The sequence below is a fragment of the Falco rusticolus genome, chromosome W, assembly GCF_015220075.1.
Source record: "Falco rusticolus isolate bFalRus1 chromosome W, bFalRus1.pri, whole genome shotgun sequence".
Classification (NCBI taxonomy): domain Eukaryota; kingdom Metazoa; phylum Chordata; class Aves; order Falconiformes; family Falconidae; genus Falco; species Falco rusticolus.
In genome coordinates, this window is record NC_051209.1 from 1,525,678 (window position 1) to 1,640,404 (window position 114,727).

General features: G+C 44.6%; 2 protein-coding genes, 2 long non-coding RNA genes and 1 other non-coding gene across 9 annotated transcripts; 2 read left to right on the forward strand and 3 right to left on the reverse strand.

Annotated features, from left to right (window-relative positions):
- Positions 1–35,091: 35,091 nt before the first annotated feature.
- LOC119140938 lies at positions 35,092–35,176 on the reverse strand. The gene has a single exon (XR_005101785.1). It is a non-coding gene; the product is annotated as a small nucleolar RNA SNORD45 (small nucleolar RNA).
- A 4,635-nt stretch (positions 35,177–39,811) lies between these two features.
- LOC119140903 (ras and Rab interactor 2-like) lies at positions 39,812–49,758 on the reverse strand. Its single transcript, XM_037372567.1, is given in 6 exon segments — positions 39,812–40,197; positions 44,535–44,698; positions 46,790–46,921; positions 49,013–49,105; positions 49,108–49,305; positions 49,719–49,758. Coding segments are annotated over 6 exon segments (945 nt in total). The 3' UTR covers positions 39,812–39,879.
- A 5,030-nt stretch (positions 49,759–54,788) lies between these two features.
- LOC119140812 lies at positions 54,789–57,692 on the reverse strand. The gene is made up of 2 exons (XR_005101727.1): positions 56,831–57,692; positions 54,789–55,672 (listed from the first exon to the last, which is right to left on the reverse strand). It is a non-coding gene; the product is annotated as an uncharacterized LOC119140812 (long non-coding RNA).
- An 8,278-nt stretch (positions 57,693–65,970) lies between these two features.
- On the forward strand, positions 65,971–105,216 carry LOC119140795 (protein ERGIC-53-like). Of its 5 annotated transcripts, XR_005101720.1 has the most exons (15): positions 65,971–66,202; positions 82,609–82,763; positions 82,857–82,964; positions 86,147–86,208; positions 86,878–86,977; positions 91,366–91,489; positions 91,856–91,914; positions 92,510–92,642; positions 94,265–94,458; positions 94,608–94,678; positions 99,513–99,666; positions 100,406–100,527; positions 102,135–102,203; positions 103,175–103,219; positions 104,601–105,216. XR_005101720.1 is itself a non-coding variant. In XM_037372393.1 (14 exons), exons 1-13 carry the CDS (start codon positions 65,986–65,988, stop codon positions 102,169–102,171), a joined length of 1,536 nt encoding a protein of 511 aa, XP_037228290.1. In that variant the 5' UTR covers positions 65,971–65,985; the 3' UTR covers positions 102,172–102,203; positions 104,601–105,216. The 5 variants fall into 5 exon arrangements, 4 of the variants coding, with proteins under 4 accessions (XP_037228290.1, XP_037228289.1, XP_037228291.1 ...); XM_037372393.1 differs by lacking the exon at positions 103,175–103,219; XM_037372392.1 differs by lacking the exon at positions 104,601–105,216 and having other exon boundaries at positions 103,175–103,830.
- Positions 86,984–90,102, forward strand: LOC119140814. The gene is made up of 2 exons (XR_005101729.1): positions 86,984–87,112; positions 87,219–90,102. It is a non-coding gene; the product is annotated as an uncharacterized LOC119140814 (long non-coding RNA).
- Positions 105,217–114,727: the final 9,511 nt, after the last annotated feature.

A 114,727-nucleotide genomic window follows, 5' to 3' on the forward strand; every position in this document is an offset into this window, starting at 1 on the left:
GGGAACCGCTGAATTTTGGACTCGGCCTGGTGACAAAATGTTCCAAACACACCCCATGCACAACTCCACCGGGGAAGGTGCCAGACAGGAGTTCTCCTGGTAGTTTTTACACTACCTTGGTAGGCATCTGAAAGACACCACAAAAGTTGTTCTACCTGCTTTCTGGGCTGAGATGGGGAATCGCTGAATTTTGGACTCGGCTGGTGACAAAATGTTCCAAACACACCCCATGCACAACTCCACCGGGGAAGGTGCCAGACAGGAGTTCTCTTGGTAGTTTTTACATCTACCTGGTAGGCATCTGAAAGGCACCACAAAAGTTGTTCTACCTGCTTTCTGGGCTGAGATGGGGAACCGCTGAATTTTGGACTCGGCCGGTGACAAAATGTTCCAAACACACCCCATGCACAACTCCACCGGGGAAGGTGCCAGACAGGAGTTCTCTTAGTAGTTTTTACACTACCTTGGTAGGCATCTGAAAGGCACCACAAAAGTTGTTCTACCTGCTTTCTGGGCTGAGATGGGGAACCGCTGAATTTTGGAGTCGGCTGGTGACAAAATGTTCCAAACACACCCCCTGCACAACTCCACCGGGGAAGGTGCCAGACAGGAGTTCTCTTAGTAGTTTTTACACTACCTTGGTAGGCAGCTGAAAGGCACCACAAAAGTTGTTCTACCTGCTTTCTGGGCTGAGATGGGGAACCGCTGAATTTTGGACTCGGCTGGTGACAAAATGTTCCAAACACACCCCATGCACAACTCCACCGGGGAAGGTGCCAGACAGGAGTTCTCTTGGTAGTTTTTACACTACCTTGGTAGGCATCTGAAAGGCACCACAAAAGTTGTTCTACCTGCTTTCTGGGCTGAGATGGGGAACCGCTGAATTTTGGACTCGGCTGGTGACAAAATGTTCCAAACACACCCCATGCACAACTCCACCGGGGAAGGTGCCAGACAGGAGTTCTCTTGATAGTTTTTACACTACCTTGGTAGGCATCTGAAAGGCCACCACAAAAGTTGTTCTACCTGCTTTCTGGGCTGAGATGGGGAACCGCTGAATTTTGGACTCGGCTGGTGACAAAATGTTCCAAACACACCCCATGCACAACTCCACCGGGGAAGGTGCCAGACAGGAGTTCTCTTAGTAGTTTTTACACTACCTTGGTAGGCATCTGAAAGGCACCACAAAAGTTGTTCTACCTGCTTTCTGGGCTGAGATGGGGAACCGCTGAATTTTGGACTCGGCTGGTGACAAAATGTTCCAAACACACCCCATGCACAACTCCACCGGGGAAGGTGCCAGACAGGAGTTCTCTTGATAGTTTTTACACTACCTTGGTAGGCATCTGAAAGACACCACAAAAGTTGTTCTACCTGCTTTCTGGGCTGAGATGGGGAACCGCTGAATTTTGGACTCGGCTGGTGACAAAATGTTCCAAACACACCCCATGCACAACTCCACCGGGGAAGGTGCCAGACAGGAGTTCTCTTGATAGTTTTTACACTGCCTTGGTAGGCATCTGAAAGGCACCACAAAAGTTGTTCTACCTGCTTTCTGGGCTGAGATGGGGAACCGCTGAATTTTGGAGTCGGCTGGTGACAAAATGTTCCAAACACACCCCATGCACAACTCCACCGGGGAAGGTGCCAGACAGGAGTTCTCTTGATAGTTTTTACACTGCCTTGGTAGGCACCTGAAAGGCACCACAAAAGTTGTTCTACCTGCTTTCTGGGCTGAGATGGGGAACCGCTGAATTTTGGACTCGGCCTGGTGACAAAATGTTCCAAACACACCCCATGCACAACTCCACCGGGGAAGGTGCCAGACAGGAGTTCTCTTGATAGTTTTTACACTACCTTGGTAGGCATCTGAAAGGCACCACAAAAGTTGTTCTACCTGCTTTCTGGGCTGAGATGGGGAACCGCTGAATTTTGGACTCGGCTGGTGACAAAATGTTCCAAACACACCCCATGCACAACTCCACCGGGGAAGGTGCCAGACAGGAGTTCTCTTGGTAGTTTTTACACTACTCCGGTAGGCAGCTGAAAGGCACCACAAAAGTTGTTCTACCTGCTTTCTGGGCTGAGATGGGGAATCGCTGAATTTTGGACTCGGCCTGGTGACAAAATGTTCCAAACACACCCCATGCACAACTCCACCGGGGAAGGTGCCAGACAGGAGTTCTCTTGATAGTTTTTACACTACCTTGGTAGGCAGCTGAAAGGCACCACAAAAGTTGTTCTACCTGCTTTCTGGGCTGAGATGGGGAACCGCTGAATTTTGGACTCGGCCTGGTGACAAAATGTTCCAAACACACCCCATGCACAACTCCACCGGGGAAGGTGCCAGACAGGAGTTCTCTTGGTAGTTTTTACACTACCTTGGTAGGCATCTGAAAGGCACCACAAAAGTTGTTCTACCTGCTTTCTGGGCTGAGATGGGGAACCGCTGAATTTTGGACTCGGCTGGTGACAAAATGTTCCAAACACACCCCATGCACAACTCCACCGGGGAAGGTGCCAGACAGGAGTTCTCTTGGTAGTTTTTACATTGCTCCGGTAGGCATCTGAAAGGCACCACAAAAGTTGTTCTACCTGCTTTCTGGGCTGAGATGGGGAACCGCTGAATTTTGGACTCGGCTGGTGACAAAATGTTCCAAACACACCCCATGCACAACTCCACCGGGGAAGGTGCCAGACAGGAGTTCTCTTGGTAGTTTTTACACTACCTTGGTAGGCATCTGAAAGGCACCACAAAAGTTGTTCTACCTGCTTTCTGGGCTGAGATGGGGAACCGCTGAATTTTGGACTCGGCTGGTGACAAAATGTTCCAAACACACCCCATGCACAACTCCACCGGGGAAGGTGCCAGACAGGAGTTCTCCTGGTAGTTTTTACATTGCTCTGGTAGGCATCTGAAAGGCACCACAAAAGTTGTTCTACCTGCTTTCTGGGCTGAGATGGGGAACCGCTGAATTTTGGACTCGGCTGGTGACAAAATGTTCCAAACACACCCCATGCACAACTCCACCGGGGAAGGTGCCAGACAGGAGTTCTCTTGGTAGTTTTTACACTACCTTGGTAGGCATCTGAAAGACACCACAAAAGTTGTTCTACCTGCTTTCTGGGCTGAGATGGGGAACCGCTGAATTTTGGACTCGGCTGGTGACAAAATGTTCCAAACACACCCCATGCACAACTCCACCGGGGAAGGTGCCAGACAGGAGTTCTCTTGGTAGTTTTTACACTACTCCTGGTAGGCATCTGAAAGACACCACAAAAGTTGTTCTACCTGCTTTCTGGGCTGAGATGGGGAACCGCTGAATTTTGGACTCGGCTGGTGACAAAATGTTCCAAACACACCCCATGCACAACTCCACCGGGGAAGGTGCCAGACAGGAGTTCTCTTGGTAGTTTTTACACTACCTTGGTAGGCATCTGAAAGGCACCACAAAAGTTGTTCTACCTGCTTTCTGGGCTGAGATGGGGAACCGCTGAATTTTGGACTCGGCTGGTGACAAAATGTTCCAAACACACCCCATGCACAACTCCACCGGGGAAGGTGCCAGACAGGAGTTCTCTTAGTAGTTTTTACACTACCTTGGTAGGCAGCTGAAAGGCACCACAAAAGTTGTTCTACCTGCTTTCTGGGCTGAGATGGGGAATCGCTGAATTTTGGACTCGGCTGGTGACAAAATGTTCCAAACACACCCCATGCACAACTCCACCGGGGAAGGTGCCAGACAGGAGTTCTCTTGGTAGTTTTTACACTACCTTGGTAGGCATCTGAAAGGCACCACAAAAGTTGTTCTTCCTGCTTTCTGGGCTGAGATGGGGAACCGCTGAATTTTGGACTCGGCCTGGTGACAAAATGTTCCAAACACACCCCATGCACAACTCCACCGGGGAAGGTGCCAGACAGGAGTTCTCTTGATAGTTTTTACACTACCTTGGTAGGCATCTGAAAGGACACCACAAAAGTTGTTCTACCTGCTTTCTGGGCTGAGATGGGGAACCGCTGAATTTTGGACTCGGCTGGTGACAAAATGTTCCAAACACACCCCATGCACAACTCCACCGGGGAAGGTGCCAGACAGGAGTTCTCTTGGTAGTTTTTACACTACTCTGGTAGGCATCTGAAAGGCACCACAAAAGTTGTTCTACCTGCTTTCTGGGCTGAGATGGGGAACCGCTGAATTTTGGACTCGGCTGGTGACAAAATGTTCCAAACACACCCCATGCACAACTCCACCGGGGAAGGTGCCAGACAAGAGTTCTCTTGATAGTTTTTACATTGCTCTGGTAGGCATCTGAAAGGCACCACAAAAGTTGTTCTACCTGCTTTCTGGGCTGAGATGGGGAACCGCTGAATTTTGGACTCGGCTGGTGACAAAATGTTCCAAACACACCCCATGCACAACTCCACCGGGGAAGGTGCCAGACAAGAGTTCTCTTGATAGTTTTTACACTACCTTGGTAGGCATCTGAAAGGACACCACAAAAGTTGTTCTACCTGCTTTCTGGGCTGAGATGGGGAACCGCTGAATTTTGGACTCGGCTGGTGACAAAATGTTCCAAACACACCCCATGCACAACTCCACCGGGGAAGGTGCCAGACAAGAGTTCTCTTGATAGTTTTTACATTGCTCTGGTAGGCACCTGAAAGGACACCACAAAAGTTGTTCTACCTGCTTTCTGGGCTGAGATGGGGAACCGCTGAATTTTGGACTCGGCTGGTGACAAAATGTTCCAAACACACCCCATGCACAACTCCACCGGGGAAGGTGCCAGACAGGAGTTCTCTTGATAGTTTTTACATTGCTCTGGTAGGCACCTCAAAGACACCACAAAAGTTGTTCTACCTGCTTTCTGGGCTGAGATGGGGAACCGCTGAATTTTGGACTCGGCTGGTGACAAAATGTTCCAAACACACCCCATGCACAACTCCACTAGCGAAGGTGCCAGACAAGGAGTTCTCTTGATAGTTTTTACATTGCTCCTGGTAGGCACCTCAAAGACACCACAAAAGTTGTTCTACCTGCTTTCTGGGCTGAGATGGGGAACGCTGAATTTTGGACTCGGCTGGTGACAAAATGTTCCAAACACACCCATGCACAACTCCACCGGGGAAGGTGCCAGAAAGGAGTTCTCTTGGTAGTTTTTACACTACCTTGGTAGGCACCTGAAAGGACACCACAAAAGTTGTTCTACCTGCTTTCTGGGCTGAGATGGGGAAGCGCTGAATTTTGGACTCGGCTGGTGACAAAATGTTCCAAACACACCCATGCACAACTCCACCGGGGAAGGTGCCAGACAGGAGTTCTCTTGGTAGTTTTTACATTGCTCCGGTAGGCATCTGAAAGGCACCACAAAAGTTGTTCTTACCTGCTTTCTGGGCTGAGATGGGGAACCGCTGAATTTTGGACTCGGCTGGTGACAAAATGTTCCAAACACACCCCATGCACAACTCCACCGGGGAAGGTGCCAGACAAGGAGTTCTCATTGATAGTTTTTACATTGCTCCGGTAGGCACCTGAAAGGCACCACAAAAGTTGTTCTACCTGCTTTCTGGGCTGAGATGGGGAACCGCTGAATTTTGGACTCGGCTGGTGACAAAATGTTCCAAACACACCCCATGCACAACTCCACCGGGGAAGGTGCCAGACAGGAGTTCTCTTGGTAGTTTTTACATTGCTCCGGTAGGCACCTGAAAGACACCACAAAAGTTGTTCTACCTGCTTTCTGGGCTGAGATGGGGAACCGCTGAATTTTGGAGTCGGCTGGTGACAAAATGTTCCAAACACACCCCATGCACAACTCCACCGGGAAGGTGCCAGACAGGAGTTCTCTTGATAGTTTTTACATTGCCTTGGTAGGCACCTGAAAGGCACCACAAAAGTTGTTCTACCTGCTTTCTGGGCTGAGATGGGGAACCGCTGAATTTTGGAGTCGGCTGGTGACAAAATGTTCCAAACACACCCCATGCACAACTCCACCGGGGAAGGTGCCAGACAGGAGTTCTCTTGATAGTTTTTACATTGCTCCGGTAGGCATCTGAAAGACACCACAAAAGTTGTTCTACCTGCTTTCTGGGCTGAGATGGGGAACCGCTGAATTTTGGACTCGGCTGGTGACAAAATGTTCCAAACACACCCCATGCACAACTCCACCGGGGAAGGCGCCAGACAAGAGTTCTCATGATAGTTTTTACATTGCTCTGGTAGGCATCTGAAAGGCACCACAAAAGTTGTTCTACCTGCTTTCTGGGCTGAGATGGGGAACCGCTGAATTTTGGACTCGGCTGGTGACAAAATGTTCCAAACACACCCCATGCACAACTCCACCGGGGAAGGTGCCAGACAGGAGTTCTCTTGATAGTTTTTACACTACCTTGGTAGGCACTTGAAAGGCACCACAAAAGTTGTTCTACCTGCTTTCTGGGCTGAGATGGGGAACCGCTGAATTTTGGAGTCGGCTGGTGACAAAATGTTCCAAACACACCCCATGCACAACTCCACCGGGGAAGGAGCCAGACAAGAGTTCTCTTGATAGTTTTTACACTACCTTGGTAGGCAGCTGAAAGGCACCACAAAAGTTGTTCTACCTGCTTTCTGGGCTGAGATGGGGAACCGCTGAATTTTGGAGTCGGCTGGTGACAAAATGTTCCAAACACACCCCATGCACAACTCCACCGGGAAGGTGCCAGACAAGAGTTCTCTTGATAGTTTTTACATTGCTCTGGTAGGCATCTGAAAGGGACCACAAAAGTTGTTCTACCTGCTTTCTGGGCTGAGATGGGGAACCGCTGAATTTTGGACTCGGCTGGTGACAAAATGTTCCAAACACACCCCATGCACAACTCCACCGGGGAAGGTGCCAGACAAGAGTTCTCATGATAGTTTTTACATTGCTCTGGTAGGCAGCTGAAAGGCACCACAAAAGTTGTTCTACCTGCTTTCTGGGCTGAGATGGGGAACCGCTGACTTTTGGACTCGGCTGGTGACAAAATGTTCCAAACACACCCCATGCACAACTCCACCGGGGAAGGTGCCAGACAAGAGTTCTCTTGATAGTTTTTACACTACCTTGGTAGGCATTTGAAAGGCACCACAAAAGTTGTTCTACCTGCTTTCTGGGCTGAGATGGGGAACCGCTGAATTTTGGACTCGGCTGGTGACAAAATGTTCCAAACACACCCCATGCACAACTCCACCAGGGAAGGTGCCAGACAAGAGTTCTCTTGATAGTTTTTACACTACCTTGGTAGGCATCTGAAAGGCACCACAAAAGTTGTTCTACCTGCTTTCTGGGCTGAGATGGGGAACCGCTGAATTTTGGACTCGGCTGGTGACAAAATGTTCCAAACACACCCCATGCACAACTCCACCGGGGAAGGTGCCAGACAAGAGTTCTCTTGATAGTTTTTACACTACTCTGGTAGGCAGCTGAAAGGCACCACAAAAGTTGTTCTACCTGCTTTCTGGGCTGAGATGGGGAACCGCTGAATTTTGGACTCGGCTGGTGACAAAATGTTCCAAACACACCCCATGCACAACTCCACCGGGGAAGGTGCCAGACAAGAGTTCTCTTGATAGTTTTTACACTACCTTGGTAGGCATCTGAAAGGCACCACAAAAGTTGTTCTACCTGCTTTCTGGGCTGAGATGGGGAACCGCTGAATTTTGGACTCGGCTGGTGACAAAATGTTCCAAACACACCCCATGCACAACTCCACCGGGGAAGGTGCCAGACAAGAGTTCTCTTGATAGTTTTTACATTGCCTTGGTAGGCACCTGAAAGGCACCACAAAAGTTGTTCTACCTGCTTTCTGGGCTGAGATGGGGAACCGCTGAATTTTGGACTCGGCTGGTGACAAAATGTTCCAAACACACCCCATGCACAACTCCACCGGGGAAGGTGCCAGACAAGAGTTCTCTTGATAGTTTTTACATTGCTCCGGTAGGCACCTGAAAGGACACCACAAAAGTTGTTCTACCTGCTTTCTGGGCTGAGATGGGGAACCGCTGAATTTTGGACTCGGCTGGTGACAAAATGTTCCAAACACACCCCATGCACAACTCCACCAGGGAAGGTGCCAGACAAGAGTTCTCTTGATAGTTTTTACATTGCTCCGGTAGGCACCTGAAAGGCACCACAAAAGTTGTTCTACCTGCTTTCTGGGCTGAGATGGGGAACCGCTGAATTTTGGACTCGGCTGGTGACAAAATGTTCCAAACACACCCCCTGCACAACTCCACCGGGAAGGTGCCAGACAAGAGTTCTCTTGATAGTTTTTACATTGCTCCGGTAGGCACCTGAAAGGCACCACAAAAGTTGTTCTACCTGCTTTCTGGGCTGAGATGGGGAACCGCTGAATTTTGGACTCGGCTGGTGACAAAATGTTCCAAACACACCCCATGCACAACTCCACCGGGGAAGGTGCCAGACAAGAGTTCTCCTGATAGTTTTTACATTGCTCCGGTAGGCACCTGAAAGACACCAAAAACTTGTTCTACCTGCTTTCTGGGCTGAGATGGGGAACCGCTGAATTTTGGAGTCGGCTGGTGACAAAATGTTCCAAACACACCCCATGCACAACTCCACCGGGGAAGGTGCCAGACAGGAGTTCTCTTGATAGTTTTTACATTGCCTTGGTAGGCACCTGAAAGGAACCACAAAAGTTGTTCTACCTGCTTTCTGGGCTGAGATGGGGAACCGCTGAATTTTGGACTCGGCTGGTGACAAAATGTTCCAAACACACCCCATGCACAACTCCACCTAGGGAAGGTGCCAGACAAGAGTTCTCTTGATAGTTTTTACACTACCTTGGTAGGCAGCTGAAAGGCACCACAAAAGTTGTTCTACCTGCTTTCTGGGCTGAGATGGGGAACCGCTGAATTTTGGACTCGGCTGGTGACAACATGTTCCAAACACACCCCATGAACAACTCCACCGGGGAAGGTGCCAGACAAGAGTTCTCTTGATAGTTTTTACATTGCTCCGGTAGGCACCTGAAAGAAACCACAAAAGTTGTTCTACCTGCTTTCTGGGCTGAGATGGGGAACCGCTGAATTTTGGACTCGGCTGGTGACAAAATGTTCCAAACACACCCCATGCACAACTCCACCAGGAAGGTGCCAGACAAGAGTCCTCTTGATAGTTTTTACATTGCTCCGGTAGGCACCTGAAAGGCACCACAAAAGTTGTTCTACCTGCTTTCTGGGCTGAGATGGGGAACCGCTGACTTTTGGACTCGGCTGGTGACAAAATGTTCCAAACACACCCCATGCACAACTCCACCGGGGAAGGTGCCAGAAAGGAGTTCTGTTGGTAGTTTTTACATTGCTCCGGTAGGCACCTCAAAGACACCACAAAAGCTGTTCTACCTGCTTTCTGGCTGAGATGGGGAAGCGCTGAATTTTGGACTCGGCTGCTGACAAAATGTTCCAAAAACATTCCATGCACAACTCCACTAGGGAAGGTGCCAGACAGGAGTTCTCTTGGTAGTTTTTACATTGCTCCGGTAGGCATCTGAAAGGGACCACAAAAGTTGTTCTTCCTGCTTTCTGGGCCGAGATGAGGAACCGCTGAATTTTGGACTCGGCTGGTGACAAAATGTTCCAAACACAGCCCATGCACAACTCCACCGGGGAAGGTGCCAGACAGGAGTTCTGTTGGTAGTTTTTACATTGCTCCGGTAGGCACCTGAAAGGCACCACAAAAGTTGTTCTACCTGCTTTCTGGGCTGAGATGGGGAACCGCTGAATTTTGGACTCGGCTGGTGACAAAATGTTCCAAACACACCCCATGCACAACTCCACCGGGGAAGGTGCCAGACAGGAGTTCTGTTGGTAGTTTTTACACTACCTTGGTAGGCATTTGAAAGGCACCACAAAAGTTTTTCTACCTGCTTTCTGGGCTGAGATGGGGAACCGCTGACTTTTGGACTCGGCTGGTGACAAAATGTTCCAAAAACACCCCATGCACAACTCCACCGGGGAAGGTGCCAGATAGGAGTTCTCCTGGTAGTTTTTACATTGCTCCGGTAGGCATCTGAAAGACACCACAAAAGTTGTTCTACCTGCTTTCTGGGCTGAGATGGGGAACCGCTGAATTTTGGACTTGGCTGGTGACAAAATGTTCCAAACACACCCCATGCACAAACCACCGGGGAAGGTGCCAGACAGGAGTTCTCCTCGTAGTTCTTGCACTACCCCGGTAGGCACCAGAAAGGCACCACAAAAGTTGTTCTACCTGCTTTCTGGGCTGAGATGGGGAACCGCTGAATTTTGGACTCGGCTGGTGACAAAATGTTCCAAAAACACCCCATGCACAACTCCAGTAGGGAAGGTGCCAGGAAGGAGTTCTCCTCGTAGTTTTTACATTGCTCCGGTAGGCAGCTGAAAGGCACCACAAAAGTTGTTCTACCTGCTTTCTGGGCTGAGATGGGGAACCGCTGAATTTTGGACTCGGCTGGTGACAAAATGTTCCAAACACAGCCCATGCACAACTCCACCGGGGAAGGTGCCAGACAGTAGTTCTCTTGGTACTTTTTACTTTGCTCCGGTAGGCACCTGAAAGGCACCACAAAAGTTGTTCTTTCTGCTTTCTGGGCTGAGATGGGGAACCGCTGAATTTTGGACTCGGCTGGTGACAAAATGTTCCAAACACACCCCATGCACAACTCCAACGGGGAAGGTGCCACAAAAGAGTTCTCTTGGTAGTTTTTACACTACCTTGGTAGGCACCTGAAAGGCACTACAAAAGTTGTTCTTTCTGCTTTCTGGGCTGAGATGGGGCACCGCTGAATTTTGGACTCGGCTGGTGACAAAATGTTCCAAACACACCCCATGCACAAACCACCGGGGAAGGTGCCAGACAGGAGTTCTGTTGGTAGTTCTTACACTACCTTTGTAGGCATTTGAAAGACATCACAAAAATTGTTCTTCCTGCTTTCTGGGCTGACATGGGGAACTGCTGAATTTTGGACTCGGCTGGTGACAAAATGTTCCAAACACACCCCATGCACAACTCCACTAGGGAAGGTGCCAGAATGGAGTTCTGCTGGTAGTTTTTACATTGCTCCGGTAGGCATCTGAACGGCACCACAAAAGGTGCTCTACCTGCTTTCTGGGCTGAGATGGGGAACCGCTGAATTTTGGAGTCGGCTGGTGACAAAATGTTCCAAACACACCCCATGCACAACTCCAACAGGGAAGGTGCCAGAAAAAAGTTCTCTAGGTAGTTTTTACACTGCCCCGGTAGGCATATGAAAGACACCACAAAAGTTGTTCTACCTGCTATCTGGGCTGAGATGGAAAACAGCTGAATTTTGGTCTCGGCTGGTGACAAAATGTTCCAAACACACTCCATGCACAACTCCACCGAGGAAGGTGCCAGAAACGAGTTCTGTTGGTAGTTTTTACATTGCTCCGGTAGGCAGCTGAAAGGCGCCACAAAAGTTTTTCTACCTGCATTCTGGTCACAGATGGGGAACCGCTGAATTTTGGAGTCGGCTGGTGACAAAATGTTCCAAACACACCCCATGCACAAGTCCACCGGGGAAGGTGCCAGAAACGAGTTCTGTTGGTAGTTCTTACACTACCTTGGTAGGCATTTGAAAGGCACCACAAAAGTTGTTCTACCTGCTTTCTGGGCTGAGATGGGGAACCGCTGAATTTTGGGTCGGCTGGTGACAAAATGTTCCAAACACAGCCCATGCACAACTCCACCGGGGAAGGTGCCAGACAGTAGTTCTCTTGGTACTTTTTACATTGCTCCGGTAGGCACCTGAAAGGCACCACAAAAGTTGTTCTTTCTGCTTTCTGGGCTGAGATGGGGAACCGCTGAATTTTGGACTCGGCTGGAGACAAAATGTTCCAAACACACCCCATGCACCACTCCACCGGGGAATGTGCCAGTAAAAAATTCTGTTGGTAGTTTTTATACTGCCCCGGTAGCCAGAGGAAAGGCACCAAAAAAGTTTTATACCTGCATTCTGGGCTGAGATGGGGAACCGCTGAATTTTGGACTCGGCTGGTGACAAAATGTTCCAAACACACCCCATGCACAACTTCTCTGGGGAAGGTGCCAGAAAGGAGTTCTGATGGTAGTTCTTACACTGTGCCTGTAGCCAGCTGAAAGGCACCACAAAAGTTGCTCTACCTGCTTTCTGGGCTGAGGAGGGGAACCGCAGGAGCCAAACTGTTCCAAGGCACACCCCATGCACAACTTCACCGCGCAATGAGACAGGAAGGAATTCTTGAGGTAACAGCTCTCTTTCCCATCACAGGGAGCGGCTCTGAACACAAGAGCTCCTTATTGCTTAGTTAGTTGTGCAAGGGGAAACCTAGTGTGAGCTTCTCCTAAGCCACCCATTTACACCGCTCGTTTTTCCCTACTTAGAAAGTGCAGTCTTGCAAAGTCTCTTCTCTTTTGTAAAAAAATAATTTAAAGGTGCTGTTACTAACAGCTGCTTCCAAATGCAAACAGAGCAAATGCACCCGTTCCCCACAGCGAAACAGAGCGCATCATACGCAAAGGACTGAAATGCTTGAGGCACGTAGATCCTTTTGCATACGGAGGCAATGAGTGTGAATGCCGGCTGCGAGTGGGCAAAGGGCAAAGCGCAGGGAACCCCGCAGCCGCAGCGAGCACTCCCGGGGCCCGGTGGTGTAAACTGGGCTGAGACCCGGCCCAGTGCTCGCCCGGCCGGTGCTCAGCACAGGGCTGGTGGGGACCTGCTGCCACCTCCTGACCAAAGGTGGGTACTGCACCGGCCCGGGACCTAGACCCCTGGGACCAGGACCCCCTGCGGCTCGAGACCGGGACTGGGACCCACGTGGCTCGGGACCGGGACGCCGGGGACTGGGACCCCCGCGGCTCGGGACCGCGACCGGGACCCCGGGACCGGGACCTCCGTGGCCCGGGACCGCGACCGGGACCACTGGGACCAGGACACCCTGAGGCTCGGAACCGAGACCCGGACCCCCGCGGCTCGGGACTCCGGGACCCCCGCGGCTCGGGACCGGGACCTCCGGACCCCGGGGACCGGGACCCCCGCGGCTCGGGACCGGGACCGGGGCCCAGGGGACTGGGACCCCCGTGGCTCGGGACCGCGAACGGGACCCCCGCGGCTCGGGACCGGGACTGGGGCCAAGACCTCGGGACCGGACCCCCGCGGCTCGGACTGGGACCGGGACCGGGATTCTCGCAGCTCAGGACTGGGACCTGGACCACTGGGACCCGTGACACCCGCGGCTCGGGACCGAACCCAGACCCCCGGGGACCGGGACCCCTGCTGTGTGGGACCCGGACCTCCGGACCCCGGGGACCGGGACCCCCGCGGCTTGGACAGGGACCGGGATTCTCACAGCTCAGGACTGGGACTTGGACCACTGGGACCCGTGAGCCCCGCAGCTCGGGACCGAACTGGGCCCCGGAACCCCGCAGCTTGGGACTGGGACCCCGGGGACACGGACCCTAGCGGTTCGAGACCGGGACCGGCACCTCCAGGACCTTGACGCCCGCGGCTAGAGACCGGCACCGGGACCCTCGGGACCGGGACCCCCGCAGCTCGGACCAGGACCAGGGCTAAGACCTCCGGGGCTCGGGACCCCCGCAGCTCGGGACCACGACCGGGACCCCAGGGCTCGGGACCCCCGCAGCTCGGGACCGGGACAGGGACCCCCAGGACCGTGACGCTCGCGGCTAGGGACCGAGACCAGGACCCTCGGAACCGAGACCCCCGCGGCTCGGTCCCGGAACAGAGACTCCCGGTGACCGGAAATACCGCGGCTCGGACCAGGGACCGGGACCGGGACTGCCGGGACCAGGACCCCCGTGGCTCAGGCCGGGCCCAAAACCAGGACCGCCGGGACCGGGATGACCGGGGCCGTGTCCACCGCGGCTGCGGACCGGGACTCCCGCGGCTCGGACCGGGATGGAGACGATCGGGACAGCCGGGACTGGCACCCCCACGGCTCGGGACCGGGACCGAGATGGCTGGGCCCAGGACCCCTGCGGCTCGGGCTGGGACGGGGACCCCGAGGACTGGGACCCCCGCGGCTCAGAACGGGGACCTCCAGACCCCGTGGACCGGGACCCCTGCGGCTCGGGACCTGGACCAGGACCCCAAGGACCGGAACCCCCGCGGCTCGGGACCTGGACCGGGACCAGGACCCCCCGGACCGTGAAGCTCGCAGCTTGGGACCGGAACAGGGACCAAGACTCCCGGGTTCGGAAACCCCGCAGCTCGGACCAGGGACCGGGACCGGGACTCCCGGGTGTAGGACAAGGCCTCAAGGACAAGAGTCCAAATACTGATAGCCTGATGAATAGAGACTTGTTAGAACTTGTAGGGCACAAGCCCTGGGAGCAAAGGAACAAGCTAACTGCAGACCCCTGAGCCGCTACAGTTGAGGAGGCAACCAGACGGACAGAGAAACAAGTAGCCAGATAACGGAACGGATGGCGCCGATATGTAATCAAGAAAGCCGCGTAGAAAGAAACTCCCTAACCTTGGAATAGAAATTACTGCTATGTCAAGATAAACTAGTAAGTACCTATTGTTCTAACGGTGTGCCTTAAATATTAACCAATCAGTGTTTTTTACGCTTAAGATTTAACCAATCAGTGTGTAATATGTAGAAGGTAGAAACATATATAATTGTGAGAAAATCACTAATAAATGGACACTTGCTTGCATCAAGCGGCGTCCCGTCTCTTCATTCGCCGCATATTGGTGACCCCGACGTGATACGTTTAAGGATCTAACGTGAAGGGCTCTCGAATCGCCTATCTGAGCGACAAGCAGCGAATCCCACAGAACTTTGAATGATCTGCTGAAAGGAAGCAGGAGCCGGCTGGCCATAAATCCCTCCAGAGTTGAGAGGTGAGCTGTGGGAAATCTGTAACGGGGAATCAGGCTTCGTCCCCAGAAAGAGACGTATATGGACTCATAAAGGGTCTTCTAGTCAGATCAGGGAGTCCGTGCCTCAGTCTCCTCAAATGGTGACCCCTATGGTGGTGTTCCGAAGGCTTGGAAGAATAAGGACGGAAAAAAGACAGCTCGTGGAAGAGGGCTGCGTTCCGGAGGAGACGGCTTGGCTGAAGGATCGTCTTGCTGTCTGGACCAGGCGGACAACCTAAACCCCGAGGATAACGCCTGTATGCATCGAGACAGGTGAGCAGCAAAGAAACCTTAGAGATTTTAAATATTTGAAGAAATTTTAAGAAGCTTTAGAAACCTGTACTCATTGAGACAGGCGAGCAGTCAAGAAACTTTAGAGACTTTGAAAGAAATTAAAGCGGTCAGCAGACAATTGCATGATGCTGCCGCAGAGGGGAACTCCGTGTCGGGAATGCATTTAGCACCTTGGTGGCAAATTCTGACTACTCTTTTGTTGCAGAATGGACGAAAGAGAACGGCCACGGTTCCATAGAAGGACTGTGTGATACAGCTTTTTGACATAAGTCTGGAGTGAACCAAGCTAGGCCGCAGCGAGAAATTACCAGACTTGCTAGAAATGGAAAATTACCAGGCTTGCTAAAAATGGAGAATTACCAGGCTTGCTAATAAGGGAAGAGAGATAAGGTTATGCTGACCTTGTAAATAACTTTGAGGAATTCACATAGATAAGAGAGAAAAAAAAATATATGTAGTTAGCTATCCGCAGAAACCGCAAATAGGAGGACGTATGAAAGTGTAATCCTTTAGAGCTTAGCCAATCAGCAGATGATTTGTAGGCATAATTAACTGGAACTGTATATAAGACATAATCGCGCCGTAATAAATTGAAGCTTGCTCTATCACTCACATTGAGTCAGCCGCATGCTTCCCCTCGCTCGTCGCAAGTGGCGCCCGAACAGGGACCCCCAATCCCTGTTCTTCACCGGACAGCGAGGACGGAGAAGCACTGGTAGCAGCGACCAGGGAGCAAAGATCGACTGATGCTGGCATCGTACCCGATCCGTGCTTGAACCAACGTTAATCAAGGAAAGGTTCGCCGTCCGTGAGTGACTACCCAGGGAAAAGGCTGCATCTTAATCAAGGAAAAGAACTGTTTAAAGCGCGCTATGGAAAAAGAGGTAGCACTCGCTCTTTTACAATGCTTTTTAGAAAAGCGGGGAGTAGGCCCTTTAAAAGATCTGGCCGCGTTAATTGCATTAGGTAGAGCAAAAGGATATTTTGCAGATCCTGAGCATATGTTTGAAGTAGAAGAATGGCGTAATTATGGGGATTGTTTATGGGATTCAGTAATTGATGATGATAAAGCTGCTAAGAAATTAATGAAACCTTGGAGAGAAGTTATTAATTGTTTAAAAAGATATAAAGTTGAAAAACAAATGGCAGCAGCTGCTTCCAGCCGACTCGAATGGTCTGACCCGGCTGCTGGGCGTCTTACGGCAGGAGGTGATTATTCTACCCCCCCTGCCTCGGGAATCCCTGTTCCTGTTGTTCGCCGACCCTCAGACCATCCTCCTCCCCCTCCTTCTCCGGAAGAAAAAGCTTGTCCCTCGGCACCACCTCAAGAGGAGGTGCAGGGAGAATCACAAGAAAGTGAAACTGAGGAGGAGACAAGTGACAAAAATGAGGGGGCAGACGATGGGAAGTTAAAAACTGATTCAGCTAATAAAACTTTTAAACCGCCTTGCCTTCACCCGCAGCCACGACTAATTCGAGTCGGTTGGGACAAAATAGTCCGAGAAGTGATGGAACAAAAAGACTTTGATGTCGTAGCTCAAATTAATCATCAAGCCTATCCAGTAATTTACACTGTTGATAATGCAGGAGTAATGACAGGAGAACATCATACTTTGGAAAATATTAAATCAGTTACGGAGTACAGTTAATGAGTCAGGTTTACATGGCGAACCTGCAAGGCAAATGTTAAACTATATTTGGAGTAGCGGAATGCTTTGTCCAGAAGACATTAAAAATATAATGAGACTCATTTTGAAACAATCACAACAGTTGTTATGGCAAGCCCATTGGCAGAAACTTTGTGAACTGTCTGTACATATGCCTCGTGCACCGAATGATCGTTTAAAAACTACACCAGCTACGCCCTCATATATGTCAGTCAAACAAGGAAGGGATGAATCTTTTGCCTCTTTTGTAGATAGGGTTACAGATGCTATTAATCGTGCAGATATGGCTGACTTTATGAAAGGACCTTTGTTAAGACAATGTGTGCTGGAAAATTGTAACTCTTATACAAAAGGCATTTTAGTTACTCTTCCTCTGGATGCCTCTATTGAAACCATGTTAGAGCGAATGAGCAGAGTTCCTGTAGGACCCCAAGCTCTGTTAGTTGAAGCGCTTAGAGAGGTAGGGGACAAATTAGTTAAGGCTCAGCAGCAAGCATTTGCAGCCCTCGCTCCACTGAAACCTCCAGATGAACGTCGAGACAGAATACACCATCGAAGGGACTATATATGTTTTCGTTGTGGACGTTCGGGTCATATGCACCGGCAGTGTCGAGAATGCCAAGTATGGTGCCAAAACTGTCAAATAAATAATCATAATACCGCAGCTTGCCGGCGTTCGGGAAACGGGAAGTGGAGCGCCAGGAGTCGCGGCGCGCCGACCCCAATAGCGGCTCCAGCAACCTGCATGCCGATGACTGCCCCCAGCCAGCTCCCCAACCAACAACCAACACCTCCCGCCTTCAACCAGCCACAAATTTACGACCAGCAACCCGAGGGAGCCTCGGATCGGATCTGGCAACAGCAATAGACATTACTCTACTTGATAATCGTCCACAGAAAGTTGCCACAGGAATCAAAGGACCTATAATGATAAACGGACAACCTCATGGAGCTTTGCTGCTGGGTCGTTCTTCCAGTGGCCTCAAGGGACTCTTTGTTTTACCAGGACTTATTGATTGTGACTATAAAGGAGAAATTTTTATAATTGTTCAAACAAGTTTTCCACCTATATATTCCTAAAGGTAGTCGCATTGCTCAATTAATACCACTCCAACACTTAACTCAGCAAATGTCTGCAGTCTCCAATCACGATCGTGGGACAGATTGTTTTGGATCCACAGGAGGCTTAGCGATGTTGACTGTACCTATGAACCGACGACCACTCGCCCAAATTATTCTTGTACATGGGACTGATAAAAAACACATGACTGCACTTTTGGACACTGGTGCCGATATCACAATCATCGCACGTTGTCAGTGGCCTTCTTATTGGCCACTGCAACACGTCCCTGGAGGAGTTGAACGAGTAGGGGGAATAGCGCCTGTTCAGCGCAGTCAACAAAGAATACAAATCATCATAGATGGAAAAACAGCGATACTACATGTTACTGTTATGCCCTTACCTAGTGGAGTGAATGCACTCATCGGAAGAGAAGTGTTGAATCAATTAGGAGTACTACTTACTACAAATTCACCTTTTTAGGAACGGTCACTGTCAATTGGACTTTCCCGATTCCTTTGAAATGGCTAACAGAAGAGCCTGTTTGGATCGGACAGTGGCCGTTGAAAAAGGAAAGTCTGCAACAAGCACATTTGTTAGTTCAAGACCAGTTAACACAAGGTCATCTTAAACCGTCAACCAGTCCTTGGAATACACCGATATTTGTAATCCAGAAAAAATCAGGAAAATATCGGCTTTTACATGATCTACGAGCAGTGAATCAACAAATGCAAGCAATGGGAGCCTTACAACCGGGTCTTCCTAATCCTGCTATGTTGCCCACCGAATGGCATTTATTAATAATTGACTTAAAAGACTGCTTTTTTACAATTCAGCTACACCCCAATGACACTCAACGATTTGCATTTACATTGCCATCGGTTAACAGAGAGGGACCTGACCAGCGATTTGAATGGACTGTGTTACCACAAGGCATGAAAAATAGCCCTACCCTGTGTCAGCTATTTGTTGATGCTGCTCTCCAACCTATTCGAAAAGCATGGCCTCATGTTATTATTTACCATTATATGGATGATATTCTATTTGCTCAAAAACAGCCTTTCACTGAACAACAGGAGACCTTTTTACAACGACAGTTAGAGACGCAAAATCTCGTCATAGCAACTGAAAAGGTCCAGCGTTCACCCGCATGGAAATATCTTGGCTGGAATATTACTCAGTCACAAGTGAGTCCACAAAAATTTACCATTTGTAAAGATCTGCATACCCTCAATGATGCTCAAAAGTTATTGGGTGACCTCCAATGGCTACGCCCAGTAGCAGGCATCACCAATGATGAACTAGACGTGTTACGACCTTTATTAAAAGGAACAGATCCATCTAATCCTGTTATTGTTTCTAAGGATCAACAAGTTATGATTCAACAACTCAGTGAGCGGGTTGTAGAGCGTGCAGTAGATCGAATTGACGCTAATCTTCCTGTAGACCTCACTGTGTTAAATGGTCCCTCACACTTTACTGGTGCACTTACACAGTGCAAAAAGAAAAAGGGGGAGACTGTGAGAGTATTAGAGTGGATCTTTACCAAAATGCAACCAAAGACTACCATCCAAGAAAAAACGCAAAATTTGGCAGAAATCATTCGAAAAGGAAGAACGCGAATTTTACAAATTACCGGAATGGAGCCAAATGTCGTGTATCTACCAATACGCAGAGAAGACTTGGAGTGGTGGTTGCAGAATTCATCAGCTTTACAGTTAAGTTTATTAAGTGAAGCTCTGGAGATTAAAGTTGAGCCTTTAAAAGCACCTATATTAAAATGGATTAGTAATTATGACTGGTTAAAGCGTCCGAAACGAAGTGAGCGACCCTTAGCGGATGCTATCACAGTTTAGACGGATGCAGGGAAACGCTCAAGAAAAGCAGCAGCAACATGGCACGAGAACAATCAATGGCACCACCAAATCCTTCCTGCGAAAGCAGGAGATTCGTTACAAACTTTAGAGCTAGCTGCTGTTGTATGGGTATGTACCCAATGGATACATGCGAGGTTAAACATTGTAACGGACTCGATGTATGTTGCTGGAATCGTAAGCCGAATTGAAGATGCTCGCCTTAAAGAAGTGCAAAGTCAACGGCTGTTTGAACTCCTTAGGCAACTGTTGAGCAGCGCACGCAACCCTACTGCGTTATACATATTAGAAGTCATAAATGGTCTGAAGGTTTGGGGGAAGGGAATGCGCGCGCTGACCAGCTCGTGTCTGTAGCAGCTCCACTAAGCGAGTTTGTTAAAGCACGAGAATCACACAACACATTTCACCAAAACGCGCGGGGACTGCATCGACAATTTGACATTACAATGGAAGAAGCTAGAGGAATTGTACGAGCTTGTCCTACGTGCAGTCATCATGGACCGGGACTAGGTATCGGAGTGAACCCCAGAGGACTTAAAGCCAGAGAGTTGTGGCAAATGGATGTCACTCACGTTGCTGAATTTGGCAGATTAAAATATGTACACGTTACAATTGATACATATAGTAAATTTGTATGGGCTACAGCACAAACAGGGGAACGAGCACTCCATGTAATAAGGCATTTAACAAGTTGTTTTGCTGTCATGGGGGTGCCACAGACAATAAAGACTGATAATGGCCCTGCTTATGTCAGTGAAAAAATGAGACGTTTTTGTCAAGCATGGGGAGTGCGACATATTACAGGTATTTCTCACTCTCCCACGGGACAAGCAATCACTGAAAGAACACATCAGACATTAAAGCAATATTTACAAAAGTTTGAGAAGATTACAGATGTACAAGAGAGACTTGCTAAAGTTCTTTTTGTGTTGAATCATCTATGTATATTTGCAGAACAGCAAGAATCACCTGCATGGTTACATGGGTATCTTAAAACATGTAAAGATGATGTTCCAATGTTTGTTATGTACAGGGATCCTTCAACTGGTTTGTAGAAAGGGCCAGCAGAAGTAAAGTATGCTGGAAGAGGTTATATGTGTGTACTTACCCCCACAGGGCCGCAGTGGATCCCAGCAAAATGGACCAAAGCAGCAGTGAGTGATGCTCCAGTAACCAATGTCAACTTGTGATTGATTTATTAATATTGTTTTAGCTATATTTTAAGCATAATGTTGAGAATTGTTGTGTTAATTAATTTTGTTGTCTTAGTTGTAGCTTTTGTGCCTAAATCATTGTTTGATTTGCGAGAAAATGTATGGGTAACTTTAAGTAGAGCTATTAACACAACCACGTTTTGTGCAAGTTTGTCAACCCCTAGCGTACCCTTTTTAACTTGTTTAGTAGGTGTGCCATTAAATGACTCAGATTGGATCGCCCTTAACCAGTCTCTTAACCAGATGCCAAAAGTTACCATATTGGCTCGAGGTAATAATATGAGCAGCTTTTTTGAAAAATTTGATAACTGAGATGACAAACTCCCTATTGGTCCTAGCCCTCAAGAAATCGAACTAGTCGATTCACTAAATGCCTCTTATTGTGTATATTTGAATTCTTCCCGGTACCCTTGTGCTGGTGAAGCCTCTAACATGCCTTGTAGTACAACTGCTATCACTCCCGTATATCCAATTAAGAATCAGTTTAATTGGAGTGTTTGGTGTAACCATACCAGTCGAAATCTGTCTAATCCTGCACCTGGAGTATTATATCCTGGGAAATTACCCCCTGGTTTGTTTTTTATTTGTGGTAATAGAGCATGGAATGGAATACCCTCAATGCCTGTAGGTGGTCCATGTACCATCGGTCGTCTGAGTTTAGCCTTACCACATATTCATCCTAACAAATCAAATCCAGTGAGATGGAGAAGAGACACTTCCCAGATCCTTGGTAACACCTGTGATGATAACGTTCAACTTTGGAACAAATGGGAGGTATTTTTTGCTTCGTTATTTATCCCAGGTGCTGCTGCTGCTCAGGCCCACAAAAATTTAGAAAAGCTTTCTTGTTGGGTGGTTAAACAAGCCAACCTCACCAGCAGAGTTTTATCAGACCTAGCTGATAGTTTAACTTTTGTTCAACATGCTGTTTTGCAAAACCGCATGGCCATTGACTTTTTACTATTAGCACGTGGACATGGCTGTGAAGATTTTGAAGGCATGTGTTGTATGGACCTTGAAGATAATTCAAGCTCCATACATAAAGAAATCAAACAATTGATGGAACATTCTCAAAAAATTCAACAAAATGTTGGATTTTTTGGCCTTGAAAGCTTAACAAACTGGCTTGGGATAGGAGGCTGGTTAAAAAGACTGTTGCAAAGTGTGTTGCTTATAGTGATAATTGTTATCATTGGATTTATATGTTTAAGCTGTGCTCTCTCTTGTATTCGAAAATTATTTGAGCGTGTAACTGGACCAGTTTTCCTTGTCCAAAAAGAAAAAGGGGGAATTGTTGCAGAATGGACGAAAGAGAACGGCCACGGTTCCATAGAAGGACTGTGTGATACAGCTTTTTGACATAAGTCTGGAGTGAACCAAGCTAGGCCGCAGCGAGAAATTACCAGACTTGCTAGAAATGGAAAATTACCAGGCTTGCTAAAAATGGAGAATTACCAGGCTTGCTAATAAGGGAAGAGAGATAAGGTTATGCTGACCTTGTAAATAACTTTGAGGAATTCACATAGATAAGAGAGAAAAAAAAATATATGTAGTTAGCTATCCGCAGAAACCGCAAATAGGAGGACGTATGAAAGTGTAATCCTTTAGAGCTTAGCCAATCAGCAGATGATTTGTAGGCATAATTAACTGGAACTGTATATAAGACATAATCGCGCCATAATAAATTGAAGCTTGCTCTATCACTCACATTGAGTCAGCCGCATGCTTCCCCTCGCTCGTTGCACTCTTTGCCAAGTGTGGACTAATTCTACTAACGGTGCTAAACCAGAGGAAGCTGTAAATTCCACCGACAGCGCGACTCTTCTCAAGACACTGTCAGCGATGGCGATTCCGTCCACACCTCCTCTGCCCCCAAAGCTTCTGTCACTGATTGCAGCGACCGTCACAACACAGGACCAAGCACGGGAACAGGACAACTCGGACAATGATTTTATTGACACTGATAAACCTTTTGATCCAGGTCCTATAGATCTGGAAAAGGAGCTAGACCTTTCCCCCACCCCCTTGTCTCTCCTGATGCATTGATTGTATTTTTGGGGAGGGTGAAAGGGAGTCTGAGGGATTGGTGACAGGAATGCAAGTGGGAAACACTTCAGTGATGGGTTTTGGGAGTCGCTATGGCATGTTCAGTATTTTGTCAGACAAATCAACCTGCAGAGTGGCAGCCTGTGCAGTACGAGGCTGTTAAAGAGTTAAGCAAAGCAGTGCGGGAAGGGAGGATTCATAATACATTTGCTATGTCCCTTCTTGAAGCGATGGCAGAGCCTTATACGCTCACACTGCATGATTGGAAGTCATTGCTTTGTATGGTACTAACTGATACAGTATATGATGTGGTTATCTGATTTTTGTGAGCTATGTGTAGTGGCCTTGACTGAAAACCTTAATCGGGGAATTGCTGTTAACTATGAGCAGTTGGCTGGAGAAAATAACTGTGCCGATTCTGTGACTCAGGCAAGGTATCCCAGGGACAACTGTTTGCAAATGAAGGAATGGCTATTAAGGCAGTCAGGATGCGGGAGTCTTGCCACAGTCTTGCAGGGTCCTAGAGAGTCACTAACTTTAATACTAACTTGATTGATTGGCTTCAGAATATTTTGCAACAAGTCGAACATCAGGAAGCTCAAGGGTTGCTTTTAAAACAGCTAGCTGTGATAATGCCAATGAAAATTGTAAACGGGCAACTTTCACAATCGCAACCCCAACATGTGTCAAATGATTGTAACGCAGAACTCACAGCGGACTGTAATTCTCAGGCTGAGTTCTGGAACGCAGCATAACACATTTTTGCTTCTCTAATCTCTTCTGTAAGAATAGTACACGCTCTTAACTTGCTTAGTAAATTAGGCTGCTAGCTTGCTAAACAAAGTAATACTACAAATACTGTTCTTTTTTTTCTGGCTTATTAACAGATGTTGATTCTGTCCATCATATGTTGCTACAGAACCGAGTTGCTATTGATTTTTATTATTAGCACAGGGACACAAGTGTGAAGACTTTGATAGGATGTGTTACGTGAATCTGAGTGACCACTGTGAATTAATTCACAAAAGTATACAAAACTCAAAAGCCTTAAAACAAAGATCTGCAGCAGAGCCAGGGGCGGGAGGCCTTTGGTCTCTTCTCACGGCTGGGAAACTTTGGGCCCTGACTCAAAAGTATTACAGGATTTATTATAATTATCTTTAACCACCTTATCGATGTTTGCCTTATGTCTCCCATGCTTTTTTCTTCTGTATTCATTGTTTAGTTGATTGTAACTTAAAGCAGGTCATGGTCACCCAGCTACACACACCCTTTGCCTTGTCACAATTAACAAGCAAAAAAGAGGATAGAGAATGTCTGAAGAGAGAGATAGGAGAGGAAGCTGGAGAATATTTGACCTAACAAGAGATGAGAGAACAGCTAGGTATTGTGAAGGAGACTAGGAAAGATAAACATGGTTATCTAGTGTCTAATAGGTGTCTGCATGCTTGTAGTGATATATAGCTATGTAACTACATGAACGATTCCTGCCCTGAGCCTGCTGGCGCATACAGCTGCGGTTTGTGTCCGGGCTCAGAGATGTAAATAGGGGCTTCTCTGTTATGGTAAAAGTGTTTCTCTTTGCATAAAAAAGAGAAGGAATGAAGGGAATGACCCCGAGGTATGTTCAGAGAAGGCATGCGATGTTTCGAACTTTTTGACTGAACCAGTTCTTGTTTGGTGTGCCCTTCCACCTATGTATAATGTTAATCCAAAAGAAGCTGATATTGTTTACACTTTGAATGTCGATAATTGTCTTTCTGTAGATGCTAATGTAGTAGGAGGCTATGATGGGAACGTGTCGCACGGTTCTTCTCTTATCCAGAGTAACAGCAGGGAAAGCATTAAAGAGTTAAATCACCTTGTTTGGTAGGCAGTTAAGAATGTGAGTCAAAATTGCCACTGCTTTTTGTTGTTGGTTCAAGGACATGGCTGTGAGGATTTGGATGGTATGTGCTGTGTTGATTTTAGGCGCCCATTGCAACAACATTTTATCAAAATCTGAGAAAATTTCAGCCTTTTTTGGCATCCATTCACTCCATTGGCAGTATTGTTTGTTTGCTATTACCTTGGTTGCTGTCATGTTTGCAAGGGCCCTGCAGAACATGGCAAACCTGGTACTAGCTGTTCAAAAACAAAAAGGGGAAATTGTAAAATTGTACGGAACAAAGACAGGGGGTTATTTTGACATTGATAATATGTCTTAGTTGGTTTTTTATTTGTTCTATTACTTGTGCCTTGTTTTTGTTCGATTTCAGGGGTTCTTTTTGTGCAACAGGAAGGGGGAGATGTAGGACAAGGCCTCAAGGACAAGAGTCCAAGTACTGATAGCCTGATGAACAGAGACTTGTTAGAACTTGTAGGGCACAAGCCCTGGGAGCAAAGGAACCAGCTAACTGCAGACCCCTGAGCCGTCACGGCTGAGGAGGCAACCAGACGGACAGAGAAACAAGTAGCCAGATAAGGGAACGGATGGCGCCGATATGTAATCAAGAAAGCCGCGTAGAAAGAAACTCCCTAACCTTGGAATAGAAATTACTGCTATGTCAAGATAAACTAGTAAGTACCTATTGTTCTAACGGCGTGCCTTAAATATCAACCAATCAGTGTTTTTTACGCTTAAGATTTAACCAATCAGTGTGTAATATGTAGAAGGTAGAAACGTATATAATTGTGAGAAAATCACTAATAAATGGACACTTGCTTGCATCAAGCGGCGTCCCGTCTCTTCATTCGCCACACCCGGGACCGAGACCCTCGCGGCTCGGGACCGGGACAGGGACAGTTATCCCCGCGGCTCAGACCGGGACTGGGGCCAAGACCCCAGGACCGGGACCCCCGCAGCTGGGGACCGAGACCGGGACCCGGACCCCCGGGACTGGGACCCCCGCGGTTCGGACAGGGACCAGGACCGGGACTGGGACCGGGATTCTCGCAGCTCAGGACTGGGACTTGGACCACTGGGACCCGTGACCCTGGCAGCTGAGGACTGAACCGGGTCCCGGACCCCCGTGGCTCAGGACCGGGACCCCAGGGACACAGACCCTAGCGGTTCAAGACCGGGACCGGCACCCCCGGGACCTTGACCCCCGCGGCTAGAGACCGGCACCGGGACCCTCGGGACCAGGACCCCCACAGCTCGGACCGGGACCAGGTCTAAGATCTCCGGGGCCAGGACCCCCGCAGCTTGGGACCAGGACCGGGATCCCTGGGCCAGGACCCCCGCGGCTTGGATCAGGGACCAGGACTGGGACCCCCGCGGCTCCAACGGGGACCAGGACTGGGACGGCCGGAACCGGGACCCCCGCGGCTTGGATCAGGGACCAGGACTGGGACCCCCGCGGCTCGAATGGGGACCAGGACTGGGACGGCCGGAACCGGGACCCCCGCGGCTTGGATCAGGGACCAGGACTGGGACCCCCTGCGGCTCAGGACCCTCTGCATCTCGCAGCGAGACCAAGACCTGGAGCCCTGGGACCGTGACCCTTGCGGCTGACGGCTCGAACCGGGACCGAAACCCCCGTGGCCGGGACCCCTGCGGCTTGTGACCTGGACCGGGACCCCCGGAACCGTGACCCATGCGGCTCGGGACCGGGTCCGGCACCCCCGCGGCTCAGGCTGGTTCCGAAACCAGGACCACCGGGACCACCGCGGCTCGGATCGGGACGGGGACCGGGACAGCCGGGTCTGGCGCCCCCGCAGCTCGGGACCTGGACCGAGATGTCTGGGCCCGGGACCCCCGCGGCTCGGACCGGGACAGGGACCGGGACAGCCAGGACAGGCGCCCCCGTAGCTCAGGTCAGGCCTGAAACCAGGACCGCCGGGACCGGGATGACTGGGATCAGGACCCCCGCGGCTTGGGACAGGGACCGGGACCCCGCGGCTGGGGACCGGGACAGGGACCGGGATCACCGGGACCGGCGCCCCCACGGCTCGGGACGAGGCTCTCTGAGGTCGGGACCAGGACCGGGACCCCCGCAGCTCAGGACTGGAACTGGGACCGGGACACCCATGGCTCGGGATTTGGACGACCAGGACCGGGACCCCCGCGGCTCGGACCAGGACCGCGACCCCCAGGACCGGGACCCCTGCGGCTCGGGACCGGGAGTGGAACAAGGACCCCCGGGCTCGGACCGGGACTCACCGGACTAGGGCTCGAGACCTAGACTGGGACCGGGAACCCCGGGATAGTGACCCCTGCGGCTCGGACCGGGCCGGGAACCACGGGGCTCAGACCGGGACCGGGACCCCCGCGGCTTTGATAAATGAATTGTAAAGGCAAACCAGCTCGTTTTGTCATGACTTGTGGAAATGCATCCGTATCCTGTGCTGACGTGCTGTTTTGTTTTGCTGCAAACCACACAAGTCTGCATCTAGAGAGGACAACCTATCAGTCATCACCAGTGCCCTTACACAGCCTCTTCACAGCCTCACTGCCGGGACTGCAGGCGTGCTCTTGCCTTTTCCAGGCATCCGAGTGATGGGTTTTGCCTCAATATTGCCTCCACAATATTTTATTTTTCCTCAGTATTTTCAGATGACTCCTAATACAGTTTCACATATGAAGCACTTTACTCACTTGCGTAGATCATTCGAAACAAAAAAACCCCACCCACCCACCATGAATAGTGTATCTACGTATTTTGCCACAATGCAGGTATGGTTTTTAATTATAATTTCCAATTCAGTACCAGGGTTAGTTTAAATAATTTAATTCTTCTTCTAAATGCTTTACCAAAACACGTAACAAATTCTCCCTCTATGAATGCTCTGCCAGCGCATGCTATAAGCTTGGCAACTTGATCGCTTGCTCAAAGTGATGATATATTGAGCTGCTTTTGCTTCACAAAAGTATTTTGCTGAGTTGTCAACCCATGTTTCAGTCTTAATATTTTAACTTTTCTCACTTGTCCGACCAAAGAATCATATTTATCTTTATGTTGAGTTTCGTAGTGTTGACGCAAATTGTATTCCTTGAACGCAGACACTGAATTCTGGCATATCAGACAAACAGCTCGCTCTTTGTACTCCCTGAAAAAATAATCAGAAGTCCACTTTTCTTGGAACACCCCGCACTCGGAGTCCATTTTTCTTTTTTTTTGACATGATGGTGCGCGCGCTTCCCACTGGTGCTGGCTTGCTCGTCCTGCCCGGGAGCTGGAGGGAGGGAGAGACGGGGGAGCCGCCCCCCTCCTCAGCCCGGCCGCGCAGTCCGGACAGGGTGGCCAGAAGGGACTGAAGGGACTTTGCCGCGCCGGGGCTCTGGCGACTCGCCCGAGTTGGCTGGGCCTCGCAGTGCAGAGGCTGCCGGCTGAGCTTGCCCGGCAGAGGAGATGCCCGTGCCTCTCGCCCGCCGCGCACCGCAGAGGAGGAGGAGGAGGAGGGGGGGAAAGGAAAAAGCTCCTTTCTTGAAACTGGAATGGCAGAAGGTGCCATCGTGTTTTAACATATGTGGACAAAATTATTCTTTAGAGAGCCTCAGTTTACTTTTAATGACTCAAGAACCCAAAGCCAGAGTATGCGGTGCATTTGTAGTTTATCAGTTGAGTTTTTACTCCCAGATTCGTTTGGAGCACAAGGCTAAAGTGCATCTGATACCATCAGTACATGCCATTTAGCCCACAGCAATCATCCAGAAAGCATCAAGTAACCTCTCTGTTATTTTCTGGCTGTAAAAGTGCTCATCCACAACGCAAAGCCAAACAGCTTAGCCTGAAACAAGAAAAAGCCGAGAGAGGGTTTACACAGCTGTCACCTAAAGGTTCCCAGCTGAGAGGCACGTCTACAGGTGCTTTCGTTTCTCAAGTCTCAACTAAACTCCTGGCTCACTCTGGCGTGATCTGAAGAGCCCGAGACTGAGCGCTCAGCCATGGTGCTGGAGCAACGCCCGCTGGTTTCCCGCTGCTGCCCCGACAGCCACTGCAGCATGAACAAGGCAAGGTGATGCTGAGCGTCTGTGAGGAGCTCTCTCGCTAACATAGTCCCAAGGTCTTCTCAAGGTGGCTGTGCAGACAGAGTAATAACGAGGAGCGGCTGGCATACAGTGCCCGTCTGCCTCTGCAGTCAGCTGAATAGTTAACTGCATCCTTGGCGTTGTTTTACACAATTCACTGTTGTGCCTGGAGGCTCCTGCATCTCTGCTGTACATCTCCACTGAGGACCCAGAGATGGAGACCTGAACTTCTGCTTTGCCTAACAGCTAAATTACACTTTGTATAGAAAACTGATCACGTGGTACCTTTGGTGGCAAGTTGTATAGATCTGTGACCCAATGAATTCAGAGTTGCTCTCCCAAAGCTCTGAAGTCTACCAGCCTTACGGTTACAGAGTCCCTACAGGGATGCACACACTCCAGCTGGGTTCTGCGCTCTCTCCTGAACTATGAGCAAGGAGGAGGAGGAACTGAGCGTAGGGCTTCTCATCTCTTCCCCTTTCATGCAGCACAAGGCACTCCAGAAGCAGCCACGGCCTCACCGAGCCTCCTGGCCAAAAGACTTCGATCTTGAGGGCAAAGGCTGAAGAGTGCATGAAAGTGAGAGAGACACAGGGGCAAGCACTTGTCCCACCTTGCAACATCACTTGTTGGCATCCTCTCATCTGATCCCAGGCTGCAAAGGGTCGCAGCTCCACTTGTGAATTACTGGGTACCCTTACAGCGGTATTATCAAGTAAGGAACAACGTTAGAGTAGCAAAAAGACACGGCTCTGCCCTCGGCTGGGGAGGCACACTGGGACAGCCTCCAGCGCCAGACCATTTTTAGCAAAAGCAATCACAAATACAGTTAACTTCTTAGCTGACTTGTCTACAAAGAGGGAAAGGCTCCATACGATAAGCAGCACCCATTATTACTCTGCTGCAGAATTTAGTTCTTCCAGAAGTAATACACTCTGTTTTGCCAGCATCTAACAGCAAACCATGTAACACGAAGATGCAGAGTTAAGGTACCTGTAAATGCACTGGTTTTGTTTCCCGGCTTTTGTGCTTCCCAGGGCTGTCCTTTGTTGTGCAGCTCTGATATTTTCCAATTTTTTTATATTTGGATATAGTAATTGCTAACACAGAGTCTAAGGCTAGCAATCATAACATCTATTTACAACACGCACACTGGCTGTGTGCACCTATTCCACCAGCCTCCCGTTTGCTTCAAACATGTCAGTCTCCCTGAGGACACGTTCAATGAGAAACCACCCCCCACCCTGCAAAGCCCTGCTTTACTTGCTGCCGAGCCTCCTGCATCCCCCTGGGCAGATTACTTTTGGAAGGCTGACCAGGGAATATTTACCAGCTATGGAATCAACAAAGTTCAGCCACATGCCAACATTTCATGCTGTTACCTAAACGGTGTCAGAACTCTCAGAACTCCATCAAAACAGAACTGGTTTGCACTTTGGTATTAAAAGTTATGTCCAGGCCTGAACACCTCGTTGAGGGCTGGGCCACACAGCAGGCTCCTCTGGGCAAAGATTTCTTTTCTAAGCAGCCATTACGCAAGTACCAATCTGTGAAAAAAATCTGAAACTCAAAGAGAGAGAACCTTGATTTGACATAGTGCTCTTGCTGCATGTTCCGTAGAAGGGAAGTCACCCACATCTTTAGATCTAACGGAAAGTAGGAAAGAAGCACCAAGTGCAAGGTTCTGCATGTGGGCTGGGGCAATACCAAGCACAAGCACAGGCTGGGCAGAGAACGGATGGAGAGCAGCCCTGAGGAGAAGGACTGTGGGGTGTTGGTGGATGAGAAGCTCAACTTGGCCCAGCAACGTGTGCTTGCAGCACAGAAAGCCAACCATGCCGTGGGCTACATCCCCAGCAGGGCGAGGGAGGGGATTCTCCCCCTCTGCTCTGCTCTGCTCTGCTCTCGTGAGACCCCCCCTGTGCAGTGCTGTGTCTTCTCTGAGGCCCTCAACATAAGAAAGACATGAAGCTGTTGGAGCAAGTCTAGAGGAGACCGTGGAGATGCTCAGAGGGCTGGAGCCCCTCTGCTGTGCAGACAGGCTGAGGGAGTTGGGGTTGTTCAGCCTGGAGAAGAAATGGCTCCAGGGAGACCTTAGAGCAGCTCCCAGTACCTGAAGGGACTGACAGGAAAGCTGGAGGGGTGCAGAGGGATTTTTAAAGGACCGAGGACATATGTTACCGTTGTCCAGGCTGGACAACCAAGGCCTGTTAGTTGAAGCTGCAGAGCAACTTTAAATTGCCCTGGGAACAAGCAGTGTGAGAAATAAAACAAGCTATGCACGAACAAGAAGCCAGGTGCAGAGCAAGTCCTGGGAACCGCAGAATCGACACACTCATTGGCACACTCTGATCAGGTGCCTGCAGCATATGACACGGATGCCCGCATGGCCAGAGTCTTTTATCCAATCACCTGTGTGTAAAGTCGGGTGGGCGGTCGGTTTAAGTTATAAATATGACCTGTTTGTTTAATAAAGTGAGCACGGCATGTAGCCATATTGGTGTGATTGTCGTGAATTGGCTGACTCTCCACGGGGGACTTTCTTCGCCTGGTGTCACCCGTCTGGAGATGCACCAGGATCCCTGGAGCTCCTGACCCCTCCTGACCCCCCCCCCCCCCCCAACCCTCCCATCTGTTGCTCTCATCCCCACTCCCAAGCAGTGCAAGTATGTCCCAAAAGGCATTGCCTCCAGTTAATGGCGAGAGGAGAAAAGAGACCGCTATAAACTTCTAGGATGTGTCAGGGCAATGCCTGTTACAGGCAGGTTTAAAGAAACATGCATGGAGGGGCCCTTGGTACTCTGGAGGCAAAGGGGACTGCACATGCAGGTGGGGAGGCCGGGGGAAAATGCTAATGAGTGAGAGGTGGTTAGCAGCAGTCAGAAGCTGCTGATTATCCCACGCTCCAGCTTGTTCTCACGACAGCTGGGAAACTCTCTCTTTGATCCTCCTGCGTTTCATCTGATAATTGGATGGGGTTCCAGATGTTACTGCTGAGCATTTCAGAGAGCTGATGGAAAGACATATCTTGAATCAAGGGGCCTTGGACAATCCCAGAGGTATTTTCAGTGCTTTGCTAAAGGAGTGGGACACCATTCACCTTCTTGTCCCTGTTGAGTAATTGCTAGGGTTCATTTGTATTGTCCCCTGAATGGCCTTTTCTTTACCATATACATCCATAAGCTTCCACCCTTTTTTACTCAAGTTTCACAGAGAACAGAGCTGAATCTTTATTTCCTTCTGCTTAGAAGAGCTTTGAATTGGATTGAGTTTGTGTGTCATTGCTGCAGCTCTGTATGACTATTTCAATAAATGGATTTACTGATTTAGTGGCATTTAGTGGTAGCGACTGCAGCAGCAAGTCTGAAGATGCCTCCAAGAACATCAATGGAAAGGGAATTTTGAATTTGTCATTGCAAATATGCATGTTGAAAGCCTGATTCTGGCACCTAGATCTTTTCATGAACAGTACATCCAACCAAAGCAAAACAACTTGAAATACAAAGATGTAGGTTTTGTAATAAGTTGCTCATTGATGGGCCACAGATCAAGGTATTAGCAGAAATCAGCTGGGGAAGATTTTTCCTGTCTATTCCAGGAGGAGACAAATCCAATCCCAAAACACCTGGTCTCACAGAAGCTCAGATTACAGACTGTCATTGCAGGTTTCTTTGGTATTTCCAGAATTTCTCCTGTGGCACAGTACTGGATGAATGGAGAATGACAGAGACTGAGAAAGGTCTGTTGGCTTGAAAAAAAGTTACAACAGTTATCAGCGTAGTTAAAGTACTGTAGGTGTAACAGCATGATCTCTATTATTATTCCAAATAATAATGCCTTTCCCCAGTTGAGTAACACAAATAAGATCAGAAAAGTGCCTCTTTTGGAAAAGCATCCCAAGTGGGAGTTATGCAGTATGAAATGCCTGTATAATTTCAATGGTAAATTTCTTAGTGCAGGCAAGCCCCGCTCTTATAACAGTCCCGGGGAATGTCACAAAAGAGGGCATTAGTGTTACTAAAGGGCCAACAGTCTTCTAGGGAAATGTTTTCCATAATCAGCTATAATGTGAAATTATACAGTGCCTAGATACCATAGTGACATAGATAGATAGATGGGATGTGTCAGCTACTCCCTGTAACAACGTCTTGAAGATCTCTTTATGGATGAAAACACCCAGTCACACACTTATCGTCAAGGCTTGTAGCTCCAGATGGAAGAAAAAGCTGCATTCACCCAGGCATGCACATTCTTGTCTGTTTTACTTGGCAGTTGACCACGGGCACTGCATGGAGCCGTGTCCACTTCCAGGACTGCTGATAAACAAGGAGACTGGGACCCATCATCCCTGTGTTCTCATGAGGCAGAACAAGAGCACAGAGGGGAGAGAGTGTCTCTGTCCTCTGTAAAATGCTGTGTTTGCCTCCTGAGATAAAGGTTAAAATGCACAGAAGAATCCTCAGCAAGGGGTACCAAAGGTAACATCTCTGGTGGTGCTGAGACACCCAGGGAACAGGGATAGGAACCTCTCAGCCCTGAGCCACTCTTGAGTTACAGTTGAGGAGGCAAGTGGTGGAATCTAAAACTGGTTCACACTGCAGAGTCTGTGAACGCACTATGGGTACCACAGTCCTTGACTTCTTGAATACGAGCTCTGCTCTGCAAAGAGTACGACAGGAAGCAAATACTGAGGAATTTTCAGTATGGATGGCTGGAAGTTAAACAGACTTCTGTGCTGATCTCCATAATCAAGGGCAGGCTGTCTTGCTCCTGCAGCTGAGATTTGGGGCTGGTTTTATGCATTTTTTTTGGAATCTTTTTTTCTTAGATGATGTGAATCTTCATGTCTGGGCACTGGAGCACAAGCTGTTTCTAGTAGGTCATGCAGATCTCTTTCCCTGCTTTGTCTTGATACAGGCGTTCCAGCTGCCGAAGCCATTTTGGGGCTTTCATGCAGCAGTGGCTGCCATCAGCTCAAAGTGAAGATAAAACTGCACTGCTGAACGGGTCTAAAATGTGCAAAAAGGTGTGGGGCATGCACAAAACTGTATCTTAGTTTGAACGATGTGCTTGCTTGCTTATTTTCCTGCCACCACAATAAGCAGGATGGGGCCTATGCCTGTGCTTGATGAGACTCCTCCAAAGAAACCCCCTTGGTGATTCATTTAGTTTAAACCCCTTTTTCTCTCAGTAGAATTAAGGATCTGGACAGATGTCAGCCGTTTTGGAAAGGACTCCTGAGTTGCTGTCCCAGAGCTGGCCTTGCAACTTCTAGTATCTAGAACCTCCTCCTATTGTACCACACCAGACATCCTGATAGCAACAGCATAGGGTGTTTCTTCTGTGAGGATGATGCACACCTGGAAGCCAAACCAGAACAGCTGCACACACAGCAGAGCAATTGCTCAGCACACCTACACCAACAGAGCTCTCCTAAAGCACACCTGGAGCCATTCATATCCCAAGTCAACATCTACAGCGGAACCTGGCCACAAGCTTTGACACAATGTCATTTTGGGGTCAAACTGATGCACACCAAAAAATTAGTAAAATGCACCTCCTTCTCTGCCACGTCAGGTATCGTGCTCCTTCAGTTCAGCTGTAGCTGTTACATTATTTCCCAAATGCAAAGCCAAACAGAGAAAATAGAACCACAGCCTGCTCCTTAAAAAGCAACTCTGCACAGGCAACCGTTCATTGTGTGTGACCCAGGGAAGATGTGACCACGGCCCTTCAAACTTTCGGGATGCCTAGGCGGGACTAAACGGTGCTTGTGAACACAGAACATGCCTGCTCGTTAAGACAGGCTGGTCAAGTTTACCACCAAAACTCTACATCAGCATTTGCCAACCCTGTCCAGCTTTGGGTAGCCAGAGCTGCACTCAGATCACTTGAAAGCGTCTCCTAGTAGCGGCCAGTACTAAGCTCAGAACTGTACCTCCCTGGCGCCTACATGGGGGAAAACTCAGACTGTGCCCCCTTCTCCTTAAGGTGCCTTAGAGCCTGTGACAGGAATTTCATCCACTGCTTGGAAAAGCTCCAAGGTTGCAGCTTAAGGGAACCAGAGTTCCCTGGGTCTCAGAGTAATTCCAGAGCTAAAGTGGTGACAGACATCAGCTTTAGGTCAGATGATACATGCCAGCACTCACCACTGACCCAGGGTGGCAACCTGCTCCCATCCGCTACCTCCTGACCTAGGAAGCCCCTTAGGGAATTACAGCAGCAGTTTGCCAATGGAAAAGCCACAACGGCACGACACGGTGACTCAAAGATCTAAAATGGACCCCTTGCGCCTACAGAAACTGGTGCTAAAAACACAACAGGTGAACGAGAGAACATTAACTGCCATGACTGATACTAGAGCAAACCTCACTGGGCACTTAAGGAGAACAGCAAAACCAGAATAGTAGCAAAAGCCTGCATGCCCAGGACTGTAATAAAAGAAAAAACCCTGCCTGGAGATTGTTACGAGCACAAGTAATACACGTCCTCTTCAGTTGCGATCCGAGTTAAGACAGACAACAAATATCGCAACACACCCGTATCGATTAGCTGCAACGGCTCGCCTCTCACCATGTCTGTTAAGGGTCACAGGTTCTCCCGCTTGTCCCAGCTACGCTGGGCGCCAGTTGCGGTAGCTGGAGCCCAACTCAGGCAGCCTCACACAGGGCAGCCGCTGCTGCAGCACAAGCAAGCTATCAGGCTGCAACAAGGCTTTTACCCTCAGTCAGATTCTGCTGTCTGTGCTGTTTCTCCTTCCTCCAGAGGTCAGGTCAGGTCAGGTCAGGTCAGGTCAGGTCAGGTCAGGTCAGACCACTCCCCCTCCATCCAACCCCCTCTCCCACACTCCTCAGGGCTATTTAACTACTTCACGGGAACGAGCTACAGCTGCTCATCATCCACGTCCCTCAACCCACTGCCTTGGAGGCAAGGTCACAGCTGCATGTTATCAATGCTCATCAACCTTCTGCCTTCACTCCTCTGCACTCTCCAAGAAATTGCAGGGAAGACAGTGACAGAAACCTGTGTTGGAACTAAGTGCCTGGTCAATGCCTCCAAGTAACAGCATCCGGTGACATCCAGACAGACTGTGAAGGGACAGATGGATCCAAGAATTAAATTAGGGAATGAGGTAAGTAAAAGGCACAGAGAAACAGAGACCTCTGAGTTCTGGAGAGTATATTTTGATGTACCCAATTTCTGGTTTTGTGGCTCAGAAAGAACAGAGCCCAGGTTTTGTCGCAGCAGTTATATGGCTGCAAAGGGAAGGCGAGAGCCAGCAACAGAACTCCTTCCTGGCACCTTCTGTGTGGGAGCAGCGGCCAGACGTTTTCAGTTTCGGAGCAGGGCTCCGTGGGAGTGACAAAGTGAGGGGACTGTTTTGTGGCCGAGAAGGAAAACCATGACACCACCATACAGGAAGCAATTCCATTTTAATAGTCTCCAAAGTGTCATGGTTCAAAAGGAAGAACAATAGGGTAAGAGCACGAATATGCAGCCAATACCGACAGAAGCAGCATTGGTAAGCTTCTCAATATTGCTTTTTGGTATTTCACGGGGAAAAACATTGAGCCTAATATTTCTCATCTGTAGAGTTCTTGGGGGCTTTGGGGAGAAGGAAACTGACACTAGGTTGTCTGAGAATCACAGTTTACAGTTACTCAATGTCTTCTGGTCTCACAGGATGAGGCAGAGGTATAATTGATTTCTTCTCTGTAACTCTGCAAAGAGCTTTCCTCGTACCTATGGCAAAAGAAAATAATGCTATTATGAAAGAAAGTCATTGCACAAAGCCACATTAAGTGACTTCTCTATTACGTTAAGATCATTTTTCAAGAAGATTTCCTAGAATCCTAGAATATCTTGAGTTGCAAGTGACCCATAAGGATTCATCAAGTCCAACTCCATGCTCCTTGCGGGACTACCCGAAACTAAACCATATGACTAAAAACATCATCCAGATGCTCCCTGAGCTCTTGACAGGTTTGGTGCCCTGACTGAACGCCCTTTCAGTGGATAAGATTTTCCTAACATCCTAACCTGAACTTCCCCTGACGCAGCTTCATTCCGTTTCCTGCAATCAAGTTTCCTAACTGATGTACTCTTCAGTAGGAAAACCTATCTAAAGCAGAATACAGAATCCCATTCATCAACGACTATCTGAACTTGTACAGGCCCAGGAACCCTCAACACAAGAACCTTTCCATTCAACTTAAGGCACAACAACCACTTACCGTAAGCATCTTCATCTGGCTCTCCACTGCTAGCAGAGTAGCGCTCCAATACTGTCCGGTACACACGGTAGCCGAGCTGCTTATACATATTTACTGCAACCCGATTTGATACGCTCACAAAGAGATCGACGAAAAATCCACCCTTTCTTTGGAAACATAAAACCAAAGAAAAACCACAGTAAGGAACAGCAGGTGAATGTATTGCTAAATAACCCATAACTTGTAATCTGACCAAGAGCAGGTCTGACGATGTCATATGCTAATCAAACACCTTTCACACTGCAGTAACAGATGCACTCCTTTCCCAAGGGACAAATCCGGTATAAGTTCAGATTTTATTTTATTTTTGTCATATAACCATTCTTTTATACCAGCCCGCAGGTTCAAAATTATGAACAGAAAGAACAGGGCAAGCTAAGCACTCGCACAGGTCTCATATACACATAAGAAACCTTTCATTAAAAAAAAAAATAAATCATCTAAAAATCCTCATTTTCAATTGCATTGGCTTAGGGACTGCCTCCTTCAGTGTGTGTGGCAGGGGGCAGTGGCGGAACGGGTCACAAAGTTCAGTCACCTAACACAAGGCAGCCCTTCTCCTCACAAGGCAGATTCCTCAATGTGCAATTTTCCCATTTTACCGATTACAATGGGGTTGCCCTACCACCATGAGTTCAGGACATTTCCCTCTGGGTTCATTTGATGCTCAATTAAATTTTCAGCAAGTACAAGCAGCCAAGCATGACAAAAAGTAAGCTAAGGTACTGTCTGCCATACAGAATTGGTTCCAAGGCTGCCTGCAGGAACTGCAAAAATCTCATGATCACTGAACGATCTCACGATCACGCTGGAGACCCTACGGGAAAGTGTTGATATTCCATGAAACTCTCTTGCTGTCAAGACAAGGACCTTTTTCTATACAGTATCTCTATTAGAATTCAGGCTACACCCTACTCATTCTGGCAAGTTAGCTTTCATAGAAACCCTGAGATCTTACACCGCCATATGACAGTTTTAGTCTTGTTCTCTAATTACAGGGAATCCTCAGCGAATCAGAACACTGCTTAAAGCAAAATTCTGGGTCTCTTTCATGCAAGTCAAATACCTAAGCCATGTCAGTTGAGAGGTTACTTTTAGAAGATTAAAGATAAGCATGGTACTCACACTTCTGAAATTTCTCCCAGTAGTTCCATCAATTTAGCAGCCAAACCCAGCTGTTGAAATTCCGGTGCAACAGAGAGAGCAGTAACATGTCCATGCCACTCTTCCCCAGCCACAGAGCCTTCCGCTTTACCCGGTACTGCGAACGTACAGAGCATCAGAGCACTAAGGAGCACCTTGGGAATAATGCACCACACGCAGCCACACGACTTTACAAAAAACCAAGCAGTCTACAAACAAACATTGCAATGATTGTGGTAAAGGCTTAAGCAGCGATTCTACGCTATTACTCAGTGATTCAGCAGCCACTAAGTTTCATTTTGATGCAGTAGTACAGTTTTTTCTTCGTTAGTGTAAATAAATAAATGGATCTCCACAAATTCACTGTTTGAGGCGTGACTGCCAAATGCAAGTTTTAAGCAATTCTCTCGAGTCTTTAACTGAGTGGAATTCACGACCGAAGGAATGGAGGGCTAGAAGCCCAAAACCCACTCACCATCCCAGCAATTACTGAAGACTTTTTGTGACTATGGGGCAATAGAGCTTGGGATGCTTTGCCAATGTGGCAAGAGAAAGCAAAGGCCCTGGAAACACTGGACGTTTAAGGAAAAATAAAAAAATAAAAGCAGGGATGGGTGTGTGTTCTTCATAGTTCCTCTCCTTTCTACACAGAGCCAAGCTACTGTTAGCTCATTAATGAATATGCAGACTTCCACAGGGCACTCTTATAAACATCAGGCACTGCTAAATAAGCAGCTGATGTGGTGGGTACAGAGAAACCTTCCGTACAGCAAACGCTTTAAGCTTTACCATTAAACACTTCATTTCCTGGGTCCCTACAAAGACTCCCATTCTGTGCCCACCTTCTAAAACCCCCTAGAAGAAGGGGAATAAAAACAACTGGAAGGAACAAATACATATATATACATATATATATATATATATATATACACACACACACACGTAAAAACACGGCAAATCTCTGTAATTAAAAAAATTAGGAAAGGATGCAATCATCCAAGTAATGAAGAGTTAACTGATGCGCTGCATCGGACAGTCTTGTCAAACTCATGCTGGTGAAACTAAGCTCATACCAGTTGGTTTACTGAAACACTTGTCATTTTGATTCAAGTATATGTATGCTAAGACATTCGGCTATAGAGTGAGTGCAAGAAAATACATTTTTGCACACTACAGCAAGAGACCTGCAAAGGGCCACGGTATAATATGCTTCAAAAGAGTCTGTGGTACAAGAAATTCAGCCTCATGGGCTGCTGGCTCAAACACACTGGTGGAACACTCTGTATAACTGGCCATACGCACGGTTTACACGGAGTTTTGTATGCAATGCACATGTTTAACTAGGTATTTATGGTTTAAGACTTGTTTTAGCTCCTAAGGCAGGCAGCCAGCAAAGATGTTTTCAAGAGTTAACACGGAACAGAAATTAAAGGAGTTGCTGGTTTTAAGAAGCTGACTCATCATTGTTTTGAAAAATGGCACCATATGGATCACTGTTAATGCGCTTGTAGACAAAGCGAAAGACCTTGGGTTGCGGGCGGCTGTGCAGCTCTGTCTTAATCTTCTGAGGGTAGGTATCTTCTGTCAGTTGCTGCCGGGTGTCATCAACAAAAAGAAACAGGCTATAGTCTTCTGGATTGTCCACTCTAAACTTTTCAGCACAAAGCTGACATACATCTGCTGTAGTGATAAAGGGTCTTACTAGTAAGGTCTTTCCTGTACACGCACTGTGAACTTCCTGGAATGCAACACGAAGGTAGTTCTGTAAAATGAGAAAACAGACATCAGAAACAAAACCTCCAAACCTCATCCTCTGAAAACAGGAAGCTCAGCAACAAATAGCAATCCTCTCTATGTTCTAGTTGTGAAACGCACACCAGTGATTCCTGTACATTACAGCCACCTTGTGAATTGACGGTGGTGATAAGACTGTGGCAGGCATAACAAATTCATAAGCTGACATCCTCCTTTCCTTGGCTCACATTCTAACCCTGCAATTACAAACGAACAGATAGCAGTCTTAAAGCCCCATTGAAAACATCAGTGGTTTTAACGGGACTGGGTGTTTGGCCTTACTAGGAAACTAAATGCTGTGAAGCAAAATAAACATCAGAGGCTGTAGGACAAGGCCTCAAGAACAAGAGTCCAAGTACTGTTAGCCTGATGAATAGAGACTTGTAGGGCACAAGCCCTGGGAACCAAGGAACAAGCTAACTGCAGAACCCTGAGCCATTACAGTTGAGGAGGCAACCAGACGGACAGAGAAACAAGTAGCCAGCTAAGGGAACGCATAGTGCCGATAAGGAACTTTGCCAATCACGAAAGCGGCGTAGAAAGAAACCCCCTAATCTTAGAATAGGAATTGTTGCTATGATAAGGTAAACTAATCAGTTCCTATTGTTTAAACGGTGTGTCTTAAATATCAACCAATCAGTGTGTAATATGTAGAAGGTAGAAACGTATATAATTGTAAGAAAATCACTAATAAACTGACATCTTGCTTGCATCAAGCTGTGTCCCGTCTCCTCATTCGCCACAAATTGGTGACCCTGACGTGATCCAGTGAAGGATCCGACGTGGAGGGGCTCTTGAATCACCTGAGCAACTTGCAGCGAATCCCACAGAACTTCGAATGAACCGCTGAAAGGAAGCAGGAGCCGGCCGGCCTGAAATCCCTCCGGAGTTCAGAGGTGAGCTGTGGGAAATCTGTAATGGGGAATCAGGCTTCGTCCCCAGAAAGAGACGTTTATGAGCTTATGAAAGGTCTCCCTAACAAACATAAGAAAAGTATTTCTGGGCATGACCTTAAAGCAATGCTCAAGTGGGTGCAAGTAGATATGCCCGCAGTGACTGCATCTACAATTTTTACACGGGAACTTTGGGACGACACAGGGGTGAAATTGTGGGATTCGGCGACAAAAGGCAACACTGAGTCCCACCATCTGCTCTCTTCATGGAGAGTTATTTTTGAAACTATGAAAGCACAAGAAGAAAAGGCAGAGGAAGGAGAGGAAGAGGAGTTGCATGCTCTTTACCAGCCTCTAAGTCACAGTGCTCTAAAACCCTGGGTGTCAATGCAGTTGAGTATCCATCAGAGGAAGATCCCTCTGACCCAGGACCGATAGACCCTGAAAAAGGACCTGATTTATACTCTCCTGATCCACGCGATCTGTGGGCAAAAATAAACAAACAAGCTTTAAGGGAGGTGGATTTAGAAATGGCTAAGACTATAGTTACCCCGGTCTTGTACACTCAGGGTCGGGCAGGGGGACCACGATGGGAGGCTCTTTCTTTTTCGGTTGTTAAGGAACTGCGCCACAAGAGGCAGCATGCCCAAGAGATGATGCTGCTACTGCTGGTCAATACTATTGAAGAGAAGCTTCAAGCAATATGTTCATCATAAGGAAAAAAAAAACAACCCAACCCTCTGCCAGCAACACACAAGGGTGTTGATCCACAGGTTGCTGCACGATAAACCATTCACACTCTTTATGCTGCAGCATGCAAAAGGCAATCCATTTTCATGCAGGACATTTTCATCACATTAACCGATGGCAACTTAGTGTCTGAGCCTGATGTAACCAAATTTCATCTAACAGGCTTAGAGGGAGGCAGAAAGAAAATTTACTCTGCAACATTAAAGTAAATCCGTATGATCATGAGGCAAAAGCTGGATCTTTTTTCTCTGCTGAAATTCACACATGTGCACAACCGATAACATGGATTAATTCTAAACAAGCCCTACAAGGAAACGCAGTTCTACCTTTCAAAAAGTATTTAAAAAGTAAAATAAAAAGCAACTGGAAAAAAACCACACCCAACTACAAAACACTTTTGGACACATGAGCAAAGCAGCCTGCCATCACGTGCTTTTTTGCAAAAAACTAACTGCAATTAGAAACTAAAAGCAGTAAAATGAAAGGAGATGGAAAAATGACAGTAAGAAAGACCTGTTTATTTACTGAGCTGATACTTATGTTTGTACGCTGAATAAATTAAGCATGCTAAATCACAATGGCAAAAATTCACGTTTCCTAAGAACAAGCTGTTAAAAGCTAAGACTGAGAAGAATGCTCATATGACTTCAGTTCCAAAGAGCACTCTGGGTTTTTAATAAACTTTTGATAGCTTGCAGACTGAAACACTGGAACTTTGCAACAGCTTTTAAACCATTAGGACTGAGCAGAACTAATCCATTTTTGTTAGCTGGTGTGAAGAAAAAATAAATAAAAAAAATCAAATCAGCTCTAAATAAGGCAAAGCACACTACAGTTTCAATTTCTAACGTAGCTAACACACAGAAGACCTGTTTTTCGATGCTTCTAGATGGACAGGATTGCTTCAAGGAGAGGCTGAGGTTTGTGCAAATGCCTGTAACTCATATAGTAAGTATCAAAATTCTTTGTGCAGTATCAGCAAGTTGTATTTCATCATCATCAAAATACCGGATTTTTTGCTTTTCCATCCTTTTGAGGGAGGGAGGATGAAGGCCTTTCCAGGACCCAAAAGCTGGTGGTAAGGCTGTGAGACAGCACCACAGACATGTAGCAACCACATCCTGTTTCAATGTGGGAAAGATGAGTTGAGCTGAAGCTGTGTTACACATTCATTGTAGGGAAGGTGCTTCGTTTCAGGACTGCAGATGTGGAGAAAGGAGATGGAAAACTGGCATTCTGGGCAGGCAGCAAAGTGCTTGAATTTGTGCCAAGCCTAGCCTGGAAGTGGAGCGACCTTGCTGATTTGAGGCTCTCTTTCAAAGAGTCAAAGGAGCAGCCCTGGACACACCTGGTGCCAGCTCTTCCCGTGCTCCCCTGCATCTTCCAGCATCCAGCACAGCGTCCAGCTGTACAGGTAGCTTGGCTGAAGTTCAGTTGCTGAGGAAGAGAAGGTGAAACTGAGTACAAGATCCTGCTGAAAAAAATCTTCTGTCATTTAGTCATCCAGCAGAAATACAAAGGTGATTAATTTTCCTATTAAGCGTAATATTTTGCTAGAAAGAACAAAGACTCAAGCTACTTGAATGTGACACCTAACTACAGGTAAGCAGAATATAAAATGGATCCCAGTAAGATGGACTAGCTTTGTGCACTTGCCACAGTTTGGAATTTCTGTTCGTCAGTTCTCCTCTTCCTAAGAGAGGCAAATTGTGGGAGACTGCTGCTTTTCCCAGCTCCTTCCTGTTCAGTGATGTGCTGTGGTTGTTTGCATGCACGCTGATAAAGCAGAAGGAGCCGCAAGTGAAAGGTTTAATTACCTCCTGATGACCCCGTACCTTCATTTATCAAGCTCTTAGCTACATCATAACTTATTGACGGTTGTCGTTAGCCTCTCCAGCAACTTTGCACTGTGGTATGAACTGTAAACAACCAGACACAAAGGAGTAAATCCTTTCTTCTCGATTCCAACATCCTCCTTGCTTCAGTTCGCAAACTGATGCATCTGGACAGACAACAGCACGCCTATCTACGTAACAATCTTTTCCTATATGAAAGGCATGCAGACTTGGTTTTAAAAGATAAAGTAATCCCGACTGTTTTGTTATTCTTCAGTTGGAGTTACTGCCCTACTCTGAAAGAGCAGTAAGAAATGGGAGGGGGGAGAAAAAAAAAACACAAAACAAACTACAAACATGAAGACATCCACAGTATAGAACTCTACTCCTTGCTTAAACTTTCAAATTGTAGGCAAGCTTTTCTGCCAGGTCTCCTCTCTATTACCCACGGTAAGCCACCAGTCACTACTGGGGAGTTGGGATGATTTATACCACTGGAAATCTGGGTTTGTTCTTTTTAACAGCAAAGCGTACAAAGAAGCTGAATCTAAAATACAATTTGGTCTGTCCTCGCTCCGCACGACTTAAATACAAAGGACAGTGGGAAAGCTCCATTATTTAGTGTTTCCTTTATACCATCATAAACACACTCTGTTATGAAGTGGAAAGACTTTGAAACAGAGGCAAATTTGCCAGCCATCTTCTCAGCACTGCTTCACACCACTTGTGGCCCCAAGGAAATCATTATGAATCATACTTCTCAAATGGAGATTTCCAACAAAACAACCATCCCCTGGGCTTTTTTTCTCTTCAGCCTAAAGCTCTACCTGAAAATCATCAACTGAAGGCATTGTTCTGTTAGTTGTCCTCCTCTTGTGCCATTGCCGGAGAGTATCTCTAGCTTCTGAACTCAGCAGCTGGGCAGCCTGGTCTTCCTGGAAGTTCTTGATCAGCAAAAGTGCTCCATAAGCACTTGCCAAGGAATAGCCTCCTGTGAAGGACAGCAGGGGAAGAACAATTCAGAGTGGTCACAAACACCACGCCAGTTCCAACGGGTCACAGTCAAAAGTACAAACGATTTCTGGGTTTTTTTTTTTAATAAACAGACGCACACATACACGAAAGTCACTGCATTCTATGGCCAAAATATTTATACGTAAAGAAAAACAGCTTACTTGCCTGCAAAATACTGGACAGTGTGTTCTCAGCTGCTAAGAGCCATGCAGTGGTTGCTTGGGCTCCATATTATCAAAGTGGTGCAACAGTATCCATCTCTGGGTCCGCTAGCGCTGGGGGTGGCCGGTTATTTAAATGACCAGTGTCGCTCCTTTACTCCTGAGTGTTTTTACAAAGGTGGAACATGAGTTTTCTTCTAAACAGTTTCCAAGCAGCGATTTGTTTTCTTCCTGAGCTTCAAGCGGGTATCAAACAAACACAGCTGTTTAAACGACATAAAAGACCATCTACCACTGTTCAGGAACTTAAAAGTGACTCCCTTAGTGGCAACAAAGCAATGACCGAGCGTGTGATTTGTACCTGGAAGCATCCCAAAGGTTTTGCTTTTGTTTTTAAAAGGCAGGCTGTGGTTGTTCACCTATGTCCAACACTACGTCCAACTAGTTCAGGAGGCAGCGTGTACAGCTCTCCAGACTTCACCTTTATTACATGAGTGGAGAACAAAGTACAGCCACAACAGAGTTGCCGATGTACAAAAGGAGCTGCAGGTCACAAAGGAAAAGGACTCTCAGCAGGAGGCAACAGTCCTCAGCAACCAGGAGAAACAGAAGACAGGCTATCATTTATTTATCTTGCTCTTTAAGTAAACTATTTGAGTGGGAGCGTTCAATTAAGAGGCAGCACGGTCTATTTGTGGAGTCATTCAGAGATGCAGTCTATGCTCACAGTAGTGCTTTCTGTATTACCGACAGCATCCTCTCGCTTTCAGCTCTGTGACAACTTCAATACGTGGAAGACACGCAAGACCCACCAGACAAACTGGAAAATACATTTACATTTGAACCACACAACCCCAAAGCACTAAACAATTTTTCCTGCACCGTACAGTTTAACTAGTGCCACAGACAGGGCCAGCCAATAGATGAACGACTTTTGCTACATTAAAAACGACACGACTTAACAGCCCAGTAAATATTTCTGCCTTTCAAGCGTGTTAATGATCTCCAGCTTCACATCTCAAGTATTTTCTGTCCTAAGATTCCCGAACGATGCACCCTGCACACAAAGCAGGGAACAGACTAGTACTGAACCGGAGGAAACCCGACACAATTCTGTCATGCGTATCGGCATGTAAAAGGATACAGCAATTTCAGCAACCCAAGAGATGGCAGAAATGGGACATATACACATATACTTAACTCACAGCTGAGCTTGGTCACAAGAACCTTTGAAACTTCCTCATAAACTGATAGATTCTGGGGCCTACCAAGGGCTGGCAGAATACCTCTTTGTTAAAAACACCACCGTGAAAACAAAGGAGGGAGATTTCCTTGCCTCTAGCAGACTTCAGCCATCGTTCAAGAGTGCCTTAAGAAACATATTCCTAGGCCTCATAAAAATACTCTGTGAGAAGCAAGTATCGGGCATAAACCGGGATCATTAAGGGGGGCAACATTCTCAAAAGCACTTTCCCCAGAGGGGCAGAGAATTCCCCCAGAAGTTTTTACAAAGCACCTAACCCGGGTCCCATTCCAGGTCTCACAACTCAGTTAAATGCTGCAGACCCATACATACTCTCAGGACATTTTCAGGCACAGAAGGATAACCACAGTTGGCACCTGCACAGCATATGGTTGCTTGCTAAGTCAGGACGCCTCCTCCTTCTTGGCAGAAAACAACATACGTCCTCCTAAGACGTCGGTAGATTCCCAGGTCACTTGGGGCTGTAACTCTGCAAGCTAACCAGCCTTCTCTTATTTTAAGGTGGAAATAATGACGAGGTTCTCTTGTTACACTACCGACATCACCGACTACATGACTCCGTCAAAAGGGTTTCTACTCAAACGAGGTGAGGAAGAATCCCCCTTCCCCAGCCCTCCACTCAGTTCTAATAGAAGTTGATTACCTTCTCCATGCAGCAAAGATGGATCCAGCAATTCCACCATGTATTCAGTTTCAGTATCCAGCTCCAGCGTATCACCCTGGGCCAGCGCATATGTCAACACAGGCAAGAAGTCATCAGCTCCATACAGCCTCCCTGGGTCAAAGAGAACACAGGCAGCGATAGACAAATCACACCCTTTTACCAGTTTCGGTGTTTGAAAGGAAAGCGTTATTTTGCTGCCTTTACTGACCAGGTTTGTATTACTCTAGAGCCTCTCGTTACAGATGTGCAGCAAAGAGAACATCATCGGACACTTGGTGGGCAGCGTCCAGCTTCATCCTGTACTTCTAACGAGCACAAATTGGATGATGCAGACCTTGAAGCACGCAAGGGAATTTAAAGACTGGGCTCACCTTGGTGTCAGCTCAACTGGTGAACTCACAAGAAGCAGCCATGCCAGTCTGGCCTGACCTCCACCCGCACTTCTGTCAGTGGCTAAAAGAAAATCAATGGGCATTTTCTTTATACATGCATGGACGACGTCCCCTTTCTGGAAGGATCCAGCCACAAGTACCAGTTCCTGAGTCCGAAACCCAGCAGAGAAGCCTGCATATAAAAGCCTATTAGATTTTACATGAAAACTCTGCACATTTCCTTGATGGATCATGGTTAAAAACACCAGTGAGCAAAGCCTCACGTAACTCCCAACTAGCTGGTGAAGCATCATCAGTAACAACAGCACGCAACACACAGAGGCTCTGCTGTACCTAGGTCTGTATGTGTTCCTCTTACTGCATTTAAACTTTCTCTTTAGAAAACGCTATGTGGCTAGATCTCTGGGTCTGGCCAAACTGTGCTCATTGCAGAAGCGGTGTGATGGTCACTTGAAACATCAAGATCGGGAGCCAGTTTAAACTATGGCGAAACTCCAGAGGACTGAAGGGCTGATATTGAAAGTCAGACCAGCTAAGACATACCCTCCAGGTATTGCACTGTTATATGGCTGAGATTACAGGACAAAGCAGGTACTGGAAACAGGTGCTGGCTCGACGCCACGTTTTAAAACTTTACACGACAAAGCAAGACAACCCCAAGGAGCATTTGCTGCATCTTAGCCCAAGCCCCTCAGTACAATAGTTCACCAGAAGCCTCTCAGTACTTTTCTTTTGCATGTTGGGAATACCTTACTCAATGTGATAATACAGTATGGAGAAAAAAACCAAAGTTTACATCACTTTGGGCAAAGATTCCTATATCCATTTTAAAATGCAGGATTTTGCACAGAAATAAACCAGGTCTAAGCTCCTGCCCAAATCTTGCCAAAGTGCTTGGGGGTCTTTTACAGCCTCAAGCTTTCACCATTCACCTCAAATCTCAAAAGAAAGCAAGCATCCTGATCGGCACAGAGCCCAGCTGCAGATTCAGCGCTTGAAAGAAAACTGCCAACCACCTGCAGCAGCTTATACTTTCTTAAGAGAAAAAAATCTTCCACTACCACCAGCATTGCTTCACCTTAGCTCGTGACCTACCACAGCAGCGTATGATAAGACATCAGGCAACAGAGCTGCACCTATGAATTCATACTGTCCAGCACAGCGTTTTAACTGTGCCACTGACTAATCAAGCGGGTCTTAACTGGTCTGTGGTTCCATTTCACCATCTAGGTTTCAAGTCACTTGGGGACTCCTGCTACAGCGTAAAAATAGATGTTATTTCTCTTGCAAAAACACAAAGAAATTGTCCAAATGAGAACATTCAGAGGCACAGCAAACCCAAAACACTGGATCAGGGGCTGCTTTCCTCCAGCCATTAACACAGAGCCCTTGTAATTGTCATATTGCATACACACTGCTGAATTACTGCAGCTAGATACTGGGTGCATCCTTTATTACGATTTCCAGGAAAATACTAATTTAGAACCAGTGTCAAATTCTAGGCTTACAGGACAGCCTTTCTGACAGCCAAATTCAAATGCCTACACTCAAGCAAAGCTGGTGGTTGGGGTTTTTTTTCAAGCTGCTTCACAACTCTGCTTCACACTGAATTTGTAAGATGTGCTGCCAGATGCAGAGAGATCAGGAAGGAAGCAGAGAGGAAGAATCCCTCTCAAAAGGGCAAGGAGATGCTACAAGAGCTCCAGGAGAAGGAGACAAAGCTGCAGAATCAGGTGGTCTCATCTCCTCCACCAAAACACAACCCCAGGTTTAGAAAAACAATGACCTTGAACCACAAGAAGCATCATACCTGAGTTATTCTCCATAACAGTATAAATCAATTTGCAAACTCTCAGCAGCAGCACGACTTTCTTTTCAGGCGAATACATTTTCTGCGTGGTCACAGACTTTCAACATCCACGTAGTCTGGTGTTGGAACAAACACGCCCAGTTCCTGAGGATTCCTCTGCCGCACCACCTGAAGGTTTTCCTTCAGTTGTTTCCAAAAACCATCTGCAGTATGAAACTCTTTCAACATCGCTTCAATATGGCTCTTCAACGGCTTCAGAATGCACTTATGCATGGCCTTCTCCAGGACAACACCTGCAACGGGAAAACACAAGTTGAGCTGTCTTCCTCCTCTAGAGCAGAGCCAGCAGTAACAACCACTCCCAAGAGACACTGCAGAGCAAGACCTACTTGCTAAGGCTTAGTTATTATAGAAGCTGAGTCTCCAGATGTTTGTCAACAAGAAAATAAAAGGCAGAACAGAATCTGTATTCCATTTTCATTTCTGACAATGTGGGAAGTACAAAAAAAAACCACAAAGGCAGACTACAGATTGTCACAACAAAAAAAACAACAAAAAAAGAAACAAACCCCAAAACAAAGCAGCAAGCAAGCAGCAGCTCCAGTTAACTTTTTCTTTTGTTGGCCAGAAGTGTCCCGGTTTTATTTCACTTTGAGCTTAGACTTTAATTCTGAAACCTGAAGCATAACACAGTCAAAACCCTAACTTTTGTCTGCTTTGGCATGAAAGCCCATCTTTTTTTGCATGGTTTCCATCAGAAACTATAACTCACCCAAGGTCTCCTAAAACTTGGCTCAGCTTTAAGATCTTTATGATGCCGGACAGATTACGGGCACTAAACTATAAATGAAAACCAAGCTGCGTTTATCCAGCTTCAGATTTCATCATGCAAGCTTATATACAGCTTTGTCATCAAGTCTGAAGTTCTTTGTTTGGCAATAGTGTGCACATGGCACAGTAATCTCTCAGTCATTTTTCTTTTATTCTTGTTTTACTCGAGGTTTTCTTTAACAGTCAGTCTCCATTTCCAAGGTACAGAACACATCAACAGAGAAAGCTCTTTGGTAAATATTTTCTTTGAAAACCTTTACTTTGTAAGTGAATTTTCTCTCCCATTCAGCCTCCCATTGACAACATAGCTTACATTAATAATTAGCTTATATCCATTATTTGTACTATAGTGAACTGCCACAAGCACAATAGAAACTAAGGACCCTTCAGCCTGGCCACAGCACAAACACCCTGGCGATGGGGCAGGACCAGAGCCCAGACTAGGCAGATGTATTAGGGGAGCACAGGGACTGAGAGGAGAAAGAGGAGAGGCCGTGTCACTACTAGATCACACATTTGTACAGGCTAACAGTGGACATCCCTGCTGCTAGTGGCAACTCAAAAGTTTCCTTAAACCTCATGCCCTTTCCAGGTTCTTTCCCTGTTCTTACATGTTTCTCCTAGACCACAGTCTCTTTTTTTCTCCCCCCCGGCCTGCCCTTTTTGGGGGTGTTTTTTTTAGAAATTGCAGGCTATTCCTAAGGCTTGGGATTTACACACACACACACTCCCCTCCAAATAAACATTACCTACTACTTTTGTTTTCTTGCTTTTGCTTTATGTTTTCATTTATTTTATCCTTGTGTTCAACCAATTTTCCTTTTGTGCCTTCAGACTGCTCTTTCTCATACAAACACGCCCTTCACACACTCCTCACCTTACGGTGTCTTTGCTTCACATGTAGCATTTATTCTGTACTTGTCTGGCACACAATTCCCAAATGTCCAACCCTATTGGGAGCTCCCATCTCCCCTGTCCCAATTCTGCTGGGGCTTTGGTAGCTTCTCTTACTATTTTCCCCTTCCGAGGTCCTGATGGAGGTGGCAAAGCCATGTCTGCTTCATTCCCAGATGCTTCAAACACATCTAGGTGCTCTCTCACGGAGCCTGCAAAAAGGTGGAAAGAGTGAATGTGAGGAGCAGCACTTGCCCTCTGATTTTCTATAGCCACCAGTAAAGGCATAACCAGTCTGACACATGGTCTTGATGGCCTGTCACACAGCATGAAGGGCAGATCTAGCTTCCCACCAGACCAGAGCCACCAATTATACATAACAAGCGGCAACATTTCAAATGACTGATCTGGTAGAGCCACACAATCACCATTGACAGCACTACCAAACCCAGCCAGGAAAGCAGAAGCTTCACCCTTCTGCACAGTGATAGAACCTGCCTCTCCCTGCTATCAGAGCCATCCTCAGGGCTCACAGGGCAGAAATATTTTTCCACCAAGAAAAATGCACAAATCTCACCCACTGGTATGTTAGCTAGCTGAATTTCTAGAGCAGGAGTCCTCAAACTACGGCCCGCGGGCCAGATACAGCCCCCCAGGGTCCTCAGTCCGGCCCCCGGTATTTACAGACCCCCCCTGCCCCTGCCAGGGGTTGGGGGGGGGGGGCGGGGAAGGGAACCAAGCAACTGCAGATGACTGCCTGCCACTTCATCTGCATGCCGCCCCCCCCTGTTTAAAAAGTTTCAGGACCCCTGTTCTAGAGGGTACACATAGTTCCTTGATAGCTTCACTGATTTTTATTTTATTTTTTTTACAGTTCAGCTTGCTTCCTTTATTTATACTGCCTGTTCAGTTTTTTAAAAAAAGTGAAACCGTCAAATGCTTTGCTTGTAAGTGGAACATCTCTGCAGTTTGCATTCCAAGTGCCTGGTCTCATTTAAGTCAAAATTAAAGCAGTCTGTGCCACCAAGCACTGGATTAAAGAACTCTCTATGCCCACGTTAACTCCCACAGGCTTCCACTGGACATGACTAGTTAGCATCAGACATCCTTCCCCTCAGTAAAGCGGGGTCATCACCACATCTGGTCACAGGAGGCTCAATAAACTGTAAAGAGTTCAGCACAGATCCCCAGAGCCCTTGGTCCAAAAACAAGGGAGCACCTAGCTTGGGATGGGACATCAGAAAACTCAGTACGCTTCTCCGATCCTCTTTATAGGCTCCAGCCCGGCTGGTTCAGCTGCTGCCTGCAGCATCAGCACAGAGGGAGCTGCCGAAACCATCCCTCCCCAGAGGCTACGGGAACTGGACGTGGCAGGCAGGAAAAACTCCTCCACAGAGCCCCAGTCCCTGGTTGGGGCCAGGCTTGTTACCTGTAGGCAAGGAGTGGAAGCCTCAAGCCTTCTGCCCTCAGCCCTCGCTTAGGCTGCTCCCACAGCTTCCCATGCAGATGAGCGGTGCAGGAGGCGTTATTCCACATTTGCAGTTCGTCACAGGCTTCAAAAGCAGTGCCTGGAAATTGCTCCAAAATGTACTTGATCACACTCCACAATTACTCTGAAAACTGTAATTTGAAGCAGCACAGAGGAACAGAGCGGATAACTCACATGGCTGTACTCAAAGCTCTGAACAGGGTCTAAGTACTTATTGCTGAAGGCTGTTCCTAATGGTTTCTGTGCTGTTAAGGCAATCGGGTAAATAAAAATAGGACAGGATATTTAGTAAAGTATCCTTCAGTGCTGTCCAGTGACTATGCTACAGCTAATAGGAAACAAATGAAATAAAGGACATAGCCTCTCTTTGGAATCACAGCCGTAACTGCCTTGGCTCTGTAAGGGCAGACCAAGAGAGACTGTCATTTTAATGCAGCATGTTTGCACAGAGCTAGCAAATGAGGTGACTAAGACTAAAATATGACAGTGTGTCTGAGGTGGTTGCCATTTTAAAAAACAAAACAAAAAAATCACAACCAAAGCAGCCCACCAAACCAAACAACACAAAAACCACCCCAAAACAATACACAGCCTTTTATTCTCCCTCGTGAATTCTTGGAATAGGCGTAAAAGCCATGGAGTTCTGCCCTCAAATGAAAAGTGGCAAATTCTAGCAAGCTGAAGCGGCCAACAACATAGCAAGATTGATAAACACTGGACTTTTTTCTCAATGGTCAACAAACCCCCCTATGTATCCTAATTAATAGAAAACCTATAGAAACATTTAGATTATTATTAAAGCCTGGAAGGACAGCATTTCTAGTAATCTGGGTCTTAGACCAATATTCAATGTCAGAAGACACCTATAAGCATGCTTGGGATCAAACCATCCAGCTGTTTATCCTTTCTACTGAACTGCTGTTACTGCTGCCTTTCAGAGAAAGGTGTTTCTGGACCCGATCCCCCAAATCAATTCCCAGCTAGCAGTTTTCACTGATTAAATAAAAAAAAAGTATAGGAGGGTCATCCCCCCCCAGGCAAATTAGCATCTAAGTTCTGAACTGAGGACTGATTTGTTGCATGAACATCTGTATACTCCCCAAACCAGCAACAAAAATTCTTGGTTACTTCGGCATACGCAAAGTGTTTCCAGCTGTCCTCCCAGGTTGCTTAATACTCTTCAAGCCAAAACAGATACTCTTCAGGTTTTGTGGGGGTGGGGTTTTTTGTTTGTTTTGCAACATAGTTTGATCTGAGCACCATGTAGTGTTCCTGAAGTGATACTTATAATTAGCCTCTAGCCTCAAAATGGGAACAGGAAATGCTTTGATAAATGAATTGTAAAGGCAGACCAGCTTGGTTCGTCATGACTTGTGGAAATGCATCCGTATCCTGTGCTGACACGCTATTTTGCTTTGCTGCAAACCACACAAGTCTGCATCTCAAGAGGGCAACATATTAGTCATCACCAGTGTCCTTACACAGCCTCTTTACAACCCTCACTGCCTAAAATCGCAGGTGTGCTCTTGCCTTTTCCAGGCTTCAGTTAACCTGTCACCCACTACTGTTGCTCCACTGAGATTACCTGTCAAACCCCAGATTTACATACAAGCCCTGTTTATCACCTACGATAGAAAAAACATCCATCCATAAAAGAAGGCTCAGTAAAGAGACTGAATGAGCCTGGGAACCATCACAAAAAGGCACAGTCCTGTACAAGCAACGTTGCCTGGGAGGCTGAAAGCAGAAGGCTGCTTTAGTGCACACCACAGTGTGTGGTGTGCACGTGCAGAATACATGACTACGCTGCCATTTGCTTTCTTACCGCTCTTCCTAATATCTTGCGCATGTATAGACTGGCATGACTGATACGGATCTATTTCAAGACACCTCATGTCAGGATGGCCAGGTGTCCAGCTCTTGGTGGAGGTCTACAGTGACACATGCCTCACCCCTTGTGCAGACAAGGGCATCTCCTCCAAAGAAGCAAGGCTCGAAAATCAGGACCTCACACAACATATATGCCTTGACAATCTGCACAGCCCTGAAATGAAAGGTAGGCTGAGGTGGACGATAGATAGGTGGTGGTGCCAGAAGCTGAACAACTAGGGAAGAAAGGTCTCTGGGGTAAACCTCCTCTCATTTTACCTGCCTAAAGCATGCCAATGAATGACAGAACTATCTGTGCTAGGTTTGTTCTGCTTTATTCAGCTGTGGGTTCATTTAAACTCACATTATGGCAGTATGGTAAATACATATCTTTTCTTAAAGAAGAGGTAATAAAGGAGCAGGGAGTAAGTCACAAAGCAAATCAAAGGGATGGCTGGGAAAGGGAGAACCAAATCCTCTGCTCAGCACTTTTACCGCTGCTTCATACTTGCCCCATCTGCCTGCTCCTATAGCGAAAGGAGCAGCGGTGAGGGACACATTGGTTGGCCTCGACTCAATATGAAAAGATACTAGGATGAACCACAGGGTAGGGTAATGGGACACCAAAACAGATGTACAAGCACCTAAAAAGTAACACAGCACTAGGAAACAGGCACCTTTTTTTTTTTTCCCCCCCAAGAGCCAGTAGTGGTATACCATTCTAATTCCTTTAAGAGGATAACTGGATAAGTGAAGAAGAGGGAAGTAGGGGATGGGCTGTATCTTAACCTTTTTAAGACCCATAACCCTATTCCATGCAACTTTCCTATAAGCAAACTAGGGAAATACTGTCATGCTGTAATTACCATAAAGCGGGTGGCTTGAACGGGTGTATAAAATACTGCACTTGGAGCCAAATTCTCAACGGTTGACTGTCAAACAAGACAGGTATTTGAACAGGGGTCAATCTTGGGCTTTAGTCTGCTTAGTAGCTTCATTCAAAAATTGGATGACAGAGCAGAGACTTCACATACAAAAGCTGCATGTGACATCATGGCAGGGGTGAGAGAAGGGCATCCCCAGTCCTTCACAGACCAGGTTTAATCAGTAAGTGGGAAATGGGCCTAAAGCTAATGTGACAACATCTCATGAGAACAAAAGTAAAACATTGCCTCTCAGCAAGAGGAATACAAAAGCAATAAAGCAGCCTCCCCGGAGCAGCCGGCAGAGTGACTCAGCGGGGGACGGGGCTGCGCCCCTGCACACCGCAGCTCTGCCCACCCGCAGACCCCAGCCCCTGCCACAGGGCACGGCCTGCTGGCCAGGGACCAACACAGCCTCTCCAAGCCTCCTGCAACACCCAACGTTTAAGAATCCATTATAGATGAGACATACCGAAACAAAGAACAGACAGTATTGTTTAGGCACCTTCCCACACAACCAGTTAATACCTTACAGCCAAGTTATTTAAGCAGCCAGTCATTTCTTGGGCTGGGCCCAGGCTTGGGCATTGAGACTGAAGCTGTTCAGGTGTCCACCCTGCCTGGCAGAACAGCGACAGTCGGCTTGATTCCCTTCTGTTCACAGACAAGAAAAGACAACGCAGTATTACCAGTAGATTGCAACACTACCAGAATCGTTCCCGGTTTGTACTGAAGTACAACAGTAAGTCATAACACATAACACATTAAAAAAGCAGAAGAGAGGTTTATGTACAGCCAAGGACCACTTACTCCAACTTGTAACTGATAAATCAACTGAAATGTATTTATTAGGTACGCATTAACACAAAGTAAATGCAGTAAGATGATAGCTTAGGCTTAAAGGTCAGGTCAGTGGAGCCTTCCCTGGAGAGAGGTTCATTCCTCTAACCAGCTTGTCCCATTTGTCAGCCTACCAGGATTTAAAGATTGGGCAGCAAATTCAAAAACAGATAAGCCAGCATTGTAGCCAATTACTATTAATTTAATACAATGACTACTGCAAACAATTTAACCTAACACAGTCCGATTGGACCTGTCGTTATCTCAACCCTTTGACGCCCCACGTTGGGCTCCAAAAAATACTGTCGTGGTTTAACCCCGGCCAGCAACCAAACACCACCTAGCTGCTCACTCACCACCCCCACCCAGCCCACACCCCCCAACACCACCCAGAGGCGTGGGGAGGAGAATCAGAAAGGAATGCAAAACACATTTATACTGCCTGTTCAGTTTTTTTAAAAAGTGAAAATGCCAGATGCTTTGCTTGTAAGTGGAACATCTCTGCAGTTTGCATTCCAAGTGCCTGGTCTCATTTAAGTCAAAATTAAAGCAGTCTGTGCCACCAAGCACTGGATTAAAGAACTCTCTATAGCCATGTTAACTCCCACAGGCTTCCACTGGACATGACTAGTTAGCATCAGCCATCCTTCGTCTCAATAAAGTGGGGTCATCATTATCTCCACCCACCCTGACAATTGATCAAAAACAACAAAATGTGAACCCCATTACTTTAGGTATTTCAGCATAATCAGTCTGAAGGTTTTGTAAAGGATACTTTGTTGCTGGAGGTGGCTTTCCCAGCAGTGTCTTCATTCTTAAAGAGACAGATTCTTTACATAGCCAACCACTCTCACAAATTTGGCTGCTGCATAAATTCCAGGGGTTGCCCACAATCATTGGATTTTAAGAGCAATACTTTCTGGCCCTCTCTGAAATCTATCATGCTGCCAGCGAGTGATAGGTAATAAATACCTCTTTGGAAGTAGTGGTTTACTTCCTAATAGCCACTGTCCCTTGCATTGTTCTGCTCCCAGTTTCTCCCAGGTTTGCGTTTCTTCTTTGGGTAGATCTTCGTAGAGACGAGTTACATCTGGGAGTTCAGCCTTATCCTGTTCAGTCAGAATCAAGAGTCACTGCTCAAATCACTTGCCATGCAGCAGCTTTTGCTGCTTGATCAGCCAATGCATTTCCTCAAGATACATTGTCTTGGCAGTTGGTATGAGCCTTTACATAAATCACTGCGAATTTGTGCCCTGGGCACTTGCATTGCCTCTAATAATTCTTCAGTTGAAGTTCCATGTGCTGTGGTCTTACCTGAGGAGGTAAGAAACCCACACTCCTTCCATAGCATACCTGTAGCATGACAAGCTCCAAATGCATACTGAGAGTCTGTGTAAAGGTTAACTTGCAGTCCAAGTGCAAATTTTGCAGCCTCAATGACAGCAAACAACTTCTGCACCTTGTGCACCTAGATTGGGAGGTAAAGGTCCAGCCAATAAAACTTGAATCTCTGTGGTAACTGTGTATCCAGTACAGCACCAGCCGTTTTCACAGTATGATGATCCATCTGTAAAAAAACTCAAATCTGGATTACCTAAAGATTGATTTGTTAAATTGTCTTGCTGCTTACTCATTGCGGTTACCCCTTGTTCACAATCGTGATCATCTTTTTCTCCCTCTGTAGCCAGTGGCATTAAGGTAGCTGGATGAAGGCTATTACATCTTTCAAGTCTCACATTGTCTGCAGGTAAAAGCACTACTTCATATTGATGTGCCCTTTATGGAGAAAGCGCTTTTTCTGTACATTGTTTCAGAAGTATTTTCACTTCGTGGGGTACACATACTGTCAGGGGGTGTCACAGGACAGTAGTCTGAGTTCTTTCCACTAACTCAGCAGCAGTTGCTATAGCCTGTATACAAAAGGGGAGTTCCTTTAATTACTGGATCTAGAGTACAAGAACAATAAGCTGTCGTAGACAAAGTTGTCATTTGGATATTGATGCATGGCACTCCTTTTTTGCAAGTCGTATACATAGGTATTCAGTGTCTCTCACACATTCTTCTTCTGTATGACTAGCTAGAAAGATTGTCCACATATTGAACCAAAGTAGAATGTCCCGGAAAAATTAAGTCTTTAAGATCGTTAGAAGGGTTTGCCCATGGTGGTATCTGAGTAAGTATTAAATTAGGCTCTGGAATTATCGGGTGAGGTAACATGCTCATTCACCACACAGAGATCCTAAGCAAATCTATACTCTGGATCCCCATCTTCATCTATTCTGTGCTTACTTACAGGTAAATTTGGGGTATTATAAAGGCTTTGGCATTCTCTGAGAACTCCTCTTTTTTCAGGAAAAATTCAAGTTGTTTTTGAATGCTTGGGATTGTTTCTGCAACAATAGGACACTGTTTAATGGAGGGGGAGTCCCTCCTTTTGTTTTCATTACCACGGGCTCAGCAATAAGCTCACATCCTCACTTGAGGTAATCCACAATTCCCAGGGAAGTGCTTCCAATCCTAATGGTATTTCAAAATGAGGTTTTTTATTTTTTAAAACATGCACAGTTTCAGAACCCATAAGGATTAAGCAAATCCCATCAGGTGCTAGAGATACCAGAGTACTACATTCCTGCAACAGGTCTCTCCCTAATAATGATATAGGTGAATTAGGAGAAATTACGAATCTTCCCCATGCAATTTTCCCAGCTAAAACAATTGGAAGGGGTGTCAAAAAGGTATTTCACCTCCTTGCCTACTACCTCTTTAGCAGTTTTTCTTGTGATAATAAATCAAATAGAATTCCATTTACCTTTGCAGCAGTTTGTCCGTACTCATTTACCTCTATTCCTTCTGGATTCATTCTCTCCTAGGAGCCATCCAGCCCCACCCCACACACACCCCACACACACACAGCGGGACTTTCCCTGGGAGGCCCTTTGGCAAGGCCCACCACTGCCCTGGCACCTCCCCAGCACCGCTCACAGGTGATGACAAGCTCCAGCATGCAGGCAGCCCCACACGTCAGCCTGCAGCCTTCCCACTGTCTCTCTGCATCCACCTTCCCCCATCCCCTCAGGTTCTAGGCCACCTGTAACCCCAACGCCACACACACCCCTTCTCAGCCCTTCCAGGTCCTCCTGGACCCCATTGCTGCGTGCCCAAGCCTCCCGCTTCCCCTCTGTGTCACCTTCCATGGGATGCTTCTGGCTGCATGGACCCCCCTGGCCCTACTGACCCCCACTCACCGCCCCAGTTTCAGCATGTGATGCTCAGCAATGGCCTGGTCTTGCCTTACCCTGTTGGGGTCTGCAGCGGGTCTGCAGACAAGTTAGCTGACTTCAAAGACTTAGCCATGTACCTTTACGACAGCCACAAATTGTCAGGTCTGTAAACAGGGTGTGAAGAACCGGAACTTAGAACCACAGCATACGGGCACCTACAGCAACAGCAAATAGCGAGCAAGAAGAAGGACACAAAAACCTATCAGGGTCTGACACCTGTACTGTCTAAGATATATAAATAGTTTGTATAAACAATAAAGGCCATTTTGCCAGAACCCAGCCACGCAGACATAGTGTTTTTTTCAGTCCGCCTCGACTTGCATCACATTACCCCACTGCAGCAATGTGACTGTCAGGCTTGTGGTGGCTCAGCTTAGCAGCCCCTGGCCCATAGCTGCAGCCCCTGGGACATGGGCATCATCACCAATAGTCCTGCTGGGCACACTCCAGAAACTTGTCAGCCCCAGGCCTTTGGTCCACAGCTGCATCCCACAGAGAACTTGGGCTGCTGGGACAGCAGAGGCATGCCCTGAGGGCATCTTGCCAAAAGCTCAAGGGAGCATTCCAGGATGCACAGGCTGTGAAAAGGCAGGGAGAGCTCTGGAGCACAGCGGTGATGGCAAGGAGGAAAACACCAGCATGTGACAAGGAAAACGGGATATAGATAGAGATATCAGGATATAGATACAGGTATCTCACCACAACCACTCACTGTTACTGTGATGCAGGGGCTGAGCAGAATACTAGTGTATGCACAGTGCTGGCCCTTTGTAGAACACAGCTGACCCACTTACAAGAAGCAGGGTTGTCTTAATGCCCTAACTTAGCCCTACAAAGACTCCTTCCCTCTTCTTTTCATCTACCTTTAGTTCCCACAGACCTTCATTAGGAAGGTTTCAATCAATTGCTGTTGACATACTTGAATTCAAATATTTGTGCTATTCACAGCAAATGCATGGCCGTTCACTCTTTTGATCAAACTGAATTAAAGATTTGACCAGGTATTCTGCATAGCCCCAGGTCATACAAAGGAGCTCACCAGTGCAGGGACCACATGCAGGATGCAGCATAAATTGTACCCAGGGTTCCAACAGGCAAGAAGGAAGGATTTTGCCAGGGCAGAAATTGATCTGACTTTAGAAGCCTTTAAGGGCACCATCTAAGTAAGTGGAAGGCAGGGAGAGGTAGATGAAATGTATCCAAGCAGAACTGTTCTTATGATCCAGAGAGTGAAAAGCAGACTGCACACAGTTATTCATTCATTGTGGATGTTTGGGTTTTTTCCCCTTTCCTGAGGACCGTACAGAAATTTGGTGGTGTATTGAACTCCCATTGCCCACCGCAGTGGTGAGATACCTCAGTGATAGGATCCCCAGCCGTCCTACACATCACTGTCCTCACAGCTCCTTGCTCCCTTCCCGCAGGGAGCAGCTATCCCTGCCCACTTCCCGACACCTTAATCTGGAGGATGGGGAAGACAAGGAACTGGGCTGTAGAGAGCAGTATGTGCTCCCACAGGCAGAACTGCCAGTTGTCCCATCAGACAGAGTGCCTAGCTTCATCAGACCCAGTGATATTTCTTGCGTTCTTACACTATGCGAGATAAATCTTTCATCTCTTCTCAGACTCTGCTACACCTGAGCAATGCATTACCCTACAGCCTGCTATTACACTTTGGCCATTTTTATGGCCAGAGTAATGCAGAAAGAGGTTCTGCCTGTTCACCTTCCTGTCCTATGGTTGTATGTGTCTCTTGACTATCCTTGGGCTGTTCTTCCAGTGTCAGTGCTTTGTAACTTGCCCTTCTGGCTTCTTCGGCCTCGCCTGCTACATGCCGCTTTTCTCCACTGTAAAAGTCATCTTTCAGTGCTGTGAAGCCTTTCTTCTGTGCACAAGTCCCTTACAGTTCTGAAAGTCTCAGAGCAAAAGGGGGCACTCTTGCACCACAGACTCATCTGCGCGAGCTATGCTAGTTCAACAAATACCCGTCTGGAGTTTAAGACCTCTGACCAGTAATCACTCATCAGCAGGTAGTTAATTCTCTGGTTTGCAACTGACTGCCTATGCTAAGAATCCTTCTTGATAAATGGATGGCAAAGACATGCTCCTCGGGTGTGTGTCCTTCCTTAAAGCAGGTTTACACTGTCTCCTACTCAAGGAGAGATTAGCATTTCCATCAATGGCTAAGATGCCTTCAGCCCGTCTCATCCTTCTCTGCCGCTCTTTCTGGTTCCCCCTGCCCAGCCATGCCAGTAAATGGATAGGGGAAAGTGCAATGAACTCCTACAAGGAATTTAAAACTAACCTGTCAATGAAAGGGGGAGTCCGGGGTGCTATTTTTAACCTAACTCATTTCCTGGTCCCACAATCAGTTTAATGCTGCAAAGGTGGTGGGAGCAAATGGCAGCTGTCAAGAAGCATGCCACTGCTGCCAAACACACCATGTCTGTGAAGTGCTGCCTGCACATTTCTCTCAAAGTGTGTGTGCTGTGGGCCACCAAGGACAGGCCCAGGCCAACTCTGCTATGCTTTCATCTCTCCTGGGCAGCACAAGTTTCCCAAAGACCCCTGTGCCCAGCCTGTGGCCTGAGAGCTCTGATGGCCTCTTACCCTGTATACACCTCTCCCTCATTTCTCTCCTTAAGTCTGGCCCATAAACCCAGATGCTACTGTTTCTTTTTGTTCCATACTCGCTGAGGAATGAAAATGTGTTTGAACTGTTACCTCAACTGATCCTTGCGTTTTTTTGGTTGTGATTCTTGCTGCTTGTACCTAGTGCTTCCTTTCGTCTACCTAAGCATAAGCACGGGCATCCACCAGAGGTTACACCCCTGTGTCCTACAGTGTCTTCGGGCTAGGGAAAATAAGGCTTGGGATCACCACCCAGACCAAGCCCAGTTTTCCACTGAGCCACTATCTGTAGCCACTCAGTTTTGCCCCGGGTTCACCACATACAACTTGCTCTTTTGGTGAACTGGCTCTCTAATTGCTCTCTACAATCTGATACTCCCCAGAGTAGAAGGAGCAGAAGTTGAGCTCTTTAGTGACTCCTATGATCATGATGCCCTGCAGCAAGGATGGTCACCTTGGAGGACTCCTGGTTCCTTGTCTCTGTTCCCACTACCTTATTAATTTGCTAAATAATCACACAAGCATAGAATACGGGGACAGTTCTTGGAGCAGAGACCAAACACAGCTCTAGCTCCCAGCCTGAGGGTCTTGTCTGCTCTCTCTGATGTTTCTTTTCTGCACAATGCCATGTTTCAGAGGGAAAGAAGTAGACAGCAAGAACTGTTCCTTCCCCTTTCTCCTAGAAAGACATGGTGTTGTGATTTGAAAAGTTCCTACTTCCTGAAGACGAGAGAATTTGGACTGGCTACCTCACTTCTTGAGCATACATTTCAGTCACTGAACTGAGAGGCACCTGGGGAAGAATGCTGTTGGATGTTAGGAGAAGCCCAGGTTTGACAGTGCACATTACACTGAGAAAACTCCCTGGACCAGGCTATGCATATGGCACAAAGAAACAGTTAGTATCCAGATAATGATTGGACTTAAGCCAGCTCTTCACAAGCCACCCACACTATTCTTACCTGACCTAGAACAGAAATAGGACTTTATGGCATGTTCTCACTGCAAAATAAGCTAAAGCCAGAGAGCTAGCTCAGCATTTGGTCCCCGGTCACTCATACTTGTGTAACTGCTAGCACAGGTTGGCCCCTGCTATGTAGCAATTTATGAGGGCTTTGGCATACCATGGAGCAATAGCACACACTGGGGATCACTGACAACAAACAGGACAGATGAGACAGTATCAGAACTGGTTCCCTGAACCCTTTACAGCCTTCCCTGTGGGTTCTACACTTCAAAACACAGTATACACCCTAACATCATGCTGCGCAACAGGCAACACACACTCTCGAAGCTTACAGTGCTTTCTCCATCTCAGGCGCTCTGAATTGGAAAAACACACATGCAAAAAAAGCTGTGGTGTCTTCCACATCTTAGGGCCAGATGGTCCTCACATGAAACCCAGCAAAACCCAGAGTTAGGAGTCAGATAATGGGGACATGTCCAGTCTGTGCTGCATGGACTCATGGCAAAAAGCAGTTCCTTGCACTGTTCCATTTGGACTACAGATGTAGTCGATCTGAACCAAAAGCTCAAACAATACAATACCAAAGTGCTGCAAAGCATGGCAACAGAAGGGATTTTTTTGCATGACAGTGCAGGGTTCATACCTGTGCTTCCTTTCTCCCTTTCCTGAGCCACCAACAGCCATCCCAGCCATGTCCTCATTCCACACAAGGCGAGACCTGAATATACATACTCTATAAGGAAAGTATAGAGTAACCTGGGAAAGGTAACCTGCACACTCTTATAACAGATTTATAAAATATAATCTTATTGTATTATTTAAGTTAACATAATGAAATAATCACATAAGTGTATAATATATTGTACAAGTATATATAATATGCACTAAATATATAAAATATGTATTGTATAATATGTAATACAAAGTTATGATTTGTTATTTATAAAACATTATCATATCAAATTATCATATTTAATACCTTCATTGAAAATAGAATAATTTCCTTATAATTACATAAGGAAAACATCACCATGGATGTGGGTAAACACTGGAACAGAGGGCAGAGGTTGTGGGATCTCCATCCTTGGAGATGCTCAAAACTTAAATGTCCTGGGCAGCTGGAGAAGACTGTGAGCAAGCTGGTGTGAACGTGCCTGCTTTGAGTTGAGGGTTACATTAGAGCCCTCCAGAAGTCCTGTCCCCATGTTATGTGACTGATTTTTGACCTCTGCCAGCACTGCAGCCACACAATAAACTGCAACACGTACATGCCAAGCAGACTAGAGGTTGCTCAAGTCTTCTGACATACATGTTTCTCCACAATACATCTCATATTTTGTGATGTAAGTTGCAAATGAAGGAGAAGAGCAAGAGTTAAATATCAAGGATCAGATGTTAAATCCTGCCTGCTCAGTTGCTGGTATCAGAATGATTTGTAACTGCATATTCACCCTTAACAGCAGACATACTTTGTGCCAGTGTACTCTACAAGCAAATAATCAGCATGGTCAAAAGCAGCTAAGGTTGTTCCCATTTGATAGTAGTAGTTCTTGCAAATAAAAGTCCTTATCCTACTGGTAATACATAGGCAAGTCCCCAGCTAGACTTTGTGAAGTACAAGATGAGACCCTGCGTTAGCGGTACTAACCAGGCAATGAGGTCAATATAGGATAATGGGAAAAAATGAACTCTGCTACAACTAAATGTCATGTTGATAAATGCAACTGCACGGGGTTTATAAACAAAATTAAACTTAATTTGCTTTACAGTAGCTAATGTGCCGTTAATTCAAAACCCACAGAATAACTCACTGGACACAGTTAATAGTCAACAGACCACATAGGCCAGGCTTTGAAAGCATTTAATATTCACTGAAGAGCTGCTTGTATCCAATTATAACTCACTACTTGCCATCTTAATAATTTAAATCTGTCCACTCTTTAGAGAAAAAAAAAAAAATCACTAATCAAAGACATGAATGCACCTTTTGCTTTTGACAGCATTAAATCAAAACTAAATGGTAGATCTTGAATGAGTTACTCTGCAAGAATAAAGGCATTAATGAGGTAATTTCATTATAGAGGCTCATCCAAGCCTATGTGAAAACAAGGGAAGTAAATGGAGAGGAAAGCCACCGAGGAAATTAGGGTTCCTTCCACACTAATTAATGTTTTGGGGCATTTAGTACAGGCACCAAATTAACTGCTCCAAAGAACTCCATTGAAAAAAAAAAAATACATTGTTGCCCTGCCATGTAATTAGAAGACAGTACAAGCAGAACACTTAATGAGTATAAAGCCAGCCTTTAACTTACTCTGCACAGCTTCTGAAAACACGCCATTGTGGAGGCCTAAGTTTAAGGAAGCACTAGGCATACAATATAGGATTGTTTAGGTCCTTCTGTTCCGTGAGCTGTAAACAGGTAGCCCTGAATGAGGGACTCTTGAGACTCCTGGGAGACCCAGCTTCCCAGGAGGGAAAAAGAAGAAGAAGAAAGGGGAGGGGGGAAAACAACAAAAAAAAATGTCTTAAATGCTGCATCCACAGAGAAGAAAAGAAGGTGAATAGGCCCGGCACAGCCAACACAGTAAATGCTCACTGCTGTCTTAAGTGATTACACGGTGTTATGCCACTCCCTCTCATTGAATTATCTTTACACTGCTTTTGTCTCCTCTAATTGGAGCTGATGAGGTGCTAATTGGTTGCTTTTTTAAAAAAGCACTATTTAAGCACTAGCAAACAGAGTAAGACAGCGTGAGTGGAGTTAATGAGGACTTAGGGGGAAGCCTGCCCACCTGCCTGCCCGTCTTCCCGCCTGCCTCACAAAACCAAACCCAGCCCGCCCACCCGGTGCTGGGTGCGAGCGAAACCGTGAGGGGAGATGGCTGGATGCCGGTGAACGGTAGTGCGGGGCTGAGTTCTGTGACAAGAGGGGCTGCGCCGGGAGTCACGGGGCGTTCTGCTGCGGCCGCTGCCTGCAGCCGTGCTGCCGTACACCGGCAGGGTTAAAGAGCTCTGCGCTCCGCCTGGGCAATGGTGCCTGCCCCCGGCCCGGCCCTCTGCCGGGAAAAGTGGGGGGCGGTGCGGGCGCGAAGCCGGCCCGGCTCCGGTTTCCGCTCCACGCAGAGGCGGCCGAGGCGAGGCCTATGCCCGCTCCCGGGCGCGGGCCCGGGGAGGTGTCTCCTCGCCAGCAATTTAGTACCTTTGCTTTTAAATCGAGGTGCGCGCTGGTCGGACGCAGACTGAGCATGGGCGCCAGTCCCGCAGCCGCCACCCCCGGCGGGAGAAGCGCTGTGCGGCGGCACCGGGCCCTGGCCCGGCCGGCAGCCATCGCCCGCACGCGCGCTCGGTGCAAGGCAGGGGCTGGCACCGGCAGCGCGCCGCGGCGGCGGGGGGGAGCACCGAGACCATCGGTGAGGCGTCTGCCACCGCGCTCCGGCGACTACGGCCATGGCCGGCCTGAAGGTACTGGCGGGTATCGGGGGACGCTCCTCGGTGGCCCCGTTTCCAACACACGGGCCTGCGCTGAAAAACAGACCTGTAAAGCACTGCCTTTGAAAGTGTTAGAATGCTTAGTCTTTTGGTAATTTTGTGTTTTGAAAATGTTCTTAGTATAGATAGTTATTTTGGGTATGTAATTAATAACTTTCACAATGTTTTCAATTAGAACTCGGATGCAGAAACACCCTGAATATTTTGGAGCCCATGAAGAAAAGGATGACTGTTTTTAAAATGCTTTCATAGTTCGACTTTTTTTTTTTTGCCAGCTTTTATGCAAATTATTGTGATTAGCGTATATAGCCTTAAACCTGCTGCTACTACAACTGGATCCAGAAGTCCTAGTTTTGCCATACCCGTATCCATTTCCTAAAAAAGGTTTGGAGTGACATCAGGTACTCTCTCTGGACATCACCCACGCTCTGTAGGTGGGCTGCCTCCCTCGCGCATTCCTGCACCACCGCTGAAGTTCCCTGCTATACTGAAAGTACTTAGAGCCCTACTAGGGGGAGTACAGAGAGTATCTGGTCTGTTGTTGATGTTCCCTGGCAATACACAAAAACAGACCTGCAAGCTTTTTGAAAATGACACTACAAATGCCTGTGTTAAACAGTCTCCTGCCGTTTCTGAATTTGTTTATGCATAGTCTACCCAGGCATGTGGGCACAGAATGCTTTTTCAGTACCTGCTAGGCTGCGTGTTTTACAAGTGATACCTTCGTGGCTCCAGGAAGAGCTTGCCCAATGATGACAAATTTGTCTTCTCTGTCACGGACACAGTACTACCAGGCAATACTCAAAATTATTCCAAGACTTCTCTGCTGTGCAGTTTCATAGTGGACAAAAAGAAGAAAGTGGAGCTGAAACTATTAAAATCTACAGTCAGCTCAAAAAGACAATACACCTTTTATCAAAAGAACTCAGATGGTCTGTTGATGCTGAAGAGAAATAGACAGTCCCTCACTTCTGGTTGTGTTTTTTTTTTTCCCTTTCCTTTCTTGACAAAATTTATTAGTTCGCAAACAGCCAATTACTTGGGTATGTGTTTACGCTTGGTAATTTGTACCCCCATTCACATTCTAAACCGGATTCCTTTCACTGTAATGCATGGTCACTTGCTTTCCTTTCCGTTGCCATGAAAACGAGGGATTTCTTGCTGGCTGGTAGAAAGAAATTTCCAAGTTAACATAGTTACAATTAATTCCTCTAAACGTGTTCCGAGAGCCATCCACCCATAAAATAGGCAACAGAGCAGAGCTCCCTGCTTTAAGAAGTCCCAAAAGATGCAGAGCTGAAAAAAAACCCCAACTTTGGATCCCTTAAGGCTAATTGAGCAAATATATATATTTTTTTTTCCTTTTGTGATTCATGCACTTGAAAATCTTCATGTGTTTTCCAAGGTAGGTATTATTGTGCCCAGAGAGATCTGCACTCCTGTTCCTGCTGCCTGCTATGCTCTTACAGAATGCTTGCAGGAGGTAGTCCCTCGGGTTTCCTTTGTTTCCCATGGGATTAACAGCTTCTGGTTTACCACAAGCCAGCGTGACAAGAGTTGTGAAATTGCATGCCGTGCATGCTCAGATGTAATCCTTAAACAGGTTCTACCCTTTTTCCACTTTCCCCTCCACTTTTTGCCTTGCTGCTGTTGGGAATGATGCTTCCCAGGCTCCCTCCCTTCCTAACGAGCACAGCCAATTGTGCACCAGCTTAAATAGGTGTGACCTTCATTTTCTGAATGTGAAGGTGATCCTATTATTAAAGAACAAAGAGGCAAGAGGGCTGGGGTCCTTCCCAGCTCCTCGTGTTCACAGCTGAGTGGTGGCTTCATGATGCTGTCTGCTGCTTCATCAGCTACAGCTTAGGGGCACATGCAGGGAATGAATGCAGCCCTTCCACACCTGAGAAGGGGGGAAGGTAGGAACCAGTTACCTGAGCCCATGGGATGGCATATCTCATCAGCCCTGCTAATAAGAGGACTAAAGGTGCCTTAAACACCCTCCTCATCTCACCTGCAACCTCTGAAAGTGAAAAATTGCTGTTTCCAGAACAAATACCTTAAAAGTATCACTGAAGGCTCTGAAAATACACAAAAGTTGGAAAGAATCCTTCCTGGGGAAGGGTGGACAGGTTTTCACCCCTGTCCTTTCAGGCCCCTGTTCTGTCTAGGCTGCAGGTGCATTAGGCCACCAGCTGCATGCCGCGTGCTGTGGCCCGAGACACCACAAGCACAGCGAGCAACTGGAAAAGCTACAGGACTGATGGCAATGCAGTGAGCCAGACTCACTGGATTTAAAGGAAGGCATAGGGATCGGGTGGCCTGAAATTGATGAAAGCAAGAGAAACAGCATAATGTCAGCAGAGTGCACAAAGCAAAAGACACCTGATTTTTCTGGCCCCACCTTCTGTTCATACTCATTGGCTATGCCCAGCAGGGCTGTACTTCATAAGCTGAGGCAGTGCTTGTGTGTGGGCTACTGCCTTCTCCAGAGTTCAAGTACAGCATCAGGCAGGGCACTACTGTTAGAGCCTACTACTCCTTTGGGTTGTGATGGTTGGAAACTAATGTGCATACTACTAATAAGGAACATGCTTGACAGCTTAGGGGTCCAGTTCTATGGGATACTGCAGGTACCACTAGTCACAAGCTTGGCACTCTAGAAGGAGCAAGCAGCATCTGAGAGAAAGGCGAGAAGGGGCTCCTTTGATGCAAGATCAGTTATGTTCACTAAAACGATTCTGGTAACAGAGAATAAAAATGCAATGTTGGGAAATGCGTGTGACCTCTTTCTTTTTTTAATGCTGAAAGAACTAAGACATCTCTCCGTCCTTTAGGCCATACTTGATGCTAAAAATATGAGCTGTGTGAACCCATACTAAAATAGTTGCTATGTAGGCTGAAACAGGCTTTGTAGCTTTCAGTGTGACTGAAGAAAGATCAGGGAGATGTAGCCAAGGTCAGTGGGAATCAGCTGCAAATGGAAGATGTGGGCTTTGAATGCAATCAGGAAAAATACAGCCTGAGTCTAAGTGGGATCAGCTGAGCAGGGGTAGGGTGTACAAGTGTGGCTGGCCAAGGAAAGTTGGGGATGGACTCTGGAATCTTCCTGTGGGGACTCATGTGGCAGGCCAGTGCAGCGATGGGGAAGGCTGGGGCAGCCCAGTCGGCCATGCTGTGTGTTTTCTGTGTTGGGAGCCCTAACATCCTAAATCCTTGGACCTGGCCAGTCATTTGACCAGGATGGTATGAGTGTGTTTCCCTTGAATTCTGAACATTTCTTCCTTCTATGGGCTATTGTTCCCAATAAAACTAAATTAAAGGGAGCTTTTATCTGACTGGTTATTTCTCTGGGTACTAAAATCATTGAGAACTCCTTCCTGCTGACATATAAAAATTAAATGGGAAAAGCATGCAGTACACATACTTGTGATGAAAATTTTCTGGGTGGTTCTCCATCCATCAGCTGATGCTTTAAGGATCATTCCTTATATTGTCCTCCCCATTGAGACTGACAGTGGTATTGCATTGGAGAAACAATTAAGTATCTGAACACAAGTTCAGCTGCTGAGGGAAGGCCTGTTGTCAGGAGGCAGATAAATACACTGGAGAAAGTAAAAAAGAAAGATAAGGGAGGTAAGGGAAAGCAGATGAGAGAACGGAAGATGTCGCGACGGAGGGAAGACACAGTCACTCAATATGAGTGATCAGCAGACTTCGTTTATTGTCCCTTACAGTCACCTTTTATGCCTTGTTATAATTAGCTCATACATATTACAAAAGTTAAGCTCATTATTGGTTAGTTGCCTAAATACCAAGCCCGCCCCTAGTTTCTCTTCTGTAGTTTTCTGTTCCCACCTGCAACATTCTTTTCCCACCAAAATCTTCCTGTTACTGTGTAACAAGGACAGCCAAGGACAGTGTATTTTGCTTTACTTCAGATAAGCTGAGAGCGATGTGCATTTTTGTCCAGCCAGCTGGACTATGTCTATGTGACCCTTTTCAGCTAGCCAGTTATCCACAATTCCCCCGTTTTTATTTTGGGCGACACAGGCTTGGTTGACCATTTTCAATAACAGCGTTTTAACACAGGAAAATACACAGCCAACTTATAAAATCTCAGTTCAGAAGTATAATTCCTGAAATACTTGAAAAATAAAGTTAGCTTGACGCTTTAATTTAGATGCTCTTTCTGTTCCAGTGATATAAAAAGTTTAAAAAATTCAAAGGTAATTTTAAAGTTCTGAACATGGACTAATGCAAGCTCAAAACCCCAAAAGAAACCAAACTGATGTTTGACTAGGAATATTTGCAAATATTTTAGTGGAAAATCCCTGACCATTAACAATTTTCTGTCCAAATAACAACTGCCCTTATGCAACCAACCAGTCCATACAGTTTCTGAAGAATTCCTCATTGATATCAAAGAATTAACAAAGGGAAAAAATTAGTTCTAAGCTATATACATTCATAAGGGGATTTTTCAATAGTTACATACAGATTTACACACTAAGCCATAATGGCTTGTAGGTGATACACACAGGAAGAGTACGTTGCTTATCTGTCTGAATGTCTATGCTAAATTTGACAACTGTGCCACAAGCCAAGCCTACATGGGTGCTGTGTGTTATGCACGTTCCTTAACAAACAGAAGTATAATAGACAAATTCCCAAGATCTAGTCCCCAACCTAATTATATTATTTTGTAGCCAATTAAGGAAAATAACACAAATGTGCATATCTACATGTGCACACACCTTTTAGTTCAGAACCGATCTGTGATAAAAGGCCTTAGCCTTATGGCATCATCGAATCTTAACGAGTACAGTAATTAAAAATGCAGTCTTACTGTAAGTGCGATTTATGCTGACATTCCCTCAAATGCTACACGTGAGTATTTCTCACTCAACTGCCTCAAGTTAAAATAGTAGTATTCGTTAATATGTATTAAAAAATCATTAATTCTCTACAATAGCAGTTGACTTCCATAACACTATGTAAGCAAAAGAGGCCTAAGATGGGTTTTCTGAATGCTAACAATTTATTTTAGACTGTCTAAACTCAGGTCTTGAAAGATTTCACTCTGCCAGACGTAGAAACACTGTTGCACTCCAGTTGTGATATCCCTTTTCCCAAGTTGTCACATGCACATCTCGCTCAAGCAACATTATTGTCAAAGTTTCTCTCTGCTACATAAAAGCATATTGCACTTGTAGATATAAAAGACAGCAGCCTTACTTAGATTATTACCTTATTACCTCATAACTCTTAGTATACCTTGTATCTCTGATTTCATCACTTCAAAAATTCACCAGAAGCAGATAAAACCACAGCCTCAGACTAAACTACACCTTAACTGCTGATTCAAATAAAGGCATTCTCTTCAGATATGCCTAATGCTTACAAATAATTTTGGCTGGTTTTGATCAAAAAAAACTTATTACAATAATGATCAAAAATAATAATCCCGTTTGCAAAATGCCTTTAAGCCAGCCTCCTAGTCCCAACCAATTTCCACATTCAGAATACAGCATAAATACAGAATACAGAATAAATTATCTCCATCAAGGCAAAAAGGCTTCTCTTTAAGCACAGAGATGTTTGCTAGGTCAAGGCAGAAACCCATTTCTTGTAGGGGACATCTGAAGCACTTTTTTTTTTTTTTGGGGGGGGGGGTTGGTGGGTTTGTAATCAATTCCGTATTTTTCCTTGAGAAGCTTAAGCTGTTCCTCTTGTTTCAGGAGTGTTTCCAACTCTGATTTGTCGACTAGGTCCGTATTTCCCAAAGATATCCTACATTTCCTCCGCTGTGATTTCATACGGCAGGTTCCGAATATAAAGGACCCGACTGACCTCTGGGGGCAGCCGGATGTCAGCTCGCTTGGCCGCTTGCATCGCCATGGCGCCGATCGGAGGGGGGGGGGTGCCGCCTCGGAGAGAAACCGCGGCCGGGACGGGGCCTGCCGGGCTGCGCCGCCGCTCGCCGCTGCCGCGGGGGACCCGGATGCTACCCCATACGCTAATAACCCGGGTAATGCCTTTTTACAGTCTATGTCCCGAACGCTCCGCTTTTCTAAAAAGCATATGAGCGAATCGTACGTCGCTTGTCTCTCCGTACCGTCGTCAGCGCTGTTGCAGCCTTTGCGAGACTTCGGCGACGCGTGGCCGGCGGGACCCTCTGTAGGTGCTCCCGGGCGCGGGGACTGTGCCCTTCCGCCTCCCGCGCTGCTTTCAGGACCGGTACCCGAATCTCCGTCGAACCGTGGCTCGCAGGTTCAGCCCTCTCTAGGGTCCCTGTTCGGGCGCCATTTGTCGCGACAGAGGGAAGACACAGTCACTCAATATGAGTGATCAGCAGACTTTGTTTATTCTGTCTTACAGTCACCTTTTATGCCTTGTTATAATTAGCTCATACATATTACAAAAGTTAAGCTCATTATTGGTTAGTTGCCTAAATACCAAGCCCGCCCCTAGTTTCTCTTCTGTAGTTTTCTGTTCCCACCTGCAACATTCTTTTCCCACCACGATCTTCCTGTTATTAGTAACAAGAACAGCCAAAGACAGTGTATTTTGCTTTACTTCAGATAAGCTGAGAGCGATGTGCATTTTTGTCCAGCCAGCTGGACTATGTCTATGTGACCCTTTTCAGCTAGCCAGTTATCCACAGGAAGAGGCAGAGGCAAGGCTCAAAGTCTGGGGTAGATATCTAACAAGCAAAAGGGATTCGTCACACAGACAGAAAATTGGTGGTTTGAGCTGTGCTGTGCTGAGGATCACATGAGCAGTTCCCCCAGAGGCTGCACTCAGGAAGCCAAAGTTCAAAGCCAGGGATGCTTCCATGTTTTTCATGGTTCAGTTCCAGGTCATTTCATTGAAAAGATTCCAAATTTGACAACTTCTAATGTTCAAAGGGGCTCAGACATTTTTAAATCCAGTCAGTTCATCCCTGCTTGAGATAAACATGAAAACAATTATTCATTTTAATAAAACTCAGCTCAGAAATAGCCATTCAGAGCCACTGAAGGGTGTTAGCAGGAGGTCTCTCACTAAAGAGGGAAGTGAGGTTCAGTTTTTTAAATGTTTCATAAAATCAGGGAAGAGCTGGCTGAATGTTGTCACTCTGCAGCCCTAGAGCTGAGTAAAGCCTAAAAGAAGGTAAGTATGAGACAAAGGATGAATCATAGAGTGACACAATATCTCAAGTTGGAAGGGACCCATACAGATCATCAAGTCCAATTCCCTGCTCCTCACAGGGCTATCTAAAATTAAACCATATGACTAGGAGCATCATCCAGACACTCCTTGAACTCTGACAGGCTTAGTGCCCTGGCCACTTTCCTGGGGAGCCTGTTTCAGGGGCCAACCACTCCCCCAGTGAAGAACTTTTTCCTAATGTTCTGACAGCTTTACACAGGTAGTAACCTCTGCCAGGACTAACCTCAGGAAGAAATGAGTGTCCAGCATGTGTTAGCAATGGCAGTTTACATAAACATTGACAGCTTCACACTGAGAAGCTGTGAAATCCATGAATGATGACTAAAGTAATTTTAGCTTTTAAAAAAAAAAGAGGTTTGTCAAGCGTCATTGTTTTGGACTTCTCCTGACCTCACTTAGCAGAATGGTCCCACTGCCTGTAACCTTTGTCTCCAGTATTTTCAGCGATAACTAGCTTTGTAGGCACTTGTTTTCCATCATCAAATCATTAAATGGTAATGCAATTGTTAGTTTCGTTTTGGTTCTAATACATTTTGCAGCCAGTAACCATTCCCAGTTCATTAACTGACTGACCTCAGCATTAACACCCCCTCTGCTAGGGTTGCCTTGGAAACAAAGCTTCCTGTGCGTAATCCAAGCTTATCTAGCTCTTTATCCTACATGTGACCCTTAATTACTTGCTAAATTAGAATGGTTTTCTGAAAATCACAAGAGGAGGTTAATATGTTCTTCCAGAGCTGGTCAAGCTAAGATGACACTAAATTCACAGGGAATTCAAATTACATGATCCCTGAAGGCGTCTCTTTCAGAAGGAAGATGAACTTTCCCAATGGGAGGCAGTGTGCCATGATAATGCTCCTGTCACTCACTTTCCTTGCCCTGCTTGTCCAGCTACAGCTTAATCCAGTATGAACAATGTAGTAAGTAAATATCAGGTTGACTAATTATGGTGCAAGATTCAGTAACCACTTGTCTTCTGCAATTAACATTGTAATTGAAATTAAGTAATACACTTCACAGACAGATTTCTGGACTAGGAGGAACAAGAAAGAATCCTCAAGGCTGGAACAGGGAAATTAAGAAAACAATAACAGGGGTCAAAATATTAATTGTCTCTTTGGAAATTGAGGTACATTTTAAGAAACTCTTCAGCCAAAAAGAAAAATTACTCTATTACTTCCAGATTTCTTGGAGTAGAGATGAAATCACATTGGTTTGTCAGAATATTGCTTACAATTTCTGAAAATACACCTTTCCTTCACTGCTTTGATAAATGGAAATTGTGAGAAAAGGTGATGCTTTCTAGGATGCCCAGTGGTTTTCCTCTCCATTTTTTCCAGTTTCACATTACTTAAAGGAGACTGCGTCTTTTGCTTGCGAGAACAGCTTTATAATGCTGTGCTAAGGCTAAAATGCTATCACATGGTCTCAGAAAAAAATAAAACCTCCGTGTATCCCAACTGGAGAACATAGGCCAGGCTGAAGAAACTCCTTGGTAGAGCCAAAAACCAGACTAGTCTCCTCACTGTGCGCAGCTGGCCCAGCCCTTGGCACCTCTGCATCAGTCCAAGCTGGACTTAACCACACCATCTTGTTTGCAGAGGTGCTCTGAGGGTGACTTTCCCAGGGGAGGCACTCCGGCGTTACAGACACAGTTTAGGGCATACATCTGTCTTGACAGACCAACACTGAGCCATTCAAAAGCAGCACTTACAAGTTGCTCACTTGTGCTCCATCTTTTATTGACATAGCACAAGGTAAATTTTGTATTGCTTTTATACTGTCACCTAAATCTGTAATTGCTCTCTTTACTACCTTACATGCAGGGCACAATCATATTTCTGAAAATAAATAGTCTACGGATGTGTCAGTACTTTATCACTCACCTCTCAATGTGCTCTGGATCTCAACCTGCTCCGAGGACGCAATACTGTTTACTTTGCTGCCTTTACAGTGGTCTGTGTCAAGCTTGCAGCCTGCCCAGGAAATCCTGCAGGCAAGACCCTAGCAGGAATGGATCCTTAATCACCATCTGACGGTAACAGAAATGCGCCCTTCGGACAAACACAGTCTGTGCTGCCTATCTGTGCCTATCTCTGTGGTTCCCCTTCATGCTGTGTATTTGGGCAAACGTGCCTGGTCAGCTGTTCACCACAATCGCCTTGTGGAAATACCTTTCCTTGTGCAGGGCTTCCTTCTCCAGGGAACAGCATTCTGTGTCATAAGTCAGTGGAATGCCACGGTTTCACAAAGCTCACTGGAACAATATGATTTAATGGTTCTTTTCCATCTGACATATATACTGCCTCTCTGCTGAGCTGCAGCACACTTGGGCCCTTGCAGATCCATTTTCCCATACAGATGTCACAGAAAAGGAGGAGAAAGGCAGCTTGAGGTTGGCAAAAACATTAGCCCTGGAACAAGCTGCTGTCTTCCTCAGGTCCTCCAAAAGTTCATGCTTCTGACCTTTTTGGGTAGTGATAGAATCCCTGGGTTCTGTGTTCTGGAGATGTCAACATCTATATCATTACTGATGTAGCATTTTCACCAGGAGCCTAATGTCTGGTTTAGCAGTTAGAGGTTTCTCCTAGCTAGACACAGTTTCTTTCCATGCAGCGTTTCATTCACTACACAAAAGTTTAAGCACAGCCAATGCAAAAACCACAGTCTGTTTCAGCATGTCCCTATCTACTGTGAAACAAAATAACTTGGGTCTGTGTACAAATGCTTGCTTTCATGGATATACATAAAATGCACAGACTAATCATTAAGGTGGGAAGAGACTAGACAAGTAAGTACAGTCTACCAGCTGTACTGCAGATTTCTCTTGGTATAAGACGTATTTGTATTTTACACTTTAGTTACAGATGTAGTCGCCTCGTTTCTGCCTAGAATTCCTAAGCTCAACACAAGATACCTCAGCAGTTTGTCAGCATGATATGCAATGGTTCCCCCACCCTACTGTTTAGAAAGACTTCACTGTGGCCTCATTTGTTTTCTCCCTTTTCTTTCCTCTCTCACCTTTCAGTGTGGTCTTGGTTAACGGGTCCAAATGCTCACAGCATTGGAGGCTGAAGGATAGATTTGTAGGTACTGCATACCCACAGGGTCTCTGACTTCCCTGCTGAGACCTCTGGAAAATACGATTTTTCTATGAATAATGACTGAAAAGCAATATATCATTTATTGCTTGGTAGGATATGAGACAGTTAAGGTATTTAATTTGTTATGGTTATACAGAATTCATCATCCTGCCAATGGGTCCCTGCCCAAGGAAGTTATCTTACAAAGATGCATTCTAGATGCATGAGAGATCAGCAAGCGCTAAGCAAGAACATACTCGCATCTTTGGTGTTTCTGCTAAAACTTCCAGCAAATATGATTATACTTTTCTATGTAGCATCTATCCATTGGTAACTGGACTCATGGTGGCAAATACTATCTTGGACAGAGAAAAATGTCAGTCCCTGCTAATTCAGGCCAATAAGCCATTTTCTGTTCTCTCTTTGCTGAACCATCATTTCCCCATTACTGTATTTGACTTCAAATGTAATTTTCAGGACAGAATTCAAGAAAGTTCTTACAAACGAAATGTTTTTTGTTTCCTGTAGTGAGGTCATGTAGTCAAAATAACTTGAAGGAACAGTTCCCTGTCTCAACTGCTAGTTTCTATAATTTGGGAATCTCTGGATGTTTTCCTGTGTCACAGTGGATTGTAAGGCATCTTTCCATGCTTGGAAAGAAGACTTAAAGGAGTGAGTTTCCATTTTCAAATGAGGTTTTAAAAGTCCTCCATGCACAATTGCTAATACAGCCTAGTAACCATGATAAAATCTTTGGATGCCATCCAGATTCCTGAAAGCCACCTAGGTTTTCATGTGAGCAGACATACACAAATAAGCATACACCCTTTCTCCCTCCAGTAGAGTACTAGACTTCATACATTTCAACTTCACTGAGAGAAACACTTTATTATCAGGACTGGTGAGCCCTATGACATCTAGGGTGGGAGGTGGCTTTCCAAGCATTTTGCGTATTTTTTCCAAGAGTTTTGATTTTTGTAAGAACATAGAAAGCATTTTCAGACATTGACCCCAGATATCCACCCTTCCCTTACTTCAGTCTCTACTTTCAAGATACAGGGAATTGCAGGGATGGAAAACAGGATTACTGATGTACAACTGTCTGCCCTCTCCCTTCCAGCCTCCTAGAACACTGGGAACAAGGAGAAGAGCTTCCCTTTTCCAAAGGGTACACTTTGGAGAAGGGTCAGTTTGGAAACATGGGCCTGATCTTCATAGTCATTGTGGGAACCTCATCAATACCATAAGAAATCAGACAAAAAAACAATTAGAAGCGTGCTGAAAAGACAGAGAGAAATGGAGATCATGGTGTCTGGTGGCCAGAGAGGCCTGACACAGATTCCCTTGGGAATGAAGGAAAGAGACAATTATCTTTATCTCTCACTCCAGTGATGTGTCCTCTATTCTTCCTTTGTGTAGGTAGGAGGAGTAGAAAGGGAGAATATTTTACCATCTAAAAGAATGCTAAGCTGCTAGGTTGCAGCAAGCTGTGATTAGTTTCTCTCATAGCAAAACCAATGGGGGAAATGAAGGCATCTGAATAAGAGACCTCTTCTAAGAAACTGACTTTTTTGTACCATTAGACTGACATTGTCACATGGAATGAAGATAATCAGTTTGAAAACAGTTCTGGAGATCCCAAACACTTGAGATTTGTCTCCAGCTGCTCTTGAGCTATTTAATCTTTATCCCTTATTTATTTCTCTGTTTTATATCCTTTTGATCTCTACCTTGGAACAAGAAAAATAAGTAATAGTTTCACAATGAATGCCGTAGTCCGTGGCATATTCCATTTCAGGATCCTAACAAAAGGTAAATAAGAAGATACATAGCAATAGTTTCAGCTCTGGGTTGCGATGGAAAAACTTTTCAGTTTCCTGTGGCAAAAGTTAACAGAATAGTTCAGAAAAGAAAGAATATGAAAACAAGCAGATGTAGCTGTCTAAAAAGTGAGGTGAGATTAATCTACTGTGTAACTACAGACAAGCTACTTGCTACCAATCTTAAGTTATGACCACACTCCAGAACTGCAACACATGATAGGGTCGTGTCCTCAGCAAACGGTTATACTGGCCCACCTTCCCACATATGTGCAATTTTAGCCTGCAAAAACCTCTTTTGGCAAGTTTATATAGTTTACGCTGTTGAAGATGATGGCTTACATGCATTGGTAAGAATCTTCGTGCTGGTATGAACTGTGTGTTGTGTTGTTCATTCTATAGAAAAACTGTGAATGCAATAGCAGACTTGATGACAATTAGGTCCACATTAACAGAACATTGCACAAACTGCAGTATATACTCGTAGAGCTAGCCTGCTGAGAGACATCTCTGGCAGAGAGAATCTTTTCTGAGATAGAATTTACCTCAGTGAGACCACAGTGATCCTGACAGTAGGCACTGCAAACAATGTGGGCTTTAATGAAGATTTTTCATGCAGTTTGCGCTGCTGAGGGAGCTGCATGGTGCATGGGTCAAACTTCCTGCGCACCAAGAGGGATAAGAGTTTGACAGTGTAAGTGCAAGGGCCACAAAGGGAAGAGATGCAGAAAATTGGTCATTTACCATCTTTTAAATTCCAGTATTTTGAAGTTTGATATCCCTAGACTTTCTGCCACTTAGCCAATGTATGTTTAAAATACCTATTTATACATATGCAAGTTTGTATGTGAGCATATACATGGGCATACAGTTTGATTACTTCATTTTCTTCTTCAGCTGAGGGAAACGAGTAGCTGAGATAGTTATTGCAGCACAGAATAGCCATTCAGTACAAAGTGACTATACAAACAAAGTGGAATTTTCCTTTTTGGAAGTATGGTAATCAAGAAATAACCGTATCGTGACCTGGGAAATCATGTTACTTGATTACAGACTGCTGTTAAGTACTCCAGAGTCTTGCATGCTCTGTGACAATTATGAAACAACTATGAAGTATTACATAAAATAAAGGGGCACAATCATCAAATGAAAGAAGAGTTGACAGCAAGAACGACGTAAGCAAAAGTGGCCACAGGATGTTCTACTTTACCTATTAAGTTGAGACAATTTAATATAAAATCATAAAGTTACGCAGTACAGCATCTGTTCTATTTAAATCATTCATTGCTTCTATGCTAGTGCCTCTAAGTGGCAGAATTTCAGACCTGCTTATATGTGTGTGTGGGTAAGAGAGAGATTTGTTTCAAGGCTAGTGCTTTTGGTTTTCTCGTCTCTTTCAGTGTGGTTAAATTATTTTATTGGCATGCTAAGTTCCAAGATTACTGCCAAATGTATGAAGTGGACAGGACAGGGCTTCACGCTGTTCTGTTTGGATTCTGACGCATTTTATCCTCCTGAAGTAACTGCAGCACACTGTATTACTCCAGCATTCTAGAATTTTACTTGAAAAATTACTTTCTGGAGTTTTGAAGAACAGCAAAACAGTTGTGTTTTCTGTGTCTAGTTAGCTGCCATGAAGAGGCTCCCAATTCCCTTGACATCGCCCACAGATGTAGTCTAAAACCCCAAAATATATTCTCCAATTATTTGGAGATATTTTAGAATATAGCTGGGTAGAAGACACTATACAAAACACCAACTACTTCTTCCCCTGTGTTAACAAGTATTAACTTAGCAAGAATAGTCAAGATACTTACAGAAGTTCTTCTAAAATTTATCTCAAAAATATTTTGCTTGCATGTCTCATCCGAACAGTACATTTGTTTAATTTTTTCTGTAACCAAAAGACTGTGCCTCTCCCAGTGAACATGTAAAGGTTTTACTTTCATCGATGCCGGAGTAGATGTGTGCAATCTTAAAAGAAAGAACTTAATGTGCCCTCAGCAGCTCCCAGGATCCTCCCCGTCTTTAGCAGGCTCTGAACCTACTTACTCTTAAATTGCTCATACTGGCAGATTGGTAAGGGAAGGGATGTCATCAATAAATGGGCATGAAAAAAGGTAGCACAAAACACAAGGCGGGAAAGAAACAGAAAAAACCCGCTCTCCTGCTAACTGTTCTCTAGCGTGAGGCGGCCGGAACGGGATAGGTGGCGGTGCGGGCTGCGCGGCCCAGCCGCGGCCTGCGGCGCTGTGAGGACGGCCTGCGCCGGGCCGCGCCCCCGCCCCCGCCCCTGTGGCTGCCGGCCGGCCGCCCCCCCGGCTCTGCCCGCGCGGGCGGCACCCAGGGTTCGCTCTGCTCCCTTCCGCGGAGGAAGGCTGGTCCCCTGCGCTGCGAGGAACGGCACCGGTGCTGCTGCAGGCTTCCCGACGGACAGAGCCCGCGCAGGGGGTGTCTGCCGAGGGAGGCGGCCGCGCCGATGGGGACCGCAGGCCATCCCCCCGCCCCCGGCACTCTGGAGACGGTGGGTGGCACGCAGCCGTGCGAGAGGCCGAGGTACGACAGGCCGCACGGCCGCGAGGGCTCCGCGACGCCCCGGCTGCCGGCGGAGAGGCGCGCCGTCGGCCGAGCCGGCTCCCTGCAGCCGCGGCCCCCGCGTGAACGCCCGAGGGGACGGGCAGCTCTCCCCCGGCAGCGCGCACGCCTCCGTGGCTGCTCGCCACTGCTACAGGCCAGGCTCCCTCACACGCACCACCTCTCGGGCTCCCGGACCCCGCCGCCTGCAGGGCGGGGCCCCCCGGCGCGCCGGAGGGAGGCAGCCTGGCCCGCCCCTTGCCCCGCCTCCGCGCGCGGCCAATCGTGTGGCGCCCTGTTGGCTGTGCCCGGCGTCCCGCGGCACGGGCCAAGATGGCGGTGTGCGCGCAGCGGGGTGGCCTGGCTGCGACCCTCCTCGCCGCTACCCTGCTTGCCCTCGGGCTGGCAGCGGAGCGCCCGGCGGCCCCTGTGCCACACCGCCGCTTCGAGTACAAGTACAGCTTCAAGGGGCCGCACCTAGTGCAGGCGGACGGGACGGTGCCGTTTTGGGTGCATATGGGCAGTAAGTGCCGCGCCGTGGCGGCGGGTGCGCAGCCCTCGTGGCCCGAAGGGAAGGTGCGGGAAGGAGCCGCCCTGGCCGGGAGCCGAGGGGCGCGGCGGCTGGGGCAGGCGCCAGGGGTTCCGGCGGGCGTCTTGCGGGAGGAGGGCCAGGGCGAGCGGGCCCAGCCCGGCGGCGCGCCGCGGGGCACGTACCGCGGTGGCTATGCGACGCCCCCGAGCCCCCCCCCCCCGGCGCCTCCCGCGCGGCCGTCGTGGCGGCGGCGGTGTGGCGCCGGGCCGGGCCGGGAGGGAGGGGGTTCGCCGCTGCGGTGCGCCCGGGGCCGGCTGCCGGTCCCCGCGGCACAGCAGCGCGTGGTGCTCGCGCAGCGCGACGTGGCAGACGCGGCTGCGTCGTCCGTGGGCGCCGTGCGGGCCTGGCCTGGCTCGGGAGGCACCGGGTCATCCCTCAGGCCACCCGCCTTTTAAGACGTATGGGTGCTGACCCGTGCACTGGGTTCCGCCGCAGCACAGTTCCTCTGAAGTAACTTATGCCGTGGTTTTATTGTTTGGTGGACTTTAGTTTATATTGGTTAATTCACGAGTACCGACTTTTGACCTTATTTGACATTATGCCACAAGCAATGTGGAGGAAACTGTCTATAGACAGATTTTTCCTGCTTTTTTAATCAGATAATCACAAAAGTAAATGTTATTTAATGTAAGTTAATTAATTTATCTAAATGTGTGACTAATTATTTTAATTAGAGAATCAGAACCTCTGTCTTTAAAAAGCAGAACAAAAATTTGTCACTTGTGAAACGGTATGTGGGATACAGCAGAAAGCTAAGCCTGAGGTTTTTTTGTTGTGTTTGTTTTTTTAATTAATATGTATCTTAACAGCAGGACCAGCATTCTCCTTAAGCTTTATGTTGTGGTCCCAAATCGAAGGTGATTAAGCAGTAGTAAGGAAGTTATTGAAAGTAAAGGTGTGGGGATTTGGGTCCCGTCCCCTCCCCCCCCCCCCCCTCAAAGCAGTTGAGTACTTCACTGAAAAGTTTGTTTTGAAAACTGTTTGCTAATTGAGGAGACCAGAAAATTTGAGTTTTGAAGATTTGTTAATTGGCTAGTTAAGCACTTGCAATACTTTCTCTTTCATATATTCATTGTTGGTTTCTTTCCTTTCTAGATGCTATACCGAGTACAGATCAGATTCGTGTAACGACATCTTTGAAAAGCCAAAGAGGGTCAGCGTGGACAAAAAACAAGTCAATATTTGAATATTGGGAAGTCAAAGTGACCTTTCGAGTTACAGGAAGAGGCCGCATTGGAGCTGATGGATTGGTATTAAAAATTCAAGCTAACAAAAAGAAAAAAATTCGGCATGCTTTAAAAAGTTATTCTTGACTTACAGCTCTTACTTGCTTTCTGTAATAGGCAATCTGGTTTACAGAAGAGCAAGGCTTGGAAGGTCCTGTTTTCGGGGCAGCTGATAAATGGAATGGTGTTGGAATTTTCTTTGATTCCTTTGACAATGATGGAAAGGTTAGTTGGGAGTAAAGGTTATAAATTAATTTCCTGCCTGTTTTGTACATATAACCTCGGGGGGGGGGGGGGGGGGCAGGGAATGGGGTCGGAGCAGGAGAAGACGTAATTTTCCTCCTTCCCCCTTTTCACTTTGAAGGGATAATTTAAAATAGTCAGGTTTGTCTTGCAGAATTTCTACTAGACTTTTTCACACTCTTTTCTTTTTTCTTTCCTTTTTTTTTTTTAAGCTTGAAACTTGAAGCATAACACAACTAATTGGTTTGTGTGTTAAATTAAATACATACATAAAAGCTGAAATTCAGAATGTCCATACGCAATTTGAAATGTTGATATATCTGAAGATGTGTGGTTTTGAAGAGGCATATTGTACAAAAATATGACACTGTGGGAACACAAATTTCTGTGTTTGTCTTCAGAGATGCTCCTTTTCCTGGAGCAGATCTGCTTTGAGTAGTTCAGCAGCAAAAATTCTGTAGCAGATGGGGGTGGCAGTTGCTGTTTTGAATTTCCAGTTTTCCAGTCCAGAATGATCCTGGGAAACTTTAACAATACATAGTAGGTTTGCTTTTTTGCTTTGCTTTTTTTTGCAGTTCCTGCACTACTTCAGCTTCCTTTTAGATGTATTTTTGTAGGTGTACAAGCTTTATTCCTACAGATGGCTTTTGATATACAGCAGACTTCTTCATATATCAAAGTTGGAAGGCTGAAGGTGACAATTGTTTCTGATCTTCAAGGACAAGACGTAGAATTAGAGTATTGTTCAAGTAATGAAGAATTTTTTAATCTTTTTTTTTCTTTTTTTTTTCTGACTTCTGGCATACATATGGGCACTTGCAAAGTTTAACTGGCAGAGGATGCCTTCTACCAAAAACTCATGTGGACAACACTGTTCACCAGAACTTTGATAGCACTGGGGCTCTTGATTGTGACAAGTTTAGTTGGTGTGGTGTGAAACTCTTTTTCAGAAAGTGATGATGTGTCACTTCCAGTCAAAATGAAAGTCCTCTGGTCTGACGTGTCTTAAATACTGGAGTTTGTAAGACTCATTTTAATGACAACCTGTTAACTTTCTTCGGTGCCAGTATGGAGTAATTCTTGTTGCTGTTTCAGTGTGTTTGCTGGAAGATGTTTGGTGCTGTAACTGGTCCTCAGCTTAATATGCTAGCATCCAGAACTAGACTTCATCTAGTACTGCCAACTCAAAGCACCCTGCTTATGAAGCTGATTAAAAACTCCAAAGCCTTTTTTTCTCTTCCTTCTAAGACTGTAGATTATACTAGAGTTGATTTTTTTTTTTATTTCTCTGTAGAAGTAGTGACAAGAGCTTCTTCAAAAAATAAATACACTTTCATAGCTGTGAACACCTGAAATTGTACAAACCGCACTAAGTATCACAAGAGTTTACAGCACATCTTTCCTGTGACCTTTGGAGGCAAAAAAATTAGAAGTTATTCCCTGCTTTGGATTCTCTACTGTCTTTCAAGTTCTTGTATGTGCTTGCATCTAGACATGATCCCCAGTGGAAATTGGTCTGCCTGTTGACCACTAGGATTGAATACTATACTATATGTACTAACACTATATGCAGATATGCTCTGAACTGATTCAGTATTACTGTTGTTAAACTGAAATAAATGGTAAGATGATTAGACTGAAGTATTCCAGTGGTACTGAATAGGTAATACTAATGATGTAATAATTAAGGTAACCAAACTCCATTGCTTGAGAAGTAGAAACACTGATATATTTCTGTATACCAGTGTTTTGTTCAGTGGTTGTGATCTATGTGATAAAGGAAAAGAAACAGATCATTTGGTGGTTGTGGTTTTCTGTGAAGACAAAGGACCACCTGCCTCACTACTGTGAACTGGGAAGGACATTATTTCTTGAAGTCTTGGAAGTCTTGAGGCTTTTTTTCTTAAGAGCTAACAATCTGTCTAGCAGGACGGTATATTCCTTTATGTTGTGTTTTAACCCTGGTAGGCAGCTGAGCACCGCACAGCTGCTTGCTCACTCCCCCTCATGGGATGGGGGAAAAAATTGGAAGGGTAAAAGTGAGGAAAACTTGTGGGTTGAGATAAACATGGCTTAACAGGTAAAACGGTGTGCTCCAGCAAAGCGAAACAAAGAATTCACTGTTTTCCATCATCAGGCAGGTGTTCGGCTATCTCCAGGACTCCATCATGCATAATGATGACTTACAAAGACAAATGCCGTAATTGTGTCCCCTGCTTCCTCCATCTTCCCCCGCTTTTATGGCTGAGCATGATGCCATATGCTCCAGGTTATCCCTTTGGCCAGTTTGGGTCAGCTGTCCTGGCTGTGGCCCCTCAGAGCTTACGCCCCCAAGCCTGCTTACTGGTGGGGAACTGTGAGAAGCAGAAAAGGCCTTGAGGGCTGTGTAAGCAGTAGCTGAAATGTGGCTGTGTTATCAAGACTGTTTACATCATAAAGCCAAAATGTAGTCCCTTAAAATCTACTAGGAAGAAATTTCACTCTATCCCAGCCAAAACCACTACGCTTGAGGAGACGATGAATTGAAACATTGAAGGGGGAAGGGAGGTTAACTGTTGAAATCTTGTGCTCTTTTAGAAACTGGAGTTTATTCATAAACTCCTGGAAGCCACTGGGATAGCACTGCAAATCTGTTCTGCCCTATGTTAGCTTGTCCTCATCCTGTAGCAATTTAAATAACTGGGGGTGTGTTCAACAGACTTTGTTTAGTCTCTGACAGATAGTTCCTGAGGTTTTTGTCATGACTGTGGCAAGGTCAGCAGGCTGTCAACATAGTGTCTGTTTGGATGGTTTTCCCAGTGTTATGTTGCCAAAGTTGGATGTATAAGTCGCCTATTAGTTTCAAGATCTGTATCTTCACTACATACGAATTTCTACTGTCTGTGGCTTTTGCATTTCTGTATTTGTTAGCATATACAGGAACTTAATTTGTATGAGTTTTTTCACCCCTAACTATTCAAAGAATATAGCAGTCCCTTGCAAAGCTCACAGTGTGATGCTGTGACTCAGTCATTTTGCTTATGTAATCCTGAAGTATAGAAAGAATAAAAACATCTGTGCTTTACTTGTAATGACTTTGTTTCATCACAGAAAGTCTATCAGTGATGTTATTTAAGTTTCACTTCAAATTAAACTATTGTATTTGTTTGCTGTTTTTTTTTTAGAAAAACAATCCTGCAGTGATCGTTGTAGGCAACAATGGAAAACTTCTGTATGACCATCAGAAGTAAGTTTATTTTCAGTGGTAATGATAAATTTGCATGAAATTCTTTGAGAAACTTTATAAAGGTTTCTTTCACATGAAACTTTGTTGTTTCCTTTACATTTGAATTTTTCTGTTTGCTAAAACACTGTTTTGTTAGTAACAGCACAGAAACTGGCAACTGATGGATATTTAAATGGCCTGTGTCCTTTGGGGTGGGTGAACTCATAAATGGAGGTACAGACTTTTTACCTCTTCATTGCTTAAGGATATTTTCCACACACAGCTAATAACTGACAGAAGTGACTAGCTGAAAGCTAATTGCCTGTTACTGAAATTATTTGATTTCTGTTTGTTTATTGTCAGCAGCACGCGTGCCACCTTTTTGGATTCTCTGAGAAGAGAGGTGTTTAGCTTAGTTGGTTCAGCCTGGACTATAGCTTATTTCCATCTCAGTTCACAGGGATGGCAATATTCCCCATTACTGCATTCTATCTATAATTTGTCCTGTGTAGAGCATCTAGTCCTGTTGACCCCAGGCTTCAAAAAAGCTCAGTGCAGTTGTGGGACAGTTTCTGAAAAACTTGCATATTGAAAAACTATCGTGATGTTGCTTAGTGATACACTGATGCTTTTTTGTCTTAGCTGATAAATCATAAGATATAGTTTTATGCAAGTTGTCTTCTTGCATAGTGATGGTTCCACACAAGCATTGGCATCCTGTCAGAGGGACTTTCGTAACAAGCCCTATCCTGTTCGAGTAAAGATAACATACTACCAAAAAACGTTAACTGTAAGTACTCTGAAATAACATAATTGCTCATGTCTTTCAGGTTAAGTGTGAGATTGTTATGAAAACCCAAAGACCCCGTGTGTTAATTCTAATATTCTTAAAAATGTTGAGCTTGGTAGCAGAAGTTCGAAGGAGGTACAGTATGTTCAAATCCTAGATGAGTTCTTTTAGCTACCTTAGTGCATCTAATTTCCTGAGCTGACTTAGCAGGTATTACTGTTTTTTTTCTGATGTTACTTAGGTGTCATCTTGCTGACATACTCGTATCTGCTCACACCCTCCTGTTGCTTTTATTTGCCTGTAGAGGTGTCCAAAAACCAGCATCTGTTCCTCAGCTTCCAAGTGGTTGAGCAGCTCCTTAACTTTGAACGGTATTTCTCAAGCTGATCTGAGAGCTGCAGAGGGCTTCATAGCTGATTGTAAGAAGTTCTTGAAATGTGACTAAAATCTGAGGCTCACTCTTTGACAGTAGATTTAGATTTGCTACTTGAGGCTTCCCACCTTCCAGAAATAACAGGACTTTAAAGAAGATAGAAACCCATTGGTACAAGGGAGCATTCAAGGGTTCTTGAATACTGTTCACATGACTATGAATTCCTTCTAGATAAGGAAAGAAAAACATTGATGTGGTGTTGGTTGCGATGGCTATAAAGCGTGTGTTTCTTGGCTTCTGATTTCTTAAGAAAAGGTGCCGATAGGTATTAGCTGTAAGTCACACAGCTGTCATTTTGTAGTATAACTTTTTCTAAAAGTAAACATGAATGCACCTAAAAGAGGGTAGACCTTGCACTGTGTTGTAATGATAAAGGCCATCTGTTACTCTTCAATGAAAATAAAATTTCAGACTCCAAGGCTGCTTTCTTTTTGAATGTGCCTGGTCCTTTCTTATCTAGGAGCTCCTCTGGCCCAAACTGCTAACATTAGCAGTTCAGTAAATGCATCCATAGAGAAGGAGAGAAACTCCCTAAGCTTAGAGTCAGCCTAAGAACAATAAGGGATGAGTCTTCTAGATCATACCAAAAATCTGTTGCCTTTACTGGGATGCATACTTTTGATAGACTGGTCTTTAATGATCCCCAAGGCAGGGATTTCTTGAAACACAGTTGATGTTACTACGCCATGATCAGTTATAGAATAGATTAATTCTGTTTGGAAGGGACTTAGAATGGTCATCTAGCCCAACTGCCTGGCCCCTCCAGGGCTGACCAAAAGTTAAAGCACCTTGTCAAGGGCATTGCCCTTGGGCCTCTTAAATGCTGACAGGTGTGGGGCATCGACCACCTCTCCAGGAAGCCTGTTCCAGGGTTCAAGCACCCTCTTGGTAAAGAAACACTTCCTCACATCCAGTCTGAACCTCCCCATGCGCAGCTTTGAGCCATTCCCAGGCACCCTGTCCCTGGATCCCAGGGAGAAGAGCTCAGCACCTCCCTCTCCACGTCCCCTCCTTGGGAAGCTGCAGAGAGCAACGAGGTTGCCCCTCAGCCTCCCTCTCTCCAAACCAGACAAGCCCAGAGTCCTCAGCCTCTCCTCACAGGACATGCCTTCCAGCCCTTCACCAGCTTTGCCCTTCTCTGGAGGCATCAGAGTGCCTGAACATTCTTTTAAAATTATGGAGCCCAGAACTGCGCACACTGCTCAAGGTGAGGCCATACTGACAATAAATACAGCTACAGAATCACCCCTCTTGAGCCGCTGGTTCTGCTGTGTTTGGTGCACCCTAAAATGCAGTTTGCCCTCATTGCTGGATCATATTGAGCCTGCCATCATCCAGCACCCCCAGGTCCCTTTCTGTAGGACTGCTCTCCACTCTGGCATTACTCTGTCCCAGGTGCAGGATCCAGTGTTTCTTATTCAGTTTCATGCCATTGATGATGCCCAATGCTCCAGTCTGTCTAGATCCCTCTGCAGGGCCTCTTGTCCCTTGAGTCAACAGCACCTCCCAGTTTAGTATTATCAGAAGACTTGCTAATGGTAATTCAACTCCTACATCCAGATCACTGATAAAATTGCTGAACAGCACTGCCTCTAGAATTGAGCCCTGAGGAACGCAGCTGGTGACTAGTCACCAGCCAGATGTACCCCAGTTCAGGTCAAGCCTTTGAGCCCTGCCATCCAGCCAGTTCTTCACCCAGTGCACCATGAACCTGAGTATCTCACAGCTGGACAGCATGTCCAGAAGGATACTGTGAGCGATAGTATCAAAAGCCTTACTGAAATCCAAAAGAACTACCTCCACCACCTTCCCTTCACCCACTGGGTGGATGGCCTTCCTGTAGGATATCAAAGTAGTTAAGCAGGACTTCCACTTCATGAGCCCGTGTTCACTGTGCCTGGTGATTGCATTGTTCTTTAGATGCTTTTCGGTAGCACTCAGTATGATCTTCTCCATATTTTTCCAGTCACTGAGGTTAATCTAACAAGTGTGTAGTTTCCTGGGTCTTCCCTCATGCCCTTCTTGTAAATTGGAATAATGTTTGCTAGCTTCCAGTCAGTGGGGACCTCCCCAGACTCCTAAGACCTTTGCTAGATGGTTGAGAAGGGTCCTGCTGCAACATCCACTAGCTCCTTCCACACTCTGTGATGAATACCATCTGGCCCTGTGCACTTAGGAACATTCAGCGGGTACATCTGGTCCCTTACAATTTTAATGTCCACAAATGGAAAGGTCACCGCTCCTGCAGCCGTGGTCCTCTGACTTGGAGGACCAGGCAGCCCAAGGTCTATATTGGTACAGACTAAGGCAAAAAGAGTTGAATGCTTCTGTCTCTTGTTCATCCCTGTTTGTCAGGTGACTATCTTCAACAAGTGTTGGTCTAATGTTTTCCCTGAACCTCCTCTTACTATTAACGTACTTCAAAAAGCCTTTCTTGTTGTTTGACAGTTGTGTTGACCAGTCAGTTTCAACCCTTGTTGAGCTTTTGCCTTTTGTGTCTTCTCCCTGCATGTGCAAACCACGACTGTAATCTGCCTGTGAAGTATGAACTTGTTTCCAGAGATCATACAATTTCTTTTTCCTCTTGAGTTCCAAGAGGATTCTGTGTTCAGCCAAGCCCTGCTTGCTTGACTTCTGACACAGTGGGATTGCCTGCTGCTGTGCAAGCAAGGCTCTTAAAAGAAGAGGAAAAGAAAAAAAAAAAGTGGCTCTTAAAAACTGACCAACAGTCATGGACCCCTAAGCCCTCAAAAGCAGTTTCTCTGCTAACTACTTCCTGGGTAGCTTAAACTTTGCTCTCTTGAAATCCAGGTTAGCAACTCTGGTGATGTTTTTTCTCATTCCAACAAAAATTTTAAAATCTACCATTTAGTAATTGCTGTGGCTAAGACAGCCATCTACCATCACACCTCCCATGAGTCATCCTGTGTTCACAAATAACAAGTGTAGGAGGGTGCCTTTCCTAGTTGCCTCACTGAGTACATGTGACAAGAAATTATCTTCATCTTCAGGAATTTCCTAGACGTGCGCACCATGGTATTCCAAGTTGATGTCTGGAAAGTTGAAATCTCTCATAAAGACAAGGACTGCTGATCCAGGGATTTCTCCTAATTGCCTATAGTGCTAACATCCTGGCTAGGTGATGAGTAGTGGATGCCCGCAATGACATCTGCTGTTCTCCATCTCTCTAATCCTCACCCAGAGGCTCTCAACCACATCATCTCTTAACTGTAAGGGCTGTACAGTCAAACCTGTCAGTTATGTATATGTGCAGCTTTTCCACCTTGTTTGCCCTGCCTGTGCATCATGAACAGCCTGTGCCCTCCATCCCAGCGCTCCAGCTGTGGGACTCATTCTCCCAAGTCTTACTAATACCAATGACATTGTAGCTCTGGGAACAGACCAGGACTTCCAGTTTGTCCCATTTGTCTCATATTGAGTGTGCTGGTGTATGAGCATCTCAGATGTGCTCCTAAACCCTCAGTGTTCCCTGGTTTAGGAGGACATCTTAAATTGATGGCTTTTTTTTTAAAAAAAAAATAAGATAGTTAACAGCATAAATGTTCCCATTGGCACCCTCAGGCAGTGCTGTGCCACCCCTTGGCTTACGTTCATCTCTCCTGATAGTATCCCTTTCCCCATATGTTCCTTCCCATGCACTAATTTGCCTTGCTGCTTCTTTTAACTGAAATGAATACATTTTTATATGTCTCAATTCTGTGCAGTGTGTCCTCCTAGGTGCTGGATGTTGAATCAGGCCTTTTTTTCCTTTTTAAAGTAGAAAGCTTATGCATTTTCTTTGTATAATGTGTCTTTTCAGAAAAGAAGTAAGTTCTGGTTTCTAGTATCAGCTGCCGAGTTACCTGAAAAGTTGTAGTTATGAGCATTACTGTAATCTGACAAAGCAAGTAACACAGATTTATGTAGTAAACATTGTAAGTGTTTATCCTTTTAGGTATTAATTAACAACGGGTTTACTCCGGATAAAGAAGACTATGAATTTTGTGCAGAAGTGCAAGATATAGTATTGCCGTCACAAGGATATTTTGGAATATCTGCAGCAACAGGGGGCCTTGCAGGTAGCAAATGTTAAAAATTGTGACAAATGATGTGGGAACTTGCAGGGCTGATGAGAGAGGTGGGTTTTTTACTGCTAGTGTTAATCCGTTATACCAGCTTTTTACCACGATGATGTACTTAATCCTCTCCTATTCCCAAATTACTGATATGCGTAGGCCTTTTCCTAGCTGGAGCAGAAGGACTTTCAATGTGTCCCGACAAAGATACTGTGTAGTCTCATTCTCCACTAGATAAACTTTTGGGAGGACTTTGGGAGGATGTTGTTGCCTGAAGATCCTTTGGAAGTGCAGGGTTGACTTGGGAATTTGTAATGTTTAGCAGTAGCAATTAACAGTGGGGTTTTTTGTTCTGTTTGTTGAATACAGATGATCATGATGTCCTGTCTTTTCTGACCTTCCAGTTGACTGAGCCCGGGAAGGCAGTAGTAAGCATTTTTGTGCATAATACAGTGTTATTATATGTGTTTTGTATATAGCACCGTATAACAATATTTTCTTGGAAGTCGTATTTGGCATCCCTGTTTCAGGAATTTTTGCATCTAGTTGTGCTGTCATCTGTTTTAGAAAAATGAGACTAATGCTGTAATGTTTTGGTAATATTGTAATAGACATTTGCAAGACAAGAATTCTTGAAGCAACACTGAATCAACAAAAATCCTGGTATTTAATCAAAACACGCAGAGAAAACAAACTAAAAAATACACTTTGTTTGAAAGCAGACAAATAATGTTCTTGCTTTCAATTTTGCATACCTCTAGAACAGTTCTGTACTGCTAAACAGGATCTATCCTTGTAAAACTTAGTTTCTTTTTAATCGCAGAAAGTACGAATGTATCAGGGGAAAAAGCTGTGGGTCTCCCTAGGAATGTCTGGTTTCTCACTTCAACTTAATATATTAATGTGCTCCACTAATTGTGTTTCAAATCTGAAATCTGAACAGCCTTGCTGGAGAATAAGTTACGTAGGAGTGGTGGAGAACATGAAAAAATATCTCCCCCACCCCTTGATAATGTTTTAAAGTCAACACCAGATGCAGAAATTCCTCAAAAAGATAAAGAGAAGTATCAAGAAGAGTTTGAACACTTTCAACAAGAACTGGATAAAAAGAAAGAAGAGTTTCAAAAGGAACATCCTGATGTGCAAGGGCAGCCAGGCAAGTTATTTGAGCAATTTTTCAGTTGACAAGAAAAATGTTTACTTTCTGGGATATTCAGAGCTAGGGCCTGATACTCTGATCTTACTAAGCTCCTGCTGATCTTACTTACTTTATTTAAGAATCTTTGGTCTTTCGTTTGCAAAGTGTTTTCTGAAATACAAAGTCCCTTTTGTCATGCCTGGATTGAGAACAAAACAAACCACAGAAACATGATGGGAACGATGAGAATCTGTATGGAACAGTGGAAGAGAGAGAAGGTCATGCATCCCTGGCTGTAAAGTGATGATTAAGGAAGCACAGCCTCTTTGGTTATTTGAAAATTTATTTGAAAGGTCATCTTTTTGGTCTGTTTCTGCACATTCATAGCAAAATGGTTTTTTCCATCTTGTTTTATGGATGGTTATTAAAGGTGGGCTAGTGGATATGCTGAAATGTCCTTCCTTGGAAAATCTTAATGTTTGCCTAATACTGGATATATAGTGAGTTCGGTCAATTTCAGGACCACAGCATTAGCTGGAATACAGTGTTTATTCATGTTGGCTAGTAATGAAATTTCAAGCTTGATATTCTTAAAAACTGTGGCTGTTATTTTTACATTTTAAGCTATTGATAAGAAATTTAACGTTGGCTGGGTAAGGCAGAATTGCCCTTTCCACTTGCAGCTCTCAGCAAATACTGGTTTAAAGATATTTCACAGTGGAACACTTTTTTACACTGTTTTCAAATGATACTTAATTTAGGAAGATTGCAATAATGACTCTTGCCCACTTTTTTTGAGTGTTTAGCTAAAGTGCTTTGACTTTGTTCTCCTATGGAACATGGTGGGGGTTTTGTTTGTTTGCTTGGATAGGTTTATTTATATTTTAGAGCTAGGCAAAAAAAATCTACTGATCTGAAAATGTAATGGAAGCTAGTCTGTATCTTGCTTTTGTGGATTGAATTGGCTGTATTTGAATGCATACATATCAGGAATGTACTGTGGGCATCTGGACCTGAAATCTCAGGTTGTCATTTTTTTTTGCACAGTGGTAAGTTGTGACTGTTCCAAGGGTCCTACACCATTTTATCTTCATCTGTGCTTTTGGAATATTGTCCAGCCTTCCATTGAGAAGAACGAACAATCTTTTTGCCACATAGTCTTTTGGCCTTTCTTTCTGGATGTTGAAGCTGTAGAGGAACTTGCTCAAAATGTGCAGTCACTTGTCTATTTCAAGCTACATTTTACACCTTACTTTTTGTAAAAAGTAGCTGTTACTTAATATCTGCAAATCTCCTCTGAAGGGTAGTTGGTAATGCAGTGCTAGCTTATGCAAAAAATTATGCCTCCTAGTAATAACAGCATCTTGTTTCCATTATTCTGCACATTGCCACTGTATTAAAATAGGAACACTGAGATGGAGTCTGGGTTTGAATGTGTGGTTATCTCTGTTCATTTGTTGTGATCCCATTTGGGTATCCTTTGCCGTGGCAATGGTGATAAATAAACATCAAATACATGAAATTATCAGAAAAAAAGAAGTAATCCGTGTGGTAACTTGAAGGGTGCAAGAAAAATGATACAATGCAACTTAAGAGGAATGCATGTATGTTAAGAACTACCTGTACTTTTTCCTTAACAGCAGATGATCTTTTTGAAACTGTAAGTGATCGTGAGCTGAGACAAATCTTTGAGGGGCAGAATCGAATTCATCTTGAAATCAAACAGCTTAATAGGCAATTGGACATGATTCTGGATGAGCAGAGGAGATATGTCTCTGCAGTCACAGATGAGATTGCTAAAAGAGGAGCTGGTTTTCCAGGTCAACAAGGACAGGTAAATTAGAAAAACAACAACAAACAAACAAAAAAACCAAACCCAAAAAACACTGTGATTGACAGCTCAGCCTAATTTCAACAGCTTGATTGATTTGCTTTTTCTGAGATATGCTGATCTTTTTCTCACCCACCCTTTACCCCCTCCAGGTTTTGCAGCAAGAGATTGAGACAGTTGTGAAAACTCAAGAAGAGGTCATTAGACAAGTAAATGAAATGAGGTAAATACTTCCTAAATATTAAGGCTGTGTTTTGAATTTTATGTTATTTTCCACCTTTTAAATCCTATTTATTATTTCAGTAGGAGAATACTGACAAACTTCTCTGTGAAATTGAAATTTCTGTCAGTTCTGTAGTGATAAATTTCTGCATACATTTAATTTCTATAACTAAATGAACTCAAATAATATAATTAAGTTCATGTCCCTAGGGTGGCTAAGCCCCCTAATTTGCCTTTTTTAATTATTATTTATTTTTTATTGTGATATTCTAGTTGAACAAGTAAGTCCAGTCCCTCTAAAAAAAATCGATTTCTGCTAATGTGATAACCTGCTACCTCATGAAAGGTTGTTGCTCTGATTTTGAAGTATTGATAACACAATGAGCATAAATGCCTTCAACTTAGAGCTAGTGAACCAGAAAAAAAAAAGTGTATTGGAGTATCTTGTTGATATACTCAATCTACTCCTGATATCCTGATTTTATTTTTTATTATTATATTATTAGTCTATAATATTATACTTGGACAATATTATATGAGATATATTTGAAGTTTTGCTTAATGTAAACAACCTGTAAAGGCATGTAAGTAATTGTGAGAAGTAGTTCTGTACAAATGAAATTGTATATGCATTTAATAAGAATTGTTGAGATTTATTGCTTATTCCTCTAATTACATTTGGGGGGGGGGCGTTAAAGTAGTTCTTTCTTCAATATACACATATATTCTGTCTTTGAGTTTTTTCCCTTATTCTGTTGTGACTGCCTAAAGCTCATATATTGATTATTGCTCCATAGGGGTCTCTTAAGTGTTAGTGATTTGTGTATCACAAAAAGTATGTATAGTTTTATGTCGAGTCTCTCAGAATTCCAGTGTGTATAAGCATTGGAGAGGCCTCTTCTTTTTTTTTTTTTTTTCTTTTTTTCTTCTTTTTCCTTTCCCTTGTAGATTAACCTTTTTCTATCAGTAGGAGTAGGGCTAGGCCTTGAGAGAGTGTTGCTTCTTGATGGCAGCTGAAACAAGGGTCAGATATGGAAAATATTTAATGTCCTCTCTTGGCCTGAACTTTGAATAATAAAGGGACAAAAAGTGCAGTTTCCACAGTCCTGCACCAGTGAAGGAGTAACTTAGCCCATCAGTACAGTCAGGGGACTGATCAGCAGGAAAGCAGTTTTGCAGAAAAGAACTTGAGAATCCTGGTGGACAAGAAGTTGGATGTTGGGCAGCAATGCACTTGTACAGGAAAGGCAACCAGCAGCATCCTAGGCTGAGTATTGCCGTTGGGTTGAGGGGGATGATTCTTCCTCTCTACTCAGCACTGGTGACACCACATCCGGAGTCCTGTGCCCAGTCCTGGGCACCCCAGTACAGAAAGGACATGGACATACTGGAAGGAGTCAAGTGAAGGATCATGAAAATGATTGAAGGGTTGGAGCATTTGTTGTATAAGGAGAGGCTGAGGGAGCTAGGATTGTATAGCCTGGAGAAAAGGCTTGGGGGTATCTCATCAGTGGGTATAAATACATGACCTTGGATGTGGTGAGGGTGATAGAAACAGGCAGACTCTTCTCACTGGTACCCAATGACAGAATGAAAAGCAACAGGCACAAACTCAAATACAGGAAATTCTGTGTAGACCTGAGAAACTTGTGAGAGTGACGGAACACTGGAATAGGTTGGTTGCCCAGAGAGGTTTTGCAGTCTCCATCCCTGTAGATACTGGAAACCCAACTTGACTAAAAATTCTGTGGTTTGTTAGGTGCTAAGACACACTGTCATACAGCACTTAAGGGGAAAAGAAAAAAAAAAAAAAAGGACACTAATACTAAATTACTGTAACTTACACTTAGATTGTGTAGTAAACACACAAATGTGTTTTTCACGTCCCAGTGTATTGTGTAGACTGTTTTAGTAATCTTATCCCCATTTCTTGTAGGTTAGAGAAAATTTGAGTGTGTTGATTGGTTCTTTTGTCAGAGGAGTTTCTGCCAGCGAACTTCCTCAGGAAATCCTGTATCTGCAGGGACGCTTGCAAGTTCCCAAGTGATTAATAATGGTGCTTTTTAAGATGCAGTTTTTAAAATTGATGGAGAGGTATGCTGTAGCTTTTCAAACTATGTTACCAAATGAAGTGAAAATCTTATCTTCTAGGTGCTATACTGCTAAAATGTATTTGAGAAAATTCCTGTGTTTGGTAGAGGTGCCTGTGTACTGCTTCTAAGACATTCTACAATTGCTTTCTTTAGCAGGAATGGCTTTAAGTTGGTTTAACTCTTCATTTATAGTAGTTAAAACATTCCTTACCTTGGGCTTAAAAAAAAGAGAAAAACAATTACTACAGTTGTTTTTTTCCTGGGCAGCTCTGAGTGATTTATCTAAGTAGGTCAGGTTTTTTGTAGAATGAAGATTAGAGTGCTTCCATTTTTGCACTTGTTCTTCCATGAAAGCTTTTAATGTTAATATTCTTGACAAATCTTTATGCCTTGCAAGCAAATTAGATTTTCTTGTTAGCATTGGTAGTCTGTCCTTTTAGTGACTTACTAGGTATGAGTTTGCGTAACATCATCTTAATACTTTTCTTAGATTAAAGAAATGTTTTATTTATAGATAAAAACAAACAGCCTGCTGTTGCATTGCTGGTCATCTTGGAAAAGGACTTACTAAGTAATTTTCTTGTCAAGATTTGTGGATTTCTTAATCATCTGATTATAGAAGAATCTTGCATGAAAATAGAGTAGAAGCTATCAGCATGGTATTGTTTGTGCAAATGTAAATGTAAATTAAATTTGATATAGACCACGTCTATTTAAGAAGTTATTTTGCTTTTAACAAACAGTGGATCAGTCTGGGGGAAGGTGGCTGTGCAGATTTCTGTTAATTGCATAGGGTGGTGGTATTAGGAGGGAGAGGAACAAAATGAGTGTCACACATGTTCTAGCACAGAAAATAGCAGGGCAAGATAAACAATATGATGGATGTGGACAGGCAGAATTGGTGTCAGCATTTATTAGGCAGTGGTCATGATGGTGGTTGCATGGGTTTGCATGGGTCTTTTAAGAAAAAAAACCTGGTGAAAAACCTACTTCTAAAATAAGTTATTGTAACACTAATTCCAAGTACAGGTAAATATTAATAAATAATTAATAAAACAACAATACAAAAAATAAAATAATTTCTGGGTAATTTATATGCTAAATTAAGTCGGATACAGAGGAGGGTTTTTTTGAGTTCATTTTGTGTTCCAAACCAGAAATGTAGAATGAGAGGTGAGAGAGCTGCTTTGATTAGTTTTGTTTGAAGAGGCTTACAGAAGCAAACAGCTGGGTTTTGGTAACTTCTTTTGATAACTTTGCAATATTAAAACTGAGCTTATTGAGGCAAACATTGAGAGTTTTGCAGAAGTCCATGGGTAACTCCATCTGGCCTAGAGTGCAGTATATTATCCAGAATACCCAAACACGTAACAGTGGAAAGTGATTGATCTAATGTGTGCTTGGAACTAGGTTTGACAGGAAAGGGTGAATTCTTTGATCTTTTTGTTACTGAAGGTGAAAAGAAAATATTTTTTTGGTTATGTGGGAAGTGTGCAGAATCCTGTTAGTCTAGTATATTAAGTTGATTTGTATGATTAAAGTGATATTTTTAAGAAAAAATGGTAGTCTTTAGTGTGAAGAAAAGTATATTATTAATCCAGCATTTAGTAGGGGCCATAATTACTAAAAGCCTTATTTTTAAAGTGGTGTATCTCCAACTTGATATAATTGTGTAGATGAATTTAGTGTGTGGCTTTGACTTAGTTATGTGACTGCTTCAATTGATTTAAACAAGCTGCCTAGTTCTTATAATGGAGCAAAAGTTGCTGTAATACTAATACAGTATACCTATGCTTGCAATTTTTACTTCTGGAGAGTTACCATTCTATGGTAAATTGCTGACCACTGTACAGAGGGTTAGGACTGCACCTTGAAGGCATTGAAGTAAGCTCTCATCTGAACAAAATATAAAGTTTTAAGTAAATTAAAAAGAAATCCAAATACATTTTCATTTAGTCTGTTAATAATGGAGAGTTTAACATTAATATGATAAATATTTTAGCTGTAGAATAATCCTCTTTGCTACTGAAAAGAAACATCACTGTAGGGGAAAAATATATAAACATTGATTAGAGATTAAGGGTGGTTTTTTTCTCTCATTGACTAGTTTACCTCAAACAAAATTAGTTATGGAGCCTCAACTTTTTATGGATTTAATTTGATTTGTTGTAGAAGCAAAATTAATTCACATGAACACAATATTAAGTATTATGACAGTGCATATTCAGAAATGAGTTTCTCATATAAATGATAATCATGAAACAAGGATGTATCTAAATCTTTTCTTATCCCTAAAGCCTCTTCCTTATTTTTATTTCTTACATGACTGTTTTTATTTATTTATTTTTCAAACAGCTTTTGGTTTTCTTCAAAGATTGCATTAAACTCTGCTTATCCTAAAGCCTTGGCAAGAGCCTCAGATAAAACTACTTGTCTTAGACTTCATCAGTCAGGCAAAGCAGATGTCTAGCAATAGAATATTTGCCAGATCTTGTTTTCAGCATGACTTTGGGAGTGGTGCACTGTACAAATGAAACTGTGGTGCAGAATTAATTATTTTTTAAAATAATAGCTTAAGGAATTATTCTTGAAGGTGTTCTTCGAAGCTAGAAAAAAGTTTCTGCTGCTTTTTTGGGCAACTATGCATTTCAAATAATTTTAAAGGACTAAAAGGTGTCCAGAATAATTGCTGTTTGTAGAAAAGCTGTTCTGTGCTGAAAGATGTTTTGTGGTTTGTTTCAGAAATTCCATGGCTGATACTCTGAAGTTGATCAGTGGAGCTCAACATCCTGGCTCAGCTGCAGGAGTCTATGAAACAACTCAGCACTTCAATGACATGAAAGAACACCTCCATGTAGTGAAGAGGGACATTGAGCATTTAGTACAACGAAATATGGTAATTTATGTGCTGGTAGTGTAAAGCGTGACTGTAATGCTTCCTTATTTGGCTGTTAGTGAAAAGCTAAGATGGAGCCCGCATCAATTTACAGAGCAATTAATCCTTCATTAGCTGCTTCGCTAAAACTGCACTGCCTTGACCTACCTGCATGATCTGTGTCTTGATGAAAGTTTTGCACAAAGAGCATGACTTTAGTCTAATTTCCTGTGGAAACAAGGTCAAGCAATTAGGTTTTCTGCATGCTCTTTTTTGTGTTTGGCCCCCTATTTTGACAGCTCTGTGCAGAGGAGATTCTATGTTGCTTTGCACAGAAGGAGAGCTTTAATCAGGGAAGCTCTTGCAGATTCTGCTTAGACTCCAAGTGTGACAGGTGACTGCATTCATGTTCAGGTGCCCTTAGTCTAGCCTGAGTAGCAATTAAGCTGAATTAGCTTGTGGTCCCATAGAAGGTTCTTGATTTCCGGGTTAATTTACTAATGATTTGTTCTTTCCCCTGTAACCTCAAATTAACATTGGTCAGGTTATCTGAGAAACATAAAGGTGAAAAGGGGAAAATGAGACCAGGAGTAGGTTTGATTTTTCAGAGTAGTGTCATTTCTGTCTTGTTTTCTGCTTGTGTTCCAATTTTTCAATCATGTTGCAAAGGCCTTTTGTTTCATTTCTTACATTTAAGTCTTTTGATGGCATGCATGTCTTGTTTGCTCTTTTCTCAAATACTGTTTTTCCTGGTTTTTAGCCATCTAGTGAGAAATTGAGGTGTCCAGACTTGCCACCTTTTCCATCGTGCTTATCTACAGTGCACTTCCTCATATTTGTAGCAGTGCAAACAGTGTTATTCATTGGTTATATCATGTATAGGTGAGTATGTTTTTGTTTAAAGACAACAGGGCAAATGTTTTTTAAAACTTCTGACTGGAAATGCAATTATGATGATATGTTACATTAATCTTTAAAACATTTAGATTGGAAGAGATTGTGGGAGGTCTGTAGTTCAACCCCTTCCTAGAAGCTGGGTCAGCACTGAATTCAGACTGGGCCACTTAGTGTTTAGACTGGTCAGGTCTTATAAACCTCCCAAGAATGGAAATTTTACCAGTTATGGACCCCATCGGAAATGTTAAATTACCATAGTGAAGTTTTTATTCTCCCCCCACCCCCATGGTTTATCTAGAGTGAACCTGTCTGGTTTCAGTTTGACTGTTGTATCCGTAAAGAAATGGTCCTTGTCTCCTCAGTAGCATCTTGTGGGTGTTAGAAAACTGCTGTTAGACCACTTGAAGCTGCCTTCTGTCCAGGATGAACAAGCTCACCCGGTTCCCTCGCTTTTCTTCTCTTTGAGGCATGTTCTTCAGCTCTGGACCAGCATCTTTGTGGTCCTGTGCTGGACTTACTGAAGTTTATTAATAATTCTAACAAAATCTGATGTGATTTTTTTTTTTTTTTTTTTTTTTGCTATGTGTATCTACAAGCTATTTATCCCCTCTTACAGATTCCTTAGGGAACTTTTTTTGCGATACATATCCTTTCATCCCTCTCCTACATATGATACTGATAGTGTATGGACTTTTTTTTTTCTTCCTAAACTAAAACTAATTGGGATGTTTGCTCTCTTCCTCCTTCTTGCAGTGGTTGTAGTATTAAAATTAAATTTGTGCTGATGGAAAGGAAACACTATTGAGAGTAAAGACTTACTTGGTCATCTTCCCTCCTGATTCTTACACACACTATCAGGATAAGGAGTAGGGACCAAAATAGCTGCATTGCCCTTCAAGGAGAAAATGTGGTTTGCTACATCTATGGAAGGATAATTGGTATCAGTATAAGGCCAGTGCTGCTGATTGCACCAACTTCTATTGTGTGTCTGCTTCTCTACGGAGTGGAGAGAGTGCATTTCTTATGTATGTCATATTATGCCATCAACTGGAAAGATGGCTTCTAAGACAAGTGAGGAACTGGTCCTCCAGTTCTTTTTGATGCCCTTGCCACATTAGTGTCTGTGTGCTCAATTCACTATATATATATATATACACACATAAAGAGAATTAAGTATATTCCATGCCAGAAGGAAAAGGCAATCCCATGTCAAGTAAATTCTTTCACTGCTTGATTGCATGTTTCTTTTTTTAGGCTAATTGGATACTGAGAAGCTGTAGAAAATTAAAAATCAGTTTGTACTTTTTTCTTTTCTTTTCTTTCACATTTTCTGGCTTCTTTCCAGAATGATTTGTTTCCTTCTGTGTCTGTTGCAAAATTGGAACTACAGTGATGCTGCCAATGTCTTTGTAAATAGAAAAAGTTATGTCCTGTTTTTGTGATGTGACTTATATTTGATTTCCCTAAGTGTATGTTGACAAAGGATGGAATATTTTTAATTCCCAAATAAAGGAAATATTTATTTATTTAAATCAGTCAGCTAGTTTTATAGTATAGGTACTTAAGGAACTCTCTTCTGCTTTTTCTTTCAGAAGTCAACAGGAAGCAGCAGCCAAAAAATTCTTTTGATGACCTGTTCCTTTTGTGTGTACATAACAGCAGTATGTATGCACAGAAAATTATACACTTTTGTAAATGAGGGAAATTTTAGTGTTTGATATATTTCAATATTGTAAATTATTGAATTTTGTTAGTTTAAATGAGAACTCATTTTGTTTGTTCATTCAAAGTTAAAAACAGACTGGGGAGCAGTGGAGCAAACACGAGATAGGAGAAGACTGTGGATCCTATCTAAGTCTGTGTTTTCAGCTAACTTTCTCTAAATACTGGGAGGCAGATGCCATATTCCTCTTCTGTTAAGATTTCAGGGGAAGGAATTGAAACACCCAGATTTGGTGATAATTAATTATGAGAATTGCAGGTGATGATCTATGCAGAAAGCTTGCCTCTAAGTGTTGTGACATACCAGTTTAAAAAAAAACAAAACAAACAAACAAACACCACCCCACCCCCCAAAAAAAGCGAACCACCACCTTTAAAAAAACAAACCAAACCAAAAAGAAAAACAAAACAAAAACATCAGCAAAAAACCCTCCCTCAATAACTGGTTGTTTTGGGGTTTTTTTGGGACGGGGGTCAGAACCTGTTACAAACATTTCATTTGTTTACCTTGGATTTAGTAAGAATTGGTTAATCCTAACTCTTTGTTAAATATAGATACTTTTAAAAGTGTGGACACAAAGACAGGCCTTTAACAGTCTGACTGCTGATACCTGACATAGAAAACAAACTAGACAGAACCAGCAAACAAAGGCTTATCTCCTTATTTTGGGTTTTGGTTTTGGGCAGTGAGAGAAAACATGATAAAATAGTTCAAGTATATTGTGGAACTGATTTCTTTCTTCTAGCTTCAAGTCTGTCTGTAATTTTCTGTGGATATCTGTGGAACTTTCTGAGCAAAGATATCATTGCTTTGTACCTCTTCAATTCTGATTTTATTAATGATGTATTTAGTGTATTAATATGTCTTTACTTTTATAAAGCTGTCTTGTCTTTCATGTGTCAAATACAGATGCTTTGGTTTACATCTTGACATGGCAAGTATTCTAAACTACAGGTATTGATTGAGTGTTAACCCACTTCTTCACAAGCTGTTGCTTCAGAAGTGTTTGTTAATCTGAAAGCTACTGTAGAACCAATATTGTGTGTCAATTCCTGCTTTAATATCAAAAGCATAAGACTGAACATGTGCTTTTGATATTGTTTATCAGGTGAACGTTTGCTTCAGGAAAGAAAGAAAGCAGAGAGCCCAAATTCGGAATGTGAAATTAATTAATTTTGCCTTGTTTATACATCTGTGGTAACTTTGTCCTTGAATGGGGGGTGTGTGTGTAGAGTTAGAATAGGGGGGTTTTGATTTGTTTGGTTGGCTTTTTTAATTCTATGAAATACACAAATGCATCAAGATATTTCACTTCTAATTATTGTTTGTCTGAATCTGCAAAAATTATCTGGAATCTAGCATACTGCTACTGTATTCCTACAGTCTACTCCCTTGGAGTGTAACACATACTGCCAAATTCACTGTGATGAAGAACACTTCAGTATTGTGCCTGTCAGTTTGGAGAAATGATAAATCTATGCAATATATATTGTTACTTAAAATACTGTCTCCAAAAAGTGCATGTCTGTGCTATGGCAATAAAATTATACTACCTGCACCACCTATTTACAGGTGTACAGTATGTAGTATACTGTAATTGGTATAGATTCATTTCTAAATTGGAGAAGATTTTGCTGTACTAATTGGAGAAACTACTGCCTCAAGCTAATCTTGCTGGATAAATAGAGTAAAGGGGGGGGGGGATGGGGGGACCCACAAACTTTTCAGATAAGCCAGAATAACAGGAGTAGGAATTTATCCATTCAGTTCTTTCAACACCAGCAAATATTTACAGGTGCCTTGAGTCTAAGCTATTACAACTCTGACTCTTCTATACTAAACTTAATATATTTTCTTAAATTGTTCTGAAAATGTACACTGTTGTTCCTTTCAATTGCAAGCCTTCCTGTGTCAGTGCAACACCTAAACAGAACTCTCTCACAGCAGGTTTTGTGAGACCCTTTATACAGAAAGGCTAACAATTGTATTTTGGTAAGTCGGTGCATATATCTGACGTAATGAGGAACAGCTCTAATGTGTCAGCTGGAGGAAGCCTGTATTTTTTGTTACTGTGAATTTATCCAACCATAATTTTGTTTTAAAGCTGTAGCAGCCCGTATTTTTGTCTGTTTTGTTAGAAGGCTGGGGATGGTGTCTAGGGGAAAACTTGAACCTGCAATTGTATCTTCAGTGTGAGGCTCAGCTTGTGTGTTATGCTGCTAATAGATCTGACATACCTCCCACGTGCAACTAGGAAACTTTTGTATTAGGGAGCAGAAGGTCTAAAGTGTAATATCCCAAAAGTGGTAACTTTGCTTCATGCTTCATTTCACAGTCATCTCTCCTTGGAACTTTCATATTGCTTCGTCACTCACTGGATCAAAGGAAAGCTCCCAATTGCCCAGCTTAAATTTTGTCCTGTCTGTTTTGGAAGTGATAGCAACAAATTTGGACTTTAAGAATGTGTCAGTCAGTGTAGCTTCCTGTTACAGCTGGCTACTAGAAGTTTCAACACTGACTGTGTTTGATTCTTATAACTAAGATTTCAGGACTAGGAGGAGAAGACGCATTGGAATCCAGTTTGATAATACAGGGGAGAACAAGTCTAATAATTGTATTTGAAGTGTGGATGACAAGTAGCGAATATTTGGCAGTGACAAGAGAATCTCATTGTACTCATCAGGTTGTATTAAATACATGGTCATAGCTGAATCTTTCAGAAGTAAAACTTATATTATGGTTTGTAAATTAACTAACTTCCTGTTTCAAGAAAAGCTGACATTTATCAATGCATCAATTACTGTAATACCAGACTTGTCTACTGTTGGTGGTGGTGGTTTTTTTTTAAATTCAAACAGCTGACATTTTCATGTTTGTTTCTGACTAATGTAAATTGACACTTGGGAGTTCAGAGATAACCTTATCTGAATAAAGATGCATATTTTTAGTAAGTTTTTTTCTTTTAATTTGGTACATGTCCATGAAATCCAAGCAAGTGTATTTGAAGCATTCTTTACCCTGTGTTGTTCAGAAAGTTTGAACGCTTTGAGATCTGGGTTCAATCCTATCTGATACTGGAGAGCTGATGGCATTCAGAGGCTGAGGCTGCACCTGTATTGAAGAGACATGACTGCTGATGGTTACAAAGGTATGCTGAATCCAGCCTGGGTTCATTCTGTGTGAAGGGATTATATCCTCTGCATTGCAGTCTAATGCAAGAGTGAATCTAACCTAAAAGATTTGCTGAAAAGCTTGTGTTGCATATTGGACTTGCCTTCAGTAGTAGACACTTGGGTCAAAATGTAATAGTACATTTCCTTCTGTGTCTTAACAGCAAATTGAGTTGCTTGCTGGCTGCTTTGAGAATCAGAGTACCACATTTTTGTGAATTGAAGACTGCTTGTATCTCTGAAGTTTGTTCTTCAGATTCCCCAAACTGCTCTGCTGTCACCTGGGTGCTCTGCTCCTGTTTGTTGGAATACAGTGTGCCTACCCAAAACAAGTCTGTCTCCTTGTGGTTGTTTTGTTTTGTGTGTTCTATCCAGTGTGTGTCTGTGGTAACCTCCCACAGGAAGATTACAAATTCCCTCATGGATCATCACTTTCCCCCAGCCAGGAGCAGTTTCTCTAATAGGTGGAGGAGAGGAGTCTTTAATTGAATCTGTTCAAGCTGAGAAAGCCCTAAAATACTTGCTTCTGTCTTTCTGTGCAAGTGATCTAATGTTCTGACTTAGATAAAAGGTGACATCCTCTTCTAGAGGGGTGAAGCAGTGCGGGAGAGTCTTGGTCCTCTCAAAGAACACTTAAGATACTTCTGAATCAATGTGGTTGGAGTTGTCTGCTGTGACTTGTGTTTTGGGAACACAGTCTGTAGAGAAGGCTGGGAGCTGGATGCTTGCCTGCCTGTAACATTTTTGTGCTGGCCTCCCTATGAGGCTTTTAGGTTTTGCTCTTTGTGATTTGCCTGTTACGAGAGTCTGAATTCTATTCTGGTGTTGGAGATGCCTGCATTCTTCAGGTATGGAATGCAGACTCTTTTCATAGTACCCATGTCCATCAGATAAAACAGAAACTGAGCCTTTAATTTTTATTTCACTTAAGCTAGAGGGAAAGGAGGCTGATTTAAAGCAAAGGAAGCAACAACATGAGTATTTGTTCAGCAGCTGTCTGTATGTTGTCATTAAGCCTGTGATCAGCAAAAAGCAGTAAGTGGTTACTGACTTCAAGGCAACAGGTAAAGCACCTGCCAGGAATGGGAATTATTCTGGAGGTACTAGTCCCTGTTGATACCCAAGGTTTAAAACTTGATGCTTTAGGTAATCTGTAAGCAATTAGTTCCTTATCAGTGTTTATTCATTATTTCTGTACACAGATTTGTGTTAAATATCTAAACCCACAACGAAATGAGCAATTCACTAGCAAGCTATGTGATGTCTTCAGAAGTTCAGTCACTAGGCTTTTTTTTTGTGTGTTTCTCATCAGTTTCCAGTGCCAACAGGGCCAGTAACTTTTCAAGCGTTTTTTGCTGTCTTGAATTTCAAATCTAACATTGAAAAGTCTTTTGCTGTTAGGAATGTTCATAAGACCTCTCAAGACCTGGTAGGCAAGATCTCTCAGGTTCTCAGCAATCCCTTCTCAAGCCAGTTTTCAGCTTTCTTGCCTTCCCAGTCAATTCTGTGAAAGCATCTCTTCTAGGCAGAAGGTGGTGTTAACACTTCTGTAGGGATCAAAGTCTCTACAGCCAAGACTTGTGCCCAAAGTTAGCAAAGCTTCTCTTCAGTAAAGACAAACAGCACAAAGTTTACAGATACACTCCCTGTACTCTTAGAGAAGACTGAAACATAATACTGGAAAAATCAGTGCTGCATGTTGTATTTGTGAAGTGCCCAGTGGTGCTCCCTGTTCTGGTCAGGAGAATTTTACATAGATGAGCCAGCTGCTGCAAGTGGACTCGAGGCATTTGGCACTGAGTAGTGATGTCGCAGGACAACATTCTAGCATTTCATCAAGTAGCTGTCAAAACACATTTATTTAGAGGAAATACTAACCATCAAAAGTTAGATTTATCTGCTCTTAAACTTGTGTCATAGCATGCTTTTCTGTGATGTGTCCTGTACTGTTACTGAACTCATCTGTGCTTTAGGATCAGCATGTAAACGGTGGCAATATGTTAGTTTAACCTGTTCAATGGCTTTTGCAAGCTGCTGAAAACCTCTTTGTGATCTGTACATGGTTCATGCAGTGTTTCTTGGCCCCTTTTGTGCCACATACTTGTGTTAAGATCGAGAAGAATCTTCCAGCTGCTGCTGTCTGTGTTGCCAGTTTCTGTTGTTAGCTTTGTGCTGTAAACAGTAGGTGCAAAGGTGAGCAAGACCAAAACTTTTATGCAGCGTTGTGATGCCCTCTTTCTCTAGCCACCATCTGTTTCTAGAGATGCCTGAACTGACCAAGCGCCTTCTTCCCCTCACTTTGGATCTTCTGTCTCCCACTCTTGAGATCCACTGTGCTCTGAGCAGTGTGGGGCAAGTCACTTACATGAGTCAGGCTGTAGTTCAGGAGCTAAGGACCTTTTTTTTTTCAGGGGCTTGCTCTCACAGCAGTATTTAAAACACCAATATTTTCTAGAATTTAACCCTTTGTTTTCATTTCTTCTTTTAAAGTTGGCTGTGTAACAGAGGTGCTCTTCTGGCCTTGTTCTGGGTCGTGGGGTTGCCACTACTGCTCAGCTGTCAGTGCTTCATCCAAAGACTGACCCTCCTCCTGAAAGAGATGTTAGGTTAGGCCTGTTTACAGGACTCTCAAATACCAGCAAAGTGAGCAAGGTTTTGGTTTTAGCAGAAGGCAAAAAGGGTTGCCGGTCAGAACCATTCCTGCTTGTCCATATTGTCTTCAGGTTGGGAAAATAACAGAGAAGTACCATTGGGCAGGGTCGGACAGCACTTACCAGGTGATAGAGTTACACAAGGATAAGGGAAGTAGTAATGGTGATGCCACGCTCTGCTGGAGCTGGCATGCCTGCACAGCTACAGCTGTCCTGCAGTGGGCCCACAGCACTAGCTAGCTAGATGTGAGCTCTTGAACAAACACAGCCTTCAAAATGCAGCAGGACTGCCTGTGGGATGCCTCAGCGAGGCAGCGAACTGAACCAGGCAAGTCTTTGGGTGTAACAAAGTCAGAGTAACTTTGCCAGGTCCATTCTGAAGTAACTCTGAAGCAGGAGCAGTGATACCTTGTGTATAAACTTAATGCTGGGGTTGTGGGGTTTACATTTTCCAGATCACAAACTTCACTTGATTTTATGCATTCAACTGCAGACTTAATACATGCTCAAGTTTAGCATTCTCTGCTTAAATTGGGATTAGCTGTCTAATGCCTGCGTTCTCAGTTTTGTTAGCCATTTGGACAAGCGCAGTACAGTTTCAGTAATCAAGGTCAGAGATGGTCAAAGGTAAGAAGCTGATTCTTCCCACAAATTCTTGCAATTTATGCCTAGTTCTGAAAGTGCACAGTGATGGTAAAAATAAAGTTTTATTTAAGGAAAATGCTTTCTAGGTATCTGTAGTGTATCAAAGTAGTTTTGTTGTGATTTGGAATTTGTGCTGCTGAGTGATCCTCTGTTTCAAAAATAGTTTCCTGTATAATCACTAATAATCCAGGATTACAGAACGTCCTGGTTTTTTTTTTTTGTTTGTTTCTTTTTTAATAGTAACAGGTCTGCTTTAATTAGGCTCTAATACAGATTAAGGCATTAGGCAAAGGGGAATCCTCCCATCTCTCAGTGAAATTGAGTGCTGGGAGAAGCATTTAGATAATCAAAATTACAGAACGTTTCATTAAGGCATGCGCAGCCAGTCATAGTAGGATAAATGCTCACAACCCAAATTCACGAACTTTTAAGATGTAGCAGATTTTCTTTCCCAAATAGTCTATGATCTAGGTGGCAGATCCCGCAAATCTTCAACTGAATAGACCCAGTGAGGTTATGATGTGAATAAAAGTTCGAAGGATAAGGACCTACACAAGCAACCCAAACACAACAGATACCAAGGCTGCATTATAGCATACAAATCAGTCAGATTCATTTCTCTACTAACAAGATTAAAAGCACTAGGTGTTCTCTGCAGCACCAAAGGGTGATCTAGATGGAGAGAGCCTGGGGAAGAGTTTAAACAAACCCTAAGGAATGCAAAATAGCAAGATGTGATTTGCTTTTTTCGTGATTACTTTCTTGAAAAAATAGTAATGCTAGCAGTAATGACCCATTCATCTGTGAGACAAACCAACCACATGAAAAGTGGATGAAGAAAAATCATTCAATGTACTTCTGTCCAATGCGATAAAATGTTTGGATAAAAAGGATTGGGTTTTTTGCTTAATTAAGAATTCCAGTTTTCAAATCTCATTTAATTGTGTAAATCTAAAAGGGTTTTCTGCTCAGTAGCCTCAATTTTACAATTTTATTGTGGCCATTTAGTCAACCAGGTTTTTAATTCAGGTCTATTGTGTTCCAGGGAATGTTTCATCTCTGTGGAAGTGAGAGTTTCAAGACTGAAGAAGTCAAAATGCCTTCACATACTATAATTGATTTTTTGTGTATGTCTACAATTAGCTTAAGGTATTAATATAAAAGTAGGTAGGTGCATCTAATGATTTTTTTGGAGTAATCTGAACCATCTGCCTCTAGATATTAAGGAGTCACTCTTTAATCCAGATTATGGCTGACAAACTGATTTTGGCATTCACATTTCACTAGCATTGTGCCCTTGAAGAGCTGATGTAGCTGTAAAAACTCTCTTGCTTACAATTGTTGGTTTTGAAAACATTTTTGGTTTGGTTTGACTTCCTTGTAGTTGTTTGCTTATAGCTCCTTTTTTCTTAAGAAGATGGCCTTTTTAATGAAAAGTATGTTGAGCAACCAGGTAAAGAATTTGGGACTTGGAGGTGGAGGGGAAGAAAGCAAAGAAGAAAGCACTCCTTCTGATCCAGCAGCAGCCGCAGAAATGACCAGAGAGGAGTATGAGGAATATCAAAAGCAAATGGTTGAGGAGAAGTGAGTACCTGTTCCCTTATTATCAGTATGGGGCTGATTCTTGGTAACTTTGTGCAGATAAAAACCTCCAAGAAAAAGCCAAACAGCTCCAGCTCTCCCTTTTGTCTAAAGCAGACCAATCTTTGCTAGAGAGGCTTCCAAAATAAAAAGTTCACCAACTGGAAATGATAAAATATTATCCTCCCCCTCCAACCCATCCTACAACTCTCTCTTACACTTTCCTGCGATCTCCACACCTTGACATGCTGAACTCATTCCTAGTTGATGTTGTTACTTTATCTGTAAGTTTTTTCCATGGGTATAAAGCTGTTTGTAATGCAGGGGTTAATTCTAAAATGTATTATGATTGTTTCTCCTAGAACTCCATCTGGAGTACACTTTCAATACATAATCTTTTCTTTGTGCAAGTTTATTACGGCAAAAATGAAAAAGTAAGGAGTGCCATCTTAAATGGATGTTTTTCATCTAGAGAAAAGCTTTAAGATGGTTATTTTGTAGTTGCATTTTCAGTTACTTTTTCTAAATCTATTAAATAAAGCAGAACTTTTCAGCTGATTAAATCTCACTTTTATTTTTCTGTAATTTTGATCTTTACCACTTGCTGTGTTTAAATATCAAAACAGAAGCAAATAAAGGACTTAACATGTAGGAGTTCAAATCATGCATAATTATAAATAAACGATTGACTTCTAAATCTCAAATGCATCTGTTCCTCTAATGGTCAATTACATAATGGTTGTGTAAATCCTTCGTGTAAGATGATTATAGGTGAAAAGTTAATCACTGACGGAATTTGAGGTATCCAGGTCTGTATTTAGCAGTAGCCATTTATATCATAAAACCTTGAACAGGTATCATTTCATTTGGAATAAAATACAGAATGTTTTGCTCTGCAGTTTGTCAAGGGATATTTAAAAGATAAATAACCACCTGCCAGCAGGAGGATGCTTTATTGAGACTGAGAAGCAAAACGGGATTCCTGAGAATAGGGAAAATGCTTGGAAAATAATTATTTTTACAATGTTTTCCAGTGTGGCATGAGTTCATTACATGCTGAACTGTACTGAGGAATGGGTGCAGGGAATGCTCAGGAAAGTACCATTTGGAACAATAATAGGAGTATCTGATGTACTTTCAGAGAGCAAAAATTAGCTCAGGACAGTGCACACTGGTGCACTGCTGTAAATGTGTGTCAGAAACCTCTGTCATGGGCAGAATGTCTGTTTTCAGGGCACTGGATTTTACCCAGTTTTCAGCTGTACAAGAGTGGAGATCAGAGAAGTGCCTCGGTGGAGTCACACTCGGGCAGGGTTTGGCCTTTGCACAACCATTCAGGCCTTGGGTTCTCCTCAGGTTTGGGTGGGGTTTTTTTGGTGATAAAACACACAAAAATGCACAGATTACTGTTTCTCAGGAAAATGTGTAATACGCAGGAACAAACAAGTGACCTGCACTGGCAGTCTCCAGCACGCTTGCATAGAATTTGCTTCCAGCGTTGCAAGAGTTTAAGCAAGAGGGGACCACCAGTTTGTGCTGTATATCACAGGCTCTTGACTGTCACGTAACTACTCCCACATCTGTTCCCTGTTCCCACAAAGCTTCATGTTCCAGGGAATAATTAGATCCTCCAGAACAAAAAGGTGTTAAGATTAGGCCAGACACTAGGCCGAGGCAATGGTGGGAGTGGGCTGAGTGTTTTGCCATGTCTTCCCATGATGCCAGGACAACTGAAAAGCTCAAATTCACCTGAGCAGAAATCCCTCCTGACCTGCCCCACAGGACACCTAAAGGGATGTGTAGTCATGCTGTGCATGCTGCCCTGTGGAAGCATATCCCAGTACCGACTATGGCTGCTAATTGCTTGACTGGAGGAGTGAGCAACAGAAGAGGAAGGTGGAGAAAGAGAGGGGAAATATTCCAGAAAGGCTAAAAAAATCTCTTTCCAAGCTTCCCATCAATGGCTGGCTGAAAGAAGTTTAAGATGGCTTCCAGTTAACGTGAATATGAGAGAGAGAAACCCAGAAACTCATTTGTGATTTGTGGAAGCAAAGAAAAAATAACATTTCATCTTGCATGTAGCTTTTATGTGACAAAATACAGAAGAAAATCAATGTTGTTGTAGAATTTCCATGACAATGCTTCTGGGGAAAAAAACTGAAGGGTGGGGGGGTGGGGAAGGTGAATGTTACCACATGTTACCAAAAATCTTTGAGGAGACACATTTTGCAAATAAATATATAAGTAATCTAACCAAAAAGTGTGCTGAAGAGTTCTTAAATCTAATGAAAGCTTTTTATAAAATCACAAACAAAAGCAGTACTTCTCCATGCAGGGAAGCTGTGGAATTCATTGCCATAGGATTTTCTGAAGGAAAAGACCAGGAAAATTCATAGGTGACAGAGGCCATCCAGGGCTGTGAAGGACAGTGCTGTAGAGCCAATTTCCAGCTCTAGTACCCTACACTACTGATTTTTGGAAGGTGGGCAGTTTTGATACAGGGTGCTTATACTCTTGATTTTCTTCTGTAAGTGTCCACAATTGTCTACTGTTGGCAATTGGACTCTAGAGTAGGTAAATTTTTGGTCTGACCCAGGAAGACCGTTCTGCCATTGTGTGTGTTGTTATGCTATGAGAATGTCACATTCATAGAACAGGAGCATTGGCAGGCAGCCCCATCACTATACGTGCTCTGATGGAATAAGCAAACTTTGTTCTGCTTATTAGAATTGTTCATTGTTATAATGAGCAACCACAGCTAGTACAGGCACAAAGTCCAGACAGGTAGAATTGGCTTATCCTTAGTTCTTCACAGGACTCAAGGGAACTGTTCTGAGAACAGCTTAGGGTACAGGAAGCCTGGCTCCTTAGCATCGCTTCATTGATACTGTTCCTTTTTGTGCCTTTGGACAAGTTACAGCACTCTGGGAACAATACCTGCATGTAGCTTTTTGCAGCCAAGCAACTGGTTCCATGTAAAAGGCTGTATTTTATTAGCATCTTGAAGAAATGTTTTTTCTGATTTCCAGGATGGAAAGAGATGCAGCATTTGCACACAAAAAAGCAGAGCGAGCCTGTCTGAGGGTTCATCTGAGAGAAAAGTACAGACTCCCTAAGGTAAGCCTGTAGTTCACCATGTCATCTGGTGCAGTGGCCAATTTTAAGACAAACTGACTTCCAGTGCAGAGTTCTGAAAATGGCAAATCACCTTCATTAGTGGGAGCTCCACTGCAGCTCAGTACAGAAATGGAGGAGGCAGGAGCTATGGTTTCCTGTAGTGACTGCTTCTTTTAGACCCTTTTTTCTCTGCTCAGTAACGAATCTAGTGGAAAGATTCTTATAATCCCTCTCTATACTGTCAGATCTGAAACAGATACTAGGCAAGTTCTCTGATCAGGTTTCACAGTTAGTATACGTTCTTAACTTAGCAACATGCAACAGTTTAAAAAAAGCTATAAGCAATACACGAAGTCCCTGAAAACTCCTCTACAAGCTGTATGCTTGGTTTTGCTAAACTTCTGAAGGCTCATTTACTATCTTCTTCCAAGAAGCACAAGCAAACTGTCCATTTTTTTTTCTTTAGTGCCCTGACACTAGCTGTCAAATGTTCCCAGGAAAACCAAAATATAACAGAAACTTCAAGCAACAGAGAAATATGGAGGTTGTTTAAAAGCAGGCAGCAGCTGCAATAGTTTGGATCATGACAGAAAGCATAGTTAGCATTTAGGTTGATATGTTTTCCTGACATAAAACACATGGATACAAACAAGGATAGCTCTCTTCTGTATTTAAACGTGTTTTCCTGGTTTAAAGGAAGACTTGCTCCTCTGTTTATTTTCTGATCACCTTCCAGTTTTTCAGGGATTTAACTGTAGAACTCAAAGGTTTATCAAAGTACAGGATTCAGCACTAAGCTTGTATAAACATCCACAGATCTTGCCTTCTTAAAAAATTTTAAATAAATAAACTTCAAAAAAAAGATTAGAAACGTGAATATTCTGGAGACAATTTCCTGTCACAAGAAGGTGATGGTTCTGTAATGAAGAAAGCTGGTATCTCTTGTAGGACTGTGGGCTGAAATTGAGGTGAGCTAAGGGAGTGAAAGCCAGAAGGATTCTGCAAAAGAATCAAGGAAGATAAGCCCACAGCAGAAACGTTAAGTGAATACTTGGCACTCATTTTAACTGCAGGGTCACTATGAATGTCCCTAGATAGGTTTCCCTATGACAGTCTCTTTTATGGGGTGAATCAGAGGAATTTCTCACTCAGTGTTATCAGAGAGGTTATTGAACAGTGAAGGGCAAGAATACCAAGATTCTAAAAGATTTCAATTACGAATTGCCAAACTTACCAAGGCATGTCTCTGTTGTTTAACCTCAAAGTGGGAAATGTGAATCATTTCAAAAAAGGCTCCA

Excerpts from the sequence above, each read along its gene's own strand:
- LOC119140795 (XM_037372393.1), top strand. The coding sequence starts at position 65,986 with ATGGGCGCCAGTCCCGCAGCCGCCACCCCCGGCGGGAGAAGCGCTGTG. Across the intron at positions 92,643-94,264 it reads TGATGTGCAAGGGCAGCCAG|CAGATGATCTTTTTGAAACT; the intron begins GCAAGTTATTTG and ends TTTCCTTAACAG. Across the intron at positions 94,459-94,607 it reads TTCCAGGTCAACAAGGACAG|GTTTTGCAGCAAGAGATTGA; the intron begins GTAAATTAGAAA and ends TACCCCCTCCAG.